This window comes from Leptosomus discolor, chromosome Z (genome assembly GCF_034619465.1).
Source record: "Leptosomus discolor isolate bLepDis1 chromosome Z, bLepDis1.hap2, whole genome shotgun sequence".
Lineage (NCBI taxonomy): Eukaryota > Metazoa > Chordata > Aves > Leptosomiformes > Leptosomidae > Leptosomus > Leptosomus discolor.
In genome coordinates, this window is record NC_141419.1 from 48821192 (window position 1) to 48965370 (window position 144179).

Below are 144179 nucleotides of genomic sequence, written 5' to 3' on the forward strand. Positions count from 1 at the left end.
AACCATTGGATTAGAATGTACACACGGACATTGCTTTGAGATAAGAACTGTATGTTATATACATATACTTAGTATAGCACGACTTTGATTTTTGTTGAATTTTCTTAGCAGTTTTCCAGTTAGAAAGTGAGGAGAGTAAAATGTGTTCTGAGGCGTGAACAACGGATTTTCCCCCCTTGGAATGCACATTAAAATCTGCTGCATTGCTGGTTTTATACACACTGAGGCATTAATTTTTAAAAAAATAACTACAATTAAAAACAAACAAACAAAAAGCTGACTTGAATTGCTCTTCACTTACTGGTACTTTCATGCCAGTATAAATAAGGTGTCAAATGAGGTTTTGAAGCTTCTAAAATAATATTTTGCTCCCTTAAAGCACTATAAGTCAGTGGTGAATCTGTCAGTAGTGGCACTGAATTGTGAGGAAGGAGGAAGGAGTTTGGTGTGATTGGTGTAAAAACCACTATCACCACCTGATACACAATAAATCAGGATAGGCAAGATGAAATCTTTTTCACCTCAGTTCCGACTTGACATCATCACTGTTACAGAAAAGCTTGGAGCCTGACTCCTTAATGGATGTCCGTTAAGGACATGTCCTGCACCAGGTAGCTGAGTGCCTGTGCTGGCTCCGTCTCCCTTGCTCCGTGCAGCCTGGAGTTCAAGCCTTGAGTATTTCTGAGGGGGTGGGAAAATAAGAAAAAAAGACAAAATGTGGGATGGAGCATCTCCTTGATCAGCCACAGCACTTGAATTTGGAGGTTTTTCTGCTTGACTGCATAGAAACCTGACTTCGGTGTGCAGAGTTAGCTGGAAAGCTAATGGATGCACAACAGGCTCCACAGCAGGCGGTCATGTAGCTCGGGGAGGGGAGTATTGCCAGCCTGCTGTTGAACCACAGCCTCTTCCAGAAGACCTAAAACATCCTGCCCCGTGCAGATTAGTTTTGTGGTTTCAGTGAAAGGGCCTGTACGTGCTCCTGGCACTCCACTTTGTTCTCACAAAGGTTATTATCTGCACGTGCCCCAAAATCTGCTTTAAAAATGTTCTGAAGACACAAGAGAAAATCATACCCAAGCGAATCAGTTAGACACCTTGTGTCCTTCTCCAGAGTAATTTTACTGTTAAATTCCACATTTATTTTCTCTCCCACTTCTTATTCCCATATCCAAAAGTTTCATACTCTTGATATTGCTACCGTGCATGACCTCCAACATATAACACATACCATTCCACACCTCTATTTTAAGTCAGCTCCTCTGTCCGTCACTGTCAGAACGTATTTCCCTTGGGGCAGGCTCCTAAACCCCCTGGCTCCCAGCCCATGCCATGGTGCGAGAAGTATCACAGAGATGCTTGCAGCTATGCCCCTGGTCACAGTCTTGTTCGGATCAGTAAGGCAATAATGAAAACTGTATGTGGTTGCAGAGGAAACTGGACAGAGATGGTTTGTGCACATTTTGGGTATACTTAAGCTTACAAAAAATACCCTTTCAGTGCCACAAATTGTCACAGACCTCATGACAAATAGGACTGAAAGAAAATAGCCATTCTCCATCCCAGGAAACTGGCCTTACATTAAAATACATGAGCTGTAGGAGTAATAAAAGACAGCATCCCAGTCCAGTAAAACCAGTTCTGTTAATGGCAGGCCATTGCCCTGTGCTGGTACCAGCTCTCCAGTAGCACATCAGTGCCTCAATACGGCACCAAGATGGTGCTGTCTGGGGGACCCTGCCCCACTGTGAATTTTGTTCTACTACAGGCTTTTTCTGTTAGGTGAGGTAAGTTTCAAAAGGACCCAGTTCAGTCAAGTTTGGCCTTCAGTTTAACTTAATGTCATGGTTTGAGGCTGGGCCAGCCACTAATGAATGACAGACAAACTCTATTAACCCCTCTCCCCTCCCAAAAGGGAAAAGGAGAGAGAACAAGGGAGAGAGACTTTATGGTTTGGAAAAGAAAACTAAAACAGCTTTAATGGAGCAATAACAATAGAAGAAAAGATAATAATAAGAAAATAATGAAATATATACCATATGTACAAATAGAGACAAACCCAATACCGAACCCAACTCCTCCCCCCCCCCCCAATGACAATACATCACCACCACGCTGCAGGGCTGGCACTGGGGCAGTCCCAGGCTGGACTCGGCAGCAGATGGGGACGGGATGCAGGAGCTGGACTCAGGCACTGGATTCAGGGATGCACGGATTGGGATCAACGACAGGAGAACAGACAGAGTGCTCCTCAGACGTTGGCCATTGAAGAAGAGAAAGACCCTCGTGATCTCTCAGCTTTATACTGAATATGACGTATATGGGAAGGAATACTCTGTTGGTCAGTTTTGGGTCACCTGTCTGGTTCACTCCTCCCTGCAGATGCGACCTTTTACGTGCTTGTGACCCTTTTCACTCCCGGCACCCCAACACGGAGTACAAGATTTAGCAGTGACCTTGGTCGCTATAAGAACAAGTATAAGCAAGGGCCTCTCTGCACACCATTCCTTGGTACTAACTATAAACATCAGGCCTTATCACTGTTAGAAGCAGTCACTGTCTGGAAATACATGCTGCTGTTTCAGAAAATGCCATTAGAGGAGACTTAACTGAAAAGTTAAATCACTAAAACAGAGTTAGTTCTGGTTTAGCCCAAACCAGGACACTTAACTACTATGAGTTTCTTCTTTTTTCCCCAGAGAGAGAGAAATTGTTTTTTCCCCTGCCCCCCAGAGAGAGAGGGAACACTTCAGGACACAGGATATATCTATATATGTAGAATACACCCATACATGCCACTCAAATAAAGCAGAGCCAAGGGAGTTCATGAGAGGTGCTGGAAAGAAATGAAAGACCCATTATGTGAAAACAAAGTATATTGCTCAGGAGTCAACCATCCGTGAAGATGAAGGCTGAGTTCTTCAAGTCATATCATTTTGTCAGCTTCTGAAGTTGCTCCTCTCATGCCGAAGTGCCTGTTGGAATAAGCTTTGACCCATGTCAAAAAGCAGCGAATAAGTACATTTTCTTAGCCGCTGCCTATGAAGGCTTGGCCCAGAGCCACACAGCCCAGAAGCCACTTCACATTTTAAAACTAGATTTTGAGAAGACCTGCAGCCAGCCAGGAGGAGAAAGAAGACAGGCAGAGTGAGGAGATAAACCAGGGAGGAATAGAGGCAGCAGCAGGAGAAAGAGCAGAGAAAGGAAGCTTTTCCTTGACATAAAATGAAGCACACCTGGGAAAAAGGGTCTGCTGCTGCCTGTTTTTCCAGTAGAGACTGAGGGAGCAGGAGGTAAGAGGAGATGGGGAAATATGAGTTCTAACCTTGAGGGAGTGATGTGTTGGTATACCCCAGGGGAGAGCACAATTGCAGTTTGGAAGAGAGGGAGCGTAATTAATAAGGTTTTCAAGGCTGGCTGCGCTTTGCTGGGCTGTACGGTCAGCTGCACCCCTCTGCTGTTAAAAGTGAAGGAATACTACTTTTCCAACTTGCCATCTGGACCTCCCCTTTCGTTTTAAGAGGTTCCCAAGGCGAATCACAGACAAAGGCTTTTGACCCCATGGCAGACTGGTGCTAGTGCCAGGGGCACGACTGGTGCTAGTGCCAGGGGCACCACTGCTGCCATGCCTGCCTTCAGGCAGCAAGAAAGTGCTGGTGGATGGTGGGGCACACCATGGAGGACACAAGGCTCCCTAAATCTGCTTCACATCGAGGATTAGCCGCTGTCCTCTTAATGGGCTCAAGACCTCCTAATCGTGTTTTTGTGCTAAAGACTGGTTTGCCCTCCTCACCTAGGGCAAGCACATGTTCTGTATGCACTGTTGTCCACTGCAATGAGCTTGTCAAGCACAAAAGATGTGGTTACATGAAGGCCCTGCTTTCCGGTAGGGAGGTCACCAGGGCTCTGGCGACAGGCAGGTGGCTGCAACTGCCCAGCTGATGGCACTGTGTCTTCATCAGTCTGCCTGGCCAGAGGAGAGCAGTGGGTTACCTGCCTGTGATCAGTGTCTAGCAGGAATGCTGTAGCTCCAAACACGGTGCATGCCCTGTTGTTTTTATCCACCAGTTACAGCTAGTTTCCTGAGCAGGGTGGTGGGGTCTGAAGGCTTTGCACAGGAGGAAGCTCTTGTGTACACAGAGACCGTAGCCTGGGCGCAATGGAGCTGGACACTGTGGCATGGACAGCAACCCTGGCTCTCCTCTTGGGGGCTGCAGATGGTCTGAAAGCCAAAGGAGCAACTTTCCCATGCCTTCGTCCCAAGGACAGCCAGCTCCAACTCCACGTCAACACCACCAGCACTCTCCTGCACAGGAAGAGGCGCACCCAGTCCTCATTCACTATCTGTGGCCAAGCAGACCTGTTCCCCTTTCCCACAGCACCTGCTTGCTCTCTGGGGCAGGATGACCCATGCTGCAACCATGCCCACCACGGCCTGCTGGCTCCATCCACAGGCTGGGATGGCTGCACAGATCAGTGAAGCTCCGCAATGTGCTGTTGTAGAAGGCTGCAGCTGCTGCCAGAGACCTGTAATGGAAAGCAGGCTGTTGTGGTCCTCAAGGAAACGTCTGCATTGTGCATGCCTTTCTTCACAGAAACAGCTGCCTACTGCTAATGCAATTTGGATGTGCCTGGCTTGAAGAACCCACCATTTGCTGGCCGGCTGTGCAAATGGGTAGCTCACTGATCACTGGCAGGCATTTATAATTAATAGTGGTTTTTTACTGGATCATCCTGGGGGCACGTCCTCTTCTGAAGTGGCTGCAGGTTTTTTTGCTCAGGAAAATAGAGTTTACTGAAGTTGTTTGGGACATTTGAAGAACTTCTTAAAAGATTTGAAGAGCAAAGACAAGGCAGAGAGATGGGGGATGCAAATCTGCAAGCACTTTTTCTGGCTTTGCAGCAATCTGCATTATCCCAGGGCTTGTGCCGCATCCCTGCAAGCACCCCCTGGGTATCACCACTATCACCACTATCACACCACTAGGTATCAGCAGCACCCATCGCTGCACTCCCTGTCCCAGGCTCCCTCAGTCCCTGCTCTTGTAAGCACCTGTCTGGCCCTGTGCCACACAGCTCTCACCCACCAGGGTCTGTCCAGAAGAGGACGCCGTGAGACCACTGCAGTGACACACCTGCCATTAGAAGAGCTTGCATGTACATGTGCCCAGGATCGTGGGGCTCTGCCACCCACCAGCCATGGTCTCTTGGAGGAAAGGTGGATAACAACACGTGGCACTATGCTCTGCTAATGACACTAACTGAAGGAAGTTTTCATGAAAGAATTCCAGGTACTGAAAACTGTAGTCACTTTAGGGTGCTCTTGGGTTTCAGTGGAAACGTACAGTGAAATCCTACAGAAATCAATGTGAGTATCCCAGTGTTACCTGAACTGGAGCCAGTGTGGAGTGCATAACTTCCTCCTGTCTTCTCAAAGACAGCACTTAAAATAAATTATAGTATTTAATTATAACTGGACTCAACGCAAACCACACTCTAAAACAAAGCTTTAGGGTTGTTTAGATCTGAGTCTACGGTCTCTGAATGAGATGTAAACAGATGGCTGCTTGTATTTATGGTTGTCTTGCCATGCACAGAGTGCTGCGCCAATGAAGGACCCTGCATCTAGTGCTTTCACTTCAATGCTACTTGAAGAATGAAGTTGAAAACCATCGTGCATAAGGCCTTCGGGTTAGGGTGAGATGTTTAAAAGCACTTGAAAGTGCATTTCTGTTCTCTGCTCTGCTTGTAGTGCAATTAAGGGGGGGCAGAGCCAAGCGCAATTGAAATTCCACCAGTAACATTTTATATACGTATTGGAGTGAGACCCCCTGGTTTCACCAAGCGCTACACAATGATGCATCTACACAGAGACAGGAACCATAGCATGGACATGCAAGGAGGTAGCAATACGTCCATGTTCTCTGTTGCTAGCATTTGGCTACAAAGCAAGGAGATTAAAGCTTAAAATAGCAGCAGAATTGTATGGTCATCAACTGGTCTTGTAAAAGGCAGGGCAGAATTTTGAAGCTATTGTCCATCTGCCTACCTTCACTGAAGTTATCAGGGCAAGCCAGAGCTGCAGAATGGAAGCAGCCTCCATTTTCTTTCCTTGAGAGACGTTTAAACTGTGAGACAGAAAAATTTGATATCTAGCTTGACAAAGGATAGAGATAGCAGGGGAAAGATGAGGAGCATTGTCCCAGATTGCAGGAGCAGGAGGTGGGGTGGGTAGCCATGGCTGCGTGACACCTCAGGCCTGAGCTGGAAGAGAAGAGAGGTGTTATGGAGAGAAGGTCTGAGTGGGGGAGACATGGGGATCACACACGGTGTTCAAGCCTGGGGCCAAGGGCTTGATCTGGGAAAATCACAGAGGACAGCAGGGAATTAGAGGGAGGCACAACTGGGGTGATGTATGTGAGAGTATGGGGGAAGAGAAGGGGTGTAATGCAGATGGGGAGAAGGAAAGCGGCTGAGCATATGGACAGCAGAAGCACAGACTGAGTTTTACCTGTGGCATGAAGATCTCCTGTCTGTTCAAGGAAAATAAAAAATAGAACTGCAGTGATTGAGGTGAGGTAAAAAATGTGATTCAGGGGATGTGAGCCTCAAGGACAAGAGGAGAACTGTAAAAGGGTTCAAAGTTACATTTCTGCACCTCTGTGAAGACAGTGTTGCACATGTTACAGTGTCACATATGTTTGTGTGCCTCCTTAGGAGAGCAGCAATGAATGATGGATCTGACCCCTTCCCATATCTTGCAGGGAAGTCTGGCTGCACAGCAAAAGAAGACTGGCAGCAGGAAAAAAACACAGTACAGTTGGGCATGGCAAGCCATAACTCTCCTTAAGCACAAGAAGCTGGGGAGCGTGAAATGGATATTCTGACCTTATCCTACATTTACCGTAACTGAAACACAAAGGGAGCAGATCACCTTTGCCCCAAAGGCTAATTTCCTGCTACCTCTTGGAGAGCGATAACCTCTGGTGCATCGCCTTGGGTCACACTCTGATGAGCTAGCTGGAGGAGGCAAGGACAGGAGCCAGGGGAGGTCAGGTACCGTCAATGCCAGTGCCTTGTGCACCATCTCCTGACTCTGGGCTGGGCCAGTGGAGAGGAGAGCTTCTCATCTGTTCACACTCCTCGTGGTGCTCATAGGCTGTCTATGTCCAGCACGGAAATCACACCAGGTGCTTGGACCATAGGCTGCAGGAGAGCAAATGCTGACACAAGTCAGCCCACCCTTGGAGGACGAGGCAGAAGGTGGGGGACACACACTGTTAACATCTGTCAAAAGGTCATTGAGCTGTCAATAATCCTTTAGCTAAGAGGGTAACAAACCACACAGCAATCCTGACACAGCAGGGAGCCCACCCTCAGAAGGCAGAGGTGGCACGGAGGTGACAGGTCACAGGAAGGGTTGTTTGAAGCCTTGCCGCCCAGCTGCAGCACCGCAGCTCATCTCAGAACAGGGCTGTCCCAAACTGGAGCTGGTCCAGGGGGTGACTTGGAGGACTGGAGACTTCATTACACCAGGGTTATCTTTGTGGCGAAAGATTTCATGCTAAGGGTTCTCAGGAGATGAACTGCCCTTTGCTGGTTTGTTAGAGGCCCAGAATAGATATAAAAGGGAGCAGTTTCCTCTTACAGGAGAAACTAAAGGGGGGGAAAAAGTTGGAATTTCCTTTCAGAGAGCTGCACTCAGTCTCAGTCAGGACAGTGGAAGCACCATTGCTGGGGGGCTACCAAACCCAGGGAGCCCTGTGCATCCATGCACTCTGTGAGGAGCTGCACATTGCCAGGGCATTGAATTAGATTCCCTAATGAGCTCTGAGCTGCTAGTGAGACCCGGCAGCTCCAGCAAACTCCATATTTTAGGAACTCACTGAAATAGTCTGCAGTGAAACGAGCGTGTCTGGTTTGGTTTGCAGATCTCCATGCACAGGGGAAAGAGCAGGCCTGTAGTGCCCCAGAGGAATAAATACGGCTCAACGCACGCCAAGTTGAACCGAATGGAGTCATTTATGGAGGATGTTGCAGAGCTGGACGGCCGTGGTGCCTCTCCCAGCTGAGGTCCGTAAGGGGGAGCTGTGGGCAAACTAAAATCTTCGCAGCTAGCATTTCTAACCGCGCACTGCCGGCTGTGCTTGGGGGAAGGGTACGACAGAAAATTTGTCAGCGCAGGTCTGAGCACAGCATTCTGCCGAGAAATTCCTCCCCGTGACACCCCGAGATAAAAAACACTTGCTGGCTTCCTTGTAACATTGCTTAATTGAACACACAACGAGTTTCAGGGAATATGCATTTCCTGTGATGCTACTCTGGTGCCAAAATTACTCTTATCAGCAGCCCGTTTAAAATGGGGTTATGATGAAGCGCTGATCTTATTAGCTAATTGTGCTTGCTAGTCTATGGTTGTGTGTTGCATGGCCAAATTACAATGGTTGGCTGATGGGCTCTGCAGCCAGAATGCTTTTAATTCCCCCCTGGATTATTGTGACTGCAGAGGAACAGAATAGCAGATGAAGTTGTTGCTGTTCCGGCTCATTATGCTGCCTATGCCTTGTACTGAGCTGTGCCCTTAGGCTAAGCAAGTTGGCAGAACTCATCTGGAAGAGTGAAAATGAAAATTGTGTATTTGTCTAGGCCTTTTAATCCAAAAAAAGTTTAACCCTTTGGCTCAGGAGCCGCTGCTATGTTTTTTCTAAAGAGTAGACTACTTCAGTGTGAAATGCTTATAACAGTTTCCACTAGGTAACCTGCACAAGCACATCACAGGCATATCTGCATATAGGTGACATACTCAGTACCACCTGCCTGCTGTGTTACCACTATCACAGCAAAATGCTGTGTGTCCTGGCCTGCAGTGGTGCATCATTTCTTACCAGACCTTCTTAACAGTTTTTCTATCAGAACAGGCATGAAGGACAGCTTTGCCCCCTTGCAAAAGTAAGACACTCAAGAAAGGGTCTCTCTAGAAGCTCCTTCTGCTGCAAATCCAATGATACTCAGACTGCAGGGGCTCATCTGTCTTCATACAGTTTTCCCAGAGACCTCCATGCAAATGCTTAATTGTAGCCAAAGATGACCTAATCCTTTCTAATTGCCAGCAGCAGTTGCGTTCATCCAGGGTAGCTGTAATTGGTAAAGGCAAGCACAAACACCCACCCTGCAAAGAAATGCACTGCTGCCATCAATGCAACAAGTGAGGCACGGATATTGCTCGACTTCCCTCTGAGCTTTCCTGCAGCCCACTTCTGAGGATGGTCTCTCTCTTCTGGCATCTCATTTACTGCTTATTGCCCTTTCCATATTTATTGGCTTTTCCGTTGCCTTTTCTGTACTTAGTGCCTTTCTAGCCTCATCCCTCCAGAAAGGTTAGCTGGAAAACATCTGCAAGAGCTCAGTGAGGGCGGGCATAGCTACAAGGTGCAAATACAAGGTTCTTCGCAGCCTGGACACTGAGCAAGGCTTTGCCATTGCTGGGACTTACCCCAGTTGATGTCCTGCCTCTGGCTTGGCAGGTCATCAGTCCATTCCCTCCTTCCTCCCACTTTCTTCACCATGTTATGGCTGGGGCTCTTCTGGAGCCCAAGCAGTTTGTGGCCACATGTCAAATGTTCAACTCACTTCCAACAATGGTTGCCTTGCCCCCATGGCTCAAAAACTCAATGGGCACTTTTTACTTGTCATGTGCTGTTCTTAAAGTAAGTGCAGATTATGCTTATGGGGAGGTTGGGGGCCCTAGCCCATGAACACAATGGTGTGAACATAAATGTCAGGTTTGTGTATAGTTCTCCTACACCTTTCACTCAAGTTTTGCTTCCTTATTATTTCTTTCTAAAACATAATAGCTTTTCAAGCTGTGCATCTTCTGGGAAATTCAGACCTGCACACTCTTATGCTGGGTTTTTTGGGGAGCAAATTCTACTTTGATAAAGCTCTCAAGCTTCCTCTTCATCATAAACAGCAAACCTCAGATGCTCTTCTGGCAGGCTGGTCTCCTGCTGCGATGCAATATAGGCCCTTCTGAGGTTACTTGTCCTCGTGTTGTCTCACAATGAATGGATGCAACACCAGAACTTTCAAAACCAAGCTGTGGTGCTTCTTGGCTGGAAGCAGCAGGACTTCTGTGCTTATAAGAATGAGGCAGTCCTCCTACCAGGCCTTATGAATCAGGCAGCAAACTCACACTTTGAAATCCCTTTACTTTCTCTAGCAATGTTCCAATGTTGGGTATTAAAGTCAAGTTTGCTGTTGTCATTAGGGGTAGTGCCATTTGCAGGGGTTCGGAAGGGACTCAGCAGCACCTTCTAACAAGTGAATTTTTGTTCTTGCAGAAATCAAGCTTTTGCAGTGGTGTTCCTGGGCTGGGATCTGAGATCTTTTTTCAGTTCAGTTCTATCATAGACTGCTTTGTGCAAGGTTTGCTTACAGTTATCAGAGGCTTAAAAAACAAAGAAAATCCTGAGTTCTCTCAAGATTTTCTTCTGACCCCTCCCTCTCCCCTTCCCTGGGACTGACGTTGTTACCATTCTTGCTGTTCCATCCTTCTGTTGATGAAAAGTCAGGGCAATGAATCCCAACACAGAAGAAGTGAGACACTGAATCACATCCTGTGCCAGGAAAGCTTTCACTGGAACCAGAAGCGTCAGAAACAAAACAGTGGATAACTTAAGGTGAAAGGAGGTCAGGATGACTTCATGTATCTAACGAGTTGCTAGGCCCTCTGAAGGCCTGGAGGAGGTTTGCTAGTGGAGGATTGTGTTTTCAGATATTTAAGCATCTGAAGAGGGATGAGGCTCAGGTGTCCATGTCTGTATCATTTCTCTGCAACTTCTGCCCAATTCACTTTTATGTGAATTCTTCATTTATACTTCATTTTTATGTCCCAGCTTCCCACAGAGCCTTACCTGCTCCTATTCCATTTGTCCCTCCTCCTGCAGTACCTGAGTGCCTGCTGGTCTTTAGTGTATCACCTTCACGGCATCCCCATCAGCAGGGAAAGGGAGGCACAAAGAGAGCAAATGATGAGCCCCAGGCTACAGAGGAGGTCTGTGGTGGAGGGACAGTGTGTTGGCCCCAGGCAGGTGTCCACATCTTTGAGCTGTCCCTCTCTTACCTGGAAGCCCCTGGAGCAAAGATGGGGGGATGTGGCAGGGCCCACAATCAGGAGAGGTGGCCAGACCACCTTGCTCCATCTGACATTGCCAATGCCTGCTGAACATTTTTGCCTTCCTCCAGGACTTAATATTTAAAACCAGAATACAGCTAAAGAGCTGTCAGAAAAGTAATTAAAATCAAATGACATCTTATCACTGTTTCTGAGACTCTGGCAGACTTTTTTTTTTTTTTGGCAGGGCACAGTGTTCAGACCTGTGATATCTTCTTCAAAGCACTGCAGTGTGAAATACCTGCTTACCCATCTATTTGTCTCTCACTTGATTACTGTCAGCTGAGGTAGCTAGATAAAGCAATTCAGTGGCTTCTGTCACAGGCTTTATTTCTAGCTTTGACTGCTCTAGTAAAGGTCTCAGAAAATCTGCCCTGGTGCTGGATTTTCTTCCACTTTATTTTTAGTGTATCTAAGGTAAACAAGGGCAGAACATTAGATGGAGATTATAGTAGTAGGTGTCAGAAAAACAGCTTTTTTAGGTGCACTGTGTGCAGGAGTGCAAGCTACATCTATTTCACACATTCATTATTTAAATAATCATTAGGAATTCTAAATAATTTCTCCCTGGGCACTAGCTAATCTTCATTAAACATCTAAATACCATCAACTAAAACTAGGTCAGCTCCTCAGTGGCCCCTGGTGGGAGGAAGAAGCCAGACTCCAGCAGTGTATGATCTGGCCTCACTGGCTCAGAGGAGATGGTTTCCTGCATGCTGAGTGTCACACACAGAGGGCCCCATCTTCCACATCAGGCAGGAGAGCTCCTTCAGCAGCCAAGCAGCTGTGCTGTCCTGCAAGCAAGGAGGCTGATCCTTCAGCTGTGGTGGGAGAGTGGGGCAGCTCAGGGAACAGGGATCTGAGCAGGCGTTCTGCAGTTACGGATGCCAGGGAGCAGGTCCCAAGGCTAGCGTTCAAAGGTATGGGCTCACTGCATACAGTGTCTTGGCAGTGGGAACTGCCGTGTGGCCAAAGGACAAATCCTACTTTTGCAGCTCTAGTTGTCTGTCTCCAGGTCCCTGCTCTTCCACCTGCTAATAGCTTCCTGTTTTTTCTTGTCCACTCTACCCCAGTGCCCTCAAGTTTTCCTTCCACTTCAAGTCCCATGTCCCATTCTGTTCTCCCTGCATGTGCTTCTCTCACTAGCCCTCCCCAGCCCACCTTTAGCCCTTATTTATTTTTCTCTGGAAGCCACAAAACTTTTGTTTCAGAGCCTGGGGAATCAGCACTGTTGTCCCCAGACAGCGCTTCAGTCCCTCACTGCAGGAGAGGGTGAGGAGAGCCAAAGATCCTTTTCCGCAGTTCTGACACAGGCAAAACCCAGTGGAAACCAGACAGGGTTTTCATAACCTGTATGCGATGTGCCTCTTGCCCCTAACACCTCTACTGATGAAGAAGGGCACCTCCAGAGCCTCTTTTTTTTTTTTTTTCTTCTTTTTTTTTTTTTGCTCCATGCAACTAAATCCATCCAGCCAAGCAGCTTCATCCTTAACAAAACATGAAAAAGACACTTCGAGCCAAGGTCACATCCCTTCAGAGGAACTGCACAACACTGAGACATGCAGGAAAACAGTTGGGTCCACAGCATGGGACCGTGCCTGTGGCAGAGGTCCTGACTGATAGGCTGGCTGGTCCTTTTCATCCTAACTGTATTTAGTGATATGCCATGACGGCTTCAGCCTCGGATTCAGAAGTGGCAGTGGTTCCCAGAAAAAGTAAACCATCTCATGCAAATGCAGTGCTGAAGCGGTTTGCAGCAAAGAGTAACACAAGCAAGAAAACATGGTTCAGCTTGGCTTATTAGTGTATTAAAAAAAAATGACAGCTAAGAAAGCAGAAATTTGCTGTTCCCATTGGAAGGAGAGAAGGGAAGGTGTCTTTGTGACTGCACGTGCCTTTGCTATTAAGATTATATGGGTGCTGTTATCAATTGCTTCTATTCGCCGTCCATCTGCAGCCATCCAAGCTTATTAGAACAGCTCTGCAGAATGCTCCCTGCTTTGGGAGCAGGAAGCATGCACAGGACCTTGCAGAACAAGGTGACCCCACATGTGATGCTGTGTTGGGATGTGCAGTTTGCATAACTCATAATACATAATGAGACTTCCTTTACCCCTCCTTACTCTGCATTCCCCCCAAGCTGCCCCTATAAGGCAAAGCATACGTTATTAGCCAGTCTGCTCCTTAGCAGTCTTGAGAGTCCTGCATCCTGGGTATGAGCAAGGGACTCTGTGTGCAAGTGTGACGGCAACCTCCATTTCCACACTGAAGACTTTAGCAACCTCTTCTGTGTGAGACTGACCTTTCCACACACCCTGTAGCCTACGTATCAAGAAGGCCAGGGAATCTGGTGATGGGAGAAACTGGCATAAAGTTAAAGGGGCAGTTTCCTATCCCCAGGAGAGAAGCTGAGGTTAGAGAGCAGAAAGACAGCAGAACAACTACCTTTGCTCTATAAAACCCCATTCACCTCATGCAGCTCATCAAAATATGAGCGTCACAATGCTTTTCTTGGCACCAAGACAGTGACAGCGCCAAGAAGGCATGTCCCCCACTACTGCAGCTACTCAGCTGAAGGGCAGGCACAGACAAAAGCAAAACTTGAGCAAGGATTTGGATGGGCTCTGCTTGCTTTCAGGCATGTGAGATAGTATTCCTAAGAACAGGGCTTAGCACTCCACAGGGAAGACAGAGAATTTTCTTTCTTACTTAAAAAGAAAAACTTTATTTTGATACATTAAAAAATCTATACATTTCTTAGACTAAAATACAGTTTTGCATCAGTATCCTGGCACAATGTCAGTTTACACAGAAAATCTAAGATTAGATCAGCACTGTTAATTTCCCTTCTCTTCCTGCATTCACAGCTTGCAGTATAAAACATTTCAAGTTCTCAAGACAACAATAAACAGTGTCACATTTACTTTCCCATTCCCAAAGGAGGTGGCATTCCACTGGAAAAAGGAGCACTTGTTAGTTGATCTTGATTCAATGTAAATCACTAAGCCAGTCCAGGGGTTTGATCGCCCTGTTAGAAGTATGAGTGAAAGAGGATGAAAAATTTGTTTCCAGATGAAGCTTTGATGTACTATGACAATGCAAGTACTGTCAAGCCTTTCAAGTCTGTTCAGAAGATTCTCCTTTTTCCTTAGGGTAGTTGCTATAATCAGCAACACAATCCACCATATAGAAATAATTCCCTTCTACAAGTATAGGATTCCACCTTCTTTCTTGCTCTGAAAAGACCCAGAGCAAAATAAAAGCAGGGCACAGGCGATGTTGCTGTGAGATGTCTGTGAATCAGAATGTCAATTTTCTTAATTACTGTGAAGATCCTGTGGAATATTTTCTACCTGTGAAAACCTGCTCTCCATGGCTCCACCGAACCTCTGGCAGCTGCTTTCTGGCCTATATTAGAAACAAAACTGCCTTTCTGTTTTCTCCTTCCTCGCTCCCCTAGGAGACCCTATCACACTGCCTGCAGCGCTATTTTTCTAATGAGATATATTCTCTCTTTTCAGTTTGAGCAGGGAGGAACCCAAGCAATACTAACACTGGAGCACACACAGTTTTTATTTGAGAGTTAAAAATTATTACTTTCATGAGAAGTCCAGTCAGCGCCCAAGTTCTGCTGGGTTTCAGGAGTAATCAGCTTTGTAATCTCACAAAACCTTTCTGAAATGCTCCCTAGCTGCACCTATTTCACTCAAGCCAGCAGAGAGCAGTGGTGCACTTGTGGAATGGTAGCCGCCTATACCGCCAGCATCTTCCATCGCATACTTTGAGAGGCCAGAGCTGTCTTAAAGTTACTGAAATTAGGCTAGTTCTGCTAAATTCAGTTGGTACTTTTGCTCTGAAATCTTGCAACTTCAGTTCTAACGGGAGTGGCAAGTTTCTATGAAAAGTACCAAATGCTTAAAACACCAAACTCCACTTACCATATTCACATGTGATGACTTGACCTCAGTGAGACAGGGGAGTAGACTATGATGGTGTTTGATGGTTTCTGCTAGTTCTGTTTTAACAGGTCTCTGTCAACTGAATGCCAAATAGTTTAGCCTCCAAATGGGTATTTTTAAATGGATTCATGCTACCTATTGTCCCTAGAAATATTTTCATAATCCTAATGTCTCTGAAAAGCTTTGGCTTGATTGCATGAGCTTGCAAACATTGCAAGACACATCACAGCTTCATCCCAGACCAGAATTCTGCCTTTTATACATGACCCACATCACAAGAGACAAGTTTCATCTCTTCTCTCATCTCTCTGAATATAAAAAAAAAACAAACCTTGAGAACAGTATTTGCTACAGAACACAAGAAATACAAATTTACTAGTGTCCATAATCTCTTGTTATATGATGGAAATAAGGGCAGAGATGAAATAGTCAAAAGAGCATTTTAAAATGAAATATTTAGAGTAAACTTCCATCATCCCAACAAACAAGCTGAATGCAAGAAATGCTTCAAAGAAGTCTGTTGGGTTTTTGTTTGGGAAACACGTGGGGTTTTTTTCCACAAAGATGAAATAGGGTTTCTGTGGTGATAATGTGACACACAAGCTGTTCAAGAAACAATGGACAAGTGATGTTTAGATTTAGTAAACTGTATCTGCACAGGCAAAGCCATAATTTAAAAAACAGGGATGCTGTTAGGTATCTACTTGTACTCCTTAAGAGTGTTTCTTAAAATGACTGTGCCATGTTCAATACAGCATGTAATATGCACTCAGAACCAAACGATCACTAGATGGTAATGATGAGTATATGTCTGCTACATGCATTTTATTCTGACTTTATAACATACATTCATAGTATACATCATAACCACTCAAAGCAAACCACTAAAGTGCATGCCCTGAGGGCACATTAAGTATGTTGTCTCCAACACTGGCTGCTCCATTGCCAGAACACTGATACAGAAAGGGCTCATTTTTGCTTTATATCCCCATTTTGTGCTGAAAGAGTAAGAGCTAGCATCCCCTGCTCCCTCCATGAAAGGGAGCACTGTGGAGCAGGCTAATTGCCTGCTGCGAAAAAAGCCCTTTCAGAAAAAAGTAACCACCCTGAGAAGGTGCTGTACAGAAATGCAGGGAGTGAGTCTTGGATTAACTCCTGGGTAAGTAGACTTGTGTACTGGGTTAGGCTGGGATGGAGTTAATTTTCTTCACAGCAGCCCGTATGGTGCTGTGTTTCAGATTAGCAACGAAAACAGTGTTGATAACACAACGTTTTACCTGTTGCTGAGCAGCGCTTGCACAGGGTCAAGGCCGCCTCTGTTTCTCACTCTGCCACCCCAGGAGAGTAGGCTGGGGTTGGGCAAGAGGGTGGGAGGGCACACAGCCAGGACAGCTGACCTGAACAGACTGAAGAAATATTCCATACCATATAATGTCATGCTCAGCAATAAAACTGGTGTGCGTGTGGTTCCAAAGTAGCCACTGGTTGGAGACTGGCTGGGCATTGGTCTGCTGGTGGGAGGTGCTGAGTGATTGCCTTTGCATCACTTGGGTTTCTTTTTTTTTTTGTCCTTTACTTCATTAACTGTTTTTATCTTGACATTTTTGTCCTTATAATGCTCCCTCCCATCCTGCTCCAGGGACTGACCAAGCAACAGAGTACAGGCTTACCTGCCAGCCGGGGTCAACCAGCCACAACATGCAACTGGCTTTCCACTTTTAAGTTCTCTCTTCTATGATATGCTTTCCTAACGCAGAAAGTCCTTGGGTGACCATGCCAAGCTAAGGCCAAATGTAAAGCCCCATCCTGTTTTTGGCAGCTGGGAGTATGAACATAAGCCACTGTAAGGCTGAAGATGCAATTCTAAACTGTTTATAGCATATGTTTAGCCTAGCTGTGGAGCAGCACTGGAACTGTTGAAGTGATGGGCTGCGCTCTTAACCACTGCAACCACAGTGATGGAGTGATATCATACAAAAAAACCCACCTCAGAACTTCAGCTCATCATCTACTCCCCCTCCCATTCAGTCCAGGTAATATCCTGAATCATTGTCTTGGGAAGGCATGTGCTAAGACTGGTGGGTTTACAAAGGGGAGCTGACACTGCCACCTGGCACTCGTTTGCTGAAAAAGCAATACAGAAATGAGAGCTAAAATAACAAAAGAAATCCTGGAAGAAGCAATAAAGACCACACACTGCTGCTCAACTTCCAAATAAAACAGAGAGTAAAATAATGTGAAAAAAAATTACACAACTTAAAGAATGGTGTGCTTTTTTTCCTTTGAAACCTAGTTGATCAGAGGCTATGGTGCAGACTGTCTGCAGAAACCAAGTGCTGGGAACCAGTAATCCCATTGGCTTGGCTTTCAAACCCAAATTGTCTAGTCTGAATCCTCAAGCACTACTTGGTTCAGTAGACTTTCCAAGGAGATGATTTCTCTGTCTCAGCTGTCTCATCTGCTCTTCCTGCAGTGTGATTCCCACTGCAGCATCACTCTCAAGTTAGTCTAGACAGCTTCCAACAAAGCAGTCCATATACTGGCTTTAATAACCAGCTGGTAAAACAAGCATTTAATCCATCATAACTGTTAGATGCCAGCACTTCTACTGCCAACTAGGGACGTATATCAAGCGTTCTCTCACTCCCACTCCACTATCCACACTAGGGAAGTTAAGCAGAGTCTACAGTCCTGAAAAGCTCTCTCCCAATGTCAGTCTTCTGCTTATCTCCTTGCACAAGATAGAGCTATAAGAAGGCAGCTCATGGTTTGGTTGCAAATGAAATTCAAAGGATATTCAAAAGCTTTGAAGTGCCACTGGAAAGCCTGCATATGGATGGAATTCCTTTTTGGCGTGACTGAAAAGCTCTGCATGCTGGATACACACTCAAGAAGGGTGCATGATTTTATTAAGAACTTTGTAATGATATAGATTTGTCACTTAAACATTACAACTACCCATAGAAAAGTGTTGCCTGTACCTTTTAAACACCATGTAAATAAAACAATTTTTTTTTTTAAACAGGATAAACTGCTATAAAAATGGTGCACAGTCAAGTCATACAAAAATACAAAATTTGTTTCCAACTGTAGTCCTAGTTGCAATTACAGAGAAAAGCCCCCACCCAGGACTTCCAGTGAGCAGAGAACACAAACTTGTGGAACTGGTCATGGCAGAAATTTGTTGTCAAAATGAGCAGAATCAAGGCTTCAATCAAAGCACCTCCAATAACTTCCAAACAAGATGGAAATTAGTTTCTCTGGAAGCAACTAGGTATGTGATAAATTCTTAGCCTTGGAATCCAGTTTCTAGGATTCATCTAAGCCAGTTTTTAAATTTCTGTTGCTAAACTCCACTGATCTACAGAAATATCAGTGTTCATTGCCACTGCTGTCTTAGACACCAGTACAGCAGAGACACTGGTACAGCAGGAATGCCTCCTCTCCATGAACTCAAGGCTGCTCCAGTGCTTCTTCTAGATAGCCTGACCTCTAACTTGCACTGAGAGGCCTCACCAGTGCTCCAGTTTGAATTCCCTAGCATGAAGGTCTAGTCCAGTTAGCACTTACATGGATGTGTAACTTACAACTTCCATATTTAAGAGAACCTTCCTGATGTCAGTGGAGCTACTGATAAGGTTCACTTAAATGAGTGCTTGCAGGATTGGATAATCCTGACTCGCTGTCTCCCCAGCAGCTATCATTTCTAAATGTATTTTTATTTTCATAACTTTCATACAGTTTGGGTTCTATGATATGAAAAGAGTAAATCCTTTTAATTGGCTTACCGAAAGAAAACTAAACCAATTTAAGTTATCAAATGACTCCTAGTAGTAGAAGTGAAATATTTCACTATTGCCAAAAGGTGAGTGCACTGTTTAGCTACATGATAGTAGATTTTTTTTAAACCTTTGGCAGCCATTTAAAAGTCTGATCCTCTGAAAGGAAGCACAGATAACTGCTTACTTATTAAACCTTGATAACAGGAGTTGTGCCATGTCTTTACCTAGACATACCACTCCACTCCATCGCAAAGCTTCTGCAGAAGGGCTTTTCTCTTTCAGAAGGTTTTCTTGAATGGAGTGATCGAACCATTGAGGCGTTATTTATTTGTACAGAGCATGTATTTAGTGCAATAAGTTTAAAAATTCTGCTCTGAAATATTAACTTTACATTAACAAAAATAGTTTTCTTAAAAAAATTGTAACAAAAGGAGTATATAGCATAGACAGATCATGAATTCTTAGCAAATACACTTTTAAGCATCTACCATTACAATATGCTGAACAACTCAATATTAGCATTCATATCCGGTGAGCTTCCAGACTCACTTACAAAAGAAATGTAAGTTATATTGTAAGAATAATAATAATAAAGCACATTCTCTTGTTATTATTTGATAACTTTAGATAACTATCCTGATACTTTGGAAGTTACACCTCCAAATAAATGCTTCTCTGCCCTTTCTGGTTTAGCCACCCACTACAGTACATACAAATATGGATGAAACGACAGACAGGGAATGGTTCCTTCCACCTCCCAGAGCTCTCTAGCATTAAATGAAATGAAGTATACAGTACTCCCTTGTACAGTAGTACAGTTCATTTCTCTTCCCATCCTCAGCATGTTTATACCTAGTCATGAATTAATTGTGAGCATGGCTAAGACTGAACTTTAACTACCTGTTATTTCAATTGCTCATATGGAGAATCCATACCCTTCGAAGAAGCACTGCTGAAGTGTGAAGGAGGCTCCTGAACTCAAAGGGAGGATAGAGGGCAACGTCTATGAGGGGTAAGTAGGGTAAACCAGGAAGTTAATTGCATATAAAAATTATCTGTCCCCATTTTGTAGTTTCTATTTAATAGGAGATGCAAGGGCTCCCACACCTGAATACCTGAGGAGTTGGTTATTGTGATATCTGATACTGATAACCAAAACTGTGCCCCGCCAGGGCTGTAAAGTAAAATGACTGCTTACAAAGCCATTCAAACTGAATCAGCTCTCACTGAAATCACCTTTTGAAAAACTAGATTTGAGACTTTTCTTGATTTGAAGGTTTTCCTTACATGTAACTGTCCTGAATTTAATGCAAATTTAAACTAAACAAGCAAAACTCTCAGCAGATTAGCAGTGTCATGGGAAATCTGTCTCTAAACCCAGTCATCATTTTAGATTATCTTTACAATGATACTTCCTCCAGATTGTAAAATATCAAGCAGATAAGAATCAACATTTCCACGACCACAATGAATAATTTAAAAAAATGGAACAACGATAAAGCTGCTTGTAAAAGCCACCCGTATGAAAAGAGTACATGTTTCACAAAAATAATTGTTAAAAAAAGTATTAAATCCCTGTTACTTTTCTCTGATTTTGGCTGTTTATTTATATATATTTATATATATATATATATATTTATATATATATATATATGTGTGTGTGTGTGTATGTATGTATATATGTATATATATACTGTTTTGGAATGTCAATGGGTTCCAATATGGCTGGCTAGTTTCAAGATGAACTTGCTCCAGAGGCCTAGAAAACAAAGTCATACAGTACAGTCTTAGAAAAATGCCAAAGGACAAGAAGAAATTGAGTCAAAGGGGTCACTGGAAACTATAAAGAAAGAAGTGTGAAAAGGTTTGGGTTTTTTGTTGTGCCTTGATACAAGAACATAAGCTCCTAAATGTTTCCTCATCCCTGCTATTAATACCTATTTAAAATACAACTGCACTTAGGGCATTTCAGTTTTAGAATTAATTGTCATGCCTAAGAAATATCTGCATTTCAAGGAGAATGAAGGAAAACAGTAAAGACTCTATTTTTTTAAAAAGATGACAAAAAAATTACCTAATTTTCAGACACTCAATTTTGGGACTATAAACGCTATTAGTACAGCATAGACTTATGAATGATCCTGTTCCAGATGTAACTGAGGCCTTTTCAGTGCTTTGGGGAAAGGTATCACAAATTTTATGGACATAACTGCTGTGTCCTGTCCTTGTCAGGAAGTGAGATTCTAGTATTTCAGAATCTATTCAACTGGAGCTGAATGCTTGAAAATGGAAGACCACTTGAGAAAACAAGGCTAAATCAATTCCAAACAAGACAATCACATGAGCAGCGGAACTGGGAGTAATTCAGCAGGTGACACTCAGGCTGAGCCCCAAGTGCTCAGCGTCTTCTCCAGCAGTCCTAGGAAGACTTTCAGCCAGTGACACGCTTAAGCCCCTAGAGTCAAGTTCCTAAAAGAACAAGACCACTCTTAACTTGCAAGTACTTGGTTTGCCCTTTTACAAGGGGGAATGGTGCATAAAGTTTTATTCACATCCAAGCTTTAGGCAGTCAAATACAGAAGTGTAAGTAGCATTCTGTGCTAGCACTGACAAGAGCGTAAGTGGAAAACCACTTCAGGTAAACCAATTATTTGAATTAGAGGTTAACACAATAAAATTTTGGACTGAGACTTTTTTGTGCATGTGACTACAGGGTTTGCACACCCAATTCTCAACCATTACATCTATAGTGTTTAGACCACTCTGAAAATCCCAACATTAGTGTCTGAACAGCTAGAATTACTCCCAGAAGAAAACAGTAAATGATCATAGAATTAGTTTTTTAGATGTATAAACACAGCAGCATTTAAGCATAAGCAAATCTAGAAACTGGTATGCTATAATGAAATAGCAAAACACACAAAGCTACACATCTATCCATTCTACAGCAGGAACCCATTCCAGCTTGGTCAAAAAGTGCTCATGCAACATGGCTTCACATACATGATTGGAAAAAAAAAAAAAAATCTACTGTTAGCATAGACTTATTCAGATTCCATTAGGTTAAAAAATTCTCCCCATGGTAAGGAACTGAGTCAGGCCCCAAATACTCTGAGAAAGTAATGCTGGAAAAATGTTTTATTTCACAATGTCATATCGCATGATGACAAGTCATACCTTGCCCAGCCTGGCTCTCCATCATATGCTCTCAGTTCTCCACCTTTCAAACTCATCCTCCTATCTGTTATTTGTACCATGTATAGCTGTTCCTTATTCCAGGCTACTCAGACATGCAATGCCTTCCTAACAGGCACACCATAAGTAAAACAGGCTGCAGAAGCATAAATGATGCATTGTTCACTGTCTGTGAATCTGACAGTGTGAGATGGAAAGAGCACACAAGAGACAAGCAACGTAAGTAGTTGGCAATAAAAACAAACAACTGGGAGAAATGTCATTTCAGCAGGTTGAAAGGAATCACTGTATCCAATTTCTTGGCACTGTATAAAACAATTTGGTGAGAGCCTTAAATGCCTGGTCCAACTTTGCAACAATCAGTGCGCTCAGTAGAGTTCTTCAGGCTTTTATAGTGAACGTAAGATGAACAAAAATTGTTCAACTCAGGGCTGAAAAGAGGATTAAAGTCAGAATAGCCCAATGAATTCCAGAGCCATCTCATTTTGAGAGTACTCAGCAACAGGGGCTGTTTGCGTATACCACATAGCATGCACTACTAATCCTAGTGAAATGATATTGCATTTGTTTCATACGACACAGTTCCTTTCATCTTACTTTTACAGGAGATGGTCTCAGCTGTGACAAAAACTCTGCCATCCAGGTGATAGGCAAGCTCACAAACAGAAAAAGCAGAACATCTTGAGTGATACAGAGAACAAAAACTTCTCCTGAAGAAGTGCAGTCAGTAAAGAGAAAGAGGGAGAAGAAGTAAAAGTGAAACTCTTGGAGGATCGCCACCTCCTCATCTGCACCTACCATTGGTTTCAGCTCTCTGCCCTCAGCTCCACTTCCCCGGCCAGCTTCTTTCATAGATTTCCTACTGTTCTCCACAAACTCCTGAAAAACAGTAATGAAGTAAAAAGTGCTTTCTTAGAGCAGCCTCCAAACATCAAATCTCAAGACAAAACTTCAAGGTGTAACTGCTCAAAATGTCAACAAAACTTGCTCCTCCCACTTCTCTTGCTCACGCTTGTCCACAAAGTATCAAAAAAGCCTGCCAAATAGCCACAAGCGTCTCCTTCATTTAATTCTGGAAGCCAGACACGTATTTGCCTTGTATGCTGTTACAACATTAACATTTACCACATAACACACTCCTTTATGGGAAAAGCAAGGTAGAAGGGTTTTTTGTAAAAAAAAAAAAAAAAAAAAGCCCAAAAAATCTCCAGAGATCCCAGTTATCACATCCTATCCTGTCAACTGTGTGTCATGTTATAACTCCATTAAACAGATGCACTTGTGAGATAATTACTGGCAAGGTCTTGTTGATTTGCCTAATTTCCCTCAACTCAAACTCTTACATTTTTCACCAGATCACAATCACCTATTCAGGAAGATTAGCAAAGGTGCTAATTCTATTTTATGTAATTTCTTCTCTTAAAGGCAAACATAGAATGATTTTGTCCCTTCCAATCCAATCCATTCTATGATTCTGTAGCAAATTTCAGTAAACTTTAGCTGCTGGTGTTTTGTGATATTGACTGCTGACTAAAGAAACACACAAAGCTTTTATGATTTATCTGTGCTGTCGTGAGACAGCATGCTGCATTTTACTCTTATTCTGTGCTAAAAAGAAACTCATCAGCTACCATTTTATTTATTATTTATTGTTCTTGTGGGGGACTTTAATTTTCCAGACATCTGCTGGAAATACAATACAGCAGAGTGAGAACAGTCCCAGAGGTTCCTGGAGTGTGTGGAAGATAACTTCCTGACACAACTGGTAAGGGAGCCAACCAGGGTTGGTGCCCTCCTGGACCTGCTCCTTGTGAACAGAGAAGATCTTGTGGGGTAAGTTTACTTGGAGGCCGTCCAGGGCATAGCAATCATGAAATGATAAGAGTTTTTAATCCTTGGGGATGTAAGGAGGTGGGTCAGTAAAACTGCTGTCTTGGAGTTCTGGAGGGCAGACTTTGGCCTGTTCAGGAGACTGATTGACAAAGTCCCTTGGGAGGCAGCCCTGAAGGGTAAAGGTGTCCAGGAAGGCTGGACATACTTCAAGAAGGAAGTCTTAAAGGCACAAGAGCAGGCTGTCCCCGTGTGCTGAAAAGTGAGTCAGTGGGGAAGAAAACCGGCCTGGCTGAACAGGGACCTCTGGCATGACCTTAGGAACAAAAGGAGAGTTTATGGCCTTTGGAAGAGGGGGCAGGTCTCTCATGAGGACTATAAAGAAGTAGTGAGGCTATGCGGGGAGAAAATTAGGAGACCCCAAAGCCCAATTAGAACTTAAACTAGCTACAGCTGTTAAGGACCATAAATATTTCTATAAATGCATCAACAATGAAAGGAGGGCTATGGAGAAATCTTCATCCTTTACTAGATAGAGGGGGTACCACAGTGACAAAGGATGAGGAAAGGGCTGAGGTGCTCAATGCCTTCTTTGCCTCAGTCTGTAGTAGTAGAACTAGTTGTTCCCTAGACACCCAGCCCCTTGAGCTGGAAGACAGGGAGAGGGAGCAGAATGTAGCCTTCAAAACTGAAGAGAAAGTGGTCAGTGACCTACTACACCACTTAGATCCACACAAGTCTACGAGGCCGGATGGGCTACATCCAAGAGCACTGAAAGAATTGGTGGATGTGCTCAAGCCTCTTTCCATCATCTACCAGAAGTCCTAGCTAACTGGGGAGGTCCCAGTGGACTGGAGAACAGCAAATGTGAAACCCATCTACAAGACAGGCTGAAAAGAGGAGCCGGGAAACAATAGACCTGTCAGTCTGACCTCGGTGCCAGAGAAGGTCATGGAGCAGATCATCCCGAGTGCCATCACAAGTCATTTACGGAACAACCAGGTGATCAGGCCCAGTCAGCATGGGTTTATGAAAGGCAGCTCCTGCTTAATGAACCTGATCTCCTTCTATGACAAGATGACCTGCCTGATGGATGAGGGAAAGGCGTGGATATTGTTTACCTCAACCTCTGTAAAGCCTTTGGCACTGTTTCTCATGGAATTCTAGTGAAGAAACTGGCTGCTCAGGGCTTGGATGAGCATACGCTCTGCTGGGTGAAACACTGGCTGGATGGCCGGGCCCAGAGAGTGGTGACCAATGGAGTTAAATCCAGCTGGCGGCTGGTCACAAGTGGTGTTCTGCAGGGGTCAGTACTAGGGCCACTTCTGTTTAATATTTTTATCAATGATCTTGACAAAGGGATAGAATGCACCCTTAGTAAGCTAGCAGATGACACCAAGTTAGGTGGGAGTGTTGATCTGCTTGAGGGTAGGGAGGCTCTACAGAGGGACTTGGACAGGCTGGATCGATGGGCCGAGGCCAACTGGATGAGCTTCAACAAGTTGAAGTGCCGGGTCCTGCACTTGTGCCACAACAACCCCATGCAATGCTACAGGCTTGGGGAAGAGTGGCTGGAAAGCTGCCCAGCAGAAAAGTGCCTGAGGGTGCTGATTGACAAGCGGCTGAATATGAGTCAGCAGTGTGCCCAGGTGGCCAAAAAAGCCAATGGCATCCTGGCTTGTATTAGGAATAGTGTGGCCAGCAGGAGTAGGGAGAAGATCATCCCCCTGTACTCAGCCTTGGTGAGGCCACACCTTGAGTATGTTCAGTTTTGGGCACCTCAATACAAGAAAGACATTGAGGTGCTGGAGAGAGTGCAGAGAAGGGCAACAAAGCTGGTGAAAGGCCTGGAGAACAAGTCTTATGAAAAGTGGCTACTTAGTCTTAAGAAAAGAAGGCTGAGGGGAGACCTTATTGCTCTCTACAACTACCCGAGAGGACATTGTAGAGAGAGAGGTGCTGGTCTCTTCTCACTGGTAATTAATGATAGAACAAGAGGGAATGGACTCAAGCTGCACCAGGATAGGTTTAGGCTTGACATTAAGGAAAATCTTTTCACTGAAAGGGCTGTCAGACACTGCAATATGTTGCCCAGGGAGGTGGCTGAGTCACCATCCCTTAATGTGTTTAAAGGTCGTTTAGATGTGGTGCTTGGAGATATGGTTTAGGGGGTATACTTGGTAGAGTAGGGTTGATGGTTGGATTTGATGATCTCAAAGGTCTTTTCCAACCTGAATGATTCTATGATTATGTAATCTAGATACTGTAGTGTTTAACCAAAAATTTAATGTTAAATTCTTGGCATGGTTTCCCAACAAGTAATCAGAAAAAAAAATTATGCTGAGAAGTCAAGGGTCTTCCTTTAGCTTGCACATGGGGGTACATTTTACAGGGCCATATTCTATGGTTGCCACTTAAAAACATTGTCAAGAAAATTACCTACTCAACAAGAAAGTGAAGGGCTTGAGGAGCAGAATTTTTACATCTTGGTCTCTAGCTAGGGCTAACAAGGAGTGCGATGGAACAAACAAATAACTGAACTGTGCAAAGAGCTTTGAGACAGCACCTAGGCTCCAGGACAGAACACAAAACCTGTTGTTTCTGTGCATGACAGACTGAGTCAAATTCCAGTTGCTGTGTATGTGAAAGAAGAAAAACTCCTGTGTGGTCACTGTCTGTGTGTGGGGTTGAATACTCTGATATCTCTTCCACATTCCAAGACAGGTCCTTCTAGGAAAGTACAAAAACCAAGCCTTTACCCTTGTTTTGCTTCTTCCCTTTCTGCACTGTATCATTTACAAGAAATGATACCCAAGAGTATGACTCTGTAAGACAACTGCTTATCTAACAGCCCGCAAAGATAAGCCAATACCAGTGACACCAAGGGAATGAAGCATCATTACTTATCTAATGCTCATCAGATCACACTGTTTGCTGATCAAGCCATGACAAGACAGCAAGGTAACCCAGGTTAAAAAAAAAAAAATTACCATATTAAACTCAGCTAGTGAGTTCATTCCACTGTCAAAATACCCATTTTATGGAACCATATCCACAGAGTTATAGAACAAGGGGAAACTTACCATGAGAACTTTATCCATGTAGAATTCCCTCCCAGGACTCCCATCATTGTATTTCGTATCGATGGCAAAACATAAGAAAAGGACATCAACAACCATTTCATAAATGGAAAGGAAGCAGTGAGCAACCAGGAATGCAAAAAGGCAGACAATGATGAGTGGCAGCACCCAGATGGTGTAATCTCGTTGGTAATTCAGCAACATAATCCCGGCCAAACCTGTACTGCAGACAATCAGGACCTGAAGAAGGAAACAGTAGACAACTCTATGGCATAAGCATTTTGATATTTTTTGTTTGGTTTATTTTTTTAACCTAGGTGTTTCTTCCTCTGCCAGGGCTAGAACTAGAGGTTACAGAAACTAGTGGTAATGACATCTTTACCTCCTGGATTCCCCACATCCCTGAATGTAAATGACATTTTATCTGTTGGTCCAGCATGTGCAAATCAGAATAGTTTCAAACACATCCTTCAACACAAAAGCTATTTTTCAGAGCAGATTACATTTATATCCTGCTGTCATAGTTCTACTGTTATATGACATTCCCATAAAAAAGAACTTTACCCTGTCAATTATGAAAAAGCCCAGAATGTGATGCTACCAATAAACTAATGTGCAACTGTTTTTTTGGTTGGGGGTGAGAAGAACATAGTTCTTAGAAGGATGGTATGTTTTTCATTCTGCTGGTGGAAACAGCTTTCAAGCTTGTCTTATCTCTGTCTCATCTCCATACAGGGGAAAGCACATCAGAATTCACGTGAGACACTTCAAGTAGCAGTCTCCACAGAACTACACTATGTGTGAGGCCCCAACAGATATTTCACTGGGTATCAGTTTGGTCTTTGGGAATAACAAAAGGACTAAAAAGAATTGTGGTGGCCACTCAACATTCTGAACATTTCTGAACCTATTATTCTGAACTGCAGCTAAACACAAAATTGTAAAATATGTCAGCTTTACTGTATTGTGGAAATAGCACATTGGACTGGTAGAGGAGACAGGCTGACAGCCTAGCACTGCTTTACCTCATACTATTTTTTACATGCTGCACTGTTCATTTTAACATTTCTGTCACCTGTGCATTTCTCTAATAATTTGAAAGACATCTTTTCAGGCAGATGTTTCCTAACACCTTTCAGACTCCTCCTTAAAACCACGTTATGTAATTTCATGGTCTCCCAAGTGCCTGTATCTTCATTACGTGTTTCTTTCTTCTCACATCTTACTGACTTAATTACTGGATGAAAAGCTGAACCCAGTGTACTGTGACTTAATAGAAGTAGAGGAATGTAATAAGGAAGACAGTTCAGTCCAATCAATGTCCAAATGCTTAGGCACAGGTGATTTAAGTGGATTGGTATTGATTGACTTAGTAAATAATGGCACAAAATCCTTCAAAGGATACGAATAATTCACTGGACTAAGTTTCCATAAAGTGTATCTCCATCAGTTGGAGACCCAGAAACATGACTGACCACAGAAATTATTCTAGTCTCCTTTGAATTCTCAGAGTAGAGGTAACTTAGTTGCTTCAGCTGGCAGTTCCTCATAGCAGGCTTCTGTACTACCTTCCAGTCCAATTATGTCATAAATAGTGACCAATAATGTGTCAATTTTCAACATAAACCTGCAGAGCTCTTACTAAACAGAATTTAGAGGAAATGTTTCCTTTCCTTACAATTCTAGGTTTTAACCACAAAACCAATCAAAAACATAGAACTTCCAATCACTTTTCTCTTGGCTCCCCAAAAATAAATTAATGCAAAAGGTGCCATCATCTTCAACAATTCCTTTCCAGTCACTTTTACTTAACAGAAGTGGATCATCTGTTTATCCTCCCTATCCTGGACAGTCCCTTCCTGATATGATGCAGCTAGATGTCATAAAGTGCATGCTAAGAAACAGGAATTTTAAGGCATTTTGTATTTTGGGTGCAAGCAATTGCTAAGGAAAGTTTTCTATTGTGCAGGACTGTAACAACTGTATATAGCAGACATACCTTTCCTAGAAACAGCATAAAATCCCCAACTGTGTTTATGGCAGCCACTCGCAAAGCATTTTCCACTAGAATAACAAAGGCATCCTTTGCTGAGGTGCAGAAGTTGGTGCTGTTGATAGCTGTGGCTGTGTATGCGTTCTGGGAAATGGAGATTGAAGGTTTACTCATGGAATGATCAGATACTTCAGACAGGGAGGTGGGGGGAAGGAGAGGGGGAAGATACAGCTTATGAATAAGTCACACAACTGCTATGATGTTAATAAGCAAAGATTCCCTTGAGAGTTGTTGAATCAAGCAGTATATGTACCAGCTGACAGAAGACTATACGAGGTAGAGAATTACTATTCTCCTCCTCCCTTGCTCATCATTTATGCATTAACAAGTTTATTCCAAAAAACTAATTAAACAGAATTTGCAATTTCTCTGTGGCAGGAGGTGAGCAGTGGCATAACTACAGCAATTAAGTAGTTAGAAAAAATATTCTGGAAATAGAAAAGAGTTTGAGAGTCATACAAGTCCACCAAGATAATTTCTAGATTCTTTACTACCCTGCATTCAAAGTTAGCCAGGACAACTTTCAAGGATTACACTGGGGTTTTTTAAATGCTTTCTTCCGATTTTATTTTCTATATTTCCACAAGCAAAAGAAATGAAAAACAGTGAAAAAGATATTAGAGATATTTATAGATGTACTTATCAGAGGTGGACCACAGGCCAGCAAAACCTCTTTTACAAAGGTGTCTGACCAGCCAGCGTGTTGCAACTTGGAACTTTTTTTCCACTTTGTAGATGGTGATGACCATTTGATGCAATTCAGTGCAATTTCAGTAATAGAGAAAAGACTGATGTACTATCACCCAAGTTTAGTTCCAAACTACAATACACTATGTGGCAGCCTCAGACTGCATTCTCGGGATACATATATATTATCATCCCTCACATAAAACTTGAAAATTGAAAATCTTACCTGATTTAAGTAGGTCAGGCACTTTTCTAGACACCAAAGGCAGCAGATGCAGGCTTTAAGCATACAGCGAGCACAAGCATTTTCCTAGGAATGTAGAGAATGTGGGAAAACAAAGAAAGATAAAGAGTAATACCAACTTAATCTTAAGATCTTAAGAAAACAACATTCATTTGTGTTTCAGTAACTGACACTCAGCTTGGTAACTTAAGCAGTCCCTCTCAGTCCCACGGTCCTTTAAAGACCAAATATTCCAAAACAAGACTTTCAGCCTCCCACACAGGTTAAATTAAATTATCTGTAAACATGTCAGGCCCTGAGTTTCAGTAAGAAAATGGAATCTATATCTCTTACTTTTCCTTTGAGTTGTGTATGAATATACATAAGAATCATTCGTGGTATCTTCACTAGCGTTATAATGAAAGACCCCTTTGCTACTGTTCCTAGGTGGTAGCAAACAAGGCGATTAATAGATGCCAGAATAGGAGTAAATGGCAGATTCCTTTTCTCCCTGTTGAAAAGGGAAAAAGAATAAAGTATAATGATTAGTATGGACGTAATATCATCTACAAGTGATTCAAATTCTCAATAAAATAAGATGGAAAAGGAATGTATTATCCTTATGCTAGCTTTCAGGGTATACTGTTCACTCCACACTGACAGCCTGTGCCAGTCACAATTTTGTCAGTAACGGAATAGGATCAGGAATCAGTATGTCTTAAGGGTAGTCTAACTAGAGGCTGGCTGCATTACTGCTGTTACCAACTAGTAGTTTCTATAAAACCCCATTTGATGGTGCATAGTTCAAACATTCCAAAAAAGTGAGAAACAATGCTAATATTTTTTCAGTTGGACTACTGATAAACTCACTTTCCCCTTCTCTCCTGTTTTGTCAGAGGTCTTTGTGGAGACATTGGAGATGCTATTGCTATTTTTATTTATTAGGTAAATTATTTTCTCAGATGTTTTGCATTTCTGATTTAGCTATTATATCCTCAAGGAACCAAATATTCAGCCTAAAACAAGCTATTTTATTGTAACGTGGCTAGAATATTTTTTATCTATCACGTGAATACTAACTTGCACAGTTTTGAAGCAATTCACTCTTAAAGTTTTTATTCATATTTCCTACCAAGGAATCCACTTCTATTTCTCTCACAAAGAACAGCTCAATTCAACATTTAAAAAATGGGTCTTCTTCTTTACTAGAAATATGAACATAATAATAAGCATATTAAAGGAACAAGTGCTAACATTCCAAACATATCTCCCCAGCTTGGGAGAAAGTTACTTTCATGTGAGTTTAATTCAAAAAAGATAAAAAAGTAGACTCTTTATTCCATGAAACTAACACCTGCATAACTTAAGCCTGAAATGTTAATGATTGAAATAGGTTTACCCTGTATTTTCTTCCAATTAACTTTCAGAGCTCAGGTTGGGGAAACCAAATTCTATTCCCCTTTGGGCACAACTACATAAATGGTCTGAGCCTTACACCCAGGCAACCCAAGAACTTCCTCATTTTGCAGTAAATATAAATGAGGGCAGAGTCTTTAATGCAGAACACCTTGAGGTCTGTTATTGCCCGAGTTGAAAGGAATCCATCTGGCTATGGTGAATGAAAAGTGAACATATATAAAACACTCCTCCATAGATAACTTTGTATCATTTGCTGTGGAAAGCTGCTAATAGGCAAAATAATGGGGAAGTCCAAATTAATGCCCTTTCCTTTCTGACTAAGTCATCTCCAGATGAGAATTATACCTTAAAATGAAAAAAAGGATAATGGCAGGGAGAAATGGGTATATACTAACTTAAAAGAAAATTTCTGTAATGGAATGATAGGGTACAGCTAAAAGAAAAATCATTCACCCTCAGGTGACAGAAAATACATAAACTTGCAGATGATGCATACACATTGCTAAGCAATCTGTTTCAGTGCGAAGTTATCCCCTCTCCTCTGTACTATGCTAGTTCTTTACTCAATCTAGTTTAATTATTCACAAGATTACATCCCTATAACATCTTGTAATATTTCACAGATGTATTTCATTGGTATACTGGAGGACTTTATCATTAATAAAAGAACAGAATTTCTGTCAGCAGTGTAAATTAATTCCTTGCCTTTGATATTATTTTGAAGACTAGGGCAGACAAAGAGTCAAATGTAATTCAGATAACAGCCTCAATTAAAAAGACAAACCAATTAAACATCTGTGATCTGAATCACACACTTGAAAAAGATCTGCATGCATTACCTAAAAACCTGTTTTTTAAAAACGAGACTCTTAAAGGCACATGGCAAGAATAGAGCAGTTGCTGGATATCACTACAATTTTTTATATACAATATTACTCATTCAAAATGCTAAAAGCACATACCAAAATTCACCAGCTGAACTACACGTGTATTTAGGATACTAATGCTTTTTTTTTCTTGGGGATAGCATCACTCCAACATCTTGGTTTTCCTTTCCTAAGTAAGCCACCGTTGCTAAATATCTTGTCAACATCCTTGACTCATGCCTAGCTCTTTATCCAGAGGAGTTGTATTTATACTGTTTGGAAAAGTTTTTGAGAAATCTTAAATAAAATTACTTATCTAATTTCTGAACAATGACAAGGTGGGTTTTGGTTGTTTTTTTTTTTAAGAAATGTATCATGAACTACAAGATCTAGGATGACATGTGGAGAAGCTTCATTAAACTATACTTTTACAAACCAGTATTAGTGTACTTGCTTCTTTTCCTTACCACAAATGTTGCCACAGTTCTGTTCTGCATACCAAAATGTAGTATTTCAGATCACTGAAGTATGATTTATTCTCATGAAATACTAACAAAGCACCTGATACCACTTTTCTTCTGAAAAATGTTGAGTCCTAAATGGCTAAAATAAGAACTCTTATTTTCACTTATTTAAGGTAATGGATTCACCAAGGGGAAACCATGCTTGACCAACGTGATAGCCTTCGATGATGGCATGAATGGCTGGGTAGATGAGGGGAGAGCAGTGGATGTTGTCTACCTTGACTTCAGCAAGGCTTTTGACAGTCTCCCACAACATCCTTATAGGTAAGCTTAGGAAGTGTGGGTTAGATGAGTGGACAGTGAGGCAGATTGAGAACTAGCTGCAGGACACAGCTCAGAGGGTTGTGATCGGCAGCACAGAGTCCAGTTGGAGGCCTGTAGCTAGTGATGTTCCCTAGGGGTCAGTACTGGGTCCAGTTTTGTTCAACATATTCATCAGTGACCTGGATAAAGGATCAGAGTGTGCCCCCAGCAAGTTTGCTGATGATACTAAACCGGGAGGAGTGGCTGACACACCATTCAGCGAGACCTGGACAGGCTGGAGAGTTGGGCAGAGAGGAATCTAATGAAGTTCAACAAGGGCAAGTGTAGGGTCTTGCACCTGGGGAGGAATAACCCCACGCACCAGTACAGGTTGGGGATCAACCTGCTGGAGAGCAGCTCTGTGGAAAAAAGCCTGGGAGTCCTGGTGAACAGCAAGTTGACCATGAGCCAGCAATGTGCCCTTGTGGCCAAGGCCAATGGTGTCCTGGGCTGCATTAAGAAGAGTGTGGCCAGTAGGTCGAGGGAGGTCCTCCCACTCTATTCTACCTTGGTGAGGCCACATCTGGAGTACTGTGTCCAGTTCTGGGCTCCCCAGTTCAAGAGAGACAGGGAACTACTGGAGAGAGTCCAGTGGAGGGCTACGAAGATGATTAGGGGACTGGAGCAGCTCTCCTACGAGGAAAGGCTAAGAGACCCGGGGCTCTTTAGCCTAGAGAAGACTGAGAGGTGACTTTATCAATGCTTATAAATATCCAAAGGGTAGGTGTCAAGAAGATGGGGCCAGGCTCTTTTCTGTGGTGCCCACTGACAGGACAAGGGGCAACAGGCATAAACTGCAGCACAGGAAGTTCTGCCTCAACATGAGGAAACAGTCCTTGACTTTGAGTGTGGCAGACCACTGCAACAGGCTGCCCAGAGAGGTTGTGGAGTCTCCTCTTCTGGACACATTCAAAACCAGCCTGGACATGGTCCTGTGCAACCTGCTGTACGTGAACCTGCTTTAGCAGAGGGGTTGGACTAGATGATCTCCAGAGGTCCCTTCCAACCCCTGCCATTCTGTGATTCTGCGATTCTGTGTAAATTTTAAACAATCTTAATTTCAGAGGTTTTCAAATACTAGAGACTAAAACCCCAAAGCTAAGTTTGCTGAAATCAGTTTCTTACCTCTATGAAGCAAAATCCTTGTGCCTGAAAGTTGGTAAAACCACTGCTTAATAATTACTATTGCCTTCTTGAACAGCTAGCAGATACATGCAGAACAGCCAGCATAAAGTATGCCCTGACACACAATTTAACACACAAATACAGCAATGAAATACGGAGCTTTTATGCACATATATCTTGTATCACTTTTGTACATGATCTTGTCAGAATCTGTATGGAAATGATGAAATTATGACCTTAAGTAATCTTGTGTGAGAAAGATCAATGAAGCACCGTAAAAGAATTTAAAGGGCACTGTTTTGCAATTAAAGTAATAATCAATTGCTTTCAATATTTTTAAAATCTCTAATAAGCTTATCAGCATCGTTAGCAACATAGATAACCTTCCAGGTGCGTCATGCTTTGTAACCAACCTTCCATGTCTGTAGAGTGTTCACAGGTTACAAGGCAAACAAGACTTCAAGTCCTAAAGATCAAGAATACCATCTATAACCAGCAAAACAGATTATTTTAGGACTTGATATGATTTTAAAAGAGTCAATACAATTCAAGTGCTCTCCAGCTTTCAGGATGGAAGCAAATACTCTCCCCAAAAGCTCTGTCCCTATTATTTCTGCTAATGCCATTTCTAGGCTACTTACAGTAGAGCTGTATAAATTGTCCTTACCTTGTAAAATAGTATGTCACAACAGCCCCGGCTACTGTCATCTGCTGACAGGCTAGGATAAACTCGCTGATCCAGATGAGTCCCACTACATGGTACCACCACATGTATTTCAAAGGACCTACCATCCGAAATTCAACAAATCCTTCTTCATTTGGGACAGGACTACCTAGAAATAAATGAGGGTAAAAAAGGAAATGGTGCTTACATCAACTCAGAAAGAAGGAGGCATATTGTATTAGCAGTTCGCAACTGTCCACAGTAGACCTCCTCTAGCTTTTACTAATAGTTCTAAATGTCAAGTTTAGGAAGATTGTTCATAAAAAAGACACAACTTTTGAGACAATCAGTGTAATGGCATTTGAAAAAAAGCACTAAAAACATATTCCAAGCATATTCAAAATCCCTCAACACTTCAATTTTTAGCCATGTGGTGAAAATTTCCAAAACTAATCACCATCAAGTAGCAAAAATTCTTATAACATCACAGAAGCCTGCTTAAGTCATTCTTAATTTCAGTGTGCTGCTCTGTGGATATTATTCATATAGAGGGAATCAATATTAAGCTTCATAACTCCTTACATCTAGATGTCAACATTAACTATCGATCACTTTTGTTTTCTTTATGGTAAGTCTTTATGCATGTATTTCAACAATATTTGTAGCTTTAAAGGTATTTACAGACATAAGGAGCAGCTTTAGAGATTCTAAACATAGCATATTATACATTCAGAAACTTATTGATTCTTTGCCTAATCTGAACAATGATATCATGTATTGAGACTGACAGCTCTGTTTCAAAGTGTTAACCCACACTGAGATGTTTCAGTTCATACAACAGTTATGTAAACAGCTGGCAAGATTCAGAAAAATACTGAAAGTATTTTGTGTACATGTGTACAAAATGCTTACCTCAAAAACCATTGTTTTGACTTAGCACTGATAGCACCTTCTCCATCTTCTTAGTTATGCATTTATGCTTATATAAAAAATAGTATTTTATTGTGAATAAACTGAAGTATTGAAATAATTTTTATTTTAGTGAACAAGCTTTTCCTAAGTGTAGGCTTTTTCTCATACTCAGATAATGTACACTTTTTCAGTTCTCCTATTTGCAAAGATTTCATATAACTGATAACAGTGAAGATACCAAGTGCATATAAAGCTAAAAGCACAAACTAGTCTTTGCAAAATCAAAGCCAGTTGAAGAGTTCTGTCAGTAAAATATAGTATCAGCATAAATTCTGCTACCAATTTAGTCTCTGTGCAGTGGTCTCTAACCCACAGAGTGAAGCACAGGACTGAGACTTAACTCACTTTCAGAGACGAACATTTTCTACATACAGCACAGCATGTAATGAAAACCAAAAATTTCAACAGTAACGATAACAAGAACACATGAATTCTATTACCTCCATCCCTTGCTAAGAATTGAGGCTATGAAATAAAGAATACTTATCTTGTATTATTCTGAAATAGCTCTGTGACTTGAAACACTGCTACTTTTGGATTGGCAGTAAACAATAAATTTCAAAATTCTAAGGTTTTAATAATGAATGATAGACTCTTGCCCACAACTTGCTGCAAAATAACAGACATCTCACATTTTAAAAAGCAGTTGCTAGGCTTCTCTGCTGAAGTAACTGAGATTTAGGCCCATAGGACTGACTAATTCTAGCAGCTGTTGTCAGACCCTGAACACAAACAAAGCTCTTATCTTCTATGCTCTTCACAGAAGAAGAAATTGAGAGTACTTTGGTTGTTCTCAGAGTACAGTGTACAAACAGCAGAAAGATCTCCCTAATAATCATGGTAAATGCTCAGATAATACCGGACACCTAAGTTACAAACAAATGAAAACTTATTTCCAGCATATTTACATTTTGGGAGAAAGTAATTGTGTGCAACAGCCCTTTCATTACTATGGCTTCATCTGCGTGAGTACGGGCTACAATACAATATGTTGTGAGGTTACCTGCAAGATTAGGCTAGTTTTAACCTGTTTGTTTAAAATTAGGAGGAATTATTTGAAAAATTATTATAGCAGTCTTATTAACGGAGCCTTGTGGCTTGCAACATGCCAGCTTCCATCAAACTAAAGAGCCGGCCTAAGGCACAAAGTAACATACTGTGAATGCAGACTCAAACACACAACTTCCTTGAAACAAGCATTTTGAAATCACTGAAGCAAACAAGAACCAAAGCACAATACGAGGAGTGTTTTTCTAGAGGTTGCCTCGTGCTTTTTCAACCAACTCTACCTGAAACCATACAAAAATGAAGCAGAATTTATTTAAAATAAGCCCAGTAGCTCTCACCTGTAGTACCAAGGAAAAGCAGGACTGTGATCCAGTATGTCCAGAAGAGGATAAGCACAAAGAAAGTCCAAAATGGCTGGAAGACTAGCAGCGGCAGGTGAATGAAGACCTTGCCGGCCACGTGGAACAAGGCAATGGTGAGAGCGACTCGTTTGCGCATAATTAACATTATCAATAACAAGATAACCTAGACGGAGAAGTTTCCAAATCACACGTTTTAGAGAATCAAAAAATAAGCAAGCTATCATTTTGCACAGCTAGGACATCCAAACACAGCAAATTAACACATGCTCTATCTTATAAGATCACAAGATCAAAATGTAAAACCTCCATCAGTTTCTTCTGGTGATAAATTATTTTCCAAATTATACTTCTGGGGAATTCCAATCTCATAATTATGTATTAGACCAGCTTCTATCCTCAATTATGTTTTACAAACCAGTGAAATCAGCAAGATTTAACAAACAATACAATTTAACATTTATATTTGAGCTTGGTGTCATGGTCTTGTCATGTAAGGTAGTCAAACATCAATTTTTAATAATAAAGTCAGTGAATCTGAAACGAACAGCAAGGCCTAAAGAAGATAAATTGGTTCGGGAATCAGTGTTAGTATTTCAGTTCACAATGACACTTCCGCAAACGGAAAACGTTTGGGAACAACCAATTTCAGAAGTATGAATGGTCTAAGGACTTTCATATAAACTGAGATGACTAAGTACTTCTGAACTGAGAACCTAAGAAAAATCTCGTACGTGAAATTGGATTGGGAGCCCAATATTGTACCTATTCTTGGAAGAATGTGGACATTTTACAGTAGAGGAGAGCAGCTGCAGGGTTAGGAATGCTCTCCTGACTCAAAACCAGATATTAGAGAGCAATGCCTGAAAGTAAAAAAAAAAAAAAAAAAAAAAAAAAAATCACTGCAACAGATCTTGCAACAGAAACAAACTCTTCAAAAATGTGTGCAATATAAACCTTTCACCTGAATAAATAAATAAGAGTCCACTAGGAATACAGAACAAGAAAATAATGTAGCCATTAGCAAAGCATACCGTGAAGAGTGTAGCTGAAATGGCATAGATCAGGAGAGCCTGAAGATTGTCTTTGGCTATTTGAGTCTCAACAGCACTGCCAGATATTCGTTGCTTAGCATAGAGCCACCACAGGACTCCTGTACCACCTATGTTTTAAAGGAAAAAAAAGGATAAATGGAAGATGCTGCTTTTATGTGATAGTCATACTACCTAGTACTAAAGAAACTAAACAGTTTCTTCAAGTCTAGTCTGGTACCGAATACTCAAGGGCAGTGATGCTTAATCCAACAGGAACTTGAGGAGGGAGAAGTGCTTAGCTCTCCTCTGTTGCCCTCTTCTCAAGTGGATATGCTCTTTTCACCGTCTGACCCCACAATGACCACTTGAAAAGCCTTGCAGCTCTTCGACTCTGTGTTCTAGAGTGAAGTGCATGGAAGGACTAGTTCATGGGGAGCCCTAACAATGAAGATTACAGCTCCCATTAGACAGGCAATAGAGGAACAAAAAGAAGAATAAACAGTTATATGTAGGACATATGTATATAACAAGGTAGGGAGTAAGAATTTAGGAGGGGAAACAGAGAAGAACCTTTGGATTAGGATGCAAAATAACAAGAGGAACAAAAGGAGGAGTCTGCAACTCCTGGGAAGACTAATAGAGAAGAGAAGGAACAGCCTTGATGCACCTCAGGTTAATGACACATAGCTACACCTGCATCAGACAACGTCTTTTGGGCAGTGGAAAAAAACAACAGTGAAAGGCACAGAACACCAATATAATGTGAGGTACTTTCTACTAACCCCTGTTACAAAATCCTAGCCTTATGGCCAGAACATCATCTCCTATGCTAGCTCCCTTTCCAAGGTAGAACTTTTCTCCAGCCCCTCAGGAAGATAATCTCTCCACTCAGATACATTTTTTTTTCTTTTAAGTATCCTTCTCTGTTCTGTTGTTATTTCTCAATCAGCTGCATAAGCTTATCTAGAGATCACAAGTCTTTGCTGAAGGTACTCTGTTCAGGCCTAAAACGGAGGATGCTTTTTTTGGTGTCTCCTAAACTAACAGGGAATACAGAATAAGCAGTATTCCTCACATATGACATATCCTTATTCAGTCCGTGTAACGCATGCAATTTTTTAGAACATAGTAACGGATGGCAACAAGGTAAGTCATTCAACTCTTTCACTCAACATAGTTGCTAAGCTTCTAAAGAGAGTATCAATGAAAAAAATTATCTTTTTTGCCTTCTCTGTGGTCACAGATCCTGAGACCAGTAAGCAGAAAACCCAAGCAATCCTGAAAAAACATAAAGATAGTCTGCTGATTTTTTCCCATCCCTTGCAGTCATCACTGCATGTCATCACACATCAATGATTAGATTGCTAGTGCTTCCTAATTTGATTATACTACTTTTGTTCCTTCCCTACAGTCATCCGCCCATACATTTTGGCTTAGCTACTGAGTATCAATAATAGAAAACTTCAGTTTTACAAATGTAAAATTTAAAGTGATGAAGTAAGTCTATTTTTACACAAGCTACATAATTTTGGATGAGACAATCTTTGGCAATCCCCAAGACAGCTCGGCTCATTGCACTTTCTCAGAGTCATATGGAAACACAACAAAGGTTTGATTAGAAATGCTAGAAAAGCACCTTTGCTTCCTCACTTCACAAACAGGTCTTAGATACACCTACAGAGTTACTCTGAGGACTGAAGGGGGTGAGGACTGTATCAGGGTTGTACGGGCACATCTAAGTCCTAAGGTCCCCTGAGGCTGCATAAATAATAGTCACCCTTTGATTCCTGCATGCTTGAGTATCCCCAGAGGGTGGGTATGCCATCAGACATACCCAGACTAGCTGCCTTGCTGATGTATTTGGAAGGCAGGTTAAGAACCAGGCAACGTTTACAGCTGTGTGACAAGTGCTGTGAGGAATATCCCATATTGCCTACATGGGCGGGCTCTAACAAGATAGGCTGACACAAGGTGTACCAGCCAAGCAGGGCATGCAGCAAATCTCTAAGGAGCAATGTACCCTCTGGGAGAGGACTGCAATTTCAAAGAATGCATTTTTCATGTGTCTTGCAAGGGACTCAAAGGAAAGCTGAAAGGAAATGCATGGTCCAAGATCTGTGCAGCATGTAGCTGGCCTGAGGACATGGAGCACAAAGATTAAAACCAGGCATTCAGAAACTGGGAGACAAACAAGACTTACCTAGTGAACCCAGAATGACAAGAATTGTTAAAATCCAGACAAGTACTCTTGAAATGTACCTGATTATAACCATCAAAATCATGGACAACACTGCAAAAGAAGACAAATAAAATAAGCAGAGCAATTAATTCAAGTAGAAATAGCCTACCTAGTTTTCCCACTGCACTAAGATAACTGCCTTTCAAAAGAATTTTTAGACAGGGATTTTTTTTCTGAAGCTTACAAACTCACTGCACAGATAGTTAAGGAAATTGGGCACCTCTACAACTTCTGCTTTGATACTGTTGATTAAAACAAAGAGAGCATAAATACATTTACATGGTACATTAAATACAAAACATAATGTGTACATACAGACAGATGTATTTAGACAATGACAAAACAGATAGAAAGACATGATAGTACTCAGTCTGGTAACATGAACACACCTCCTGAGGACCAGAGCGGAATTTGCACTCGAATACACTTGTCAAACAAGTGCAGATAATGTGACGCCTGTGTATTACAAAATGTCATGGCAGTAAAAAGCAAAACAAATTACAACCTTATTTTCAACATTCAAAATGAATTCTTTAACGATCTTTGTTCTTATAGTTCCACTGCCATTCAGGACGTGCATGTTAAAAAGTCCTCTACAATCTCAGCCAGCTAAGATTTAGTGAGTGGTGTGTGTAAGTGCACGCACATATTTTTGCATATACGTATTTGTGTACAGCAGTTACATGAAAGCCACTGAAACCTGGCTTTCTGAATCACACAGTCTTACTCCCTGTTTAAAAATAAATAAATTCAGCTTAACTATGAAGGTATGAAAAATATTTTTTAAATTGCCTGTATGTGAAACTCTGTACTAACTTCTGATTCTAACCAAACAGCAGCACTGCTCATCAGCCACTAGTTTTCAGATTTGGAACAGTCTCTCTACCATTATTATCAAATACTGCAGCTGTCAAGATAGAAGCATTAAACAGCTTTCCAGTTATAGTTGAAAAGATACTCAGTGGTCTTTTGTGGGTTTTTTTGTTTGTTTGTTTGGGTTTTTTTAAATGATATCTAGCAACCTGGGTTTTTTTTCGTTTTCTTTTTTCTTTTTTTTCCTTTCAACCACAAAGGCACACTTGAAGCAAAGGACTTCTTTATCTGGCACAGCTTTGCAGTGTTTCTTTCTAAACCACACACACTGCTCATATACATGGCTAGTATCTGGAGCCTCCCATTTTAGGATTTCAGATTTTATACTTGGTTGGAGTAAGACAGACTCATTAGGAAACTGATTTATATGGGCAAGTAGCATTCCACCTAATTCACAAGACTTTGTTAAAAGAGCACTTCTGTCCAGTGCAATGTGTCATTCTATAGGTCAGAGGCATTTCCCAACTGTAGAAACGATTCAGCACCTCTATACTGCTCTTCAGACAAAGCTGAGGTTTTCAAAGGCCTGAACTTTTTTAATTTTGGAGGAAGGGGAAGAAGGAGGTAACATACAATATAAATGGCCATCTAAGTTCCTTGTTTTCCCTCTGAAAGTTCTCATATCCCTGCACAAATATGTTAAATGAAACAAACTAAACCCCATACATTCTAGAACAGTGTGCTATTATGAATTTCTCACCCTGTCCTTTTTATTTGGAAAGGGTTTATTTAGACTTGGGTTGGCAGAAGATGAATATTAGAAATGGGAAAGGAGAGTACTATAATAAAAAGTAGGAGAATGGGGATGCTCTGTTAATCAACAGCCACACATCCTCTATCTCATAATCAGTGGAAGAAAAGAAAAAACAGGAATGCATATGTGTGTTGCTTCTGAATAAGTTACCCAGCTGTCACATAAAATTTTAAAAAAGCATTCTGAACCACCTTCTAAGGGCTCATTGCTACCATACATGGTTTTCGCTCATATTGTGGTTAGAGGGTGTTAACAATCTCCTAGTGCAGTACTAAGAAATAGCTAGTAATGAGAAAAACAATTACCTAGTGACAACAAGCAAAGTCCCATTATAATTTCTTTGCTGGTCATAACTCCACTAATCAGCCTGTGTAAGACACTACTGTCACTGACAAAGGTGATCAGGGCCTCTGCAAACTTGGCATAGCAGGAAATGTTCACAGGAGCACAGCGATGGAAGAATGGAATAGGTGCACTGGTGACACAAGAAAAAAAAATCAGAAAAAAAAATTACTCCTACTTAATATAAATGCCACATCAACACACAAATGAAAGGTGAATAGATGCAACCATTCTACCCTCATAACATCATAACCAGAAACCATGTGTTGAATGCACAAGTGCTGCTGGAATGAGGATGATCATAATGGGAAGTGATGCAGATCTTACAAGTAACCCTGTGAGGCTGGATGAACAGTCCAATAGGGAATTATTACCCTCCCACCCTTAAATGGCAAGGCTCAGAAAATACACGTTCCTATTTCTGCTTAAACATCTCTCATTCAAGTGTCAGGTGGTGAACCAGCAGCTGAAACAATGCCTTTCACTCAGCTTAGAATGGAACACTGGCCCATATGCGCAGCAAAAGAAATTCCAGAACGACAATACTATTCTTGCGAGCATACATTTTACATTAAAAGACATCAGCACTTACAACTGCTGTGAAGAAAAAACAATGCACTTAGTCTTTCCTCATACTAAACTTGCTCTGCTATTGAAGATTACAATCACAGTGTCTACTTTCATTAACTTTTTTAAATGATGCGCTACATTCTTTGCAAAACATGCAAAGATGCCTCTACTGTTTAATTATTCCTGAACTGTTTCGGAAGCATCCTCTCCCAAAATACTGATGCTATGCATTAAACTTTGCAGAATGCTCAGCAGAACCTGTTATCCATTATAGAAAGATACAAGAGAGCAAAAACTTCACTTTAAAAGTGGGTAATTTTGTCTTCCAAACGCTTCCTGTTAAGTAGCTGCCTTCCTTACTTATAAACTATGTCAGATGTCAAAGTGGCCTATTACATCTTTTGATCAATCTTCCCAATCACACCTCAGACACATGTTTCATGAATTACATGTTCCTTCCTGTAACCGGATCCAGTGAAAGAAATGTCTTTCATATCAAGTCAGTCTTTTCTTCTAAGCTCTGTATTTGTTTCACTTTGACCAATCTTCCTTACTTAAAAGATTTCAGTGGACTGTAGCAGCAATGCACATAATCTTTTGCAGTTTCCCCATTTCAGCTGTGACCTATAAACCAGGAATTTTCTGTACTCAATAACTATTTGTTAAGTCCATGCCTTGCCAAAATTCTAACTGTCATTTTAAACACGTAGTGAGTAAAATAGCTGGGCTTAGGCACATCCTTTTTAGGCATTGTTTTTGGGGGAAAAAAAAAAAAAAGACAACATGCTGATAAACATTAGTGTGTAATTATTGAGTACAGAATTTGGGAGAAATTATGATCACTTGCCATACTTAGGTAAATAATAGATCCTAGGTTTTTGTTTGAAGAGACTGATGATTGTAAATTATATGGTTTTAAACTTACTGCGCTGAGAAGGTAAATGCATTTGTAGATGCTCATATTGATGGTCTACTTTTGGGTAGTGATGAAGACAGCAGTTAAGCACAGCAAAGTAATTGTGAATTAGTCACAGTTGTTAAAAAACAAATTAAACCCAGAATGATGGCTGCCCTACTTAAAAGGCAGCCCATGTATCCTCTCAGCCTCTTGCAAAACAGCTTATTTTGGAATATGCAGTATACTGCCATTCATTATATGCAGTAATACTGGAAAACACTAAAATTTGAGAGGTTTATTTAATTGTTAACTGCTCCAACTTTGCAGAAAGCCTAGAGCATTTAGAAGTTGTCAATACCAGTAACAAAGCTCAAATTTTGAGCTGGGAATAGGCAAAGAACTGCCATTCCTGCATCCAAATACGAAAATATCCATTTTGAAAAGGGGAACTAATGGGATTAAAATACTGTTCCGAAATACATCCCAACAGAGGAAAACATGCATTTAGTGTACTGGAGTTCATATTACTCATCTAATGTCCCTTAAGCTATAGCAATTTCACTACACATTTTAAGTTACCTATTTTCATGTGCAATAATCAATTTCTAACTTTTGTAATTAATTTAAAAAAAATTTAATTTAGTGGTTCCTACAAGTTTTCTGGAATAAATGAGACTCCTGGGAATCCACCTTTTGAGATCTGCTACTGTTTCAGTGGTTCTGACTAAATGAGTAGGCAACGAAAGGTGTCCTGATGACAAAAAAATACAACAGTAGATCTATTTTCTGTGACCCGTGCTATTTTATATGGCCTCTTGATTATAACTTGGTATATTATACACTGAAATGGAGTAACAGGTTTCTGAGAATAACATTATGCTTAATCATGAACAAGAGTGAGAAAGTTCAAGCCAGCAGGTGACTGTATATTTAAAGCGATATTCAAATGAAGACAAGAGATCCATCTGATTTCTCAAGCACTAGATTTCAAAGAAGAGCTTTTTCCTCTCTGGCTACACTTGGGCAAACTGGGGGCGGGGGGAAGCCTCGTTGGAATGCCATTGCTAGCTGCTCTTTATAACCTCTACAGGGCAGCCCCTTGGCACAGCTCAGCACAGCTGTCTGATAAGACAAATGCGGCATGGAAAAGCTGGATAGGTTTTCTTCTAGGGTCCTCTAAACAGCAAAGTCATGCTCTACTGAGGCTGACATATGCCAGGCACAGTTTCTGGAAGAAACATGTATTGCTGGCTGCATTGCTAGACTGTACTGCTGTGTCAAAGTTGGACATAATGCCTTAAAGCTGGAAGATCAGAATCCATTGAGAGGTGTAGCCTCAACTGAAGAGAAGAACGTGAAGACTGGTCATCAAACAGAAAACACCTAGGGACAGTCCTCACAGCATATGCTACCTCCATCTCACAGACCTAATGGGAATCAGATGATGGTTCATCACCCTGATAGATCAAGTCTGAGAACAGGAGTGTTAGGTAAGTTCTCCCTGAATGCCTCAGCGTACAGGTCACTGGGTTTTCATGTGTTTGTCTCCACAGGATTCCATTTCCCCTCCAAACTACACTAACTTACTCAAATAATTTAACTATAAAAATAGAGTGGTTTATAAATACAATATTGGCCTTCTTTGCCTTAGGGCATTATGTTCAGACTTTTCAATCTCAAAAATATTCAAACATATTGTACATTTTATTCCTACCAAATAAAAAAGGGGAAATACTCCATCTACACAACAGCTTTTCAAAAATAACTCTTGAGGTAGTTTTTGTGAGGAATTTTCATAGTGTCATTAGAGCCCTAACACACTGTTCCATCCTTCTGTTTTCTTATTAAGCTGAACTCATTCAGACTGAATGACATGGGAACACACAGTGAGAAAAGACAATATAATTCTGGCAAAAATTAAGACTGACAAGCCTTTTCAGTATGCAACATGGTACTGAAGTTTTCATTTGTTTTTGTATTACAGCTGGTTAGCTGCATGGAATATTAATCTGCTGTGGGGAAAAGTAAAAAAGAAGTTAATATTCCAGCTGCTACTTACTGTCACTACAATATAAAAGTAGTATTCACCAGAGAGGCTACTGGGAAGACAAGAGAGACTTAAAATCAGAGTTTTTAGAACTGACACAATTATAACGTTTAATAAAACTGTAACAGAAAACTGTGCATAGGAAAAGACTCTGCAGTTAAAACCCACTACTGAATATGTTTCAGAAGCTAAACTTTGAGAAAACACAACATAATTCCCCTTGAGTGGAATTACTGACAGAAGCGTGTGCACAACAGATCACTTCTTTTCTCAGCAATGCTCATCTCCACAGTTCCAGCCAGCACAGCTAGCAGAGTTTCTGGAGCTATGAACTTTTCTATCCTCCTTCACAAAAAGCAGTCTAATGTAATATTTTAAACAATAAAACTCAAATTGATCTGTTTATAAAATACACCCCTCTTTGGTACTTCACCATCCTCATATTAGTCATTTGGGGACTGAAAGAATAGAAAACAAAGGAATTTGCCAAATCTGACTGAATGAGGTAAGGTATAGTGAACACTGCACAGTGCTGTGTCTCAATATATCCTTTGTCTCCCAAAGAACCAAAGTGCTCCATAATTGTCTCTGATCTGCATTGCTGACAGGCAGCTGGCTATAGGGTGAAAGGCAGTAAAACAGCTGATACTCAGCACAGAGTCAGTTACATGAGACAGAAAAGAACTTGAAGATACCAGCACAATACTCTCAGTAACACATACATGAATAATTTGGGTTTTTCTTTAAGAGTTGCTTTCACAATCTTTTAAAAACATGTGGTGATAATAGACTAAAACATCCACCTGTAAGACAAAATAAATTTTTGCTGCATATTTTCTAAAGAACTATCGCAAATAAATCTCTGCTCCCTCCACCCCCAATCAGACAAGATGTTAATATTACCTCTCTGGAACTGGATATTTAGGACATAACTTGGTGGCCCTTGGGTCTGTAGTGTATTCTGATGGCTGTAGTTCATAGCTGCACAGAGTGGATCCTGTTGAGAGGAAGAAAAAAAAAGATTGATGGGGAAAAAAAATAAAAATCAAAGATTCCTATTCTTTGCAAATGGCATTAAAACTGGTATAGGCCCTGATTCTGCAGCTCCTCATGTTATTACCACAAAGTTATGCAACAGTTCCTCCTGTAATGGAACAGTGAATCAAGCCCAACACAGGTTTCAGTGTAACAGAATGACACTCTTCATCCAGCTTTGGGTCTTCCAACATTTGTGTATTTGAAAGGAAACGGCTAATTCACAACACATAAAAGAGAAGGACACAAAACGCCTTGAAGTTACACCCTGCTGCTAACTCCACTATGCTTTTTCTAAATCATTTTTAGTGCATGAATATTGCATAAGACAATATTCATTATAGAAAGAAAACATTCAAGTGTTTTTTCAGTTGTTTGTGTTTTCAAAATACAACTGGTCTACAGACTTCAGGGAGAGGAACAAAGGAACCAAACAGCTCAAGTTCGAAAGCTAGCTGAAAAACACCACAAGCTCTGCACTATATGTCCGAAACTTTTAACGAAGTTGAAGTCTCTCCATAAACAACCTGTACAGCACAATAATGACCAAGTTGCCTACAACAAAATTCAACCATAATGTAAGGTTTCCTTAGTACCTGACACTTGCCTAATGGACGTACATTACCATTTGTCTATAATCAAGATATTGAACATCTGAGCCAATGCTTCTAGGAACATAGCAACTGCCAAATCAGATTGGAGCAACAGTCTCTTTGAAACTGGAGGAACAGGTTAAGGAAGCCTCCAACAGTATAAGCCACCTATCCAGAGATGAGTTTCTTCCCAACCTCGTTTGCTAACAGATTGCTTAATCCCCAGTGCCATGACTCTGAATACATAGCCTTTATTGTCCTTGCTGCTACACAGTAAACTAAGTATATCTTGATTATCCCTATAAATACTCAACTCAATTATTTCCAATATGAAAGTCTCCTCTCCAGAAATACTCTGTAGCAGAGAGTTCTACAAACTGGATCTGGATAATACATACACACCCAAATTAAACTCAGACTTTTGACAAACAGCCGTATCTCGGCCTGCGTGACACCAAACAAAAGTATTATTTGTAGAAATATTAGAATATTATTTGCAGAAATCTTGTTTACCATTGCCACACTGCTACCACCATGAAGAGACATCTTCTATTTACAGACTGCAACAGAAGACAGAGAGCAGCTGAGCAGGCTATCCCATGCAGTCTCTGGAACACTACTTAAATACCACTTCTATGAACTAGTTTTTTGGGGGCAGGTCCAAACCACCAAATATACCATTGAAGAAAGTTAGGTTTCCTGCAAAGATTTCCTGTGACTTCTAGCTCATGCAGAAAAGAAAAAGGATAGGATTTGCTATGGCCAGGGAAGGAGGTTTGAGGCTCTTTGCACAAATGTGTATCTGAAGACCTTCTGTTTAGATCACAAGTGTAAGCCAAGCAAACCCAAAAGACAGATCCTGATCTGCACACAAATCACAAGCCATTCAAGTAGGACTTGTAAAGTAGGCTAACCCAACAAACTTCTGGCTGTGCAGGAAACTGGAGACACCTTGCAAGTCCCTCTGGACCCCAACAGCATGTTCCCTCCTGTCATGCAATGGAGTAGTGGACAACTGTGGCTGCCGCTATCATCTCTTGCCTAGGAACCACTCTTAGGACTCCTTTGGATCTCTTCCCTTCAGCTGTCCACCTCACATAGTGTGCTTCTTTAGACTCCCAGCCAAGCAGAAAAATATTTTCATGGAGCTTGCCAGATAAGGGACATTAACTACCCTGCATGTAAAGAAACTACCAGTCCAATAGCTGAAATAATGCCTATGAGATTTATTCGTCCTTTTGTCCTCCATAATTAGGCAGAATAAATTTTTGCTATTCCCATAAATATTTACTTCTTTATATTTTGAAAACCTTCCAACTTCTCTAATATGCTTAGGCAAGTTTTACAACCCAAACATGTGCTTAAGTAAGGTATCACTTTACATCAAGCTTAAACTCATTTCTTAGCAAAAGACCTCCTGTGCATCAGTAAATACAAGTTTGAATTTTGCAGGGTGAGAGTGCAAAGGATGGGCTGCTTTGCCAAACCTTCCACCCTATACCAGTATTCTGGATTAGTAGGGACTGTCTTAGCACAGCCTGTCTTATCACTGCTGTTTGAGTTTGCAAGACCTGCAAAAGAAAGAAGAATTCACATCATCTACCTTGCTGAGATAATTAGTTTACCAAAGACACTACTGTTATTCCTAAATTACTATCACTTGTAATTGTTTCAAAAACATTATGGCTAGAATTTAGAGATCAAACAAAAAAAATCATTAAAGTAATACATCCTTTGCTTCCTACAGCAACACACATACTTCTGGAGAAATCATTAGGCAAATGACCTCAAACTGTCCTACAAGGGTTGCATTTGAGATCCCAACATGTTGTAACTTTAAAGGAAAATACTTCTAAACTATGCAGAGCAACAGTTGCCAGGCTACTGGTAATCACATAGAGTTTACTAGTCCCACAGTGCTATATTTGGTGCTTTCACCTACAAAGTGGTGACACAACTGAGCTTCTGTTCCGTGGTTTCCTTCCCATGAATAGAGTTGCTCCAGCTGTTAACATATTTTGGGGTCATGACTGGAGCAAAGCAGCTCAAAACACAAACCTTCCTTTCAACCTTAACCTAGCCACCATTTCCTTTAAAAGCCTTCTTTCTGTTTTGACTAGGCTTGGATTAGTAAGGAGCTGAACAGCCATTCTCTATGACAATCCTAAAAACAGCTACATTTAGCACAAATTATGTAAAGATGCTGTAGAAAGCCAGGACAAAGATGGGGGAAATTCTTACTTTAAAGATTCTTTCCAACTGAGAAGGCAAATCATTAAAAGTCTTGTGTGCATAGAACAAGACACAATCCCCTGCGTTCCAAAGCAGCAAATAGGAAGTTCCATACTAACCTAAGGTGGTTAGATAAACTACTTTTAAATACCAGAGCTCCAGTGTTCCTTCCTGTATTTGCTGTGTTGTAAACAAACACATAAAATTCCTGCTACATCAGCATCACTACCAATATCAAAGTTTACAGCTTAAGAAATGGTAAGACTTCCCTAAGTCATCCACTAAAAGGATCAACCCACAGAGGAAAGCACTGACATTAACACTGCCGGAATGACAGTGGTGGAAAGCACACAAGGGGTTCCGGATCTGATTCTGAGCGGCTCAGCAATGCCTACCCACCTATGAACACTTGGTTTAGCAGGAACTAAATCGAGGACTTTCAGGTCTAAAAATATGGACTCCTATTCTGAGTCAAGGATTTAAGCAGAAAAACACAGAACCACGCAGAAACACCTGGGATAGCTTTGGTACTGGGAGCAAAACAATCTCTTTAGGAGCTTAGGAGTATGTTCTGCCTAAGTTAGGCACAGGTCCAAGCAGCTCCATGTACCCCTTTTCACAGGCACACGGCAAAGCACAGCCTGAGAGACTAGAAACCACAGTTTTGATAAGGTAATTTAAATGATGTTCCATGTATGGTCTCACGGTTCTGACAAACAGTATGCGTGTATCATGCGCACATGTGACATAACTGACTTCTAAAAGACCACATGATGAAGCAGAGACCATAGTTAAAAACCTCAACATCTTATTCCATTTCAAGCATTCTCTCTCCTTCTCAAGCAACATCCCATTAGTTCATCAGTAATGCAAGTCCTCCAACACAGGAATCAAACTCCAGGTAATCACAGATACAGAAATGTTAGCAGGAGTGAGACTGTTTAAACCACAACTACTGGCCTCTGTACTTTCAGCCCAGTGCTAATTCCTCTTGCGCTCTGAGTGTTTTATAAGCAAGTGTCACCAATTAAAACATAGCTAACACTGCAAATACATGACTCACAGATGATTATGCCTCACCAACCCATGCAATACAAGCTAGAGGTATTGACAGCTGGATATTGACAGAGGTGGAGTTCACTGGTATTCAAGGTCAAGGCTCCCAGACTCTCACAAGGATGAAATTCTTAACATTTCTCTACTTTTCTCACTCCAGAGCTTGTCTCAAATCTATCTGTCGAACTCTATCAGCTCTAAACTGTTAATCTGAACAACATTACTGGACTAAAGCTTCACGCAATGAGATAACTTGGTACTGCATATTATCTTAGCATATTATGGACTAACAACATGGCATAGAAATGTGGAAGCTCAAGACACTGTCTCATGTATCTGTAGAATATCATGTATTCTGCTGCAAATTCCACAATCAAAAATCACAGAATAGGTAGGATGCCAAGCACTACTTCCTCAGAAAGTGGTAAGTTCCTATCCATCGATGACTTTTGTCAGTAACAGAGAACAACGCTGCATGACCTCAGAAGAAGCACGCCTACGGGGTGTAATAACAAGACCCTCTCTTCATGAACTGCTGCCAAGTAGAAAAATGTTCAGGCCATCATGAAAGGAAATACAATGATGCTGACCAGACTTTCTTCATTCTTTGTCTGCTAGGCCTGACAACTGTAATTATACCCTGTCTACAACTATAGGAAGGAATTCTGCCCAGAACACAAGCACTAAGAATACATTGTTTAGGCTTGTATAAATCTCCTATTTGCCTATGGGTTTTTTAGAACAACAAAAACATTCCAGAAGCAGAGAAGTTCACATTTGATGCTTCCTTTAGAAATGAAGTGGCATTTAGCTGTGCACAGATCAGCATCAGGGCTGGAAATGAGTCAGAAAACAAGAACACCACTTCTTAGCCATTGATGTGAATATGGCCCGAAGTAGCAGTTAATGTGGAAGCATCAGGGGACCGCATAAATATACTTAAACATTGCAGCTCTGCCTTTTGCCAATGGTGCAGGAATAGAGGCAGAAGGTCAAAGGAGAGAGCTGGAGCTTAACACCTAAACCTAATTTCTAGGTCCTAGTGGAGCCCAGAAAAATAGTGATGCCTTGAGATGAGCAAGAAGGCATAGGAAAGACCACTTTGCAGTCAGGACTTCCCAGATTAATATGACAGATTTGTTCTCAGTGAAGAAATCAAGCTTCATGCTCTAAATCTATTCTCTGGTACCTTCCAGAAGCACAGTGTGTGTTTTAAAGGAAAGTAAGGATTGCACATATCTAAACTTCTAGTTGTTGCAGAGAGATATACCATAACTTCTTTAAAAGGGTGAGCATCAGAGGGCAAGAGAAATTAGAGCTTGCTTTTATAAATAAAGTGAAGTGAGGACTGGAGTAAAAGTAAGTATTCTACAGTGTCTGCAAGAAAAATCCAACACAAAACCCCACTACTTAGATCTTTAAATGTCTTCAGAATTGAAGTCCACAAAGAGAACTAGTGAGATAGCTAAACACAGTTGCTGTTACACCTAACCATATGTAAAAAAAAAATAATTAAAAAATCCTAGTCAGAATTGATATACATGTATTTTGAGTTGTAATTGAAAAGCCCAGACTATCATCTTCTCTATCCCCCATTCTTATGAACAGTATGGTTTTCAGAAAGCTGAAAACAAATATTAATTTACCCATTCCTCCACTCATATCTCTTCCAGTGCTAAATAAAATCAGCTATTCTGGAATCAAATTAAAAATCCATCTAGTCCAGCAGCAGATGTTTCCCCTACTGTATCTTTAGCTCTCCACGACTTCCAGCTCAAGGATATCCTTGAGTACTAACCTCCTATTAAATATCCAAATTCTATTATTCTAACAGTATATCTTTGGGTACCTAAAATATCCTCATGGCAATAATTTTTGTAAATTAGCCATAACTTGTGTGGAAAAAAATCTGCCTCTCTGATGCCTAGTAATTTCATTTTTGACCTCTAGTTTTGTATTACTCGGGTTATGAGATCAAGGAACAGTATTTTTTTTAACCTTCTCTAAGCTATTCCTGCTTTTAATGACCTTACTCTTCCTGGCAGTTTTCGCTTTTCCAGGCAGAAGAATAATTGCTTTTTTATTGTGATCATCCGCATTGCCCTTCTCAGTATGTATACACATAGTGAGAATATACATGTATGTGTGTGCGTACGTATAAGTTTAAAAAAAGTTAAGAAAACACTTTGTCAAGGAAGGACGAGAACACAGCCTTTATAATGTCAACAGAGGATGAGTTAACACAAAATACAGTCCCTATTTTTTAATCTTCACAATTAATAAGCATTCAATTTTCAGACAATGCTATGCCTCTACCTAACCCTCTTGCTCTCCCCTGTAGCTTCACAATCTCTTTCCTACATAGCAATAATGATTTTAAAGCAAAACACTAAATGCCTAACAACGGTTGTTTCCCACCCCTTCATTCAGCAGGCACTCCTTTTCTATTTCACATTTTATTCTGCTGCAACTGATACCAGATTTTTTTATGTCATTCTAAATAATTCAGTAGCTGCAGCAAGATTTATTACCTCATTGTTCTTCCACCTTTCCAAATAGTTTATTAATGTAATCAATAAGACAACACAATATTACTGGAGGACTCCATGTGCTGCGACTTTCTGTGGTGAAAATTATTTCATTCATACCGCAGCACTTTAGGTAGTAAAGTGTAGGACAAAATGCTCCCACTTGAATAGTTGAAACCGCCTGAAATTTCAAATTAAGTTTTTATCTGTCTTTTGGAAGATGCAAAGTTGGTTACCTCTCATACATTTTACGCCATACAGTGCTAAAAATGAATTGAGCTAGTATTATCAGTCTTACTACTACAGAGAAAAAGTACTGCTCTTAGGGGAGACGGTGTACAATATTTCACTTGTCAATACAGTTTGTTTACTTCACACTTCTTTAAAAAATAGAAGTGTAAAAAAACAAACAAACAAAAAAAAAAAAAACAGGAACTGCACTGTAGCACTGAATGAAAGCAGGAACACTTTACACACACTCTGTGCAGCAAGTGCCATTCAATAGCAGCACTGCTCTCACTAACCCCATACAGACGAGAATATTTCAACAGCATTACTGTTGAGCAGCAATGTCAAAACATTTCCATAGGAGTTGAGAACATACTCTATAGTCAGACATTCTCTCAAATTCTTGTTACACTTTGTACTTCTGTTTTAACAATGAACTTTCAAAACTGTTCAAGACATGACAGAAGCACATTAATACTGTAAGGTTTAGTAAAGTTTTAGCTTAATAAAAATCTCACATTATTTCTATTGATATTTCTTAATACATATCTCATTTTTAGTTCAGCTAATGCATAAGTCTTTTTTTAATCCTATGAAAATATCTGGTACATGAACAAAACCAGCCACGCTTTTTGCATACCATTAGTTTCTGCAAATTTCTGAATATCAGCCAGAGTTTTTAGTTCTTTCCTTGGACAAGCTGACACACACAGCGCAAGAGACTTGATCCTCTGATGTACTAGATCAATGTTGCATGGATCCAAGAAGAACACATACCTGGGGAAGAAAAAAACATAAATTACTTCTATTTTAATTAACAATTACACAGAACAAAATCAATTTCATTTCAAACTAAAGGATTCAGCCAAGACTAACCTCTAGTCTACCCAGAAACACAGGAAATTCGATGTTATCGTAACTGTGTGAGTCAAAAGAATTCTTGTACTTGACATATACACCACAAATATATGGATATTTATATACTTCTGGATCACATAAGGATGATTAACTCTACCAGATTCAAATGGTGCTGTTCATAGAAACGGCAGCACTTCTACCATGCCTTTTCACATTTACGAATCTAAACATTCACAAACAAAGCTTTATTACAACCTTAAACTTGACTTCAAGATATCCAGCTTTTTCCAAAAAGAACGGACAAACCCCATAAGGTTATACTTATACTGCAAAAAGGACAAAGTCCATGGCTATTTTAGTGAAAACATAATACCAGTAATCAAGAACAGCTTTTTGGTTTAGACTGATTTTCCACACCACTGGTCCATGTGACTGAGCAGATTAATATTTATTTTGAAACAAAAATTGCTCAGATATTTCAAGTAGAACTATCTAATGTTCAAGAGCAGTATTTTAGAGAGATTCTAATTGCTAACTTTCCATGATGCGTCAGTGTCATTTAAAAATCCAATATGTGAAGTACGTGTGATAGCTTCCCAGCTAATGTCTCCTGGCTATCACAAACTTCATCACAAATGCTAACCCTACAGTATTGCTCATTCATGGTACAATACAGATGCAGAATGTTTTTCTATTCTGAAGTTGAACCAGTCTTTCAAATTCCTACAATTCTGCTGGTATACCATGCACTGAAATACTCTTTGTGTTATCTAACATTACCACAGGAAAACACCACCAAAACACCATATAAAATGCCACCTATATTTTTGCAGTCCACATAACGGGAATTCATCCTGTAATCAGTAACAATCCCTTCTGCTCCTAGAAAGCATTTAGATCCTCCCTGAACTCTGTCTGTAGACCAACTGCTGTCTAACTTTTCCCTACACAAAGACTGTTCCATTATCCAGTCTCAGTATACAAGAATTACTAGTACTTAGTACAGTCTTACTTTTCTGAAAGTCCATCAAAACCCATGTCATCTTTATCAACTGTGATGTGGTACTAGACTATTTGGATTCTTAAATCATTCCCTTTCCATGACAAGACATCAATGAAAATTACCCAGTACCATTTCTGGTTTTTTACTTAATACATACTGGCAATTTCAGGACTCCATAGATCATGAAAGTCCAAGAAGCAGCGCAAACATGAAAACTTCTGTCCTGCAGACACAGCCAAAGTTACTGCATGTGAGCCATAAGCCTAATTCTATAATTCTACAGCATTTCTTTATTTCAAAGAAAATACTGTTGAGTTGGTACCAAGACATACACTCCTTTTATAGCTTCCTCTTCACGAGGGCAAGTTCCTGCAGTTGCTATTCCGTACCCTAAGGGTATGTGGAAGGAGTATCCGCTCCTTTGAGGTCATCTGGTCAACGGAGCTACAAAGACCTACAGAGTCAAACCTGACCCACATGTGGTAAGGGAGGCTGTGATGGGAACAAACCTGGTAGCACTAACTGGTAAGGATACATGCAATGTGAGATCCTAAGATCATCTGGCTAAGCACCTTGCCAAATTGTGATGATAAGGAATAGGAGGGAGAAATTCAGACATAAGACTGGACCAATCAGTATTAACAACAATAATAACCAGAAACAAACCCAGTCAATCACAGTAATTGATGGGCTATCAAGAAACTGGAGGCAGGGACTTTGCAACTCATAAGGATGCAAACCCGAGGGTGCCAGCTGCTGAGGGACTGTACATGGGACAGGATTCACAAAGAAACAAAAAAAAAGGGGGGGGGGGGGAGGGGGCACCGACAGAAAGGGGTGTAAAAGGGGACAGTTGCATGTAAACTGATGTTGGTAAGCACAATGGCCCAACCAAGCCTGCTGCCTGATCACTGCAGTCTATGCTATTCTTTTACTAAACCCTTAACTCACTCTCTGCGTAATTCCAGTCTCTGTCCCATACACATGGATGCTGCAAGGATTAAGTGCAAGCTACTGGGAGGACTGGCATGACAGACTTGGTGCCAGCGAGTCCCCAGCTGGAGTCAGTGGTGCCCCAGGCCCATGGCATCAGCTTCCAAAGGGGGTGGGGCCTCAGTGCCAGTGACTGGGGCAGGGAGGGGTCTTGGCCACCAGCCACTGGGGTGGGAATAATGTGCATCCAAAAAAAAAAAAAGCAACTACACAGGTGAAGGGCTCAGCATAGGTGGCTGAAGCAGGATTGTGGGTCACAGGCCATGTGGTTGCTGACTGTTGGCAGGGACTAGAGTGTCTGTGCTTCCCCAAAGGGGGTGTGAGCATCTGTAACTTGCCAGCAAACTCCAAGCTGTACCAGCTGGTGAGTAGGAGGCTTTGGGTCCAAGCAGAGATGTGAGGTGGGCAGAGGGCCTGTGCTGGTATCTGGGTAGACGTGTAAGTGTGGGGTGCCTGTGCAACAAGTGTGTGAGTGTTTGCTGGACCACCTGCTGAGTAGGGGGACCCATGGGGCAGGTAAGGGGGCCTGGGATCAGAGCAGGTGGGCAGAGGGGCTGTGCTAGTACTTAGGGGATCCATAAACATGTGTGTGGTTTTGAACCTGGAGAGTATCATGCATGTGCTCTCTGGCAGCCCATGAGGAAGAGGGGACATGGCTGTCTGTGCTTGTGTTTATGTGAGACCCGCACTGTGGGTGCTGTTAGAAGGCAGTGCCTTGTCAGTGCCAGTTCATGTAATCAGCCGTATCAGTGTCCCATGTGTATCTGTCCATCCACATCACTCAGCCCAGGCAGAGATCCTGGGTCCTGCGATGTATTGGGCTGTGCTCTAGTGGCCAGACAGGAGGCTCCTCCAAATGTCCCTTAACATGTACTACTTAAGGAAACCAAGTCAGGAATGTTGGCATTAACAAGCTAGAACCCAGCCCAGTTCTACAATGATTTAAACTCAAGGGCCAAGATATAATTTTAATGGCCAGAAGAAATTAGAACGTCCTATAAAATAAACACTACCATTTTTACTCAAGCCTGGAAATTTAGAAATAGAATGCAACTACAGTGTCTGTCTTAGTTTGAAAGACAGGTGTCTGTGGAGGAAGGCAGGAGCCTCCCTTGAAATGGAAAGTGCAACCCCCTTCCCTCCAAATTATTATAATTTTGAAATTTACGGGCCTTCAGGCAAAGATATGGGGAATAGGAATAACAGTTCTTTACTAATATATATATAAAACACAAGGCAGGGAAAAAGCAAACAACCCACTGGTTTACACTGACAGAGTCAGAAATACAACCTGACACCCTGTTAGGGTGGCAGTAGCAGTCCGATAAGATGCTGGCTGCAGTCCTCCTGAAGCGATGGATGTAGTTCTGTTGAAGCAGCAATCAGGTAAAAGAGTCTGGTCTTCCTCCGCAGGTCCACTGGTAGGCCGGTAGCTCTTGTCCTCTGGAACTCCAGTGGGGGGAAAAGCTCCTCTGGGGATCCAGTGGAAGAAGGCTGCTAGGGTGTTGGAGATCTCCGTTTTTATTTGGCATGGACTGCTTGGCTCCTTCCCCCTGGGCGGAGCATCTCACAACGGGATGGGGAGTCGTGAGGCAGTTCCTTGATGGGCCATTAACAGGAGATAGCCCAGGAGCGAGTTATCGATGGGTCAGGCGATAAGGCATTGTTGTGCCCATAACAGAAGATAGTCCAGAGGGGGGAGGCAGGGAGCGCCGCCCCATCTGATCTCAACAGCTCCTGAAGATGGTAATAGAATACTTTTTTTTTTTCCTTTTGGCACATTTTACACTGTAACCTAGGACATAATCCACCCCTTATTCTATTACCATCTACACCATACCCAACTCAATACCCCCTTACAGATACATATATACATATATATACATATATACACAAGGAAACCTTACACAGAGTTCTCACTTAAAATTAGGTCTCCTTGTGGTACACAATGGGTTTCCCCATTTTTCTGCATTACCCACCAAGTGTAACCAGGTCCTTGAGCAAAAACAACTCCACGGAGGGGTGTGCCTTTGCCTGATGTGGGATTAATCCAAACAGTCTTTCCTAACATACCTCTCGTGTTTACCACAGGGACTTTATCCCCGTCCACTGTGTGCAAGGGTCCAGACTGGGCAGGACCAGCTCGATTGATGGACCCTCGGGTATTGACCATCCAGGTGGCCTTTGCTAAATTCAGTTCCCAATTTTTGGAAGTCCCCCCTCCAAGTGCTTTTAGGGTAGTCTTAAGTAGCCCGTTGCACCGTTCAACTTTCCCGGCAGCTGGTGCATGATAAGGGATATGATATATCCATTCGATTCCATGTTCTCTGGCCCAAGTGCTTATGAGGCTGTTCTTGAAATGTGTCTTCTTGAAACGTGTCCCGTTGTCTGACTCGATTCTCTCAGGGGTGCCATGTCTCCAAAGAACTTGCTTTTCCAGGCCCAAGATGGTGTTCCGGGCAGTAGCATGAGGCACAGGGTAGGTCTCCAGCCACCCAGTGGATGCTTCCACCATGGTCAGCACGTAGCGCTTGCCTTGACAGGTTTGGGGAAGAGTGATGTAGTCAATTTGCCAGGCTTCCCCATACCTGTACTTCGACCATCGTCCACCGTACCACAGAGGCTTCACCCGCTTGGCCTGCTTGATCGCAGCGCAGGTCTCACAGTCTTGGATAACCTGGGAGATACTGTTCATGGTTAGATCCACCCCTCGGTCCCGTGCCCATTTATAAGTGGCCTCTCTGCCTTGATGGCCTGAGGCATCATGGGCCCATCGAGCTAAGAACAACTCTCCTTTATGTTGCCAATCTAAGTCTATCTGGGACACCTCTATTTTTGCAGCCTGATCTACCTGTTCATTGTTACGATGTTCTTCATTAGCCCGACTCCTGGGGACATGAGCATCTACATGACGGACCCTCACAGGTAGCTTCTTTACCCGAGTGGCAATATCTTTCCACTCATCAGCAGCCCAGATTGGTTTTCCCCTACGCTGCCAGTTGGCCTTTTTCCACCTTTCTAGCCAGCCCCACAGAGCATTGGCTACCATCCACGAATCAGTATAAAGGTAGAGCTTTGGCCACTTCTCTCTTTCAGCGATGTCCAGGGCTAGTTGAACGGCTTTCAGTTCAGCAAGTTGACTTGATCCACCTTCTCCTTCAGTAGCTTGTGCGACCTGTCGTGTGGGGCTCCACACGGCTGCTTTCCACTTCCGGTTCATCCCTACGACGTGACAGGAACCGTCAGTGAAAAGAGCATATCGTGTTTCCTCTGCTGGTAGTTGGTTGTACGGTGGAGCTTCTTCAGCCCGCGTCACTTGTTCCTGCTCCTCTTCGTCAGTGAGGCCAAAGTCTTCACCTTCCGGCCAGTTCGTAATTATCTCCAAAATCCCAGGGCGATTTGGGTTTCCAATACGGGCGCGCTGTGTGATGAGGGCAATCCATTTGCTCCATGTGGCGTCGGTGACATGGTGGGTGGAGGGAACCTTTCCTTTAAACATCCACCCCAGCACCGGTAGTCGGGGTGCCAGGAGGAGTTGTGCTTCGGTGCCAATCACTTCCAAGGCGGCTTGGACTCCTTCATAGGCTGCTAGGATTTCCTTCTCTGTGGGAGTGTAGTTGGCCTCAGACCCTCTATAACTTCGACTCCAGAATCCCAGTGGTCGGCCACGAGTCTCTCCAGGCACCTTCTGCCAAAGGCTCCAGGACAAACCATTGTTCCCGGCCGCAGAGTAGAGCACGTTCCTCACCTCTGGTCCCGTCCTGACTGGGCCAAGGGCTAGCGCATGAGCGATCTCCCGCTTGATTTGGGCAAAAGCTTGTTGCTGTTCCGGGCCCCAGTGGAAATCGTTCTTCTTGCGGGTAACCAGGTACAGAGGGCTCACAATCTGGCTGTACTCAGGAATGTGCATTCTCCAAAAACCTATGGCGCCTAGGAAAGCCTGTGTTTCCTTCTTGCTGGTTGGTGGAGACATCGCAGTGATCTTATTGATGACCTCGGTGGGGATCTGACGCCATCCTTCTTGCCACTTTACCCCCAGGAACTGGATCTCTCGGGCAGGTCCCTTGACTTTGCTCTTCTTGATGGCAAAACCAGCTTCCAGGAGAATCTGGATGATCTTCTCTCCTTTCCCAAATACTTCCTTTGCCGTGTTCCCCCACACAATGATGTCATCGATGTACTGCAGATGTTCCGGAGCTTCACCCTTTTCCAGTGCAGCCTGGATCAGTCCATGGCAGATGGTGGGACTGTGCTTCCACCCCTGGGGCAGTCAGTTCCAGGTGTACTGTACGCCCCTCCAGGTGAAGGCAAACTGAGGCCTGCATTCTGCTGCCAGAGGAATGGAGAAAAAAGCATTGGCAATGTCAATAGTGGCATACCACTTTGCTGCCTTGGACTCCAGCTCGTACTGGAGTTCCAGCATGTCCGGCACGGCAGCGCTCAATGGTGGAGTCACTTCATTCAAGCCACGATAGTCCACAGTCAATCTCCATTCTCCGTCAGACTTGCGCACAGGCCAAATGGGGCTGTTGAAGGGTGAGTGGGTCTTGCTGACCACCCCTTGACTCTCCAGCTCGCGGATCATTTTGTGGATGGGGATCACGGCATCTCGATTCATCCGATACTGCCAGCGGTGCACTGTCGAGGTGGCAATTGGCACTTGTTGCTCTTCCACCTTCAAGAGTCCTACTGCAGATGGGTTTTCTGATAGTCCAGGCAAGGTGTTCAATTGCCTAATGCCCTCTGCCTCCACAGCAGCTATCCCAAATGCCCACCTGAGACCTTTTGGGTCCTTGTAATAGCCGTTCCGGAGGAAGTCTATGCCCAGAATACACGGGGCCTCTGGGCCCGTCACAATCAGATGTTTCTGCCACTCCTTCCCAGTAAGGCTCACCTCGGCTTCCAACAGAGTCAATTGCTGCGATCCCCCCGTTACCCAGGCAATGGAAACAGGTTCTGCCCCCACATGTCCCGATGGCATTAGGGTACACTGCGCACCAGTATCAACTAACGCTTTGTATCTTTGTGGCTCTGACGTGCCAGGCCATCGGATCCACACCGTCCAAAATATCCGGTTTTCCCATGCCTCTCCCTGGCTAGAGGCAGGGCCCCTCTAGCACTGGTTATCATTTCCTTCCTGGACATACATACTAGAGGTTCCTTCAAGGGGATCTGTCAGATCATCCTCCCTTCTGTAATATCTGGCAGCTCAGTCCTGGTAGGTTGAGGCTACCTTCACTTTAGTGTTACTCCCCCGGTTAGTGTTCCCCTCCTTGAGTTGACGCACCCGTGCTGCCAGGACAGAAGTGGGTTTCCCATCCCACCTTCCCATGTCTTCCCCATGGTCGCGCAGGAAGTACCATAGCTCAGCTCGTGGGGTGTACCCTCTCCCTCTAGCTGGGGGACGTTGGGCTCCGACTTTGGGGCCTGTGACTTGTACCGGTGCCAAATGGGAACTGCTCCTCCTCACCTCCTCCTTTATTTCCCTCATCTCCTCTTGTAGGCTCTTAATCACAGCAGAGACATTAGCCTGCATTGGGCCATTGATCATGCTTTCAAAATTTCTAAGCTTGCTCATGACAGAACCCACTGTCTCTCGGCCGTTATCTGCATTAATCATTGCAATGAAGGTGGAGTATTGAGATGGCCCTAGATTTGCCAGATTCCACAACATTTGCCCTGTGCACCTGACTTTGTCAGGGTCATTACCATGCTGTCCATCCCTCCCAAAGAGTACCTCCAATACTGCCACTTCTCTCAGCTGTTGGATCCCTTCCTCAAGGGTCTTCCAGCGCATTCTGTGATGGTGCTCCTGCATTCTCTCTCTGTGGACAAACCTCTCTCTCCCACTCATTAAAAGCTGCTCCCAGAGGGAAAGGGTCCCTGGCTCCCTTACAAATACCAGATTGACACCTGAGTCCTGAGTCAAGGGTCCCAAATTCCTTGCCTCACTGCCATCCAGTTGCACACCTGTACCCATAAGGTCCCAGACCCGAAGTAACCAGGTTGTAAAAGCCTCACGCCCCCGCCGCACGATGTCTTTGTGCAGATTACGGAGACTGTCGTACGTCAGGGACTCGGTGATTATCTCAACCACTGGCTCGCCTGCAGGTTCTGAGGGCCCTCTTTTCTTAACTGGGCTCTCTGATTTAATCTTAGATTTCCTCGTTTCCACAGGGGTGACTGCTGCTGGCTGTGACTGCCCTTGCGGTTCAGCTGGAGCCTGGACGGTTGTAACGTCTGTGGGTTCTACTGCTGCACCATTAGACTCTCCCTCTTCGAGGCAGGAGGAGGGTTTCCCAGCAGCTGAGAGAATGCACTCCTTCAGCATCTGGCCCATCTCACGTATCTCCTTCACCCAATCCGGGTGGTTCATTTCTGATGTGAGCTGTGAGGCAGGGTCAGGTTCTGGAGCAGCATTCCTAGTCAGGGTGGTTATCCAAGTCAATCTCCCCTGATCTCTGAATACTGAATAAAACAGGACTATCAGCAACACCAGCCACTGTATGATATCATTAACACTTAGGGAAGATCTGAATCCTTCGAAAACTGGTGGAGTAGACCCAAAGAGCTGGGTTAAGGGTTGGGAGAAAGTTTCTCCCGGTGTCATTTCCTCACAGTAGGTACCATTATTAAAGTAACCCCAAAAACATACAGTTAGTGTGTGATAGCTCCAAATCCATGTGCCTGCCTTCCAGAGGAAGTTAATAAGCCATGAATTCCTCACCTTATTAATCCATAAAACAAACTGGAAAACAGTCACAGTAGCCTTAGTTATAGGACCCATGTTTAGATAAGGGCCTGCAAATGGGAGAAATACAGCCACCACCACATGCCACACGAACCAGGATAAGCTAGCGCACATGATGCCACCTAACAAGGAATCTATATCCAACGCACAAGAACCGTTATTCCTTTTATCCTCGATGCCCTCGAGCCCCACGTTGGGCGCCAAAATCTGTCTTGGTTTGAAAGACAGGTGTCTGCGGAGGAAGGCAGGAGCCTCCCTTGAAATGGAAAGTGCAACCCCCTTCCCTCCAAATTATTATAATTTTGAAATTTACGGGCCTTCAGGCAAAGATATGGGGAATAGGAATAACAGTTCTTTACTAATATATATAACACAAGGCAAGGAAAAAAACAAACAACCCACTGGTTTACACTGACAGAGTCAGGAATACAACCTGACACCCTGTTACGGTGGCAGTAGCAGTCTGATAAGATGCTGGCTGCAGTCCTCCTGAAGCGATGGATGTAGTTCTGTTGAAGCAGCGATCAGGTAAAAGAGTTTGGTCTTCCTCCGCAGGTCCACTGGTAGGCCGGTAGCTCTTGTCCTCTGGAACTCCAATGGGGGGAAAAGCTCCTCTGGGAATCCAGTGGAAGAAGGCTGCTAGGGTGTTGGAGATCTCCGTTTTTATTTGGCATGGACTGCTTGGCTCCTTCCCCCTGGGCGGAGCATCTCACAATGGGATGGGGAGTCGTGAGGCAGTTCCTTGATGGGCCATTAACAGGAGATAGCCCAGGAGCGAGTTATCGATGGGTCAGGCGATAAGGCATTGTTGTGCCCAGTAACAGAAGATAGTCCAGAGGGGGGAGGCAGGGAGCGCCGCCCCATCTGATCTCAACAGCTCCTGAAGATGGTAATAGAATACTTTTTTTTTTTCTTTTTGGCACATTTTACACTGTAACCTAGGACAGTGCCATATGCAGTTTTGAGAGAAGTGTGCTGTGTTGGCATACCGTTAAACAGACACATGTAATTCAAACATCGCATTGCATGGTTCAGAGAATGTTCTGACAGCAATAAGGCAGCTGCAAAGCAAGCTCCATGGTATTAAATCTGTGGCTTCAATCCATGGTCTAGGAAGACAGAAGTAAGACTTTTTAAAATTTCTAGCAGCTAAACAGGAATGAAAATGCTAAGAAGCAGTCTCACAGAGGAAAACGTATTTTGGTTTTTGTTTTTAAAGCTTACTTATTGAAAGTAAGTGATTTACTGCAGAAAAATCCACACAATGGTCACCACAGAATAGGTTTTATTTCTCACTAGAAGAATATACTTAACATGCTTTGTGCTGCAAGAATGTGCCTCCACACTTCATGCTCATTTTAGTTATTTAAAATCAACAATGAACTAATTTGTTTGTAAGAAAGTAACTTAGATCAGTAATACAAAGACTGAAGTAAACAAAGTAATCATGCTGTTAAGAGATGATTCAACACTGCAAATGAAAATCTGTTTGCTATAGGAAATTCAGTATATCAGATTTACAACCTAGGAAGCATCTTTGTGCATCTTTTATGAAGTACCAGCCCTGCCGAGAAGGACTTGGGCATGTTAGTGGACAAAAAACTGAGTATGAGCCAACAATGTGCACTCACAGCCCAGAAAGTCAATCACATCCTGGGCTGCATCAAGAGAAGCATGGCCAGCAGGTTGAGGGAGGTGATTCTGCCCTTCTACTCTGTTTTCATGAGACCCCACCTGCAATACTGTGCGTCCAGCTCTGAGGCCCCCAGCACAAGACAGACATGGAGCTGTTGGATGGGTCTGGAGGAGGGCTACAAAGATGATCATGGGGCTGGAGCACCTCCCCTATGAGGACAGGCTGAGAGAGTGGGGTTGTTCAGCCTGGAGAAGAGAAAGCTCCGGGGAGACCTTACAGTGGCCTTCCAGTACTTAAAGGGGGCCTATAGGAAAGATGTAGAGAGGGTTTTTATGAGGACCAGTAATGACAGAACAACAGGTAATGGTTTTAAACTAAAAGAGGGTAGATTTAGATTAGATTAAGGAAGAAATTCCTTACAATGATGGTGGTTAGACACTGGAGCAGGTTGCCCACAGAAGCTGCTGATCGCTGGAAACGTTTAAGGTCAAGTTGCGCGGGGCTTTGAACCAACCTGGTCTCATTGAAGATGTCCCTGCCCATGGAAGGGGGGCTGGACTAGATGATCTTTAAAGGTCCCTTTGAATACAAACTATTCTATGATTCTACAATTCTTTGAGCTTAGCAGCTGAACTGAAAAAACAAAGTTTATTAAAAGAACCTCTGAAATATGGCATGATGAAAAAATTACTAAAGTAAAAATAACTGCATGTAATTTTTAATGTGTACCTTCTGTCATCATAATAAAAATCAGAAATTTTAAGCTCATATTTAATTTTAAGCTGATTCCTGTACATAAAGGAAAAAAAGCAAAAAAGTTTAACTTCTCAAAAGCCATAGTTTCTGAAAATAAGGTCCAGTTTTCCATCCTAAGGCACAGTACAACTTCTCAAAATGCATCATAACTTATTTTTAACCAATCTACAGGATAACCCATTTTGAGCTTATATTGCACTGTTTCTTTTTTCACTTCTGAAATAATAAATCCAGATTTTTAGGCAAGTAATTAAAAGCATAATTTCAAAATGACCAGAGGCAAAAAAAAAAAAAAAAATCAACAATTTTGGCTTCTGACCTATAGCTTACTGCACAAGTGTCCTACTACCTGTTCATTCCCATGAGAAATACAGCAGTCTCTTCCTCCCTTGCAAAAACAGGAAGACAAAGCATCATAATTTTGTACACTACACCTTGATTCTGGAAGCACTGTGGCAAATTGTATGAACAAACCTATCTTACCCTCAAGTATTTTGTACACTGTTATATTTGCCAGTGTCATTGATTTTCTGTCAGTCCTCAAGGCACCTCTTTACAGGCAAATGAGTACTTTACAGGACAATCTGTGATCCACCAGCATCTTATCACAGCAATGGAGAAGTGAATTAAGTGATCGCACCCACTCTAAACGAATTATGATTAGGGCATATTCTGTTTCACTCAACCAAATTCTCTGTATGCATGCTGCAAACTCTCCCTGGGTTTTCCCCACTACCTAAACCCCAAGCACTTTCCTCAGTCAAAGGCCATTTTTAGTACGGAATGCCACCCTAACTCTGCCCTATAGCAGCACATGCACATCTTCTTGTCCTTCAGTGAACAGCACAAACTGAATTCTGTTCAAGCAAAATAGTATTGGTGACAAAAAATCAGACTGAATAGCATTTCAGGGACTTGGCTGCTGTAGTCATAATTTATTTGCAAATAAAAGGTAATTTTTTAACCCCCTTGTAACTGCCAGAATTTGAAAAGAAAGGAGGTTATTTGAAGTAGATAGATTTAATGAGAATTCACTGCCAGGCCTAGACTAAAATCCCATGTCTGACTCCAGAGCACAGCCTATTAAAGCTGTATTGTGTTTTCTTTGTAAAAATAAGAAGATATAGTTTACTCTTAGTTGACAAGATCAGACTGTAAAATTCTCCTTCCCAGCATTTCATCTCAATAGTTTCAACACATCTGATGCACACAAATCGAATATCCCTGTGAGGACTCTGCCCTTCACCCTACCACCCTTATTTCCATATCCACACAGACCACATCTGTTTCACTTCCTCATTACAGTGCCTATGAGTTGCTGTCATTTACATGGAAGAAGATATTATTTTTACAGATGATGTAGCTTTTCTGCTTCGTACTAGGAAATGAAGACAGAATTACTCTGAAAGCAGAATGAAACAAGAATAACTTCATGTTTCCAGAATCACATTTGTAGAGCTTAAAGACCTTTCTTTCTCTACACAAACTGAAATGTACAGGCTAGAAGAAGAGTTTATTTTTACAGTCTGCCTAAAAAGTACTCCTATAAAATAGTATGAAATACTCCCATGAACTGCACCTCAGATACTGAACTCCATCTACTAGAGACAGATGCAAAGCAGTTTCTTCTGAAAAATTGCCAAACAAATTTTAAAAGCTATATAGGGTGAGAGAGTGGGAAGGATCATTCGCTTATGTAAGAACTGGCCTCTTCCAAAGCTGGGTACCCTGGACTGTACCAGGCACTTCATTGTGAACAGTTACAGAATAATCTGCCTTGGCAGAAGGTTTTCTCTCACTCTCAACAAAGACAGATGATGATAACCCATATAAGTGTACCCATTAATTTCTTTAGGTCCATGCCTCAAGCCATGATACCTTTAATAGAAAAACATAATGCTCTTGAACCTTATTAAGACTTTGACAAGCAACGGGCTCTGTACTAACTGTGTTAAAAATAGTCTCTATTTTATTTGCTGTCTTTCGATCTTGCCTTTACAAGAGGAAATCACTTAGCAGTGCTAGATGTTTCTCCTCATGATGGCCTGATTTCTGTCACGTGTAGGAGACTATTACACTATTAATTGTTACATTTCAATAAAGTGAGTTTCTCTACCTTCATACAAACTCAGACATCGTATCTTTCTACAGGCAAGTTAAAAATTTTCATTTTAAAATTTGTATTTTCTCTCATAATAAAGACTGACAATTTTGTACTAAATACACCTGATTTTAGAAAGTGCCAAAATATTTATATAAAGAAGTAGGAAAATTATGCTGCATAAATTGTAAGCCATTCAACCCACTGGAAGCTGCGATTACATCAAGAAACTATGTCTTAGCTATACTCCTATTGCACATCTGTCAATATATACTCTCCGAGTACTCTTGATGGTTTTCACTAAAGATTGTTCTTTAGGCGAGAAAAGTGGAGAAGGACAAGCAGGAATGAGTTTGCATTATCTCTTTTCCCATTTTATTGGAAACCACTCTCAAAGGACGAAAGGTTTTGCCTTTCCTGGTTTACAGAACAAAGCAATTGAATCACATACTCACTTCTTGTGTGTGAGGTCCAGACCACTGTTGACTATTCCCTCCACCTTGACATTTTTCTGTCCACAAATATTCCCATAGCTGTCATATCCTGAAAGCAGTCTTGCAGCTGCTCCTGTAGCTATTGAAAAGCCACAGATAAAACCCTGGAGGAGAAAAAAAAAAAACCCAGTTTAGTAATACTCTGTTTGATAGCTGGGAAAAGTCAGTTTAATTAATCTGTTTCTAAGCAAGGTGCTTTAAAAATTCTTTCAGACTGAAAAAAGAAAGACAAGGACCATCCACAAAAAAATGTTGTATACTTATAAAATTGAAAGCAAGCTAAAAGAAGATTCAGACATCTAATGCTGCATATTATCCAAGCATAGTTAAGAACCTTGCAGGAGTTTTTTTGAGAGTCGTATCATTAGCAAGTGGTGCATGAAGCAGAAGGGAGGCCAAGGGCAAGCAACGAAGGAGAGCTACAAGCAGAGCTGGAGTTGCCAAAGCTTAGTATACATCTTAGAGGATTCCAGACAGTCCAGATTTTCTTGCTTTAAGATTTTTTTTTTCCTTCAAATTACATCCTTTCAAAGATGAGCTACAATGAAGAGGTCTATCTGACATATATTCCTTTTAAGGAAATCCTCTAAAGGAAGTGACCAGGTCAAGGTGCTGGGTTCAAATGAGGAAAAAACCAGACACAGAGTACAAGAATGCAAAATGGCTCAGAGAGAGTAATGTGTGAAACACCCAATGTCAGGCAGGTCTTGTGCAAACTTTCTACAGGTATTTCACTAGAAAAACCAAGATCAAGGTGGTGATTATGTGAACAGTAGACAGGCCCAAAAGAATCATTAGCTCTCTAGCAACACCACTGACAGTGTGAAGTGAACCATCAGCACACTGCTTTACAGATGAGGCAAGCTAGGTATTTGAGAAGAGGAAGCAGAGTGAGCACTTGAGACAAACGTGTGGAGCAACAGATGGCAGCAATAGGGTCAGATGAGATGATGACAACACATAATGAAGTCAGCATGCAACAGTTAAACTGTGGGTGGTTTTAAAGATCTGAAGATACAGGAGTTTCACCTTCTCTGATGGACAGGCTGTCACTATAGAGTAATTCCAGACAGCAAGCTGGTCATTATCTTTCTCTTGCAAATGCAATAATGCACTTATAGACTTAATACTCAAAGTAAAAGAGGGCAAAGTGAGCAAAAGACTACCACAAGTAAAAATTAAAGCTGATTTCCAGCACTCACTTTCAATTTCTGGGATCCCTTATTATTCTGTAAAGGACATACTTGCATGCATTTTACATACAACAGTACTTAGGTTCTTGGCTGGTTCAAGCATTTTTTTCCCTACTCGCAGGGTAAGAGAAATCATGCAATTCCTCCCCCATCTAAGCTAATTTACAACAGTGGGGGATGCCCTCCTGACCCATCACGGTACCTGACCCTTCAAGTGAAGTCCCCTAGAACAGTAACTAACAGGGTATTTGACCCAATAGGATAATAACTCTGTATATCATATTACTTAGACAGGAAAATCTGGGACACTCACCCACAGCAGGTAATTTACAATTGGAGGAACAGGTACGTATAGACTGAGTAACTAGGAACGTCAACAAAGGCAGGAAAAAACTAACCACAAAAAAAAAGAGCTGCTTATTTCCAGAAGTACTGTGCTTTTCACAATTTTAAGACATTCACATTACAGTGAGAATATAACTCGTGCGATTTAAACAAAACACTATCACCTCTGCATTTGAAGCATGGCTAATGACAAACACTTTGGGGAAAGAAAAAGAATTTTTTTAATGGAATAATACTAAAGATCAGAGATCAAGGGACAGCAGAAAAGAAATCCGACAGCAAAGAAGTTTCGAACTGTCAAACTCCTAAGGACTACTGCTTGCAACACAGCGGTATACAACAGTGATAGCATATATAGGTCCATGAAACAAAACAAGATGAAAAAAATATATTTATAGTTTCCACTAATCTGCAGCTTCTGGAGGTTTGGGTTTTTTTATATAAAGTGCACAGTGTTGTGAAGCTGTCCTGGGAAAAGTGACGGTTTCACCACACAAGACAAAGCAGGGATGACTTGGAAAGAAAAGACCTTACCATTAGTAATAGTTAATAGTAGGTGCTTGTACTAAGCACTAAGAAAAAAAACCAGTCAGTCAACAGTTTGATATTCTGAATCTTTGTTCCTCAGCAAAAAGTTTACTGTGATTCACAGAACCATTTACCAGACTCAAAGCTGTAATTTCTGGGATATACAGAGTCCCATAAGGAACATGAGTCAAGTGATACCTTACCAGGCTGAAAATCACTTAGAGATGAAACTGGAGTTTCATGGGAAGACAAGCTGGAGCAAGAACTGTCACAAACAATAATTAATTATGGATCCCTACCAATGGCCTTTGATATGTACATACTATCCATTTCTGTTCAACAGCTGATGGTTCCCATGACAGTATACCTTGACCATACCCAGTGACTAAGTTACTGAAGGGTTTTAAAACTACTTTCTAACGAATACAAACTCTTCAACTATATAACATGCAGAGAATCCTTTGAGTTTTACTCACCATTCCTACACAGAAGAGAATGAATAAGAGCAGCCATGGCACATCTGTGCAGCTGTGATCCTCCAGAGGCTTCCACTCTCGCTTGGAGCTCTTGTGTGAGAAGAGAGAGATGAGGTTAACAACAACACTTTAATTGTCTTCTGCTCCTAATAGAAAAAGACAGAAAACTATTCTCCAGTGCATTAACATACAGCAGGAATTATCTTTAAACACCAATACAGCTGAAGCAGCCTGGTCAAAAAACTTAAAAGAATAGGGCTCGCAAAAGACACTTCAAAAGAGGTGTCTCCACTGGAAGCTAGATTGACAAAAAAGTATTTATCCAGAAAACTGGCAATTTAGCCAGAAATTTACAGGTATTTATCCACAAAACAGGTTATTTTCGCTGATTTTTTATTAACAGAGAATCTAATGGCACAGAATCAACAATATCTGCCACTGCAGTCTTCCACAGCTACCTTCCAGTAATCTGCTTTCCCAGAAGGATAAAAAGTCAAACTTTTCAAAAGCTCCTAAGTTTTAAAACACTGCTGGCAGATTTAACGAGTATAGCATACGCAGAAAGGAGGTAATAAATTCCTGTTAAAGGAACAGTTCTCTACCTGCCAAGAGGCAGCCAAGTTTAACATTTCAGCAAAGAAATCCCTACTCAGTATTGCCCAGGTGCCAGAAAGGAAAGTCGTGCACTTAGAGGTTGAAATACTCAATGATGGAGGCTCTATTGCAAATTATAAAGAGGCAGTTGTAAGCAATTCAAATAGTATGCTGCTCGTGAGGTAAAATTTCTCAAGTGTATATGCACTACCAAGGTGATTAAAATCTGTTAACAAACTGTCATTTTGCCACCTAGGCAAAATGTTTTTAAAAAGAGAATAAGGATTGGCTGTAGGACTAAACTAACCACAGTATCAGAATTTATCATAACAAAAATATTGATTATAGCTATTTTAAAAATACACAATCACACAGACAAGCTTTTTCAATTAGTTCCTAAATACTAACTGTTCACATATGTCTACTGAGACTCAAAAAATGCACACACTGTTTTCATACTTGAAGAAGAAAAGGAGATTGATACAGGGAGAATACAAGAACAGCTCTTTTCAGAGACAGAGCAAAAGAGGTAACCTATCCAAATTTTGAATTTCTTTTTCCTGTCAAGACTCTGAAGCATCTTTCAGACTCTGCTGATAACGTAGCAAATGTCAGTACTGAATTAAAACAGAATGGCTGGATGAAATGTCAACAGTTTTTATGTCGAGTATGTATTTTTGCATATTTTTATCAAAGAAGTTATAGCTTGTAACTCATTTGATATTAGACAGGTGTTTTTTTGGTATTCATGACTTTGGGTTTTGCTAATTCACAAGCACAAAGCAACCTTTTCAAATACTACCATCAGAAAACTACAAAATGGGTACAATATAAATGAAATCCTGCATGCACCAAGTTTCAAAAAGCACAGTTTTATAAGCAGCCTGGCTTTACATTAGGGAATTCCACGCTTTTTTGCAATCTTGTATTAAGGAAGTTCCACTTACAGATGTTGTATTTTTAAAGCAAACTGTGCAAATTCACTCTGAGTTCTGAACAGTCAAACTTCTTTACATTTTACTCAATAATCAGTAATGAAAGGTGGTAAAAGGTCACATTATGCACTCTACTACACTCATTCAACAAAACCGTCTTCTGATCCTGGCAGTTCACACTTAAAACTAACACGCTATTCAAACTTAACAACTTAACGTTTACAACAAGATTGTGACATTTATACTGTTATAATTAGCACAATCATAATTGCATAAAATATGCAAAGCTTCATGCCTCCTATTCCTCAATCCGCTCCAAGAACTCTGGATTCTTTACAGATTTACTTTTATCTACAAACAGCAGAGATAAATTTCAGCTATAGCTGCACCTTAACAGTAAGCTGCCCTTGACAAAAGAGGGAGCAGTAAGATGCACTCTGCAGTGGGGTTCATTTTGTTGGGTTTTTTTGTAGGTGTTTTGTTTGGGTTTTTTTTAATCCTCGTTGTACCATATGCAAACAAAATCTTTTAATAGGATTTTTAAAAGCCACTAGACATCCTCTGGAATTGCTCTGGAAAAGATTTAGATTGTTTGACTAGTCACAGTTACCATAAGTAATCCATTTTATTTACTAAGTGGACTGCAATTTATATGTCAAAAAGAAACTTGAAATGCCATGGTGTACCACATAGTTAGAAGGTTACACAGAGGAATTAATTCTGTGTCCATACCCTTTACTCTGCTCCAAAACATAATTAAGAAAAGGGGGGTGGTATTTTAAACAGAAAGTACCCTTGGAAGCAAATCAAAAGGCACTACATACTTACCAACACTCAATTTAACCACGGAGCATACTAACATGGTATAGAACTACACATCTTTAGATCAACACCCTTCTCCAGTAGCCTGACCAATCTTTCTTCTCACCAGACCTTGCTACAATCCATGCTAGCGGCCATTATCTATCTGCTGTTTTCTTCTCAATTGCTTCCTTGTATTCCAGATTCCCTCTGAATCTTCTTCCATACTCATCTTTGAAGTTGGTGCCTGTGTCTCTAGTGACTGCTCCCTGGCCACTTTACACCCTTAGACATTTACTCAGACTGTGATATTCATTCTTGGGCAACACAAATTGCTACCTAAGGTCTAACAAATATTGTTTGTTCGGCAGCCTGGAAACTACGCTTTGTCTTCGTTGTAACTGAAATAGCATAAAATTTTAGTAGACATGCTTTGCCTGCAATCCTACATCAGCACTTCCACTGATTTCAGCCTTTCCTCAGACAGATTAAGAGCCTTTAGTATTTGCTGATGCCAAGAAAGCTAGATAGCCTAGAGGAAAAAGAAAAATTTTGGAAATCATTAAAGTTTTCTCTTAAAACAGAGCTTTCATAATTAATGCTAAGCTCTTTATGGATATTCTTGCCATCAACAAAGCACAGGACTACCTGTTCTGACAGCACAGAGAATCAATCTGGAGCACTACCAGTGAAGAGCCGAAAGCAGGCAGAAGAGCCTGTCTCTACAAGGCAAACTTGCAGGTTGGGAACACTTTTCCTGCCCATAACAGCTCTTCTGATTTTAGGAGTTGTCTACTCAATAACACAAATGAGTTTACATCTGTCTATTTTGCAGAAGACTTCGCAAACTTAAGGCTTCTTGAAAACAAGTAAGAACTGTTGGGTGCAGCACAACTTTACATTTATGTTTTAATTCCACACCTAGAAAGTTGGATGTCTAAAGTTAAGGTTTCTCTTGCGGAAGAGAAGCGTGAAGAATGCCAGCCCATTAGCTGTTGGCTTTTCTAGCTGAATGAAGAGCTACATGGTCTCAAGACAGCAAGTACTTGTATGCACACGCAAAATATAAAGGGGCTATTTTCTTGGTATTCGTTGCATCCAGTCACTTCAAAAGAAACACAGAAACCACACCCTCCAGACTTCTTTCTCCCTGCTGCTTCCAAAATATACCTCTGCAGCACCAAATAACAGGTATAATACACTTCTTTACAGGTATCAGCATAGTGCAAAATGGTTAACACTTTCACTGTATTTAACGTAATAGCTGCATTGGATACTGCCATACAAGCACTCACCTGCCCCAGAGCGCAACACACACATAAGAGCAAAAAAAAGTGTAAAAATACAGCATGTCAGCAGGAGACTGCAGATGCAAAGAGTTACAGAGATTTTATTTTAAACACAAAATGTCTCATGCAACGAACAATTTGGGAGTGATGTGACTGAAGCAAGAAGCCAAGGAAAGAACATATGCAGTATTATATGTATGGCTAATCAAGCCATGGGTAAGTAGCAAAGATGTGAATAAGATCAGGATAAAGATGGAATTTGCCATAAACAGAGGATGTTGCAACATCATGGGAAAGGCAGCAAACAGAGGATGTTGCAACATCATGGGAAAGGCAGCAGAAAGAAATCCCAAATCTTGTGATGGATCAGATCATGTTTCAGGAAGAAGAAACTGAGACAGGTGGGCTGAATTAAGGACAACCCAGTGAACAACTGGCCTGAGTAACATCCACTGGATGAAAAGATGATGCAGGGAGAGGTTAGACTCTAGGTTTACTTTGGCTATTGAGTTCAAGCTAGCAACTGGAGAGAATAGGACTATTCTGATTTGCATATGAACACACAGGTTGTAAGAATACAGTTCTAGCTTCATTCAGGTAGTTAAGGACAAAAAAATAAAACCTAACCAGAACAAACATAAAAGCATTACATTTTCCAGGCAAAAACAAGTCTCAGAGGAGACCTAGGATGAAGATATCCCATCAAAATCCTATAGGAAGATTTACTAGTCTTGAGGAAGAGCAGTCTTGCAAACTGCTAATTTAACTCCAGGACTATCATACACAGTGTTAAGAAACCCAAGAGGAGACAAAATTTTAAAGCAACGTCCACAGCCACCAAAGCCAAGCAGAGTTAAACTTCATGAGATACCAGTTACATGTGTTATGCCATTATGACTCAACAGAAGACACCCAAGTGCTAGGGCTTCAAGCTCCTGGAAGGTCTACATCCAGGACAAATTGTTCATTACCCCTACTTGTAAGTAATGCTAGAGAAAACCTTACATGCACATAAAACAGTGACTCAATATTCTTCTACTTCAGCATTTGCTTTAACTAAGCTCTACTTCAAGTCAAAACCAACAGACAATAAGACAGAAAAGTTGAAATAGTTTTTAAACAGAGATGCACACAAATCATTTTGACGTTCCCTCTTAAAAAGGAAGAAGTTATTTTGGTTTAGTTTCCTTTTTTTCCTTCAACCTGGTTCTAACACAAGACAAAGATCTTGTGCAAAACATCCAGTTTTCCACTGCAGGCATTGAGAATAAGCTTTCGTATTTTCTACACTTAGAAATGGCCATTTTTTCTTCCTATTGAATACTTAATACAAGACATGACATCTTGACTTATCCATCTAAACAATCAGGCCTAGATTTACAAAGTTTTTTTCAGATCCTAGCATACTCAAGCACTTCAGCACTTGGCCCATTCCCGCCTTTAGCAGCTCATACCAACTTCTGTTGGTTCAACTGGTGGGTTACAGTACTGCCAGACACAGACCTAGTGTATGGAAACTTCACCATTGCTTTCAAGACTTACATTCATTCACTATTTGACCTTTCCTTAAAGACTGGATAAATTCAGAAAATCAATCCATCCACTACTGTCCCCTCACCAACGCACACCGAACTTTTAAACACTTCTAGTCCTTCTGTATTACATCCACCTACCAAGTTTTTAATATCTCAGTGACAGCAGCAACTGCATGCACTTTACAATGATTTCCTCCCCAAGACAATTTACAAAATTTAAGATGCATCTTTCTTTCACAGAACTGTTGTGTTAGGCTGTCAATTACAAACACTGGTATGCATGAATATCTGAACTCCTGTTTGTTCCTCAAAATGGTGTCTGTGACTATTCTTTTCAGTGAGACATAGGTTTATTTTGTTTTTTAAGCACAGAATCCAGCTAAAAAACAAATCAGTAGTTCTAGAAGCCATAAAACTAGTTAAGATTGATTTCCTTCGGTCCTTCTGCATGGTACAATCAGATCCTCTGATATCTAAAAAAAAGAAGAAGTTGTGATCATATTTCTTCATGCACTGGAAACAACTCCCAATTTATTTTTTTTTCTCCTTCTCAATAGGGTTTTCTGATATTTAAGAATAACTCGGCTTTTGTTACAGTTACTTTCTCTGTGGCAATAGTTTGACCTCAATCTTTCATTAAGCTCACAGGAATGCAATTGAATCTTTGAATCAGCTATCACTGCTGAATTAGCTATCACCACCAAGTTAGCTAAGTTGTATCAATGACTTAAGAGTTACTTGAGGGGGAACAAGTAGTTTCCTGAAGGAATTAAATGTGTGTAATCTGTGCCAAAGATTTTATTTTTAAACTAAGTGACCAGCAGTTTAAATTACTACAAAAGCATTACATGAATTAACATTTCAAATAGCTTAAATTAATTTAGGGGTTTTTTTGCTCTGCAGTCACTGTAGAAAAACTTGGAATATTCACTGTTATAACTTCTAGCCAGTTTCAGTAACGATAACAAGATTCCGAAAATTCTGGGTTGCAAGTTTTTTTCTTTTTAAATGAAAGGATAGTTTTTATTATACTTTTAAAAATCCTCAGGGCAATTATTACTGATGTGGCAGTTTAATACAGCCACAGTGTGCACACAGCATTAATAAACAGTCCTTAGATGCTAAAAAGGATATTCCAGCTAAGCAGGATCTTTTGTGGGAAACTGCTATTAAGTCCTGCAGAACCTTCCTAGAAGAAAGGCTGGTTCTGATAAAGTGCCAGAGATTCAACTGATTGTACAAATAGCATTCAGTTTACTCCAACAGCACAGCAAGTACAACCATTTCACACCTACGATGCTAGTTCGATGCTTCAGAATCAGTGGGTCCATTTGCAATACTGTGCACACCACAAAATAGCATGTAAGGCATGGTCCACTCTTGAGTTCTCCTTGAGAAATGGGCAAGCCAGGTTAAAGAGGTTGCTACCAAGAAGTCATCCAGTCCAGAAGTTGTCCTGCAAGCTAAGTTTAAAACTACAACTTCACATGCTACCGAAACATCCCCATGCTACCAAAAAAAAGACAGCTCTTGAAACATTTGTCAGCATTTCCTAATGACCAGTTAAGGAGCCAATTCTTTACTCATTTTACACATCTTTACAAGCTAAAAAACTGTCCTAATGATGTGCTGGCCTTTACCATGAAGCACACCACATACGAAAAAGAAGAATCACAATTTACTTGTTTACCAAAATGTTTCCAGTGCAAGAATGTAATTCTCCAGTTTATCAGGGAGCATGGCATTTTTCTGTCCAAGACATGGCACGCCCTTCTACACTATTCAGCTGTTTAAGAGAAGAACTAGCAGCAACTGCATACTGTCCTAATGAAACTCCTTCCACCTCTGAACAAATTTTAATTCTAGAGCCTAAGGAGGAAGACAAAGTGAGTCCTAACACCAAGCATTAATAGTTTGGGATGTTTCTAGAGCCTAAAACCAAGACATAAGTCCCCTATTTCATAAGCAGCTGCAGCCATTTTGACATCAAATGAAGTTACCAGCCATTCCTCTCCTATCAGCATGAATGATAAACTGCAGTGAATAAGATAACCAGTATACTGCATCTGGACTACATTTTGACCACAAAGTGGTTAAAACGTACGTGATACCAATTACAGGTCTAGCCTTACTCTGTCTCACTATAAACATGGATCAGTAACTACTCCATGAAACAAAGCATTTCTCTGCCTACACCACCAACTTAGTAGATAATGACTGATCTGAGCAAATGTGTAAAATATCAGAATATAAAATTAAAAACTAGCAAGTTGTTTCACATTTTCAAACACAAGCATTAGGCAACTTTTAACCTGTTAAATACACTGCACAAAGGAATTCATACAGAGAGGGAGGAAAAAGACATGGACATTTTCTAACACCGCCACTACAAATAAACAGAGCCTATAGTCCCTGACAATGCCATTAAGAAGGTCTGTGTTTGTTACCTCTAAGGAGAATGAAGTCTACAATTATTCTAGGATCTTCTATTACTCTGAAGATTGGACCACATTGTTCCTAAAAAAGCCCCACCCCCCAAGGTAACCCCCCCCAAAAAAAACACATTCACTTCCTCACACAAGTACACTTCTGAGAACAAAAGCTGCAACTCAAGTAAACTAGCTGTCTGTATAAAAATCTTCATGTGGTAAAAGCGCTCTGTTTAAACATCCAAAGCAAAGTCTTGCAGTGTTAAAACTATCTTCAGTTCATGACTTCATCAACTATCTTACAATTTTTTTATAGAAAACCTTTAGTTGACTGCACTGTGAAGCTTAAGAACACTGCACAAAGTTGCCCTAGTTAAAATGCTCACCATTACCTACAGACTTCCTGTACATGTTCTACAGGTGTTCAGATAAAACACCAAGCAGTAGCTTACTGCAGTTCATCATTAGTTCACATGATTCTCTCAGGTTCACAATAAAACTGATTTATTATACAGCAAATTATTGGTATGCCTCCATTACTAGAGCAGGAACACACGCCAGCAAACTCAGACTTTCACTCTGCTAAACTATACCAGTTCCCTGAAAGAATGAACTACGTTGTATCAATAAAAATATCTCCATAAACACACCAAAAAAATTCTTAGTGTAGACTTGTCCTGGATCTACCTCTGGAGAAGAGCAGTATTGCTCCTACCCCAAACAGCCTGCAGATGATAGCATTGCCCTGCGAGGCAGATGCTTAAATTCCCCCAGACTCTCAAAACCGAAGCTATGCCCCCCAGTTCCAGTGAGCCTGTCCCTGTAATACTATTACAGCTACAAGTGGCAGTCTTTAGAAAGAAAGGAAAACAATACACATTGCTCCTTGCAAGTGCCTTCCATGATGACACCTGGATAACAAGCCCAAATGCCTCAGGGCAATTCCAGAATTGACTGCACTACAGAACATGCAAATCACAGCGGTGTCTGATGACCGTTTTTGTGGAACTTCTCCTTCAATCTCATTCCAAACCACTTTATCTTTCAATTTAGTGCAAACCAGACATTAGTCATGCTTTTTGATTTTACAAGAGGCACCTGTCAGTAACTTACATATAAGCACCCACATCCTTATTTGCCCAATAACTCCACATCACCACTTTTTCTCTGATGCTTTGTCCACTGAAAAGATGCCTCTGCCCTTCCTAAGTATGAAGCTCACAGTTCCTGCTAGCAAAAGTTTTCTGATGGTATAATATTGCTTTAAAGTTATCCAAAGGGCGATGAATTTATACTTCGCTTCTCTTCAGAGACTAAGCATATCACCAATTCAATGTGTCCACACGTGCTACTTCACTAAAGTTCTCAAACTTCACATACAGTATTTATGAGTTTTCAACATAATGTAAACAAAATTGAGAGCACATAAGACAGCACTTACAACATTATTGATGGTGTAATATAAAGATGTTTACCCTGAAAACTCATATGTGGACACTTCACTTATGAATCTGACGTATGCTGTGTTCTATATCATCTTCCACTCATCTTTTCAGTCATGCTTCCACCTCAGTCTACAACTTCAATATTTATCTTGAAACGTAACACAGCTGATTAAATAAAGAGCTGGCACGATCAGCACACCTGCTGAGGTTCTGAAGTTTAGAAATAAGGCCATCTGAAAACAAAAGCCCAGTTTTTAACCCTCAAAGTACTTAGTTATTGTTTCTTTTCTTCATTACATGTTGTTAACTACTTATTTGAAAGCAGCAATAAATAAGGACACTTTACAAATATGACAGTAATATTTTTCAGGGGATTAAAATATCCATTTCAATGCATGTTTGGTACTTCCATGGTGCTTAATCATTAATAAAATCTAGCCATGCAAAAAAATCTAAACCAACAAAAAGCCAAAAGCAACAGTTCACTTTTGAGGATATTTTGCACCTACCAAGTTACTTCATCACATTGAATTTTCTACTTGTACATCAACCTGTTTAACAGATTCTCAGATGTTATTCTTACTATGAGACTTGAAGTCACAAATTACAAAAAAATTTCAAACTTTGGTGAAGAATACACACTTTCCTTCCAAATGTGTTAGTTTTATCATAATGTGACACTAGCTGAAGAAAAAAAAAATTTAAAAAAAAAAAAATCACACAGCAGAACTCCCCAGTTAGTGGTCTGCAGAAAAGATGAATGACATTCCATAGAAAACACTGCCCCTGTCCCTTGCACTGTCCTTGTGTGATGAGTATTTTTCTCTAAAAGAATTTTTTCACGCTTTTGAAGTGTCTAAAGCCAGAATTCAATACCAAGAACATCACAGCTCTTTAAGAGCTCGTGGCCTGTACAGTACTGCTGTGAAAAATAATGATGTTGCCACTTTCTAGAGACATTCATAGCAGTTTCCTAAGTATTCTTTCAACATGCCTCCTACATTCAAATGCGTTTGTCAATTGAAAATCATAAAACCATGTATTTTTGTACTGCATTTACAATCCTTGCAAAAGAACTTCCTGCCTTTCAAAGGCAAAGGCCTACTTGGTGGAGGGTTCTGGAAGTTTAGAGGCTTGTATTTGCAAACACAAACATGAGGCACTTCACTGAACACTATGGACTAACTGTTGCATACATTGGCCACATGCATTCTTCCATATTACTATGTACAAAAGCTGAAAGCAAGGGCTATGTTGGAAATTGAAAAGTTAATAGGCATATTCAGTGACATTTAAAGGATGTCATCAGCACATTTCCTCTAATGAAGATCAGAAAAACTTTAAACTTACATGGGGGCGGCGGGGTGCTTACATAGTTTCTTATATATAAGAATATAAAAAAAATCTTATAAAATACTGACTTATAGGTCCAAGTTCTAGCATAACTAGAAAGAAAACCACTCAGGATTACAATAAGAGGGCAGTGCTTGAGGACATTGAAAGCATATTAGATTCACAGGAACCAACTCTAAGAATGCTCTACCTGATTTATGGAAGAAAGGGTAGGAGGAGGATGGAAAGGGAAATAACATGTCAAGCCCTTTGCTTATATAATAAGCACACTTCCTTATAAGTAGACAATTATTTTGCAGTTTTTCATAGCAAACTAGGGTGAGTCTGACAAAGCGTTCCCAGGACATGGTTATCATGACCTTGAACAAACTACTTTCATCGTTTCCTGTTTTGTTTCTATGGATCTGTATAAGACATTCAGAGGTGTCTCTCTCAGTCAAATAATGTATCTGGAGAGCAGCAAGAGTGTTTTCAAAACAAAACTAAAACAGGCCAGAGTTCATTTCTGCTATGAACAGCTGCTTAACAAAAATCATATTTATTAAGAGAGGCTATCAGGCACAAGTCACCATGTTCTGCTCACCTAAACCCTCCACCATATTCCAGCAATATTACTGGTTAAAAGAGCAACAGCTAGAAACTAATATGTAAAAATGCAGTATGGAATCTTTCCTATATACTGCAATCATCTCCTATTCTTGCAGTGCATTGCACACTGGGTGTTGAAATAATACTAAAACAGAGAAAATTAATCAAGACTGTAATGCTGAACTTCAAAATGAAGTTGACTCTTCTTCTTTCTTAAGTATGTAAACATAAGTTCTTGAGGCTGTTGTCATACATTTGTATACTTTTATTCCACACTAGAAATTGCCTTACCTAGAAGATTAAAAAAAAAAAAAAAAAAAAGAAGAAACAACAAAAAAAGAGGGGGCCTAGGGACAGAAGGCAAATCAATGCAATGAAATTTATTTACTTCATGTATCTGTGAAACTTTAAAATGGCTCAAGACCTTAAAGAACCTTATTATATATTCACCAACACAGACTTGTTCTTTAAAATTTATATACAAAAAAAGCTCTCAGTATAGTTTCATCAACAAGTAAAAATTAGCAATCAGTTTAAACAGTGGGTAGAAGTCACCTAGCAACACTCTGTATAACGTTTTAGAAGCAAAGCATAAGATTTACACAATTTTCCAACAGCTCCTTCAAGTGATTCAAATACCAAGATGCAGCTTCTGTCAAGTTGGTTTGCAAGTCTTGATTTTTACAAAAGAAACCACTGAGGTAAGTTCAAAGGAACAAAAATTACAGTTAGCCCAAAGGAGAAAAAGACATGCACAGTTAGTGCAAAGCTCGCCTTTAAACAGCATAAAGACAGTTGAAAACTTCACTACATAACAAACAGTGTCATTTCTGCATAATGAAAAATAAAAGCAGTCACTTGGATGATACTGAACACACCCTCACAATTACTAGCATAGAAGTCTGATGGCTGACAGCATTCTAGATGCCAATTAGATTATAACAACATAAGCTTTGGATTTAGCATTCACTATTAATAATGCAAGAGAATATATCCTTCCCAAAACTGTTCTCACTTTATCAAAAAATTGTCTTGTAAGGATGCAATGTCCCATGCTTGTTCTTAATCCAAACTACCACTTCTTGAAGCGCTTAAAAAAAAAAAAATGTCAATAATGTGAATCTAATCCTGACAAAGTAAAGGAAACAATGTGCTACTTAAAACTTTTAAGATATGACAAAACTGAAAGATAGTCTAAACTTCAGAAGGAGCTAGTCCTTAGCGGGAAAAACTCAAATGAATTTGAAAGAGTACTCACAAATATCTATGTAGTTGAAATATTCCTTTCTATGTTAGGATCAAAAGGAATTACTTGCACAGGTTGTATGCAGTTGCTTGTGACAGCATTTGTGAAAGGACACCTCATGCTTCACAGGAAATAAACAGAGCTCACAGACAAGAAATACAGAAAAGTAGTCAACAGCTTCATGAGATACCTGACTCACTAGCACTGTTCTGGGATTCTGCTTGTACACTTCATCCTGCATACTGTATCTGCTTGCCAGAGGCTAGAACAGAAGTTTCATCTACAGTCAACATGTTGAAAGGGAAATCAAGCTTCCTAGCTCCTGAAAGCAGAATTCAAAACCCAGGTTTCTGCTCATCAACACCGTTATTCAGGTGGTCTTCTTCCATCATCATACCCATGCCCACAATGAAACAGGCACGTTTTGAAGCCCCCTATATTCATTTGACTGCAAGAACCTCTGGCAACTGAAGATTGGCGGAAGTACAATTAATGATCTGTATTGTCTATAACTCCTCAGAAGAGACATTTCATCAGAACTACAAATTTTTTCTTAAAAGTTAGGAACTCCAGATTCATTCTGTGTTGCTTTGACAGCAGATGTTCAAGGGAAAGTTAATGGATGATGTGTCTTCATCTCGGTTTATAACAGAAAGTTCTTTCACTCTTGTAAAAAACAAGACCACCACTAAAACCACTAAGAATAACACATGCTTTGTTTATCCCAGTCATGCCTCCAGTTTCCAGCAAGATTTCAAGCTTCTGTCACACATATCTTAGATAAAACCACTAACATACAAAGCTGTAAACAAACACACAATTTCCCAGTCCCAGCACAAACACTAAGACCTCAATAAGCAGCCTTCTTTCCTATAACAACTTGCCAAAGCAAATGCCTTCTGACTACAACCAGTTACTTCAATTCAACTGCAGGAGAGCAGGAAGTGAGAATGGATTCTGTATCACAACTACTCCAAGAGAATGCAGTTTCAGGCCTGCTTCTCCTCACAGCTTGCCCCCTTCAATGAACTACAAATTTCTGTCCCCTCAGATACAACAACACAAACTTTGTGGAGCTATGCTATAAACTACATCAGTGGAGCAAGCTGAGTTATGCTGCAAAGTAAGTATGCTTGTTTAAAAAAAAAAAACAAAACCAACACATACCAAAAAACCTGGTTTTACTTCAATCAAACAGATTTACAGCACAGCCTAACAGTTACGGTGACATGGGAGTGATGGACTCCAAAAGTTATCTTCTGCAAATTCAGTTTCATAATGGACTAATGCAGTGGGATAGCAGAAAATACCACTGATGAAGGAGAAGAATTAAAAGAAAGGGAAGAGAGTATTGTCACTTGACTGCAGATTGCATTTTTCTTCTTTAATGAAACTAAGGATTTGAAAGAAATTTGGTTATTCTATCAACTCAGAGCTTCAGTACAATTTGCTCAAAAGATGTGAACATTTAGGATAAGATCATTTCCAAAACAGCACAACAAAAAAACCTACCTGTATCAAAAATGCATATAATTTTTTTAAGCTTTGTGGCACAGCAGATCCACGATGAAAGAAGTGCATCCAGACAGAAGCACTCATCTTGAGAAGCTGATGATAAAGATACACCAAGGGAGGAGAGTGGGCTGAAACCACATGAAGGTACTGACAACCAACAGAACTGCAAGACAGATACACAGAGGTGGATCTTTTACTCCTGTCCTTTACAAGGTTTCACCTCATATGGCACACCTCGGCCAAATAACTACACTTCAAAGAAGCGTTAGGAAGACCTGGTCATGATAACTGATGAAGAGTATATAGACTGCTCCAAGACAACAATGGTAAGATGTTGTCTGACATTGCACAAGGTTTTCCCAACAAGCTCAAGCTTCAAGATGGTGAGTCAAGATACAGCAAGCACAAAAAAATACAGCCAAGTCCACCTAAATAAGTAGAGAATAGCAGAAGCCCCTAAAGAAACAAAGAGAACGACACAGTTTTAACACCAAAAAGGACCAACAGGTAAACAAGAACTCTAATTGTGACGATAAAGAACAAGTGCAGATCATAGCAGATATTACACCACGGGAAGTGAAAGAACTTTGTGCGAGCATAGAATAAGACCAAAACTGAAAAAAGAAATACACTGTAAAGAAGCATTGCAGTGGAACAGGAAAGAATAAGCACACCTGGAAGAAAGTCTGGTATGCTTGTATTGAGTTAACATCACTCATAACAGTTCAAGCTGAAAAATTTGGTAAAATAGGAGGTAAGTTAACGAAAAGGGGAAAAGGACTGGAAGTACAAGCAGAGACAGCAATACAGGAGAAGAAACAATAATCAGAGTAGAATACAGTGAACAATAACAAGAGGACAGTATTACAGAAGACCAGGGAGAATAAGACATCAAGTGGTAGAGGATTACAGATAATATCAAAAGCAGCAGAGATCAAGGAGGCTAAAAAAGGAGGAGAATTCTTGCAACTTGGCGAGAAGGAGCCTGTAGAGATCTCAATGAGCAGCAGAGCACAGAACCTGGATTGGAAAGAATTTAGTATGAAGAGGAGAGAATGTACGACAACAAACGTAAATTCTTCTGTTCAGGAGTTTGGAAAAGAAGTGAAGCAGACTAGAGTTGATTGTCAGCTTTAAGGATGAAGAACAGTTACAATAAAATTAGGAAGGGAGTAAGATGACAACAAGAGATGAAAAACAGAAATTTGGAATCAAAACAGAAAAAAATCTAATTAATGGGGCTTTGGGGTCAGGCTAAGCAGTTAAAGGCAGAAAAAGCAGAAAGGAAACACAAGAATTCACCACCGTAAGTAGCAGGCAAAAGTGCTGAGCAAAGGTAAACATGTCAATTCTGATTAGGTTTTCTCTGGAAACCTTCAGATTCTGCAGGTGAAGAGATATAGGAAAAAGCCTATGGCAGAGCTCTAGACAGCCTGCAAAGCAAAGGAAATGGGAAATGCATTTGTGGAGGAAAAAAATTAATTGAGTATAAAATAAGAGTTAGAAAAAAGACATCAAAGAAATCTGCGTGGTTCAACAACCAGTCACAGGCAGGTGGATTATCATAAGTGAGATGAGGAGGTGGCAGTCTTGAGAAAGGGACTTGGAGATGCAGTAATCAGATAAGATGGCTGGCAAAATCAAAACAGAAGTAATTATTTCTCTCAGAAAACAGAAAACAGGGTTAGCAGATGAAGATCAAATAGGTTAGAGAGCTGAAGAATCAACTTGAAAAACAAAGTCATAAGGAATGAGGGTGAAGTGTCCATGATAATGAGGAGACTGTATGTCAAAGACTAAAATGAAGCTACACAGGCAGAAGCAAGAAGTGGCACAATATGAACGAATGTCTGATGGAGCCCTGATGCTCAAGGAAAGCTTAAGAGGAAATAACAGAGGGGGAAGTGTAAAGACAATGGTAGATGAGGAATACAACATTTATTGTTAAAGATAAAAGGGAGGGTAAGATAGACATTAGGCTCTAATGTAAAGCTGTATTGTTGGTTGCAAGGTTTCTGCAATGGATACACCAGACAAAACTGTTGCTGGTAAAATATTCAGCAACTAGCCTTTGATTTGGATTTCCTGAGGAAACACACAATTGCTCATGGCTAAGGAATTAAATAAACAGCCATTCTTTATACTTTAGTTACATATATGGGATACAAAGCTCAATTACTGTACCACACCTTGCCACACATAAGCAAAGCAAACGAAAGGTTCAGTAGCATACTGTTAACACCATGCATCCTGACAGTGGAACACAAATTTCACTGAAAACCAAAATTAGCTGAAACCTATGAACGAGCCAGGTATTTAAACCACCTGATCCTCTATTTCTTCTGCTTTTGGTCTAATGTTACGCACAAATAAGCCTCTGTTTTCATTTAAGAAAAGAACAAAACAGCAAACAGCAATTCAAATTCGTAAAGAGCAGCTAGAAATGGCCTATTAAATACTTAAGCAATTTGGATAAGAATCACAGAAAATAAGGTTGTAAAAGACTTCAAAACGTTATTTCAAAACATCAACTTCACTCTTGGTGCTCGAAGTCTATCAGCTTTCCTTAAGCCACTCCTGACAGATGATTATCTAACTTTTTTTTTTTTTTTTTTTTTGCAAACCTCAAACAATACAGACTCCACAATCTCCCCTGGCAGTCTACTGCAATGACCGAACAATTTTAAAATCTTCACCTAACATTTGGCGTATATTTCCCTCTATGAAATTCAAACCATTTCTTCGTGCACCATAAAGCTGTTTGCCTTCCTCTTTGCAGCAAATTTGCTGTACGGAAAGGACGTTCCCTATTGCAACTGGACAGCTCTCTGCAGTGTTTTGCACTGGAAGGACAGAGTCCTTACTAAAAAAAAAAAGTCTGCCTGAACAGATGAGCTACCAAAACTCATCTCTGTGATGAGTCATCTGGGACAGCAGAGACGGACTTTCCTACATAAGCAGTCTGCTGGAAGCTGGATTCAGCCACCGCAAGTGACACAGCCAAAGGAAACTAACATTTACAAGCAAGCAAAGCACAGCCATAGCGTTAGTCACGATGGCTCGTCCTACAGCCTTCAGAAAGGAGCCAAGCGAAAAACAGTATAGCCCTGGTCGTGTTGTTCAAAGGGAAAGTTAAAATGGGAAGCAGAGCCGCAAAGTGGAGCACTGGGTGGAGCTCCTGATTGTGCCTTGCTTGGCAGCACCACTCTGGGGGAAAAAAAAAGGAGTCATTAAAGGCAAAGCAGAGCAAAGGGGGAGGAGGAAGAAAGAAAAACCGAGCTCGGAAATAGATATGCACGGGGCCAGTAGCACATAGGGAAAAAGATGCAGGGAAGCACCTGAACCCTTGGCCATGAATTGGGGAAGGGGGCTCGGATTAGGACCGTCTCCCTTTTCAGATGCAGTGGACCTCGGTGAGGCCCTGGACATGGCGAGTTTCCTCCCATGAGATGGCTCCTCTCTCTGGGGTGGGGCAGTAGGGACCCCAAAGAAAAAGCTACAGGGAAAGGGAGGAGGTGCAGACCTATATAGGGGGGTGCATCGAGATGGCAGAGGGGAGGAAGGAGTGTGGAGCCAATCGGAGAGGTGTGTATGGCAGTAGGGGGATGACAGGGGGGAGCTGGAGGTATGCAGCTGCATCATATAGCAGGGGACTGGAGCAGGGTATGGCAAAGATTACAAAACCATAGCAGGGCTGGGGAAAGAAGGTGCGAGATGATGCTGATCCACAGGGGAAGTGGCACACACAACAGTGCAGAGCAATGCAGAGGGTGGAAGTGCGTAGCATGGTGGGCACAAGGCTACGGGGGGTGAGCAAGGGGATGCATAGCTATAAGGGGGTTAGGGCAGAACTACAGAGGGGAGCAAAATGCTGCAGTTACGTGCATCAAGGCTTAGGGGTGCGTACGTGCGTGTGTGTAAAGGGCTTTGCAGCCGTGAAAGAGCAAGACCAAGGCCGGGGAGAGCAACGGGTTCACAGCCATGGGTGAGCAAAGCTGTTGGTGGGGCGTAAGGGGGGAAGGGAAAACAAGGGGTTCACAGTCATGGGAGAGTATGGTTACAGGGGACGCAAGCGAGTGCGCAGCCACGGGAGAGCGGTGCTACAGGTGTAGCAAAGGAATACACAGCCATAGGAGAGCGGGGCTACGGTGGTGGGAAGGAGCTGAGTGGTGCACAGCCGTGGGAGAGCGGGACTATGAGGGCTAAGAACGGATGTACGACCACCAGAGAGCACGTCTATGGGGGGTACAAGCGGGTGCACAGCCATAGGACAGAACGGGGATTGGGGGGGAGGAGGGGCACAGCCGTGGGGTGCAGCTGGCCTACAGGCGGGTGTAACAGGGCCCGGCAGCTGGGGGCAGCAGGGCCAGGGGAGAGGAGGGGAGGGGGGCGGCAGGGCCAGGGGAGGGGAAGGGAGGGGAGGGGAGGGGGGCTGCAGGGCCCAGTGGCGGGTGCGGGCCGCTCACCTGCGCGGCGGAGCTGCAGCAGCCCATGGCGTCCGCGGGTCTGTGGCCTGGCGGTGCCCGCTAGGCGCCAGGCGGCGGCGAAGGGCAGACGCTGGGCATCCACTCGCCGCGACGGCCCGCCCCGGGGCGGCGGCGGGGCGCGAGGCGGCGCGCAGGACCGCCGGGGGACCTCCGGGCCCGATCAGGCGAGCGCGGCTGCAGCACCCGCCCCGCCGCGGCGCCCCCTCATCCTCCCCCCGCGGCGGCAGCTGCCGCGGCTGAGGGAAGGGGCGGGGCCTGCGGGGGCGGGGCCAGGGCACCGCAGCTCGGGGGGTACCTGCCCGACAGGGTGGCACCGCCCCCGTTTCCACTCCGCCCCGCCTCGCGTGCCGCGGGTCGCTTCCGGTGGCGCTAAGGCTTTTGTCCGGTCGCCACGGCGGCGGCGGGGCTGGTGGCGGGCGGCTAGCGGCAGGCTCGCCCCCGTCCGTTCCCGCTCTGCGGCCCTGGTGCCCTGGCCGCCGCCGGTCCGGAGCCGGACACGGTCAGACGTTCGTGCCCGTCTTTTGCTCTCGGCCGGTCGGAGGAGGGGGCGCCGCCCAGCGTGGGGGCAGCATGGGGGGCTTCTGCGTGGGGAAGCCGTGCTCTGGTCAGGGTGATTTCCAAGTGGCTGACAGTGTCTGAAAAGGAGGAGCTGCTTGGGTGGCCCTGGAGTACGGGTACTTGCAAGGCGGGAGGGCGGACTTGAGGTGCCTCCTTACTGGGGGAGATGCTTGAGAAATCCACAGCCCAGAAGCCCCGACTCTTGCACCGCCTTCGGTGCGGTTTATCCCGTTCTCTAGACTAGCTCTTGTCATTCGTGCAATGTGCAGAGTACCAAATCAATCTGGAACGGTGGCCGGGAGTGATTGCACAAGATGTGAATCTGTCTCCTGGATTCACAGCTGATTGCCATATTTTTGCAGATGGTTTTGGCAAGATATGTAGCCTTCCCAGAGATGCAAATGCAGATGTCGTTCTTTCGAGGTGTATACCTCCGGAGCTGCAAAACTGTTTTAATGAACCACACCAGGATGATGCTTGCTGTGTGGTTAACTGATACAAGTTCAGTCTCCGAACAGCTGGCTGGACCATGTTCCTAAGCAATGCAGGTAGCAACAAATGTCTCAGAGCTTCTGAACCAGTGAAGTCACTACATGGCTGCATCTTGTCGTTAATGGCAACAAAGGTGTCAGCTTTTCTGAGAATTAGAGAGAGTTCTGTTTGGAAACTGGCAGTCCCTCTTAAGGTAAGTTTACTGGCCCAGTAGTTGTGTTTGAACATGGCTTAAACGTATTAAGTGATATGTTTAAGTGATACAATTAAGTGATAAGATTTTTTTTTTTTCTGAATCTGCTAAGCTGTAGCAGGTTTTATTCTATGAATAAAGTAGAATATCCATGATTAGAAATAACCACAATAGCTTGAAGTTTAAAATGATCCTTTGACAGGCAGAATGAGGCAAAAGAGGCCTTGTGACTAGAGAAGGAGTCTCATTAGGCTTCCAAAATAGAACAAAAACTGGTGTGTGGGTGAATTGTGAATCATGCTTTTTTTTCTTTCAGCTCTTCTCAGCTTAATGGCAAGTAACATCTCACAATTTTCATATTTTCTGACACCTGGTTAAAATACCTTTTTACCACTTAGGTGTACATTGCCATTATTTCTCATTGTTCCACTTCATACTATCCAAATATTTCTGTTGTATTCAAAGGTGTGACCAACAAAGAACTGTTTTGCAGGAACACTCTCTAGGAGGCATGTTTCTTTTGTGATTAACACAGGAATAGATAACAAGAAATCCATAGTCAATTCTTGTGTAACTTCGGACATGTCACTTCAATTTCTCTGTTCCTCAGTTTTGCCTTTTATAAAATTGACTTTTGTCCCAGTGTTTGTCTTTTTCCTTTGTTTGGGTAACAACAGCATGATGTCTGTGCCATAGATGTGGTTTAGTCAGCTTGTTAAATAGACCAAATGAAATTTTTTTAAATAGTCTTTTCATTTAGGACTTTCATTTTAATAGTTTCTCTTAGGACCTCAAAGTGTTGTCATGGTAATTAAATACTATCTCCTACTTTTTGTATGTAGACTAAACACGTTCAGCACAATTATCAGAAGATAGTAATGGATTAAAAGACAGTCTCTGCCCCCCAAATTTGTGAATTCTTAAAAAAAAAAAAAAAAAGGCATTCTAGCTAATAATCAAAAGCTTTCTGCAGCTGCGGGGGGGGGGATGGTGGCTTTATAGTGATTAAAAAATGCCAGTCCTTCACTGGCTGGGGGAACCTTTATAGGAAAGCTGGTAAAGACATACCAGCTGTAGCACCGGTAACTGGAGTTTAGTGACAGCTGTAGAAACTTTTTGGACAAATCTGAGTCTTAGAAATAAACACCAGAGTAATTGCCCTTATTTCTGCTTCTGGCCCTAGGAAATTAGTTGCATTTTTGACAGGGATGCGGTAGTGGCAGCAGCAGCAGCAGATGTCTGGCTTTTATTAGTTTAACTGTGCTTTGTTTGGCTAGCCACACAAAGGAGAGGAAAAGTTAAAAGGTTCTTGTTTATTCATGATTGTACTTGCTTTTATATTTATTCAGATTAGTAATTCTTGAAGAAAATGGAAGGGATTGGAATGGGAATTGCTGAATCTTAATTGAGTAATAGAGAAGTTGAACTTTAAGCATATGCCCAAGTACATTTTTTTGAATTGTGCTTTATGGATTCCTTTCTGAAGCTGATCGTAATCTGCTCTAAGGCATGGTTACATCACAAGCTGCTTAAGTGCAAATCTGACTGCCCAGACTTAGTGCTAATAAGAATCTAGCTTTTTCTCTGTAACAGATTTAAGTCTGCCCTTCTCCCCTCAGCCAAGAAGGATGAGCTTTATCTATATTTTCATTTCATTGCTAGACTCAGAATGACAGGTTAGAGTTTTTGAAGTACGATCTGATACTGAGAAAGGGAGACAGCAACAGAGAGAAGGCCCTAAAAAGACACAAAGGCTGGGAAGTATAGGGAGGACAAAAAAAAAAAAAAAAAAAAGAAGGAAACATTCCAGAAAACATGAATTGTGTGATAATATTTACCGTTTCTCACCGAGTGTAGGATCCTGACCTTAGGCACTCATATTTAAACACCTAAGGATTCTCCAAGGTACAAAACAATCTGTAGCTTTTGTTCTATATTAACGAGATAAATACCTTTAAAATAGCAGTAGATAAAATTTAGACCATTTGGATGTGTTCTTAAGTATGAGTTTTGGGATGGAGTTTTCAAACAGGCTCAGTACTGGGCTAACTGCTCAATCAAGAGGCAGTCAAAACCTGGCCTTGCTGTTAATGAAAGGGAAGAGTTGCATCACGCAGACTGAAAACTGACTATTGCACCAGCAAGGTGGTGTTACAGTCCATGTGTTCGCCTCTTTCTTCTAACAGACAAATTCAGCTGGTTATCATTCTTCTGACTTCTTCCACCTACCAATAAATCTGCACCTGGCAACCACTCTGCATTTTGAAAAATCCTACCTTGTGTGCTTAGCCTCAATATTCCTGTTTTGTTTTTTAAATCTGTTTAAATACAGACTCACACATATTCCCTCCATAATATCCTCAGTGAACAAACTAACTGTTAGCTTTCATACACATGTACCAGTGCAGGATTAGGAGTGATTCTGCTGATTTCAGGAGAATACTAACAAAAATACAACATGAGAAGGCATTCCAGCCAACACACAGCAAATAGGATGCCAGCCTGTCTGTATGAGCAATGTGGGGATAAAGCCCACTGACCCACTCAGAGCCCTGTGGACCCACTATCTTGTGTATCTCAGAACCAACATGAAACTGATCGTCTTCCTGAAAAGTTTGACCATGCCATTGCATTGTTTTACTGCTGGGGATCTACAGCACGGATGTTTGTGTCAAGTCACACAGGACACCAGTTACAAAGCAGAGAATTGAAGCTGTATCTTACAAACCCCAGCTTGTACACTGAAGATCCTGTCAGTTATGAATTTTAGTCAGTCATGGCAAAAGCATTTGAGTGATCCTGCTTTACAATTAGAATGGCATGATTCTTGCAGGCTTTTTCTTCTCTGACTAAGAAAAGTTGCATATGGCTCAGTAAGTCTGAGCTCTCACAAGTTAAAGCTAAAGTTTTCGTCATGCTGCCTGTCTGACCACAGAGGAACAGGTCAGTTCGGTGAACTTACTGGGGAAGTCAGAAAACCTGCTGTGTTTCTCCTTTGTGCTGCAGCCTCATAAATTGGACATGTTAGGTCTGTTTCAATTAAGAACTGGAGACTCCAAGGAACGAGAAAGCAGCAGAGAGCTTTTTGAATTAATCAGGAGGGTGAAATCTTCTTTCCCCCGTTCTAAATCAAAATTTTGGTCCATTTTACTCTTAGAGATGTAACCTTTTGGTGAGAGGACAGAGGTATACAGTGGAGATCCTGTCTGTTGGTAGCTATCAAAAATGTTCAAGACTCATTAGAAGAATAATATTCTGGTGTGTTTGCAAAATGGCTTTCTAAGCATATGCTTTGTGCCCACAGTAGTCCATTCATGCCATAATAAAACAGATATTCTTTCTAGATTAAAACATGTTGCTTTGCACTATTTAATACCTGTTGGACTTAATTCTGATGTTGGACACCTGTGCATGAAGAACTGTATGAACAGATCATTTCATGCAAGTGAAAGACCTGTCACGCATTTACATCCTTACCAGCCTGAGCAGAATCGTGATAGCAATTTGTAGCTGCAATGTTCCATATCCAGCATCCAAACTCCTAAGAAATCCACTCTTCAGAAAATGTTCTTTGAAACAGCTGTGACAGTGCTGGTGGGGGGTGGGGGGGTGGGGGGGTAGTGTATCCAACTGATGTCACAGTAGCAACCATAAAAATGTAATTTGTTTCAGCTTTGTGAGAAAGTTTTGTGTTGCCCAAAGGAAACACACAAAGGCAAGTGCAATCCTTCCTTTAGACACAGTATCATCATAATACTTGATTAGCCGTTGTGATCTCCTGTCATTTCACTCCAGGAGAATTATGGCTCTCACACTGAGGATGTAAGACTACAGAAGGAGGACTGCCTGCTGCAAATCTCTTGTGAAGTTGCTGCAGTAAATCTCTTGGAGAAAAGTCATTGCCTAAAAAAACGATACTAAAGGGACCTACCATTTGTTTTCTTAGGGAAGATGGGAAGAGGGGCTGGGGAGGGAGGTGCTGCTCCATTCTATGCTCCTTAATTTTATGCAAGGAAGCATGTATCAAGGAAGATTCAGCTTTTGCTCAGAGTAAGACAAGCAAGGAGATGTGAAAATATTCAATGTGTCATGTCACTCTGTCGTTCTGCATAGTATTTTCTATGAGAGAGGAGGAGTGGAGACATCACTCTCCAGAGACTTAGGCTGCGATGGATTTTACAGCTTAGTTATAGAAATGGCCAGTTAGAGGTTGCTAGGTTGGTGCAGGTCTGGATTCTTGGTTGTGGAGAACGTCCACAGTGGGCTCGGAATTGGCATGCAACTGAAGTGCAGGCTTAAGACCAAATAGTTCTTTATCATGGAGAAAAGCCTCATTCATATACTCAACGCAGGTGAACAGACAAATATTGAGAGGTACCGCGTGCGTAAGTCCTTGAAAGTACTCTTTTGAAACTTTGAGGCTGAGTTAAACCAGCAAGGTGGACAGAGAGGTGGGCCTGTCACAGGGCTCAGCATAATTCACCTCCATAGTGCAGTTGGCAGTGACAGCTAACAGAAGAAGATATGAGGGGCTTCACACTGAATTTCACTAGTCATTTTTCTTCTGGGGTGGGTTTTAAAGGTCCCAGCCTTACTTCTGCGTTATTCTTTTGAGTCATTCATGTTCACCTTTAAAATGAGGGTATTAAAAATTTGAAAAACAATGTCTTTGTATACAATGCCCACCACTCCAATTGCAAAAATAAGTACATATATATAAACAGGCATCAAGGTTTATTTGAAATTGAGGATCCCAACATGCATGTTTCCTGCACATGCTTAATTTTAAACTCATAACAAGTGTTATGGTTAGTAAAAGCCTGTAAGTTATCATAAGAATGCTTGAAAATCTCGTGTTAGCAATTTTTCTGGCTTACAGAAAAGATGGAGACTTTCAGAAGTTCTGTGCATCCATTAGCTCCTGTTAATCTTGAATTTCTTTTGGAAAAAAAACACATTGCTTATTTAAGAAAATAATTTATACTTTGCAAGTGGTAGAGCTTGTGTGATCTAGCTGGTCTAGTTGGAGGGTTTCCATCCTAGTTGAGCTGGATGATACTGTCAACAATGTATGTGCACCAGTAGATGTAGGTTGCATCTGCTCAGCAATATTAGATACGAGGCTGCGTGTGTTCCTTGAACCAGGCTTGTGCTGGCTGACACAGTCTCATACTAACAGCTCTGGGATCTAAGGCCACAAAGAGCTTGGGTGGGGGAAACAAAATATACTTGCACATCTGCAATACTCACTGTGTTATAAACACCAAAGAAAAAACATTTGCTGATAGTATTCTTGAGAAGAACAAATCTTATTAACTTCTTCAAGCATTTTTTCTTGTCAGCACTTTATCTTTGATTACCCGGTCTTCAATTACCTGCAGGCTATGGCTCACCTGCAGAATTTGCAGAGATACAGTTGCTTCTGATTGTTCATTCAAACTCAGAAGTACTTTACAGGAACACAATCAGCCAGTGTTTTTTTAGGTTTGGTTTGGTGTGTTCTGGCTATATCTGTTTAATTTGGCAAAGCATTCCCCTAAATACTGGAATAATATCCACCAAGTAAATTGTTTTATAACGTGTAGAAAGCCGGGATTTGTCTGTGGGAATTTTGTTTCTCTACCTTTCCCATAACCATTAATTTAACAGTACTCCAGAATGTTCTGCTTGCTCTTTTCTTCTTCCTGACACCATTCAAACTCCAGCCTCTGGTCACCTGCACCAGTTTTCCCTGCTATTAATGCTTCCATTGACAGTGGTTTTAAGTTCCCAGGTAGGAGAATATTTCCAAAATAAAAGCAGAAACAGTTTGCCAATGTATAATAGGCTGACATGCCAAACATGTTGTTGCTTCACTTGAAGATACATTGTTATTGAGCAGATGACACTGAGAAATAGCTCTTTTGCTGTGGCATCGTCACAGTTGTGGCAGACAAGCAGAAGTGTTTTAACTTGTGTTGCAGGACTAACAAGCTTGTGATTAACAACACAGAACTGAGATACTGGGGTGAAGGGCCTCAGGCAGCAGGCTAAGGACATTGGGGAAGCTGGGATGAGTGCTAATAATTGACTGAAGAGGTTTTCTTTGTCCCTCCTGTCACTGTCCCTGTTACCTCACTGATAAGATTCCAAAAACCTGACCAAGGCAACTAGCTAGGTGCTGACCACAGAGCCTCCAACAGACAAATAGTGCAACTTTATTGGTTTCCATAGTGCACTGGAAAAATGCCTGGTAGGGATGCTCTTGTAGCTATTTCTGGCAGGAGGGATTGGGGAAGAGTGAAAATTGTGTCACTTTGAAATTCAAAAGATTTGGAAACATGGAAAACATTTAAATACAGAAGGAGTGGGGTTTAAACCATTCTGTGGGAATGTTGTATACTTTAGAGAGGTGGAGTCTATCCACCAAGTCTGTCCATGGTGGATGCTTGTGATAGCTCATTACCAGAAAGCCTCGTGCGAGTTTTAGAAGAAGATGATGAAACCTGTCCCTTCTTGCTTCACATCTTCATTGTGTAGGGCTCAGAGCACATCCACCTTCCAGGAGTTTAGTTGGCTGAGTTAAGTTTAGCTGTCTGAGCTCAAGGTCAGCTCTTTCGCTAGTAAGAACTGTTGTAGAGAAGGCCAGAGGCAAGGCCTGCCACTCTCCCTTGGGAGTTGCTCTTATGCTGAGGTTCTACTGCTATGCCACATCACAGCTGTGTAGCAGATGTGTCAGCACCTGGTCTTCACTTTGACCCAGACATACTGGCTGGGCTACCTGGCTTGACACCAGACTGCTTCATCTGTGGTCTCTCTGACCCTGACCACTGTCTCTAGCCCTGATCCTGACCCAGACTTGCTGCTCTGCATCTCAACTCCTTGTTGGTGAGATCTTTGCTCACGGGAGCCATAACAAGGCTCCAGGCTGCAAGCTTACATCCCTTGTGGAGCAGCTGCCCTCCCTCACTGCTTTCTGATGCACTGTAGTGCCATTCAGCAAGATCTAGACAGGCTGGAGAGTTGGGCAGAGAGGAATCTAATGAAGTTCAACAAGGGGAAGTGTAGGGTCTTGCACCTGGGGAGGAATAACCCCATGCACCAGTACAGGTTGGGAGTCAACCTGCTGGAGAGCAGCGCTGTGGAAAAAGGCCTGGGAGTCCTGGTGAACAGAAAGTTAACCATGAGCCAGCAATGTGCCCTTGTGGCCAAGAAGGCCAATGGTGTCCTGGGCTGCATTAAGAAGAGTGTGGCCAGCAGATCGAGGCAGTTCATCCTTGCCCTCTACTCTGCCCTGGTAAGGCCACACCTGGAGTATTGTGTCCAGTTCTAGGCTCCCCAGTTCAAGAGGGACAGGGAACTACTGGAGAGAGTCCAGTGGAGGGCTACGAAGATGATTAGAGGACTGGAGCAGCTCTCCTACGAGGAAAGGCTGAGAGACCTGGGGCTTTTTAGCCTGGAGAAGAGAAGACTGAGAGGGGACCTTATCAATGCTTATAAATATTTAAAGGGTGGGTGTCAAGAAGATGGGGCCAAGCTCTTTTCCATGGTGCCCACTGACAACAGGGGCAACAGGCACAAACTGGAGCACAGGAAGTTCTGCCTCAATATGAGAAAAAACTTCTTTATATTAAGGGTGGCAGAGCACTGAAACAGGCTGCCCAGGGAGGTTGTAGAGTCTCCTTCTCTGCAGATATTCAAAACCCGCCTGGATGCAGTCCTGTGCAACCTGCTGTAGGTAAACCTGCTTTAGCAGAGGTGTTGGACTAGATGATCTCCAGAGGTCCCTTCCAACTCCTGCCATTCTGTGATTCTGTGACGGTATGGCAAGTCTGGGTTTGCAAAATAGCACCAATGAATAAATGAAAAGTGAAAGGCAGTAAGGTTTGTGAGTAGATAGAGAAAACATTGGTTCTGACTCTCAGACAGCTTATGTTAGATGTTGGACTTTACACGATAAAATCTCCTTATCAGTGGTAAATGACGACCATCCCTCAAAAACAAATTTCACTAGCTTTTTGTTCTGCAGTATGAAAAAAAAGGATTTGCCTCCACATTTTTTCTTTTTAAAAAGTAAAAAAGCTTCTTTTTGAGTTGATCAGCTAATTGCTAAGATATTGCAGATGCTGTTGGAAGTATTGCACTGCTGTTCACTTGTTTTTCGAATGAATGCCTCACTCCCTGAACTGTTGGTTATGTTTGGGTTAATAACCAAGGGCAGACTCTAGTATAGATCAGACATTTTACTTCAGCTATCAAAATTAATTTCTGACAGATTTAGGGCAAGATTTATGTATTGCCACAAGAAGTTTCAGTTTCAAATAATTTGCATTTTTCAATGAGAAACTGCTTAGTCAAAATATTTCTTAAAACAACAGGAGAACTCAATTGCAATAAAAGTGATGGTAAAGTGAAAGCCTCGAAGAGCTTCAGTTATGATCAAGAGACCTACTCTACTTTTCCGGTTTTATTCCATCAAGTTTGCCAAACAGCTCAACCCCAGAGGCTTTCCTAGAACAAATGTCATCCTACTGTGAAGCTTTTCTCTGATCAGAACCACCAATTCCACATCTCCAAAGGACGCATTCTGCTGCTTAGCACTAGTGGCTGGGTATGGGAAGAGAGGATTTACTCCACCTTTCCAATGACTGAAACTCCCTTTTTCAATGGAGAAGGCAAACATATGAAAGAATAAGGAGACAGACTGCATTTGGTCCATCTTTAGAACAGCTCTTCTGTGTTAGTGGATTGCCCATGGACTATTTTCCTGTGACATTTCTACATCTTCTCAGGCTTGGAGGAATAAATAACCTCCACCTCAGCTACTGAGCTTGCAGGAAGGCCCACATTTGTTTTGTGGCACAGATTCATTCTGTTGTGAGGAGGGTTTGTTCCTCGAGTCATCATGGAAGTCATTATGCAGGTGTCAGTGTGTGTGATACATCAGTAAAAGAGGGGCAGATGAGCTACCCTCTAAGTAGAGAAGATACTGGTTCCTGTTCTTGTGTTTTCTTTTACCTGGGTCTGACTGAATACCTCTTGCAGCAGTTGTTCCTCCATGTGAATTTCTAGGTGGGCATGAAGTATCCATCATTAGAACTTATTTGTCAGGGTAATGGTTGTTCTGTATTGTCAACATTTCAGTGATACATTATGCAGAGCTGACTGTGGCATCTACAAAGGAGTGTTTTGTCCCTTTTCTTCAGAAAAAAAAAATGAATTCTGTGAGGAAACAAATTTTTAGCTCCATGTCTGTGTCTGCTCTAGTGTGCCTCACTGCTCTGGAGTAGGAAAGTACGCAGTCCTGAGTTGTGGTCTTCTGACATGCGAAGAACTAGAAATGCTTTAACCGTGGTACTGATGCACAGTGAATGTCAAGCTGAATCTGTACAAGACTTTTCACTGCATGTTTTCTAGAAGCATCTGTGCTTTGGTTCACTTCTATTTAAAATGAACCACCACCATGACTATGCACACAAATGCAAAACCTAGTATTAGCTCTGAAAATCAGATCTCTTAACAATGCCTTGGGATGGAGAATCAAAGTCATGAGTCATTTAGGGATCATCTGCAGTATAGGTCCAGGAATATTAATCCAGGCTAACTGTGGAATTTTTGGTCCTTCAATTGGACATGTAAGACCATATGGTTCAAAAAACCAAAGCTGCATACATATTCATTCAGGAAACAGTAGAGATATATAGTAGGACATCTTACCTGAGTTGAACCTTTTAGACGGACCACTTATGATATCTCTACACCCTGCTCTGCTGTGTGCCTAAGAAATAGATGCTGTGTTCAGTAACATGTGCACTGTTCAGTTCCTTGGAAGAAGATAAAAGTCAAAATATTTTCTGAATCTTCTCTGGTATCCTTGTAACTTTCCACTTTTCCCCCACCATTATTTTCTAAATCCAATTTGATACTGAAGCAGACACTTCCTTAGTGATTCTGCTTTCAGAATCAAATAGTAGCTAGAATTTCCTATTCCCTGAACAAAACAGGACAGGCTGAGAAACCAGATGGAGCTGGAGGATAAAATATGTATACTGTATAACAAGAATCTGGCATCTTTCTGTCTCCTACCAGGATCTTGCTGTGTTTAGTTGTTCTAATACGTGGTTTAATCACCAAGAATGTAGTATTTCTATTTTGCGTGACAGTATGGAGAAGAAAAAAAACAAAGTGGCTGTTGTTTCACATATATTTTGCAGTATCACTGTGATAATCCCAGGTGCCTTTGATTCCATGTGGTAAATACATGCTGTACAAAAGGAGGGAATACCTTCCAAAGATTTTATAAATAGCTGCACAACACAAAGTCTGTCACTTATCAGAGAAAGTAAATACTTTTTTGTTTTACTTCCCTTTCTTTTTTCAGCCCACAGTTTAAAAAGCTCTGCTTAAATGCTATAGCTTCAACCAGGAAACTAGCTAAAGGAAAGTGTATGCTGAAGTGCAATAGAAATGCCTTCCTGAATAGCTACCTTTATTTTCCTGGGACAAGGCTGAATAGCTGTATGAGATACGGGGTTCTGAAAACACTGGACTTGACTCTCTTCTGACCTTGTTTTAGTTCCATGGATTCTGATGAAATATTCTGAGTTACAGATGTGTAAGAAAGAACAAACCCTCTGCCTGAAACCAAAGCCCTGTAGCTAGCTTTACTTCCAGTAGCTTTTTATAGCAGTGTTACTAAGGATGTAAAACAGATGCACAACTACCTAGGGACAAAAGATTTTCATTTTCGAGTGGTTAGAGCAAGGAAGATGGAGATGGCAAGCCTGGATTCTGTTGGCAGCTTTGGCCCTGCCAAGTTTGTAATGATTAATTGCAGACTTTATTAATAAGTAATACAGCCCTGTAAGCAGCTCGTCTTTTTTGCATCTTTAGTCTTTCAACTGGAGATTTCTATCCATTTGCCATCCCCTTTACAAAAGCTTGAAGAGTGTTTTGCTATAGGTAAGCACTGAGAAATGCAGCAGGTAGTAATGAATTTACACCTGTCTAGCCTAGGAATGCTTCCAAGGCAGATGTGTAGAAGCTAGTTGTTTTAACCCACATGACTTTATTCTGCAAACACATTTCTAAACACCATGCTATTTGTCGTTTCCCTTCATAACAGCAGGCACAGCAACCTTTCCACCCTAAATGCTTTATCTCCTCCTAGAACCTGCACACATGGCATAGGACAATGAATACAAGGTCACAAGATCCTGGGCAGAGAAGAGCACATACGTTTCCACTGGACACAGATGATGTACTTTTCATGTACGGCTCAGCTCAGAGGACTCCATCTGACATTTAGGAAATTGCATTGAATCACTCTATGGCCAACAGGCTACAGAGAGAGAGTGATGATTGTGGGCAGTTCATCTGGAGAACAGTCCTGTGAAGCTTCATTCTGAGTGGGTACTTTAAGGGTTCCCTCTGTGAATTCTGAACACAGGTAGTCCTGCTGAACCACCACCACACATATGCTTGAGATTTGGGGTCCAAATCAGGCTCACTGTCCAGCAAGACAAAGGACTGGGAAAGAACATCAGTGTCTACTGCCTTCCCCTCTGCCACTGTTGTGCTTCTGTGCAGGCAGTAGCTGAACCTACTTACTGAACTCCCTGAAGACAAGGTCTAGAATCATCAGCACTTCCAGTGTGCGCTGATGTATGAACCTTCAGACTGGGCTTCTGCATACTGGCTTGGTCATCCTTCTCATGCACTGCTAAGCAGCATACAGTCATTCCCTCTTATGCTCTGAGTGTGCAGGCAGAATCCCTGGGTGAACCATGGGTACTGATGGTGTTAGAGCAGTGCCCATCCGCCAGCTATGGCACAGTTGTAGCTGTTTGAGCCAATTCTCCCTCAGCCCGTTCACAAACTGTAGGTTTATATTCCGTCGTCACTAGGTGGCAGAATTTGCGTTATTAAACCATGCAGGATTTTTTTTTTTTTCAATGCTTACAAACTACTTCGGCTCTGTCTCTGTAAATGAACTGCTCAGTCTTGGTAGAAGGAGCTGTGTGAAAGGAATAAACAGGACTCCCTCTCAAGGGTATGATCTGTCCTGCAGCTGATAGGTCATTTGCATTATTCTGGATTCAAGACATGGGCAAATTTGACAGGTTCTCCTGTTAATATGATCTTTCAGGCTTTGATTTGCTGGTCTGGTGTCAACAGAGATTCAGCCTTGATTCCAGGGAACTTTTCTATTTCCTGAACAATATTTGCAGTTTTCATCAAGAGGAGTCCGTCTCTCAGATATATCTTGTAGTGCTCTTGGCTAACACTAGTGGAAATCTAAGCTCACATTACATCACAAGGGGACATAGAAGATATATTTTTTGAGCTAAGCTAAAGCACTTGGAAAATTCAGGTTTGGAGAGCTTTTTTTCTTTAACCTCATTCTGCCAAAGTGATGTTGGTTTGAATCTTTAGCCCACACAATATAAAAAGAACATTTAAATATTGTTTTTAATTCCAAGCACCTTTCTGGTAAATGGGCAATGTCTAGAAAACATATATAACAGGTATGTGATTTTTACAGAAAGATTTTAAACTTACAAAATCTAGTTATGTTGCAGAAAAGATAAATATAATGGTACATGAAGCAGCTCCAAATAAAATCAGCTTCTAGTTTGATAAATTAATTTTGAAGTTGCTGTATCTTCTCTGCTTGGCCATACCAAGGGTTCGTCAAAAGGAGAAGCAAATGGGGAGAACAAGATCTCCCAGTTTGGAATAAGACTGCTGTTTCCTGTCCTGGTAAGATCTGGAAATACAGAAATGGCTGAAGGCAGGGTAAAGAACTGTTCTGCACTAGGGCTATCGTGCAGCACAGAGAAAAAACCATTCTTGCCACCTTCCTTAATCCTGTAATTGGCATATTTTCCTATCCTATATGCTTTAGAGAGAGACTCTTCCATAATTGTCCCAATAGAATGGAGGAGGAAGGAGTACAACATGGCCATTCACTTAAGTTTCTGGCTGTCCACAAGGAAGCATAATATTTCAGTATATGGATCAATGAAGGAATGTCTGTCTCCCCTTGCATTTCTTTCCAAATAAGAAGCTATCAAACTAGTAGCAGCATTTGAGGACAGCTTGCTAGTATAAGAACTCCTTTCAAGTGTTCACAGAGGTTGAGTGAGATTTCATGATTTTGAATCAAAATCTTTGGACTTTTGAGGGGAATTCAACTGCAATAAAAAGTTATGGTGTTAACTAGCTCCAGTTTTGCATTTCACAGGCTTCATAATCTTCTAAACCATGTTCTCAGATCTCAGTGTCTTTGGACTTGAAACCTGATTCCAATTCTGTGCTTTGAGCCCACTGAGAATGATTCTGCATGCACAATTCAATGCTCTTAACCTTCATCAGCTGTATTCCTGCTGGCCAGGAGTATTGAAGGCTCTGAAGGAAATTGGTTTGCTGTGGTGATTCAAGTAATTTTTTATTTTATTCCTGTGTCCCTTGGATCTTTGTAGTTAAATGTGTTGTTACCATTCTCTAGTGAGTTTTTTTTCTCATTTTTTCTTATTGAAAAGAAAGAGATTTATTATATGTGAAAGTATAATACTTCAGTACTTAATGCCACCTTTTCCTCAGTCTGTGATAGTAAGACCAGCTGTTCTCTTGGTACCCAGCCCCCTGAGCTGGAACAGAGGTGGGGAGCAGAATGAAGCCCCCATAATCCAAGGGGAAATGATTAGCAGCCTGCTGCACCACTTGGACACACACAAGTCTGTGAGGCCAGGTGGGATCCACCCAAAGGTACTGAGAGAGCTCATGGAAGTGCTCACTGAACCACTTTCCATCATGTACCAGCAGTCCTGGCTAATCGAGGAAGTCCCTGTTGACTAGAGGTTAGCAAATGTGACACTCAGCTACAGGAAGGGCCAGAAGGAGGATCCAGGGAACTACAGGCCCGTCAGTCTGACCTTGGTGCTGGAGAAGGTGATGGAGCAGATCATCTTGATTGCCATCATACGGTGCTTGCAGGACAATCAGGTGATCAGGCCCAGTCAGCATGGGTTTATGAAAGGAAGGTCCTGCTTGACTAACCTCATCTACTTCTATGACAAGGTGACTCACTTAGTGGATGAGGGAAAGGCTGCAGATATTTTCTACCTGGACTGTAGTAAAGCCTTCAACACTGTTTCCCACAGCATTCTTCTGGACAAACTGCCTCCTTGTAGCTTGGATGGGTGCACTCTTTGCTGGGTAAAAAACTGTCTGGACGGCCAGGCCCAAAGAGTCATGGTGAATGGAGTTAAATCCAGTTGGTGGCCAGTCACAAGCAGTGTTCCCCAGGGCTCAGTATTGGGGCCAATTTTGCTTAATATCTTTACCAGCTATCTGGACAAGTGCACACTCAGTAAGTTTGCAGATGACACCAAGTTGGGCAGCGGTGTTCATCTGCCTGAGGGCAGAAAGGCTCTGCAGAGGGATCTGGAGAGGCTGGATCGATGGGCCGAGGCCAGCTGTATGAGGTTTAACAAGGCCAAGTGCCGGGTCCTGCACTTGGATAACAACAACCCCCATGCAGTGCTACAGGCTTGGGGATGAGTGGCTGGAGAGCTGCCCGGCAGAAAAGGACCTGGGGGTGCTGGTCGACAGCCGGCCAGCAGTGTGCCCAGGTGGCCAAGAAGGCCAACAGTATCCTGGCCTGTATCAGAAATCGTGTGGCCAGCAGGACCAGGGAAGTGATCATGCCCCTGTACTCAGCTTTGGTGATGCTGCATCTCAAATACTGTGTTTTGGGCCCCTCACTACAAGAAAGACATTGAGGTGCTGGAGTGTGTCCGGAGAAGGGCAACAAAGCTGGGGAAGGGTCTAGAGAACAAGCCTTATGAGGAGCGGCTGGGGGAGCTGAGGTTGTTTAGCCTGGAGAAGAGGAGGCTGAGGGGAGACCTGACTGCTCTCTACAATCACCTGAAAAGAGGCTGTAGCGAGGTGGGTGTTGGTCCCTTCTCCCAAGTAAAAAGTGATAGGATGAGAGGAAATGGCCTCAAGATGCTCCAGGGGAGGTTTAGATTGGACATTAGGAAAACTTTCTTCACTGAAAGGGTTGTCAAACATTGGAACAGGCTGCCCAGGGGAGTAGTGGAGTCACCATCCCTGGAGGTGTTCAAAAGACCTATAGACATGGTGCTTAGGTACATGGTTTAGTGGTGGATGTGGCAGTGTTTGGTTAATGGTTGGACTCGATGATCTTAAAGGTCTTTTCCAACCTAGATGATTCTAGGATTCTATGAAAAAGGTATATTTGACATGTATCAAGAAAAGTCACAAGAACATCTCAGGATTGTTCCTCCCTCAAATTCAAAACATACATAGCAAAACATGAAATCCAAGCTCCAATCACATCAGAGATCAGCTCTGCTTGCCTCTCACAGTCAGGAACCTGAGGCTTGTATTGTGTCCCAATAGTCAGACTTCTACATATTCTGATTAAGGAGCCAAAGGCAAAGCTTCTGTGGTCATACTTCTGGCCATCACTGCTATTGGTGGTAGAAGCGAGGGAGTGGTACAGAAAGAAAACCTGAAAGTAAGGAAAACCTCACAGCGTTATAGTAAGTTTCCTCTTCTCTCCATTGAGACAGTCAAGAATCTTTGTGCTTCAAGTCATAGTGTGATTGTGCTTATAGATAGGAATCAGGAATAGCACCTCTCTATACATTTGAAATGGACACAAGGTTTGGTTTTGGCTTGGACATATATGAAAGCTGCTGAAGAGAAGTTGTTTGGCTGAAATACTGAAGGATCTAATTTTTCCATTTCTGCTGTCTGTGGGAGTAAATTCCTTTTATAAGTGTTATTACTTAACACGAGAAAATACTGTAAGTCTCGTTTCACTATTCAAATGTTATGATACTTTATTTTCAAGAAGATGGATGGGCCTCTGACAACACTGTGGTCAATGTATTTGTACAGTTTGTAAAAATGTTACTGTCATTTGGCATTTGCAGTGAGATGGCCATCTTATCATTTTGTATATTCAAAAACTGGATTTGCCACACAGCTGCACTAACTGCATATCTAATTTAGAATAAAAGAGTACACTCACAGCCCTGAGATTCTGCTTTTTTTTCAGTGTCTAGCCTTAGAAGTCAGACCTGTTCTATGTTTGAAGAAGACAGCAGCTATTTCTTTATGCATACCAAAATTCTTCTCTAGAATGAAGATGGAAAGTATTTTTAGCACCCAGCATTTGGATGTCAGCAGAAATGGTGTTAACTACTGTATTAAAACTAGTTTTGGAATGACAAAGTTTTCATACCCCATTATTTGCTTGTTCTTGCAAGACAGGAGGTTATCTAGTTTAGGATATAGTGATACGAGACTTGGTTGGTTTGATTGCTGGGATTTTGAAGACAATGGCATGCTTCAGAACTTTTGATACTTTTCAGAGATGATAATTGCAAAAACAATTTTTTTTTCTCTCCACCCATGGTGTCTTCATCTAATATGTAAATAAATAACATTAGGAGAAAGGCTTCCCACTATACCTTCCTGTAGGGATGTCTGGTGTCTTGGTAGGAGAAGTTAATCTCAGATGTTGGTGGATGTAAGGATCTGGTCTAGCAAAGCCCTTTACACAGGGAGCTGATTCCAACCTTTTGCTTACATGCTTGGCTGAATAATGATGAACTTCAAGTACACATACAGGTGTAATGTTAACTGTCTGCTTGGTTCATTGCTGACCTGCTGCTTCAAGGACCAGCTATGAGGCTTGAGCTCACAGCTTAAGCTTTTGGGCCCAATGTTTGTTTTTGAGTTGGAACATCCTGTCAAAGAGATAATCTCAGAATGCATGGGTAAAGTTGATACCACTCGGGACAAATGGAATTAACCTTGTAATATCAGTGAAAGACACAACTCAAGCCTGCCTTCCTTGAGGAAGGGAATTTGTCTCTGGAAGGATCCTATTGCAGATAACCACTGAATTCTTTGTCAGGATTCCTGCTTCCTGCTAATTGCCATTATTTTATCTGAAAATAATGCTGCTTAACATGACAAGACTGGAAGATGAGCAGTTCAGTAAGGCATTTTTACTGCATTGTGAGCATCCAGTTGCCACACTTATTAGCGTAGCTCTCACGAACAGGACTGATGGCTCTGCTTTCTCTCTCCAGTCAGCAAAATAACATTGCCTTTCCCCTCCTTCCTGTATATGCTGTTGCAAGTCAGCACATAGAAACAATTTGCATGTGCTCAGTTAAGTGGAGCAGTGCTGGATGGGAAAGCAGCTGGCAAGCAATTGGCAATGAAGAGAATCTTCTCCTTCCCTTGAAGCAGCCTCTTTATCTGCAGTGGTGGCATTGCTGAGCTACTGACCGAAACATGTAAATAGATGGCAGTGTGCTAAAGAAAAGAGACGTGTCTCCAAGCCATTATGGCAGAAGAAAGCAGCACTACATACCCTTGTATGAATACACCAATAGGTGCACGTGGATCAAAAAGTGACTATTTTAAACCAGTGACTGGTTTTCCCTTTCACAAACACAGACAGCATTTCTTTCCTCCCTGCCCTGTTCTATAAGAGTGTAAGAAGAGACATATTTGGTTAGACCCTAGGTTTATTTCTCCAACATAAGCCAAAACAGTGTTTAGGCAGAAGTTTGAGAACACAGCAATGATGGAGTAATGTCTTTAAATACTCCTCCAGATTCTACTGAGGCCACTGGGATTTTTCTCTTACAGATCTTTAACTACTCTGTGTTTTCTGTGTGACCTGAGTTATTTCTGATGCTGGGGAGAGCCAGTTTACAGCTTCTGCCTCATCATAGCAGACAGGAGAAAAAGCAGAAGTTAAGACTATCTGTGTTTCAAGGAAAGCAAGGAGGCCGCTGCTGTTGTGACTTAAAAACCTCCTTGAATTGGGATGTGGTCCCCATAGATGCTGAGAAAGGACTTTCTGGAGTCCTTTCTGGAATACTTTTGTTTTTAATGGAAAAGCACTGCTTGCCCCCAAGGAAATACTTGAAAACTTAAAAACTACAAGACAGATGAATGGAACCAACATTTTTAAAGAGTCACGATATTTGAGTCAAGTTCATTTTTGAATATTTGGAATTGGAAGTACTGATTATTTGTGAAGGCTTCCCATTATATGATAAATATCATAAAGGCACCTACATAGAGCGTAATGGAGAAACAGTAACCTCTTTGCCTTTAACCTTGCAACGCATTTCCTAATGTAAGCTCTACCTTTTTTTCTTGAAGTATAATTTGGCATGGAAGTTGTTACATTGGAAAGCAAACGTGAATATATTCAAAAAGCCTGAAGAATATTCAAGCAGTAAAGGCGGGGGAGATGTAACAGAAAGGTCATATTTCAAAGGCAAATCAATTTTTCAGGGATAGGTTTGCTGAATTTACCGTTTATACAGCCATATTTGACTTATTTTAGGATACCAGATTATAAACTACCCATAAAAAATGGGCCAAATTATTGACTACAGACGAGACACTGTGACGGAGAAGTGGGTTGTTAGTACACAACAGACTCTCCTTGTCTTTGCTTTTGAAGTGGGGAGAGAGTCACCCTGGAGGTGAGCTAGCTCCCCTGATGTCCGTAGATACTCATGTAGAGAACTTGCAGACATTTTTTAGGCCAAATTCTCCCATTTTACAGTACATTTGGCATTTACCTCTTCCAGAAATGGCCAGAGGTATTGAGGGCAGACTGTGAAAAAGGATAGCACCAAAGACACCTTGTCTTTCCATTATTTCCTTCTGTAGGGGATGCTGTGGACAGGGTGTGCTCTTCTGAGAGTGTCACTGCTTCTGTGCAGAGCAGAAATGTGGGCTTCTGGTGCTCCTGTAGGCTATGACCACAGGTAACTGAGACAAGAGCTTGGGGGAATTCCTCTCCTCTCTCCTTTCACTTGTCCACTGATTTTGCAGGTCTTTCCTAGTGTAGTCAGGTGATACAGTTCCTATGCCAGTGAAAGCACATGTGATAGCTCCCAGCTCTGAAGTAATGTTGGAGGGATTCCAAAAGAGGGAAAGGGTTCCCCGTTTTGGTTACCCACTGGTTGCAAGCCTAAGAGTCTTGCAACTTCTCAGAGTGCTACTCCATCAGCATGTGATTGGTCTTTCTCAGCACTGAGGAACTTAGCCAGCACAACACTGCATTTACTTCCTCATTTGGGGAGTTTGTTTTGTGGATCAGGATGTAGGGATCATTTGCATAGAATGATCAAAGTGAAATTGCCGAAGCTGACCCAGTTATAACAGATTCCATCGTATTTTCACTCAGTTTATTAGATGCAATTATTTCTGGCAGGCTGTGTCAGAGATTATTTCATCAGTGAAAGCTGAGGACTGGGTATATGATTCTTTTTTCAGGCAACACTCTGGCTTTTCGTACAGTGCCATTAGGACTGAAGACCATCTGTTACCAGATTTTCTGTCTTCCAATAAATCTGATGCTAACCACACAACAATCCACAAAGAAGACAAGACTGCACAGTGACTGTGAAGAAGATTGGGATTTCAGAAATGTGCTGCTTCTCTCTCCATTCCTAATCTTTTCTCATCCTTGATTTTGACTGTTAACTACGGTAAAGGAAATGTTTTTACATAATGCTTGGCACTGAGGGGCTCAGACAAGGTCTCCAGAGGCAGTTGCAGCAGAAAGATATACATATATATATATTTCAGCAGCTCGGACTCTAAGATTTTTTGCATGCTTTCATGTCTTGTTTTGACTGTTTAAAGTTGACATCTAAGGTTAAACTCAGTGGGTCAGGTTTGACTTTGTTATTATTACACTGACTCATTGAAGAGGTGACTGTGTGGAGTTAATAGAGATATCTTCAAATTTAACTGTTTTCCTACCAATGACATATGTGGTATTTCAGTTAAATGTAAATGTTTTCTCTTTCTTTAAACAACTTTCTTTGAGAGCTTTTCTCAATATTTTGTGCTGTTTGTTTCAGATGAAAAAGCATTGTTTCTCAGCATTGTTGTTGTTATTAATAATAATTAAATAATCCAGCTTTATTACCCCTGTTTTCATAGCCACTTCTTCTTCCACATGCACCCAAATGCATTTGTACAGTGAGGACAAAGATCTTACTAGCTGTCCTGCCTGTCACTGAAATATTACTTGCATAATATTCACCTGAGATGAAATCTGTGTCATTCCAGAAAGATTTGCTCACTACCCAACAATGGCTTTAGCTGTATAAATGTATTTCTGATCCAATCAAGGACTTTCCTAACAGGTGATTCAGTATAGTCTTGGTTGTTCGATGGTAAGCTAAGAAGCTACCAAAATACTAAGAAGCTAACAAAATTCTAAGAAGGAGAAGCCATTTCGTAATAGTTGATGGAGAGCTCCAGTGACAGCAAAAGAGCAATGTCTCAGCTAGATTGTCATGATGACTGTCCTGTAATCCACAATTTAATTTTTTGGAAGACAGTGTTTTTACAGCTAGGCTATTCTAGCTAGCTGTTAGCATATTAGAAAATGCAAAAGTGCCCATAACAGTTGACTGATGAGGATTTAGTGGGCCTATTGCATACAATGAATACCTTGAAATATTAGGAGAAAGCCCTTTAAATTGTGGTTGACTTCTGCACTCATTAACATATTGTCAGTATTTTTACTGTCCTTTTGCAAAGTGTTTTGCAGTCCCTGAATGAACGAAATCCCAAAAGTATCAATAGTGCTGAGAACAAATGAATCAGAAACCTGAGTGCCAGATGGCAGGGCAACTCAGGACCTTGACAGACCACTATGTGAGCTACGCCCCTGTTGGCAGGCCTTTGTAATCTGAACAGCAGAAGTAACTACTCCTCATGCTTTGAAGCAGTATGAAACTTCAAAAACATCAGAGCTATAGGGATCCAGTGCCAAACATCATAGCATTTACTTTCCCCCATCTTGAATGAGTTCATGCATCAGTGCCATAAAAATAATGCTAGACACGTACCCTGCCCTGCTTAAGATTCATGATTCAAAGTTCTTGATGAAGAGAAGAATGCAACAAAGACCCAAATGTGACAAGCCTACTTTTATCTTTATTGTCTCTGGGTGTTTTGGCTTATTGTTCTTTTCCCTAGTTCACTTTGCTGGCATTGAGACGAAGACTGAATGTTCACTTTATTGAAACAGAAGCATATCCTGCTCACTGCACAGTTTCAAAAACAATGAGACAAGAAGGCCAGTAAAGCATTCATAACCTTGTACTGAAAAGTCTGACATGCAGTTGGCGGTGGAGAGCTGAAGGAGGAAATGAATAGGAAGCTACAAAGAGCTAGTCATAACAGTGCAAAGAAAGAACTGCAAACCATTTCTGTGCAGATAGTAGAGAGGCATTGACCTTCACTTGGGATTGCAATGCTAAAACAAAAATCAGGCTTGCTTCTGAGTGTATAATTCTGTCTTTTCATCTGCAACAGATAGGTAGCAAATGAATTACCTACGCCCCATGAAGCCAAGAGATGGAGTATGAGCAACAGCTAGGTTTGACTGGCCAATATCAGATGAGCAGACTGCAGAAAATATGAATTGCTTTAGAGCTGTTGATCAGCTCTGTGGATTCAGACAATAGGAAGAGAAGTAGTACCACAAAAAGAAAAAATGAGTTGGTTTTTTTTTTTACTCAAGTCACGATTGTTGACTATGTTGCTCTTCTTAGTCATAAACCTCTTCATAGATTAAAGTGGCATAACACAGCTGAAGGCCTCCTGTGTCCTGCCCAGTGCCTTCAGGAAAATGGAGAAACAAGGCCTATGACTCCTATAAAGTTTCCATTAGGCAATGGGCATCTGGGAACAGAATGCAGCCATTAACACCTGTATGAGAGATGGATTAAAGCATCTATCTAGGCATTTCATTTTCAAAAACATCCAACTCCAGTTGCTTTCCCAGTCTTTTGCAAAGGGGTGTGTGCTTGTCATTGACCAATTACTTGATGAAGATACTTACTGGTTGAATCGTTAGTAGGAGAGCAACACTTCTTCCAGATGGCCAAAGGGGACATGTCCATGCCTGGGATGGCTGTTTCCATGTTTTCTTTTTCTATCTATTTCTACTTCTTTCTACCTGTTTATACTACAGTCTTTGGCTGTATCAATTGTTGTCATTATGAGTGCAGTAGCAATATCTACAAGATGTATCCTTAAAAATAGTGAATCTCATGGTACCTCATGAAGCTCAAACATCTGGATTTGTATGTAACAGCACCACACTAACCTCTTCTACAAGCTGAAAATGCAAGTTATTACATTTTTCCATTTATGCCCAGTCTTGGCTGTAGACACAAATCTATACTTCAGAACTAACTTTGACAAGGGCTTGTAAGCTTCTGCTAGTGCGAAGTACGCCCACTTGCCCAATGAATCAACATGCTCTTGCAACACATAGTTTCTCTTTTGCAGTCTTCAGAGGTGCAATCCAGCCATTGAAGTGTTCGCTGCTCTGAATCCCACATTCTCTGTACTGCTTAATGGTAGCAGTGTTCCGAAAGAAACCTTTGGCTTTCCAACTACAGACTCAAACAGAATGCAGGCAAAGCAGAAGGTCATTCTCAGAAGGTAGCCCTGTTCAAATGCACCAAGCAACATATATATTTTTTAGTGGCACGTGCCAGTTTTTCATGCAAATATGTGTCTGCCACTGAATGCCTCCCAGTTTGTCCAGTATTGTTTGCCAGTCCCAGTTCAGGCAGTGTGAGTGCTCACGTAAATTGTGCATCCACCCTTCCCTGTGCATGTCTGTGGGATTCTGCCAGTAGTCAGTCAAATGTTACGGTGTGCATAGTATCTGTTAGTGTTTTTCTCTCACTGCACCAGATTAGAGTGGTGAACTTGTTTTCTTCATGTCTAGAACTTGAGAATTTTTTTTGGTCATTAAATATTCAGCTGAAGCAAATAATTTAGTACCTGAACTACTCTGAAGTTTTGGGAGAAGAAGTCTTTGAGAAACACCCTCACAGTAGGAACTATCTCTAAGTTCAGGACCAGAGTACCAAATTAAGACAGTAAGAGTACAACAACAGCAACAACTGTTATCATAGCAAATGTATAGCTTGGTCTAGCAGAGAAGGAGGAATGGGGACTGTCTCCTCTTTGAAGAACAGAATTGAAAGGCACCAGGGTGTTACATCTCACTGTTTTAGTTTAGGTCACTGATCTGAGATATAACAGAACAAATTTAGTCTCAAGTCAGAGACATTAATTGATAGTCTCGTCTCTGCATTTCTCTTAGGGCTGTAATGTTTCCTAATAGTACCATGTTAAGAATCTCCACTTGTTTCTCAAGAAACGTTTTATTCATAACAATATACATTAACTCAAGGAGACAGCAAATGAAATCTTTTTGAGACACAATTTGTAAACAAAGCATCCTAGACCTAGTCTCATTTGTATTTTTAAGGAAAAGCTAATTCCTGAATCTGGGAAGTCACTATAAAATAAATTCTTCTTAGACTACAGTGAGGAATACCACCGACAGCCAGCAGTTTATCTGTAGAGGGGCTGTTACGCACTGGAAAAGATTTACCTGGCAAGATTCATATGCATAACACTGGCTGACAGGTGCAGCATGACTTCATAGTCGTATCAGTTCTTGCCTTTGAACAAATATAAACAGGTGCAGTCAAAGGCCCAAAGCACAGAGACTTGCAGCTGGAGAACAGCTTGTTTACAGGAGCTGCAAGCTATGTAACAAACCACGATCAGTGGAAATGTCATGAATCCAAGTCATCCAAAGAGTGATCAATGTCCAGCAGCAGAGAGCTGCTACTAAAGTAACAACTAGCCAATCAACTTTTTGTCATGTAATTAAATATCACACTGGGGAACTGTAAATCTCATTTATCCTTTTCCTTGTTTCCAGGATACTGTTATAATGACAACTTAATTAGATAAGAGAATTTCAGAGGAGAGTGTTTTACAGAACACGTGTGTCTGTAAAGTTGAATGTAGCGCTACATCTGTGTACAGGCAACAACCATACAGCGTTACTTGAAAGTTAGGCTAAAATTCACAGGTATGACTTTTTTTTTTCCTTTTCATTGTGCTGGTTCTTTTCCTAGTCACTGTCATATTTGTCTAGACATTGCCCTTGATTATATGGGACAAATACAGACAAGCTCCATGGCAAAATTATAAGCAGCTTTGGGATTCACCCTCTGTGTTTTGACTCACAGTTTTGATTTTGCTGTCTTTGCTTGTTTCACATTCCAGTCATTTTTCCAGGAAAGTTTAGGTGAAGAATAAAGTGAGGTTTGCCTGGGACAGAATCATAGCACAGCCATGTTAGGCAGGCTCAAGTCAGCCAGGGCAGCAGACCTGAGTTAGCTACAGGTGTAGCCCATCCCATAATGTCATGCTCATTATATATATTATATAAATGGGGAAGGCTTACTGAGGAAAGAGAGTTCCTGTGGGGTTTCTGCTGAGGTTCCCTCTGCTCCTCCTCTGGCCTCTCCTGAGGACTTGTCAAGGGTTGAGGCTGGGCTGGCCACTAATGAATGACAGATGCTCTCTATTAGCACCTTTCCCCTCCCAGAAGGGAAAGGGAGGGGGACTTTATGGTTTGGAAAAGAAAACTAAAACAGCTTTAATGAAACAATAAAAAAAAGAGATAATAATAAGAGTAAGGAAATAATAAAATATATACAAATAGATACAAAACCAATGCTGAACACAACTACCCCCACCCTGATGATGACACATCACCACCACGCTGCAGGGCTGGCACTGGGGCAGTCCCAGGCTGGACTCAGCAGCAGTCAGGAACAGGATGCAGGAGCTGGACTCAGAAACTGGATTCAGGGATGCGCAGATTGGGATCGATGACAGAAGAACAGACAGAGTCCTCCTCAGCTGTTGGCCATTGAAGAAGAGAGCTTGACCCTTGTGATCCCTCAGCTTTATACTAAATATGACGTATATGGGATGCAATAATCTGTTGGTCAGTTTTAGGTCACCTGTCTGGTTCACTCCTCCCTGCAGGTGCGACCTTTTACGTGCTTGCGACCCTTTTCTCTCCCGGCACCCCAACATGGAGTACAAGATTTAGCAGTGACCTTGGTCACTATAAGAACAAGTATAAGCAAGGGCCTCTCTGCAGTTAGTATCATTCCTGGGTAGTAACTATAAACATCAGGCCTTACCACTGCTAGAAGCAGTCACTGTCTGGAAAAACATGCTGCTGTTTCAGAAAATGCAGTTACTTAGAATAGACTTAACTGAAAAGTAAAATCACTAAAACACAATTAGTTCTGCTTTAGCTCAAATCAAGACAGGACTGCTCTCCAGTAGATCATGACAACTGTATATTCATTTGTCTAAGTATATCTGTGTTGGTATTGGTGGTGTTTTCATTAAATCTGTTGCACTTCTACTCACAGGTCTGCTCTCCTTTTTCCCAATTCCCCTCCCTGGCCGGTGAGGGGTCAACAGGTGACAGAGTGACTGTTAGTTAGCCCCTGGTACAGGCTAAATATAGACAGTCTATTTGGCACCCAAGATTTGTTTGGGACACAACTTGAATAGCTCACCCAGGAGAGTTGTAAACCTTTACAAGGGCTGAAGTTTCAACAGATTTTGATAGAATCCATTACTACGTTGGTGTTTGCACTTGGTGGACTTCTTGGATTTTTGATCCTAGAGCTTCTTTTGCAGCTATGTACAGCTTTACCGATGCTTGTTATTGGCTTTCTGAGGCTGATCTCTTTTGGGTGTAGGGGTAAAGGTGCTGCTTTGCTGAGTACTCTGGCAGTTGGTTATGGCATTATAAATTCTTTTGTACTTACCCAATTTCTGATTTCTGTGAACTGGTAATGGGTGAAGATAACTGGCAATAGCCATGGGGTATTTCCAATACCATACTTGTATTATCAGTCCTTTTGAATATCTTTCTATATCTTCGGTTGTGCTTAGAGAAAAATACTGGTATAAAGGAGGGTTCAGTGCAGCTAGCTCAGGCCCTATGGGAAACACTGAAGCTACTTTAGGCCCTGTTGAAAGTGTTGCAGCTACTCAGACCCCAGTGACAGGTGATGCAGTGGACTTAGGAATTCAATCAGTGCCAGTTGTCCCAGTAGAAAAAACAAAATACAAGAATATAGCAGGTCCTGCAGGAACATATCAGACAGATGAAGGGGTGACAACATTATCTCTGTCTTTGGGTGAATTGTGAGGTATCCATAAGGATTATGGTCAGCATGAAGGAGAGCCACTTGTTACCTGGCTGCTCCAATGCTGGGATAATGGAGCCAATGGTGTGGACTTGAATGGTAGGAAAGCCAAACAATTGGGACCACTGGCAAGAGAAACTGGTATTGCAGAGGTCTTGGAAGAGTAACACATCCAATCTCTCTCTGGAGGAGACTCCTGCTAAGTGTATGCAACAGGTATCCTTTACAAATGATGTCATGTACTGCCCAAGCAAATGGATGACCACTGAGAAAGGTACGAGCTCCCTGAGAGAAATAGCCATGCAGGAGATGATCTTATCCGACCTGGATGACCCACAGTCACCAGTAGACCCATATGAACTTAAACTCACTGCACCCATGTGGCACAAGTAGGTCCTAAGCACGCCACCCTCATATGCCAACACATTGGCATTATTTAGCTGGAGGGATGATAAGGCACCAGCTGTGCGTGACATGGATGACAGGCTGTGACTATGCTGATAATCTCACTGCCTCCCCACAGGCTGGTATTTCTACCATAGAACAGACACCTGATAAACCCACAGAATTGCTTGGTAAAGTCTTGGAAAGATTGTCCTGTCTAGAGGATAAAGTCCACTCTCTACCCAAACTGATGCCTGCCTCTGCTGTCAGGAGGAGGAATCTTCCCCTAAGGCCTGCTCAGGAGAAACAACACACCTCACAAGGCTCCCTGTGGTTCTTCCTGTGGAACCATGGGGAGGATATGAGAAGGTCGGATGGAAAACATACTGCAATCTTACAGGCACGTGTCAATGAGCTAAAAGGTGAGAAGACCACAAAAAGGGGTCCTGTCAGGAGAAATGCTGTGCCAGTTTCCAGAGAACAGCCCCCCAGATGATATAGATGGGTCTCAGATTCTAATTTAAGACATACAAGTGATGGTGATGAGAGAGTAGTTCATGCAAGCTGCTCATGTGCAGGTGTTAATAATGGACACTCTGCTCAAAAGTAGAGGGGCCCTGCCTCCAGCCAGGAGGAGGACAGGGATAACTATGTATACTGGACTGTGTGGGTTTGATGGCCTGGCACATGAGAACCACAAAAACATAAGGCGTTATTTGATACTGATGCACAATGCACCTTGATACCATCGAATTACCGAAGAACAGACTCCATTTACATTTCTGGAGTAACTGGAAGATCACAGAAATTGACGACAGTAGAAGCAGAAATAAGTCTGACTGGATGTGACTGGAAGAGCCATCCTATTGTGACTGGCCCAGGTGCCCCATGTATTCTGGGAGCAGATTATCTCAAGAAAGGGTACTTCAAGGACCCAAGAGGGTAACCAATGGGCATTTGGTATAGCAGTGGTGGAGACAGAGGAATTTAAACTGCTGTCTACCTTGCCTGGTTTATCAGAGGATCATTCTGTTGTAGGGCTGCTGAGGGTCAATGAACAAAAGGTGCCCATTGCCACTGCAACAGTGCACCAGCGACTATACTAATACCATAATAATAAAGGCTCCTGATACCCATCCATGACCCGATCCATCAATTGGAGAACCAAGGTGAGATCAGCAAGGCACACTTGCCCTTTAACAGTCCTTTATGGCCAGTGCAGAAGTCCAATGGTGACTGGAGACTGACAGTGGACTATTATGGCCTGAATGAAGTAACACCACCACTGAGTGCTGCCGTGCCGGACATGTTAGAACTTCAGTACAAACTGGAGTCGAAGACAGTGAAGTGGTATGCCACTATGAACATTGCTAATGCATTTTTTTCTATTCCTGTGGTGGTGGAGTGCAACGCACAGTTTGCTTTCATCTGGAGGAGTGTCCAGTACACGTGGAATAGATTGACCCAGGGGTGGAAACACAGTCCCACAATTTGCCATGGGCTGATACAGTCTGCACTGGGAAAGTGTGGAGCTCATGAACACCTGCAATACATTGATGACATCATTGTATGGGGTAACACAGCAGAAGAAGTTTTTGAGAAAGGGGAGAAAATAATTCATATTCTTCTAGAAGTAGGTTATGCCGTCAAAAGAGGCAAGGTCAAGGGACCTGCACAAGAGATCCAGTTTTGGGGAGTTAAATGGCAAGACGGGCTCATCAGGTCCTGAAGGATATGATTAACAAAGTAACAGCCATGCCTCTGCCGAAGAACAAGAAGGAGACACAAGTGTTCCTAGGAATTGTGGGTTTCTGGTGAATGCATATTCCCAACTACAGTAAGATTGTAAAACCTCTGTATGAAGTGACTCGGAAGAGAAACAGTTCTGACTGGGGCCCTGAACAACAGCAGGTCAAACAGATCAAACAAGAAATTGCACATGCAGTATCTCTTGGTCCAGTCTGAACAGGACAGGACATTAAAAATATACTCTATACTGCAGCTGGGTATGGTCCTACCTGGAGCTTGTGGCAGAGAGCACCAGGGGAGACCTGAGGCTGACCCCTAGGCTTCTGGAATCAAGAACACAAAAGCTCAGAGGCCGACTATATTCCCACTGAAAAAGAAATATTGGCAGCGTATGAAGGAGTTAGAGCTGCTTCAGAAGTGATTGGGACTGAATAACAGCTCCTCCTGGCACCATGACTATTGGTGCTGAGCTGGATGTTCAAGGGTAAGGTTCCACCTACTCATCATGCCACTGATACTACGTGGAGTAAATGTACTACCTTAATCACACAGCAGGCCTGAATAGGAAATCTTAATCGTCCTGGAATCTTAGAGGTGATCACTGATTGGCCAGAAGGCAAAGACTTTATAAGGTCACCAGAAGAAGTGGTAATGCCCTGCTGAAGCCCCACTATACAATCAACTATCAGAAGACAAAAAATGACATTCCCTGTTTACCGATGGATCCTGCCACCTTGTAGGAAATCATCTGAAGTGGAAGGCTGCTGTGTGGAGTCCCACATGATGAGTCACAGAAGCAGCTGAGGGATAGGGTGAATTGAGTCAGTTTGCTGAGGTAAAAGCCATCCAGCTGGCCTTGGACATTGCTGAAAAAGAAAAGTGGCCAGTACTCTGCCTCTATACTGACTGACTCATGAATGTCAGCGAATGCCTCGTGGGGCTGGCTGAAATAATGGAAACAGAATAACTGTTTGCAGTGCAAAGGTAAAACAATTTGGGCTACTGCATTGTGGCAAGACATTGCTGTCCAGCTGGAGAAACTAGTTGTAAAGGTGCGCCACATAGATGCTCATGTACCTAAAAGTCAGGCAAATGAAGAACATCGAAAAAACCAGCGAGTGGATCAGGCTGTGAAAGTGTTCTAAACAGATCTAGACTGGGAACACAAGGGCGAATTATTTCTAGCCCAGTGGGCCCATGACACCTCAGGTCACCAAGGAAGAGATGCGACATACAAGTGGGCTCGTGACTGAGGGGTGGATTCAACTACGGACGCTATCGCACAAGTTATCCATGACTGAAACACTTGCCACAATCAAGCAAGCTAAGCAGTCAAAACCTTTATGGTATGAAGGACGATGGTCTAAGTATAAATATGGAGAGGCCTGGCAGATTGACTGCATCACACTTCCTCAAAACCATCAGAGCAAGTGTTACATGCTCACAATGGTAGAAGCAACCACCGGATGGCTGGAAACACATCCTGTACCTCATGCCACTGCCCAGAACACTATCCTGGGCCTTGAAACAAATCTTGTAGCGACATGGTATTCTGGAAAGAATTGATCAGACAACGCGACTCATTTCAAAAACAGTCTTATAGCAACTGGGCTATGGAACATGGTATTGAGTGGGTATATCATATTCCCTATCATGCACTAGCCTCCAGAAAAATTGAACAATACAATGTGCTACTAAAAGCTACTTTAAAAGCAATGGGTGGGGGAAGTTTTAAAGTTTGGGACAAGAACTTAGCACAAGCCACCTGGTTAGTTAATACCAGAGGATCTATCAGTTGAGCTGGTCCTGACCAGTCTGACCTTTTACATACAGTAGAAGGGGATAAAGTCCCTGTAGCAAGTGAAAGGAATTTATTGGGGGAAACTGTGTGGGTATTTCCTGCTTTGGGCAAAGGCGAACCCGTTCAAGAATTGCTTTCGCTCAAGGACGTGGTTACACTTGGTGCATAATGATGAAAAATGGTGAAATCTAATGCGTACCCTAAGGGAATTTAACTCTAGGTGAGAACACTCAGTGCTGAGCTGTCTGATCAACAGTGTTCGCTAAGTGTTTTTCAGGTTGACATAGTGGTGATGACTGGAGCTAACCTCATTGAATGACATCAAACAACTTCCTTCAGATGGACGGACAACCTGTGGGCACGAACCGCAATGAAGTTCGTACCATTTTTCCTGCACTGAGAGACTGCCATGATAGATGGAATCCACTGGACTGGACAAATTCAATAAACCTTTTAGACAAATATACCATGAACAGAGAACTAATAACTGTCTATATATATAAGTATTGAAAAAAAAAAGAGAAAGAATATTAGTGATGATAGAGATAAATGGTATGGGCTAAGGTGTGGAATGGTGTTCTGGTTTGGCTGGGATAGAATCATAGCCCAGCCACGCTAGGCAGGCTCAAGTCAGCCAGTGCAGCTGACGTGAGTTAGCTACAGGTGTAGCACATACCATAACGTCGTAGTTATTATAAAGGGAGAAGGTTTACTAAGGAGAACCCTGTGGGGTTCCTCCTGGTGTTCTTCCTCTGGCTTCTGCTGAGGATGGTTGTCCAGTAGATTGTGACAACAGCATATTCATTTGGCTAAGTAAGTCTGTGTTGGAATTGGTGGTGTTTTCATTAAATGTGTTGCACTTCTGCCCATTGGTCTGCTCTCCTTTTTCCTGATTTCCTTTCCTGTCTGGCAAGGGTTCATTGGGTGATACAGCAACTGTCACAGTTTAGCCCCAGGTACAGGCTAAACGTAGACAAGTGACATCAATAAGAATGCTATGTGTGGTAAGCGGAGGATGAGTGATGAGATCTTTGTTGGCCATTAGAGAGGGAGATTACTTACTAGCCAGTCTCAGTGTGTGAGTTGTGTGACCTTCTGCTCTCATAGAGTGAGCATGGCTTGAGAGTGAAGGGACTTATAACAGCTTCTTAGAAACATACAAGAAAATGAGACACAGGATCAGCTAAAGCAAGAAAGTGCTCTGAGTGAAAAGCTTAAAATGGCTGTGTTCCAAGAAAAGTCTCAGTTTCCAGAACCCTTGCTCACCTCTTAAGGAGTGGCATGGACACATGTATTCAAGTAGGGAAATACTGATGTGCTGTGGTAACAAAAACAAGCAGATGCCTTCTAGACTACTAGACTGAAGATTTTGTAGCCATTTCTCAAGGAGCTTCTGGTCTTGTCTGAGTGCAAGTCAATGGGAGGTGCCATTTTCGGCTCTTGCAGGTGGGCTCCTCTAGCTCTACAAAAATGTTCACAGACAGAATGGTGTTCTTTCTCTGTATGCTCTGCAGAACCATTTCTACGCATTTCATTCACCTGCAGTGTTGCTTTGGCTTTGAATTGAGACTGTTTGGTTTGCTACAGCTGAGGTTAGAAGCTTACAGTGTTCTGGAGAAAATTAAAATTCATTGAGAGTAAGCTAAGGGACGCTTGTGAAGATGTGTAGAACATGGAGGGTGCTGAGAATAAACAATCAGACCCTAAATTCATCTGAAGGGAACAAGAGAGGACATTCTCTCGTAAAATACTGTCAGACTCTCAACCTGCAGCTCATAACCCTGCCTCATGATGAGGTTTAGGAAACCAGAGAGTGAATTCCAAGTTAAGTCTACTCTGTGGATGCATGTTGAAGCACAAGATGAAGTTACTAATTTCTGATAAGTTATGCCACTTTGCCCATTTAAGAGAAATGACAATTGAACACTGAAGCCATTATTATAGGAACTGGGGTTCATGTGAAAATGAGTAATAATCTCAAAGCTGCTTACCATTTACAACAGGAACTGGAAGCATAGTTCTTTGCTATATCCCTACCTTTCTTGTTCCCTTCAAATTCCCATTCATGTAGTTTTATCCCAGTTCATCTAGGGCTTCAGGGAACTCTTTAAGACCCGGGTCTGGTTTTAAAATAAGGATCACTTTTCCTGCCACTACCTGAATTTTTGGTCTTTATAGGATCTCAGTAGGCCTCATACATTAATAGGAGGAACTTCAGCAACGTGTATATGTTCAGCTTTGTCTGTAGTTATCTCACAGCAACAATGAGGTTATTTTGAATGAGAATCCTAAAGACTTTAGCACTTATTTCACTGGTTTTTTTCTAGCCACTGAACAGCTATCTTGCATATATCAATTTTCTATACTATTGTTTGTTTCTGTCTTTATTTAAAGTTGGAAGTAAAATTGACATGTTGCTGGGTGCTTCAGGAACACTATGCATGTCTACTAGTGGCAAATCTTTCATTTGTAAAAATTGTCTTGATTACTTTAATCCCTATTCAGCAAGGCATTTATGGATGTGCTTGACCTTAAGCACACAAGTAATTTTTTTTACTTCAGATGCATTATTCATGTACTGGAAACCAGATTTCAAGCTTGTTCAAACTCCCTAGTTTTCTGAATAGGAGCCTCAGAATATAAAACAGTGCAACACAAGCAGCTAAATGTGTCCCAGAGGAATTAGAAAGGTGTGAGACTCTTGTCCTGATTTGGCTGGGACAGAATCGCAGGCCAGCCATACTAGGCAGCCCATTAGCAGTTTCAAGTCAGCCAGGGCATTTGACCTGAGTTACCTTCAGATGTAGCCCATACCATGCTGTCATGGTCATTATAAAGGGGGGAGGTTTACTGAGGAGAGGGGGCTCCTGTGGGATTCCTGCTGGGGTTCCTCCTGCTCCTCCCCTGACTTCTCCTGAGGACTTCTCTCAGGTCGATTGTGACAACTGGATATTGATTTGGCCAAGTATAACTCTGTGTATCTCTATTGGTATTGGTGGTGTTCCATGAAATCTATTTCACTTCTACCTACAGGTCTGCTCTCCTTTCTCCCGATTCCCCTCCCTGGCTGGTGAGGGGTTGTCAGATGATAGAGCGACTATTATACTGTAGCTGTTGGTACAGGCTAAATGTAGACAGTCCTAGATTTAGGCCTAGTCTGTACTTTTCTTCAAGCCTTTTTTTTTTTTTTCATTTTTTCCACAGCTTGCTGCTTTTTTAAAATCTCTCCTCTTAGACACTACTGTGGTATCTGAGTGTTTCACAATTTTGTAAAGTGTGATCACAGAAGATTTCTTTCTCCTTACATCCAAGGACATGAGGGTCCCCGGAAGCTCTTTGTTTCTGTATCTCTGCATGTGCTTAGAGGACTGGTGTGCTATGTGGAAATCTTGATCTCCTCTGGAAGAATGTCCGAGGTAGCTGGAGCAGCCCCCTGGAGCATTCTGCAGCTGCTCTGCCTGTTCTCCCTGCTGACCGTGACACTGTCCTATGTGTTGCAGAAGCCTTCCTTAGTCAGAGAGAGGTCATCTCTCTGATAATATGAAGATCAAAGCTCTCATGTTATTTTGACCTGGAGCCAGTGAAAACAGCAAAGCCCAGAGCTGCTCTGTTCTTAGCCATCTGTGTTACATGAGCAGATGGCCTGTTGTGTAACAAACCAGCGGTGACTGTTTTAAGGCACATCTGTTCTGTACTTAGGTGTAACAGTTAATGCTATTTAGACTTGGCAGTTCTAAGTGCCTGGTCAGTGCAGCTCAGGCTGACTCTGACAGGATGGGTGTGGCTTCTTGCTAATCATCAGGGAATGGCCATTTGAGTAAGCAAACAAGAAAAACAGTACAACTGTCAGCTTTTCAACAAAAGGGGAGAGCACCTCACAGAAGCACCTTGTGATAGTTAGGAAGAAGAAGGATTTAGCTAGTTAAATACCAGTTTACTGCGTGACTTTAGCAAACCATTTGTTTCTTCATATTTGATAGATAAACTGATAAATCGAGTCTCAGGCCACTGCTTCACTAAAACAGAAAGACTGCATCGTGCTTGGTATACAGACCATATAATCCCCTAGGAAGTAGATGGTGAATGGTCAGTTATTCAAAGCGCTTCCTTATGCAAGCTACCTTAACCTTCCCCAACATGAGCCACCTGCTCTTTCAAGTCAACTGAACTTTCAGTGATTTGAGCGGTAGATTTATTTGCACAGGATGCAACATCAATAGGAGGCTGTTGCCAGCATATTAACTTGACCAACATTTTCATAATCTGCTACTGTGATAACTTCATGTACCCTGTGTCATGAACAGGATGAGTGGAGGTTGCAGAACTAGATCCTCAATGTGGGTAGTGCCCCGTCTCATAATGAAATATCTACTGTGGTATTTTGGACTGCTTGTTTGCTGGCTAATTTTTTTTAAGTTATCTTAAAAAGACTCAACGTTTCTAGCAGCTGCTGTTGGTGAGAATTTGAGTGAGTTATTTGCTTCTGAAAGATGTAGAAGAGGCAAATCGCTGCTGGTTAATCTTTGATGTGATCGCTGCTGCAAGGGATTAAGTCAGGAATTTCATCCCGGTCTCTACAACCTCCACAACACAGCCAGTCTCCACACTACAAGGCTGTGAAAGCCTCGCATCCTTACCTGGTCAGTGGGTAATGCTAGGGAAATTCGCTGTTCTAGCTTAGCTGAGTAGCTGCTAAGTTGATTTACACACCTGTCCTCAGCAGAGGAGAGCCCCAAAAATGATCAGGGGGCAGGAACGGCTCTCCTGCGAGGACAGGCTGAGAGAGTCAGAGTTGTTCAGCCTGGAGAAGAGAAGGCTCTGAGGAAACATTATTGTGGCCTTCCAGGGGGCCTACATGAAAGATAGGGGCAATCTTTTTAGCAGGGCCTGTTGCAGTAGGACAAGGGGTAATGGTTTTAAACTAAAAGAGGGTAGATTTAGACTGGATATAAGGAAAAAAATTTTTACAATGAGGGTGGTGAAACACTGGCACAGGCTGCCCAGAGAGGTGGTAGAAGCCCCACCCCTGGAAACATTCAAGGTCAGGCTGGATGGGGCTCTGAGCAACCTGATCTAGTTGAAGATGTCCCTGCTCACTGCAGGGGGGTTGGACTAGATGACATTTAAAGGTCCCTTCCAGCCCAAACCATTCTGGGATCCTTTGATTTTAAATTACTTGAGATGAGCCATGACACCAAACAGCATTACTAGCTATTTCTAACTATTCCCAGTGTTTGTAATATGATCATTCCTACACATCTAGGTAAGTGTTCTGTTGTGTTTGGCATTGTAGAGTCTAATAATAAAAAAATGATTGCTATCTCAAAGATTCTGCAGTGAACAGGCAAGAATTTTTACTTCCCATTACAAAGGCATAGAGAGGTTTGGTGACTTCCCAAGATAACAGAAGAAACTGGTATCAGAGTTTGGGACTGAAGCCTTTCAATGTGTGGGAACACCCAAATCCTAGTCTGCTTCCAGTCTCTGAGGCTCAGCTTGTGATACATTAAGGACTGCAATAAGTAGAGCAGTTGGGGTGGTGCTTGTTGTGGGTCTCTTGGAGCCATAGATATTAAAATTTATCACCTCCAGAAAACAGAAAATGAGGTTGCTTGATTTGTGTGTGTATCCATTACAGTCATCATAGAAACAGATATTGCAAGATAAGGTGGAAATATGTAGGTCATTCAAAATGTACCCTTCCCTGGTATGGGGGATGTTGATTTTCTTTTTACCTGACGTTAGGAGGTAGGATAAAGACTGACACTGAGAGAGGGTGGGAACAACAGGTGATGAAAGAGAAAGAGAATGAAAGTGACTATTGTAACAAAGCCTTTGAATTAACAGCAGATGAAAGGAAACTTGAGCTAATTCAAGGCTAAGACATATGGGGATGTTTGTCTGTGATAAGGCAAAAGTTACAGCCCTAAGGAATTAAAGCTGAACATCAGCTTCCACTAGGCCAGCACAAGAGAGAGTCAGGCAGGAAACAGAAGCAGAGAGAGGAGAGAGAATACCAGAACTGGGGCCTGGGAAGGGGAGGGAAGCTTGCAGTAACACAGAAGTCAAACTGCTTATGGTACAGGTTTTTTGCTGGTAACGGTGTTTGTGATATTCTGACCTTAGACTCAGCATACCAAACTCTACGCCATAAAAAGCAGTCAAAATGCAGAATTGCAGTGTCATACACAAAAAATTCTGATATTTCAGAATTATTTTCTTCCCAAACAGCAACAATATTGGTAGACTGTTTCCTGTTTAAAAAAAAAAAAAAAATCCTTTCTGGAATTACCTGAATCTGACTAGGTTGAAGTGCTTGGTTTAATCTCTGTTGTCTGACATATAACATGTTGCAGCATGGCATGGCATAACATGTTAAACAATATTTGAAATATCAAAAAATTAAATGAAGGGTTTTTAAATCATTCAAATGGTCAAACATTTAATACCTTGCTCCCACTAACATTGGTTAAATGTTTCTGACTTTGCTGAAGTGAGACAGAATTGCCATTAAAAATTCTAAAAAACGTTTATTCTGCTTTGCCTTCTAGTTTTCCCAGTCATTCTCAAATGCAGATAGGTGACAAATAGGTTTGATATGCTGTGAAATGGGAATGTAAGCATTTTACACCCTGTTCACCCAGGTGTGAAGGACAGTACAAGGTACAGGTAGGTGGCCTGGCGAGCCAGGCCTTCAATGAGCTAATGGTGCTTAGATGGGACCAGGAGGCAAGTACACTGTGGCAATGTGCCTCCACTAGTCTGGAGCTGTTAGTCTGAAAACTGAAATGGCACAATGGTAGAAAAGACAAATTAGAAACATGCTCAGGTACTAGGTTTTGACTCTCTGTTTGCAAGTCTGTTTTAGTAAGTTAGATGTTTTTATTGTCTCTGAGTAGGCTGCAATCAGGTCGTTAAGACAGGTGTAGGAAGTTACATTCCAGATTCATAACTGTATCAATATAGCATCTTGTGGCTGAAGTATTAATAGCTTTGCCAATACTCCTTGCTCATGGTGTAGGTCTTACAGTGCAAACAGAATGGTAAAACTATAATTTTTCATTTAATTTACCCTTTGCCTGTTTTGGTGTTGTGTAGTGTTTTGCGAGAACTGCTAGCTACTACTGTTACTAGTCGCCCTAGCGGCTTAGGGGCCACATATGGGCCAAAGTACCACTGTGGTTAGAGTTGTACAAATAGAGAACAAAGTTATCATTACTGCTCTAAGACCTTTATGGGTGTCTGCCAAAACTGAGATTTCTCCCTTTATATAAACTTGCACAAATCCTTTCGAGTTATTGATGCCATACAGTTTTATACCACTTGAGGATTTGCCTCCTATTTTTATAGATACAGCATGATGTTGTAGCCTCCAAAAGCAGCTGAAGACATTGTTCCTGCAAAGCTGCAGCTCCTCTGCAGCTCAAGCTGTCATCTAGAAGCTGGCTGGGCAGCTCCAACACTGGAAGCTGCGGTTTCCCAGTGTGCTGGTCTTCACATACTGAGACAAAGCAGTAAGACAGTAATTTTAATTCCTGAACAAAGAAATGTTTAACTTTTTGCTCTTGTCACCCTGCAGGTAAATTGGCATGGCACTGGTACAGCTTTCTAGCTGCTGCTCCTTGGGTTGCTGCTGCTTTATCTCTCAGGCAAGTGGCATTGCTTGACTATTGAAAATTAAAATGGGGTGTGTGAATGTTTGTAGGTGAGAGTAGGGGAACTGCTTGTGCCTGGGACATGCTGGTTCTGGTTCCTGTCTGCCAGGATAGGCTCCCCTCAGACAGACACATTTTCATTTCAAGTTTTAATACCTGGACACTGCCACATTTATGCTCTTTGAAGCATCTTGAGCATCCATGTGTGACAGTGAGTCCTGCAATGATGCCAAGCCTGCCCACTGGCCTTGACATGTTTTAGGTCCTGTCCACACTGTACTTACGGCCTGAACTTTAGGTTGCCTTCAAGCTTAGATTTAGTGATTGTTCACACCACAGGGTCTTTAGCTTGACTCCCAGTGGCTATGTAGCCCTTCTGCAGGCTTTGCTTGACAGTTTGTGAGCTTAATCCCGCCCCCTTGCCTCTTCTCCCCACCCTTTTCCATGTCATGTTTGGAACTTTCTGCTGTGATCTGGAGTAAAGCTAAGAAAGTATCCCATGTGCTACCACAGCTCCCAGCTCTTCAGTGATGTATCCGCTCATATGGTCATATAGAGTCAAGCCCTGTAGAGGGACTGGTATCTAGCGAACTCTGCTCAAGCAGCCCAAAAGAGAAACTTGTTCTGTGAGATTTGGGTGGGGGAGAAAGGGACAGACAGTTCATGTGGCTCAGGCAGTGGAGAGGAAATATGTAGTGTAGTCCTTTCAAGTGCTGAAGAGGCGACTTGAAAGGCTGATGACCTTTTTTTTTCTTGGTGCCGTTTTGAAACAAATGGTCCTTGCAGGTGGAGGAAGAATATCAGCCCTGAGTTAGGCCTGGGAGCTTCTAACTTTCGCCTAATTGTGAAAGAAAATGCAAAAGTAGATTGTGGCTTTAGGTCAGTAGGTATTATGACAAGTCTTGTTAGTACCCCAACACTGAATTTAAAAAAGCAAAATATTGTAAGAATACCACAAGCCTTGAATTAACAACTACGCAGAAAATGCCTCCTGAAGAAGGTTTTAAAAATGTTTTTAGGTACTTCCAGAGAAAGTATTTTTTGCAGATGGCAGATCTCATGTCATTGTACCAGTAGGTGGACTACTGTGCTGGAGGATCATGTGCTTTTTAGTTTAACTTCGCTAGTTATCAAGTTATTTAACAAAAGCAGTCTAGAGAGAAGATGCTTAGTGATGCCAGAAAGGATTGCCAAATGGGAAGAGGACTGTACTGTGTGAGCCTGCAACCTCCATTCACCTAACTGTCTCATAGGCAGTGGGGTTAGTGGTCCCTGAATCAGGTCAGATGGGGAACAGCTTGTATAACCAGTGAAGAGAACTAAAGTAGGATTTGGTAAAGAATAACCAACACTGCTCTATTGTACTCCACGAGTAACATCTGAAGCTATAATCCTCTACTTTGGATACTACATGCCAGGAAAATACAAAAGGCCTGATTTTTTTTTTAAGTCTTGATAAACCAGTTGGCAACAGGAGGAGCAAATTAAGCATCTCTTGACACATGAAACATTGTTATTTTTCAGATAATAAATTGTGTGGAAGCCTTGCTAGGCCTGAAAGCTAGTCAAGAGCACAAGAGCATCACAAGTGAGAGATGGGCCAGCTGAACAGAGGTATGTCAAGGCCGTATGGCTGCAGATTCTGAGTCGCCAGGCTCACACAAAGTGTATCCACTGGAACAAAGTTCCCTTCTATGCAGACGCTCCTCTGCCATATCAAGCCCCTTCATGGAGCAATTCATATGTGTTCTAAGTTTATGTAAGCCTTAGTACTTTAAGTCAGAGTTCCTATAGATAGAAGGCTGAACCCTGTTGCTGTGCATTCTTTTCTATAGCCACAGAGATAAACTGCTTCTGCCTGACCTGAATCTGCAAGGTAGACTGTGTGTTTATTCTGTGACAATTCCTACACCAGGTGTGGAAAGGATCAGAAAACTGGGATATTTGTTTTCATCTTTGTTGGAGACAAGGGACATACCCTTCTCTTATTTGTGTTTAACTGTTTGTGTTTATGCTTTCCTGAAAATAACTATTCCATACAATTTAGCTTTCTCTTTGATGTTAAAACTATGGAGATGCTGTGCTCACGTGGGCTGAGGGCAGGAAGATGAATACCATGTAATAGCAGAGAGATAAAGAAGAAGGAAAGTTCAAATGGTGTCACTTGTTTAAAGTGACTCAGGAGTCTTTACTACCTCTCATGGGTAACTCCTCTTTTTGATGGTCAGTGATGAAAATGCATTTGCAGATCCACACACTCACGAGTTTGCATGGGTTTACCTCCTTCAGAGCCTAACTCCTGTTTTAATTTGAAATATTTGTGCAGGTTTGTTGATGGGAGATTTTGTTAAGCGCTTATTATCATAAATACTTCATGAATGTAAGCAGCAAGCATCAGATATACTAAAAATGCATCTTCATCTGTTCCTGACTTCGTACTCCTTACAGTCAGTGGTGACTCCTGCTTATGACAAATGAGAAAAGGGCAGGGTGGTTAAAGCATATTAGCTATATATCTGTTATGACTTCATGTAACTTTCGCATGAACTTTGCTTTTCCCTTTTTATTCTTGATATAAACAGATATATTTTTTGCATCTCTCACCAGGTAAGTTTCACATTATCTCAAGACCCTGTAACTGTGTTCTACTTTTTTAGTGTTAGAGAAACAGAGTTTTATTATAAGAGATGGCACAGGTTTGTCACTTATAGCAAGATTCTAATATTTTTCTCTAAGCATTTTTATTTCCTTTCAGTACTGGCTTCCTCAAAAAAACCTCAACATTTCACATCCCAAATCTAATCACAGTGGAATTGGAATACTTGAGATAAAGCAAATACTGTAAGCATGGAATTAATTTATTATTTACTTTGATCATACAGTAATTATGCATTCTTCTGATTATTTGTAGAATAATGAGAAAACAGTTGCTAGTGCTTTATCAAATCGTTTGTGCTTCTGAAGTGCTTTAAGATTTACGGTATTATAAATGGTTATAGCTGAAACCTAAAGTGAGTTAGAATTAAAGCTAATTGTTTCTAATCTAAAGATCTTTTTTAAAAAAACCAACTGCTTCATTTCTTTAATACAGCTGAGGTTTTCTGATCCTGGACTCTGCTTCAGAGGGAATTATTTCAGGTAGTTGAAGCAGAAAGTTTAGTGCAATGGGTAGACTTTCTTTCTAGCTTTTACATTTATAAAGGTGTATTTTTTTCATGAATAGCATGTCAACAGGAGACACTGGAAACCTGAAATCTGGAATGGAGATAATCCATTAGGCTCAATGGAAAAAATCCAGCTTGGTTTAGCCATATCATACAAATTTAAATTGCATACCTTCAAGGTGCGTGTATTAACTGAGACATCACCAGGAAACCTGGTCTCATTTGGTGTCCAGCAGATGGTTCAGATATTAAACTGATGAATGAGGAAAGGGTACAGCAGGAGCACTAGTGTAACAGTAAATGTAGTTTAGCTTTCTCATTTGCTATGCAGAGAATTTGTCAATAGGTATTATAGTATTGAAGATTATTGCAAATGCACTGCATTGGCATGAGGCAGCAGAGCAAAGAGTCGTTGTGCAGCCTTGGGATGCTGGACATCTGTGCTCCTCACTTTGCCATCCTACTGTTCTGCTAGTAAATCTGAGCAATTGCATATCAACATTATTTTGTCAGCTTTGACACAGCCTACCTAACAGCCTCATTAAAAATCAATATGATGTGAATCATGTAGCATCACGCTTCTATTTAACCCTTCTGCCTTAACTGCCTTGGCACAGGATATTGCACCTAGTTTGAGGGGCCAACCTAAACTCCTTTTAATCTGTGACAATCTTTACTTAGTTTGACTTAGAAATTAATCAAGCTCTGCCACAAGTAAGCAAGACACCGAGTCAAGCATGTGTCTTAACTTGGAAACACGTGAATGATCCTGTTGAAGTGAGAGTTTAACATGTACTTGAGTACCTGCCTAGACAGGGGATGTAATTAAAGATCCAGAGTGATATAATGAAATTACTTTTGACTCAGTGACTGATACCAGAATTGAATCAGATGGCAAATTCAGCTTGACTTAGACTGTAAATAGGCACTGCCATATGCCTGGGATAGCTCTTTAGACCTGAACGTGATCCTTCCACTTTTTCCTTCCATTCCACAGACAAGTAAGAGCTGTTTAATCTAGGCCTCATTCAGTTTCACTAAACAGGGGCACAAATAGACTGCCTGTGCTCCTTCTAGCATCCTACAAACTTTGTCAGAACTGTTTGTCCTTCTAATGACTTTTCCACCTTTGACTTCTGCCAAGGAAGGGAAAATGAATAATGATTATTTCTTCAAACAGCAGGAATGTGGCAAAAGGAGTCTGAGCTGTGCTATGAGGATGCTAGATTTGCCACTTGATCTAAATGAATGCTGAATGTAAATAAAACTTAATATTCAGAGTTCACCCAATTTTGGAGCAGCAGAGGCATGTCATTAAAAAAAATTCTGACATGTCAGTGAGCAAGGAATTCCTATGCAGTCCAGCACTGTAAAGACATAACAAGCAACTCCCTGCTGGTGTTTAATGTGTCAGCATGTGGAAGATTATACACAGAATGAAGCAAGGAATAGCTCCTTAGGGAATAAGATACTTCAGGCCTAATCCTGAAGTGATGTAAGAGGCATGTATCTCCACTGAATGAACTGGAGATCAGCTGATTTACAGCAGTCTGAGTGCCAGCTCTTTCTCATTAGTGAACAGGGATGATGTTCTCTCTGTTATATCTTTTTCCTCTTCAGCTTAACAAAATTACTTCATCAGCTATGTTAAGGTTTCTCCACTGCTAGCCATCTGCTGCCAAGTCTCATCTTTCCACTGAGACTGGTGCTCTACTCTTCTGCTCCCCAGTCTTCCATGCTGAGACTTGACAAGCCATTTTCTCCATTAACTGGGAATGTATCTTGACAGTGCTTTCCAGCTGGTGGTCCTCAACAACTTGTCAGGGGACTACAGAAAATCATGACCTGTTCAGAAGACTTAAATATACTGTACAGGGACCTGTACTTTCACTTGAAAAACAGAGTGCAAACTGATAAAGTTTTAATGTCAGAATCCTAGTGGTTGACTTTTGCAACTTGGAATGAGATGATCACAATGTTTGGCAGGAAGGTGGGAAACAAGTATAATTTGAAATGGGAGAGGTCTAGATTGATGTAAGGAGAAACTGTACCACCATAAGAACAGCCAGGCAATGCAGCAAGCTGCTTAGAGAGGTTGTGCTGTCTCCATTCTTGGAGGATTTCAGAATGTGACTGGACAAAGTACTGAGCAGCCTGGTCTGATCTCATGGCTGACCCTGCTTTAAGCAGGCAGTTGGGCTAGAGACCTCCTGTGGTCCCTTCCAACCTAGGTTATCCCATGAACTTCATGGAAATTCCTTTTAGGCAGTCTTTAACATTTTGGTGATATTTCTGTGTTCAAAAGCACAGTTCAATATGCAGTTATGTACCAACATCCCCTGGAAGTTACAGTAATTAGCTGCAAGCAAACACTAAGTTAGTAGCTACAATTTTCAATAGATGCTCTTTCTTTAACAAGACTCCCTCATTGCTTGTGCTTGCATGTACAGTTATTGCTTAGCTGATATGTTTACTACCAATGCATGTTTGCAAAATCATAATTAAATGCAGAACATATGCTATTGTGTGTATGTGGCCTCTCTGGGAGAGCATTTATCAGTGGGTGTTTTTGTCCCAGCCCTGGGGTTATTCTAGTGCAATTGAAGACACACAGGTCAACAACTGTTTGCAAAATTGTGGCTCTAAGCAGTGCCAGGCCACAAGGGAATTTTTGAACTTGCCTGTATAGTCCATAACAAGTGAGTAGAGGTAGGCAGAAGGGTTACTAGAGTTCATCAAAGGCCTGCAGAAAGCATGGATTACTCAAGTCACACAGAGCTGTTGCTGCCAAATGAACAGGAAAGCTTGTAGGATAAATAGCTGTTATCTGCATTTAGAGGATGCCTTCCAAGTGAGATGGAAGGTGTTCTGCCTTACAGGATTATCTGGCTGGTCATCCTGTCATGTGAAACAGCCATCCTCTGGTTGTTATAAAACATCACCTGTCAACATAGGGGCCACAGGACAGTTTCATAAAGTCACAGGCACAATTTCTATGGCTCTGTAGAAGGCAGAAATCTTACGCAAACCCTTTTTTTTTAAATTTAGGTTCACTGATACAAGAGTTGTTTTGAAAGAAATTAAAGGCTTCTGATTCTAACCAAATTCAGGTTGCAAGGCTGTACACAGAATTTCTGTTGCTCTCCACTCTGAAGCTTTCTTTTCTATTTATGGTAAGAATAATCACAAAGATTGAGATTCTGACATGGTTTCTCCCCTCTTCTTGAGCCTACCCCAACACAAACAATGCATGATGGGTGCTCTTGGGGATAAATAACACTAAATCCAACTTGATGATAATCAACCAAAGTTGATGTCAAATATTTGACTTTTGGCTCAGATGTTCAGTCACTACATACTTGGATAGATTCTTTGGTCCTTCATGATTTCATTACTGATTTTTGTGGGGGTGGAGCATGACAGATGTGGCAGAGAAGATAATGATGAAACTATGGCATCCACAAAAGCATCAACATGACTCATCTACCTGTCTTTATCTGTAGTTATTATACACGCTTGTTGCTTTAGAACATATCTTCTTTGGCCTGTACTTTCATTCTCCATATCACCCTGTCCCATATTGACCTCACTATTTTTTTGTAAACCTTTCTTTGGGAAGAGGTCAGGAGAAAATAAGAAGTTGTCTTGACTTTAACTTCTCGGTTGGATGAAAAATACATATCCCACAGGAGAGGTTTTGGGATAACTCATTCCAGCATGACTTTCTTCAGTGAACTGTTCTCACTGACTTAGTCTGAGGCAGGAATGGCACAAAATTCCTTTGCCCCTTTTCTGTAATTTACCACCTCAGTAACCAAAACCCAGCAGACTTCACTGCTTACTGTTTTACCAGGCCACCACATGTCCTTTTAAAGGCCACACTGTGTAACCCGGCAAACTCTGTTGCTTCCCATCAAGTGAAGGAAACTTTCCCCACTTGTTCTTCCTTTTCCCCTTCCTAATGCCTTCTGCATGTAACATGCTGCTACAAGACTGGTACAATTCTTTCTTGCTACATACTACTGTTACAGCTAAAGAAAGCACTCTGCCTAATTACTACCTATTACTCCAGTGCAATGTTTGTACTATGTTGACTTTAAAAGGCAGATTAAACCAATGACTTGAGTGGCCAGTTTCCTTCCTATTGACATGTATTCTGGTTTGGTTGACCCTGCTCAGAACAGGAGGTTGGACTCGAGCTCCTGTGGTCCCTTTCAAACTGAATTATTCTGTTATTCTGTGATTAAGTGATGTTGACTGAAAGATGTTATCACGCTTCAACAGATAATCTTCTTTTTATGCTCACTGTATAATGGAATATAATCACTAACATAAGTAAAAGAGTGAGATGGCAAGCATGGAATTCAGTTTGCGTTGTACTGAATAATAGTGCAGTGGGTTGTGTTGTTTGTTGGTTTTTTTTTTTTAATATGGACTACACTGTGTTTTCAATGATATTGTCTACTGTGGAAAAACATTTCTTGGGGAAGTATTTAGTGCTTTCTGACAGTTCCAATTCTAGTACCACTTGAGATTAGCAGGTTGACAGGCTCTTACTGTCTTTGAAGCTTTGCTTTTGCCTAGAGAGTATATGTCTATTTTTCCCCCATGCTTTGGTGATGGTATAATCACAGGGAGCTGAACTGTATTTTATCTCATGGCACAGGTAGCTTTTATTTTTAGACACTAAATCATTTATTTTGAGTTATATTTGCCCTTAATTATAGGAATTAATGACAAAGCTAGCACTTTTTAAAAGACAGAGTAAGAGCCTGAGACTAATCAAGGGTGCTGATGAGGCTTTTACATGAAATCACTGATGTCCTCTACAAGTGCCTATAATGCCTTGACTCACGTTGCTTACGTTAAAAAAAGGAAACTTAGGACCAATTTTATGCAAAAGATTAACTATAAAATCAAGAAAACTTTTCTTCAAAGCTGTACTTCTTTTGGTAATACTTATTTAAGATTGTAATACAGCTACCAAATCAGACTCAAGTCAGCAGGTTAACACAAGTGCTGGCTTGGAATAAAAATCTCTTCAGCACTAACAGCATATCAATCTCTATAAATCCCAGGAAAGAATTCAATGAAGAGTCCAGTGACTCCAAAACCCTGACTACAGTATTTTACCAAAGGCAGTCAATTTAAAGGGTCAAAGAAACCAAAATAAATTTTGTGTCTGAACTGCAGCATTAGTGTGGGTGCAAAGCCTCCTTTTAAGCTGTCTGATCTCATACACAAGTTAACATTTCCTCACTAATTCTCTCTGCAGTTCAGGCCATCACTGACGCTCTGGCAAATGAAGTTTGTGAGCTCTTGGCTAGCAGTTTATAGCTCAATGGCTTTTACTTTTTCAGGTTGCTCAGAGAATAAAGAACGAGCTTTGAGTACCTGTATGAGGCTGCTTAGGACTGCAGAGCTTCTTTTGTAGAGTTTCTCCTTGTGGATTTTTTTAATACAAAGATGTGCATAGGACAAGTTATATTTTTATACCTCTTATGCCTCCACTGGGAAATTAAACTTAAGCTATTGTGGAGGAGATTATGCTCAAGATCCTCCATGGAAGACCTCTGGCCCAGTTAACATGAGGTGTTTTCAGTTTGGCAGTGTCAGCATCACTGCACAGAATAAAGCCTCCACTCCCTGTGCAGTCCAAATCTAAAAAGTACAAATGTCAGCGCTCTCCCTCTCCTCCAGCTTCCTCGTGACTGCATCCTGCCTGACATGTTATGGGCTTGTAGAAAGCTCACCCACAAACTGGCAAAAGTAAGAGACTGGAAAGATCCAGCTGCTTGGCACTCAACTTTCAAAGTGCAAAAGCAGTGTAAACATCACATAGGCAGATAGCACAATTCTCTTACACAAGAGAAGCTGGCTCCGCACTTGAGGGAGTCAGGAGTATTGCTCAATATTACTTCTTGTTTGCAACCTCCATTTGGGTTTTCTTCAGGTGTAACACCAAGCAGGCAAACTTATTTGCTGATACTGAAGTTTCCTGTTTCTGAGGCAGTACATCTGAGCCACTCAAGCCCTTACCCTTGATCTTCACTGCCTGTGCCTTGCAAACCTGCTTCATAACCCTCAGTGATGCTCCAGACTCCAGTGCAGCAGACTGGCCATCATAAGCTATTTTCAGCTCGCAGAGTCAGCATCTGCACAACAACACTGTCCTCTCCTTCTTCACTGTAGGTGTGTAAGTACTAAATAAGTCTGCTTTTTGAGAAAGCAGTGTGAACATCTTATGGGCAGATGGCACTATTCTACTTGCCAACTAGACCATTCTATACACTTCATATTTAGGCACTTAAACCACAAGTCAGTCAGCTCATCTTTAGAGTTTCATCCCAGTAGAAATAAGCAGGTGGATAGCCAGTGGTTTAAGGTTAGCTGGATTTTCTTAGGAAATCAGACTTAAAATATGGAAAGCTTATTTAAGGCCTGCATTATCCTTCACATTTTTTCTCTCATATCATGCTGCAGAGCTGTAGGACAGCAAAAAAATCACAGAAATAGATGGATGAAAATGTTCAACATGTATTGACTTGTAAATCCAAACTACTTTTTCTCATGAATTGTCTCATAATAATCAGAAAACTAGGTTGTACCATTTACCCACACACTCTACACAGGGACTGAAGTCAGGGAGTAACACTGGCCTCAAAGGGAGAATATCCTCGAGAAAGACTATGAGCTGGTGGTACAGTCATCTGACTGGCATTGGGTCACATCTATGGACCATTGTAAAGATGCAGGCAAACAGAATTTGTCTTTCCTGGCTGCCTCAGATGATCGTCATGGAGACGGGGAATGTAATGCTGGGGAAAGGCCAGTGCAAGGGATTCTGTTGCAGACTGAGCAGAGAAATACAACTGCCTTGGACAGTTTTGGCATGGTAGTCTATGGGGTTTCGGTTTCTTTTCAGACACAGAATGTTTAAAAAATATTTCCTGCATTTGTTTTAATCTGTATTTATATATTTTCAATATTGCATTAGGAAAAGATTTATTTTAAAAATCTAACTCACTAAACATTCGTTTATCAGGCTGAGAATTCAGAGATGCTCTTACTGTATTTCTCTCTAGTTTGGGATTCAAATTGGGAAAAACAGATCAGAAACAGAACAGACACCTCCTGAGTACCCTTGCTAAATGTAAAATGAAGTTCAGAACATAATAATGTGGAGAGTGAAAGATGTTATGGGGCTTTGCATTTGTAAGGTATTGAAGTGCTAACGAATCAGAGAATCCATAGCAAAGACTGCATGTTGACTAACTGGATGGAGAAACTACACTCCAGATCAGGATCTAGATCTTTTCGAAAATTTCTGGAACTAATTGACAGTCAGCATAGTTCTGGCAGGAACCTAAAGGTCAGTGGTACTCTGAGAAACTGTTAGATGAGAATGGGAATGGACATGGGAATAGAAATGGAATGAGAATAGCAAAGCTGGACATTACTGTCTTGTTAACTATCTTCTGAAAAGTTCGTCAGAGACTCTGGAGTCATGTTATGTTGTTTGGATAACATTTTATCTTGGCCCTTTCATTTCCAAGGCTCCATGCAAGGGGCAAAACACAGCCCTTATTATGTTCATGTAAGCCTCAAACACTTGAAGAAATACCTGTAGGTGTAATTGGGAAACAAAAGATTGAAAAGTGCTGACATTCAGGGCATTCCAATCAATTTTGCTCAAAATTTGCAAAATGCTTAGGTCTTCTTAAAGTTTTTATTCTTGGGACTAGAAAGGTGAACAAGGATGGGTTAACTGCTTGTGCTTGTATACATTGAATTGAGGTGGTTTTCTGAATAGATATAAAAATGTGAACATGTCATGCTGCCCCCTTTAGATCCTATTTCTTGAATCAAAATAATTAGTTCCAGAAGTGGCAGAACTCATAAATCCTGGTTTCTTTGGATGTGCATCTTATAGTTGCTTGATTTTTTTTAACAGTTATCAAAGCTGCTTTGTCAGCTCGCTTCTTAGCAGACACTAGTAAACAAACTGCAGAGTTTTTTCAGGTCAGTTAAGTATGGCTTTGATTAGAGCTTTCCAGTGGTTAGTGAACCGGTAGCATTTCTGTCCCATGTGAGTTCTTTGCTGTTAATCGGTGTTTAGTACAGTCTTTCCCTTAGTAAGCATGCTGATACAGTCACTCTGCCACTCATTCACCTATTTTCCTAAGACATGAAGGAATTCTGTATCTTTGTGACTGCTTTCTCCATCAAATTTGACTGTAATTGGACTCTGAGTTCAAATGTTATTAACGAAAACACACACATCTGCAGCATGTGACTGCTGAAACTTGGTTTTCCATAGGACACCACTAGGATATGTAGGCCAACAGATGGGCAAACAGGGTTTTCTACTCTACAGTGGCATGCTTTGTATTTGGGCACACTTCCAACTTGAGCCCAGTACTTCATTGTCTTTCCAGGACTCTACATCCATGCCTTGACCTGTCCTGGTGAACTCAGCAGTGTGCTCTGGACTCGAGTGCTGTTAAAACTCACCCGTCCTTTCCCCCATGACTTTGCACACCCGCCTGCAGTCTCTTTGGTTACAACTTTGCTGCTGCTTCTAGAAGGAAAACTCTTGGGAGTCCTTGGTATCTGCAGGTATATATGATATCTCCCCAAGCAGAACAGGCACACCAGACTCAGTCTGCTGGCAGTTGTCATTAAGCCCATGCAGCAGGTATGCTATCAAAGATATCGGGCAAGAATGTAAGGAAAGGGAAAGACATCTTGAATGTATTTGGTTGTCATAAGATTCCAGATAATTTTTAAGTGGAAAGTACCTCTTTAGCCCACATGTGGATGAATATTTACACCCTCAAAATGTGATTACATCCTTCATCCTTTTCCTAGTTCAGGTGGGATAGTGATGTAGCTGGGAGAAGGCGTATGTTAAGAGAAGTTCTAGTGGCCTCTTTTATAGGTAGCTGTCAGAAACTTCTCATCAGTGTTTATACAACTCACCATTCCTGTCTCCTGCTTCTCATAAACATGGGTAATAATAGGTAGAGCACGTATCTCATTCGGATTCCTATGGAAAGCAATTAAAACTTTGAAGATGTAAATGTTTAGCATTGTTTACAGTCCAGCTGGAAACAGGAAATGCCAGAAATTACATAATCTCTCTAGGTATGAATAAGCTCCATATAAGCATCTGCTTCTCTTCTTGGTTAACTGTTCAGCAGTAGCTTGCATAATAAGGCTCTGATTCTGAGTGTGAATCAGCGGGGGCTGCCTGATTATAAATTATGTTAAATGATAATCTGAACTGTTGGCATTTGTTGTGTATCCATAGCCAGGACTGTAGTTCTCCCTCTCCTTGGCACTGTCTTCATAGTATGGAAATAGAGAGAGGGACTCTTTCTCTGGATAGTACATTGTTATGTCTTTATTGTATCCTCTAAGGAAAAATAAATATAATCCAGAAAAAGTACACATTTTCTGTCAAGGGAGAACAGGAAAATGAAGTGGAAAAATTAGCATTTTGCTGTGGTCCTCACAACAAGGGAAAAGATATGCTGATGTTTGTCTGCTGATGGAGCTTTGTCATAGGGAGAGGCATTAAAAAGGACTGTGATACAAAAACTGTAGAAATTGGTGAGTGTTTGCCAGGACTGGACAATGTTTGCCTGGGAGTTCCTAAGGAACCAAGGAATAAAATAACTATGCTGGTGACAAAAATTATGCTCTTTATTGTTCAGAACAGTTGCTTGGCTGGAGAGTCACTCATGTTATACTGCTCTTCTGAGAAACTGTTAGAAGGAAATACTCTGAAGCAAATCATTAGAGATGGAATTACATAGCATTGTGATGTGAACAGTGTAATAGGGGTTGAAATAGCCCTGCCTTTATAAATCATGCTTCTGAAGTTAATTTCTTAGGAAGACTAGAGGAGCAGATTCTTGGCTGCTAGGTTCACAACCAGTATAAAACAGCAGAGTCCCCTGACTTCACTGGTGTAAGGCTGAGCTACGTAGGCTAAGGGGGGATGAAATAAACCATTCATGACAAAGAACCGAAGACTTCTAAATAGCTTTTTTGAAATGCCTTGTTAGAAGCCATTAAGAAAGGCTGAAATCCACAGGCTGAGAAAGCTTTGAGAAGGATTAAAAACCACTAGTTAAAAAATAAAAGCCCCTTTCTCATTAAAGCAGCAAAACCTGCTGAGAACACAGAATTACTTAAGATAACCAAGACTGAGAGTAGGAAACTTCTAGAAAGGCTAGGTAATAATATAATATAATATTACTTCTCCTTCCCATCTTTCCCCTTCCTATTGCTGACTGCACACTCTTGTGTCTGCAGTTTCCCCTTGTGCCAGCACAGGCCACCACACAGCCTTTATGAACTGACTTTGCTCATTATAAAAAGAGAAAACTACTTCAGCAGCAAAACAAAAGTATAAATGGAGTGGACAAGCTCTGACTAAGGCTAGAAGGAAAGTGACCACAAGCAGCAGTAAAGGCAACGTATACATTACCTCTGGCTGCAAGCAGTATTGGGATGATTCTCGGATGAAAACTTTTGTGAGGACATCTTATGTTGGTGCAAGGTGAGAGCAAAGTGATGTGGAGAATTTCTTCAAGAGTCATGTCTGCAGATATAAATTATTCCACAAGCTACCTGGCTGAAATCTGCCAACTTGTAACACATATGTTAAGCTGTGGATGAATACCAGACGTGACAGTGGGCCTCCTCCCCTCTCCTTTTCTTTGAAAGAGACAGGACTTCCCTGCTGGTTTGTATGTTCAAACTGCTTCAGAACTGCAGTTTATTAGGTGCTTACAGCTTGCACTATTAGCAGTAACCAAAATACGCCTACAGCTACCAACCACAACCAGATGGTAGCCCTATTTAACCATGTGTGCTGGTTTTGTCTGGGATAGACTGAGTTTTTCCATAGTAGCTTGTATGGACTATGTTTTGGACTTGTGCTGAAAGCAGTCTTCATAGTACAGGGATATTTTCATTACTGCTGAGCAGTGCTTACACAGAGACAAGGCCTTTTCTGCTCCTCATACTGTCCTGCCAGTGAGTGGGCTGGTGGTGCAGCACAAGAAGTTGGGAGGGGACACAGCCGGGACAGCTGACTGCAACTGACCAAAGTGATATTCCATACCATATGACATCATGTTCAGCAATTAAAAGCTGGGGGAAGAAGGAAAAGGGGAGACGTTCAGAGTTATGGCATTTGTCTTCCCAAGTCATTGCTACGTGTGATGGAGCCCTGCTCTCCTGGAGGTGGCTGAACATCTGCCTGTCGATGGGAAGTGGTGAATGAATTCATTGTTTTGATTTGCTTGAATGCATGGCTTTTGCTTTACCTGTTAAACTGTCTATATCTGAAACCACAAGTTTTCTCACTTTTACTCTTCTGATTCTCTCTCCCGTCTCACTGTGAGGGGAGTGAGGGAGCGGCTGTGTGGTGCTTAGTTGCCAGTTGGAGTTAAATCACAACACCATGGTAAGCAGGAACCCTCACAGGTACACAGCTCTGACCACACAACTTGCAAATCTCATGCACAACTGGGGAAAAGTCACACTTTATTTTAAACAAAGCTTTCACAACATGTATCTCCTGCAAGTTTGCATGGAGCCCTTGACGCTGATTTTTGAATATGAATTATTGAATGGCAAATGTATGTTTACATTCAAAGTAAGGCTCACTCAGACCTGCTTGTTAATCAGCAGGCAGGCAAGAAACAAATATCACTCCTGCTTGTTTTATTTGTAGGACGGGAATTTTACAAGCACTGAAACAGCAACAGACAGTCCTAAGTCATTCTCTGAAGACAACATTGAAAAAACAGCAAGTGGCACAGGATGAAAGCTCCATCCTTTCCTAGGCACTGAAAGATTATCCCAGCAGCCAACAGGGAAGCAGAACATCTTCCTCTGCACTGTCAGCTTTTATTGTGGCTCATGCCCTGAGTCATCCTATTTAGAACAAAATAATTGACAGACAAAACAGATGCCTTCTTTCTGGTGTTGTTCCACCCTTTCAGGATCCCAAGCCCTTTCATTATAATGCATATGTTGCTCAAAATCTCAGTTCTCTTACTTTAATTAAATACTTCCTAACATAGAATTTCTTGTGTTTTCCTGGAAAATTATGAGTTGATGACATTACTAAAGCCGAACAAATGAAAATGGACTTCATGATTGATTAGAAATTGAGTTAAAAAAAGAAACCCAAGTGATAGCTTGGCTTTTTGGTTTCTTTTCTCTTCTGTAGCTTTACCATTCTGTGTTCCTCATGCATATACAACAACGAGCAAAACTCTAGTGTCTCAGACCTGAAGCTGAAAAACTTAACAAAAGTAGTGTGATTTCCAGATGCTGAGAAAGTACATTTCCCAAGGAGGCTAGTGAGAGCTACATGTGACCATGGGCTCTGGAAATCTGTCCTACATTCAGAGTTTTAAAAAAGGACTTTATATTCACATCATATTTATGTGCTTAAACACTCAAAACAGATATGTTAATGCAACCTTCAGTGTCTTTGAATACAGTATTTAGTCAGTAGCATCTAAACTTAATGGTGCATCTGGCTGAAATCCTTCCCCCTTCCTGCTCCTCTCCTCTAATAAAACATTGTCCAAAGTGCTGAGTTAGGAACATGAGCAATTTGTGTGAAAATGTTTGCTGTTTGAAACGTCTTATGCTTAAAAATTACAAGAATAACAAAAAAAAACAAGACACCTAAAGCCCTCAGAAGGGTTTAAAAATTTGGTCAGTCATCTCATGTAATAATTGAGTACAAGAAAGTGAGAGAAAGCATGGCAGCTGGGTTTCCTCACCCTTTGTTTCAGGCATTATATACATTGAATGTGAATGCTATCAGCCACATCCTGGATTAAACAGGAGTCTTGTGTACAAGAGATTGGACTAATCTTTTCTTCCAACATTTGCATAGCCCAAGGACAGTTGAGTGTCCCTGCACTTGTAGACAGCGTTTCCCATCAAAAGACAGATTGTTGAAGGTATGAAAGTGAATTACTGAGCTGATACATATTTGTTCC

The 144179-nt window shown here is 41.7% G+C and overlaps 1 protein-coding gene across 1 annotated transcript; it reads right to left on the reverse strand.

The window, feature by feature from the left end:
• Positions 1-20649: 20649 nt before the first annotated feature.
• SLC44A1 (solute carrier family 44 member 1) lies at positions 20650-89008 on the reverse strand. The gene is made up of 16 exons (XM_086480097.1): positions 88982-89008; positions 70786-70875; positions 68205-68347; positions 54292-54428; positions 46883-46976; positions 42428-42597; positions 40457-40546; positions 38257-38384; positions 37202-37388; positions 34887-35052; positions 30337-30493; positions 29986-30069; positions 29019-29156; positions 27023-27259; positions 22908-22988; positions 20650-20673 (listed from the first exon to the last, which is right to left on the reverse strand). The coding sequence occupies exons 1-16, from the start codon at positions 89006-89008 to the stop codon at positions 20650-20652; spliced, it is 1953 nt and encodes a 650-aa protein (XP_086336223.1).
• Between the last annotated feature and the right edge of the window lie 55171 nt (positions 89009-144179).

What these genes read in the sequence shown, in the direction of transcription:
- SLC44A1 (XM_086480097.1), bottom strand. Translation starts at nt 89,008, where the DNA reads ATGGGCTGCTGCAGCTCCGCCGCGCAG. An exon ending in TGTCATTCTGGGTTCACTAG is followed by an intron (nt 38,385 to 40,456) that starts GTAAGTCTTGTT and finishes TTTAAAACATAG; the next exon opens with GTGGTACAGGAGTCCTGTGG. An exon ending in GCTTTTCCTTGGTACTACAG is followed by an intron (nt 35,053 to 37,201) that starts GTGAGAGCTACT and finishes ATTTATTTCTAG; the next exon opens with GTAGTCCTGTCCCAAATGAA.